This window comes from Carcharodon carcharias, chromosome 23 (genome assembly GCF_017639515.1).
Source record: "Carcharodon carcharias isolate sCarCar2 chromosome 23, sCarCar2.pri, whole genome shotgun sequence".
Lineage (NCBI taxonomy): Eukaryota > Metazoa > Chordata > Chondrichthyes > Lamniformes > Lamnidae > Carcharodon > Carcharodon carcharias.
The window spans coordinates 48,325,866-48,470,044 of record NC_054489.1 but is presented as its reverse complement, the minus strand read 5'-3'; the positions used below and the strand labels follow the sequence as shown (position 1 = coordinate 48,470,044).

Genomic DNA, 144,179 nt, shown 5'->3' with positions numbered 1-144,179 from the left:
AGCGCTAACACTCCCGATTATAGATACAGACACACGCTAACATTCCTGATTGCTGATAAATACACAGTATGAACACTCCCTATTACAGATAAAAATGCAGCACTAACGCTCCTGATTTCAGATAAACACACAGCACTCCAATTACACATAAATACAAAGCTGTTATGAGACAGCAGTTTGTTAAAGCTGAGTTATTTAAAAATCCCAGAGGGAAACTTTAAGCAACAGTCATAACCTATAATTTTCAGTGTTATGTTTGAGATGCAAGTCTAAATTCAGGAATCAGGCCACCAGTTCTTGAGAGGTTTTACATTAAATGAGATGAAACATTTTATTAAGTTACAACACACTAAACATACATACATGGCTACAAAGTACTACTATCATAACTTTTAACTAATCTCCATTAAGGCAACAGCAACCCATAGACTTAACCAAACACCAGGCAAAGCATTTTCACTTTACAAATTCAAAATGAGGTTCTTTTCACTTCAGTTCCTGTGGAGACAGTTGGAGGCTTACAGCTGCTGTTGATCTCACATTGCCTCTGCTCTACACACACAACACTGCTGAAGTTATACCTAGCACCGCTCACTGAATGTAAATCCTCATTGTATCACCAGCCTCTTTGAACTCCATCTTTTACAATAAAACCCCTTTCACAGTACCAATTTTATTAGTAATATAAACATACAGCTTGTTATCTGCTAGCTAGGTGATAGTTTTCATCCCACTCCTTGAATGCCTCATTCAAAAAATGCAAATGCACGCTACCTCTCTTATATATCAAAACTAGTACACATCAAAGCACTCAGACTAGCTGGCTTTAATCCAATTAAGATGCACCCACAGACTAAACCTCTATTTTAAAAGAAAAATATTTTTCAATAATATTATCTACATTAATAGCTTCATGACAAAGTGCTAACAGTCCCAAGTCCAGATAACTCAGATAATATATAGTGCTTTTGCTCCTGTATCTAGATAAAACACAGTGCTTGTATTCGTTAATCCAGATAACATACAGCACTAACATTCTGAATGCAGATAACACACTGCACTAACACTGTCAATCGAGATATTACACAACTCTGTTCCCCATACATCTCTGACTCACTGTCCTAATTGTCATCTTACTGCCTATATTCCAATTTACATTGTCTTTTCTCCTATGCTTCTCATTGCTCGAGGCAATGTTCACTCTGTGCTTTGGGTCCATCCCTCAATTTCTCAATTAAAGAAATGCAGAGAGCATTGCATAAAATAGACCACACTGATCACAATTTAAAAAACAGCTTGTTTCTTCACAGTTACATGAGGGTTTAGATTATAAAGAATAACACATTAGGCAGTTTAAAGCAGTGATTAAACATTTTGGACATTATCAGAAGTGCTCCATTGAATTACTGCCCTGTAACTGGCTATCAGCGCATATTCTATCTACTGAACTTTCAGTAATTGCCATGTAAACCATCTCAGACTTCAATGCGAATTAAGTCTTGTCTTGTTAAATGAGCTTGTCTCTTTTGTATTTGCTAGGTTCCCTTGCCCTGTCAGAATGGACTGTATCAGATTCCGAGCACAGACAGTAAATATTTAGCAGCTGTGAGCTGGCAGCTTGGATCAATTCCTGTCAGCAGAAGCTGCATTGCAAAGTGGAATCACTGCACTGAGGAATGGGGAGGTAATTTTGCTGCTTCTGCTGAGCTTGACCTCTCCACTATGGATTTATTTGCCGATGTATCCAAGCTGCAGTGCCAGGTTTCAAAGTAGTTTGATAAAGTTTTGGCAGAGCAGCTGAATGCCAAGGCAGACTTATTGCTCTGTGGCCCCTTGGAACCTGAACCAATTCTATCTGCCAGCAGAAAGTTGAAAAATGAGTTCTTGGTCCTTGCATTAATTACACCTGCAGTGACCCAGCAGCGTTTCTTACTGAGGAGACTCAAAAACTAATACAGAGATTAATTGCAAAAGATGAATGAACTGCTCAGTTCAATTAATAGTTCAGGTCAGATCTTCAGTGCTGCTTCATTGGGAAACAGGAAAATACTCAGCCTTTCAAAGAATGTTGTCCAAAACCTTGTCATTGCTTTTCTATTCACGTTGAACTTGTAAAATGCAAATATTTTTTTGACCTACATTGTGTTGGGAATGTAATGGGTGAGCTCCGGTGGGCACTGCCTTGTAACAAGAATGTTCCTTCAGTCCAAAGTAGGATGCATAGAAATATGGTCTAAACTGGGCTGAAAACAGGAGTTAACGGCTGTGGAACAGAAGACACAAAGAAGCAATAAGTCAACAGAGAAGCAAAAATCTTTCTGATTGGGAACACATTGATGGTGAGGCAGTGCAGTTGATTTACTAACATGTTGCTAACATGCAGTACCAACACACTGTGCCATATAATTTTTAATTCATTCATGGGATGTGGGCATTGCTGGCTAGGCCAGCATTTGTTGCCCATCCTTAATTGCCGTTGAGAAAGTGCTGATGAGCTGCAGTCCATGTGGTGTGGGTACACCCACAGTATTATTAGGGAGGGAGTTCCAGGATTTTGACCCAGCAACAGTGAAGGAATGGCAACATATTTTCAAGTCAGGATGATGAGTGGCTTGGAGGGGAAGTACCAGGTTGCGTGTTCCCATGTGTCGTGTCTGCTACCTTTGTCCTTCTAGATGATAGCTGTCATGGGTTTGGAATGTGCTACCTAAGGCGCCTGCATTCCATCTTGTAGATAGTACACATTGCTGCCACTGTGCGTCGGTGGTGGAGGGAGTGAATGTTTGTGGATGGGGTGCAAATCAAGGGGGCTGCTTTGTCCTGGATGGTGTCGAGCTTGAATGTTGTTGGAGCAGCACCCATCCAAGCAAGTGGGGAGTATTCCATCACACTCCTGACTTGTGCCTAATAGATGGTGGACAGGCTTTGGGGAGTCAGGAGGTGAGTTGCACATGGCAGGACTCCTAGCCTCTGAGCTGCTCTTGTAGCCACAGTATTCATGTGGCTAGCCTAGTTTAGTTCCTGGTCAACGGTAACCCCCAGGATATTGATAGTGGGGAATTCAGCGATGGTAATGCTGTTGAATGTCAAGGGTAAATGGTTACATTCTCTCTTGCTGGAGATGGTCATTGCCTGAGCCTTGTGTGGTGTGAATGTTACTTGCCACTTGTCAGCCCAAGCCTGGATATTGTCCAGATCTTGCTGCATTTGGATATGGACTGTACCATACAATGCGGACACCACTGTGACAAATAATACCGATACAATGTGCCATGTAATACTGACACACATACCAATTGGGTTTCTAGTCAACAGAGAAGCAAAAATCTCTCTGATTGGGAACACATTGATTGTAATGCTGTGGAAAGTATAAGGAGATTTACAAAATCTTGTTCAAAATGTGCTTTACTGTTCTATTCCAGAAAGCCAATAGGTGAAGGATAGAACTGGAATCAATCTTCATGCATAGTTACACGTTACAAGCATACACCTCCTAACCCAACAACCACCAATATAGTTGGTGCCTATTTATAGGACTAATGTGAATCCTTAAGAATTCCAAAGATTCACAACCCTTGAGTGAGTAATTTTTCCCCATCTCAGTCCTAAATGATCAGCCCCTTATCCTGAGACTGTGCCCCCATGTTTTAGAAACCCTGACCAGCGGAAACAATCTCTCAGCACCTAGCTATCAAGCCCCTTCAGGATTTTGTGGTTTTCAATGTGATCACCTCTCATTCTTCTAAACTCCAGAGAATATAAGCCCAATTTATTCAGCCTCTAATCATAGGACAAGCCCCTCATCCAGGGACCAATTTAGTGAACCTTCACTGTACTGCCTCCAGTGCAAATATATCCTTTCTGAAATGTGGAGACCAAAACTGCACACACTATCCCAGATGTGGTTTCACCAAAACCCTGTATAATTGGAGCAAGACTTCTTTACCCTTGCACTCCAATCCCCTTGCAATGAATGCATGCATCATGAACATCAACGTTCATCATGAAGATGCCTGAAAGTTTTTATACTAGTAAAACATTGCAGGATCCACTTTTAATTGGACACAACTTATTTTTAGCAAAATAAATTTCACGGAAAAATATCACATCCTGGAAGCATCAAGCAGGCCTTGGATGTTTAGTTTCATTATTTTTCCTTCTGCATCTGCTGTCTTTTTGGGCAGTTTCAGAAACAAACCTCTCTGAAAAGTATCACCTTGAAGAAGCACAATTTTTATGCTCATTGATCTACTCCACGAACATGTGCCCAAAAGAGCTATAAAGATTTTCAGAACTACTTTTCCAGCTGTGGGAGAGCCCACTCCAATATCTGTATCACCCAGTCTCTCTTCAAAACCCCTAGCAATGTACTTCACTTTAGCCTTATAAGTCCCACACAATGGTAACATGCCCCTCCACCAGCAAGATGTTGATAGTGGGGAATTCAGCGACGATAATGCTTTTGAGTGTCAAGGGATGACGGTTAGATTCTCTCTTGTTTGCGATGGTTACCATTGATTGGAAACTGAACTGGAATAGCCATATAAATACTGTGGCTCAAGAGCAGGTCAGAGGCTGGGAATTCTGCGAGGAGTAACCTACCCCCTGACTCCACAAAGCCTGTCCACCATCTTCAAGGCACAAATCAGGGGTGGATGAGTGCAGCTGCAACAACAAGAAGCTCGATGCCATCCAGCCAACTTGACTGGCACTTTATCCACCACCTTGAACACTCATACCCTCCACCACCAATGCACAGTGGCAGCAGTGTGTACCATCTACAAGATTCACTGCAACAACTCACCAAGGCTCCTTTGACAGCACCTTCTAAACCTGTGACCCCCACCATCCAGAAGGACAAGGACAGCAGATGCATGGGAATACCACCACCTGTCAGCAACACCCACATCCCATGAATGAATATGAAAAACATTATTGTCTCCCTTTAACAAGGGCGATGTTTCTGATCAGAGTGTTAGATTGTTGATGACTTCAGGTGATAAGAATCAGAGAGGAAAAAAAGAAAATTGCCTTAAAGCTAGATAGACAATTCGCTCACCTTACTGGTCAATGATCAAAAACTTTGCCAAAAGATGCAGACGTGGTTAATGACGAATGTACAAGGCTAATAGGGGAGATTAGTGAGAATGTGAGATATGTAAAATATATCACAGGACATTGCCATGCCCTATTATAAGCCTCACATTGGTACATGGCTTTAATGAGGCAGTTGCCAAAGATCTAAAAGTATTGGGTAAAGGCTGCAATATTTTCATTCTAAATTTTGTAGACCTGGCAACCAGATTTCGGCTCTGTACAATAATACTGTACATAATAAAGACAAAAGGATTATTATAGACAAAATCATGGTGAAATGGATGGGGACAGGGACTTGGGGTACCAGCAAAATTTCTGACTGATAATTGAGGGAAATTTTCCAATGACGAGTTCAGAGGTGTGAAAACATGAACATTATGACCATGAGCAGCACAACAGTTGAAAGTCTTTTCAGAAACAGACTCTGAGGAAGGAATCACGTGGTGATCGATGAAATGCTGCATAAAATTTTAGCTGACTAGCCAGACTGCAAGTTGACAACTATCCTGGCATCAGCGATTCATGGAAAGATTTCACTCCAGTTGTTTGGAGGGTAAAGAATCTATCAATTAATCCATGAGCAAAATTCCAAATTACTTCCTGTTCTGTGTGATAGTCTCTCCTGCTTAGAGGCACTACAATTAATTTGAAGTCCATTCCTCATGGTTAATTGAAATTAGTCATAGAATCTCATACTCTGAACAGCTGATAGAAGTAAACAGTGTGCTGTGTATCTCAGATGCCCATGTGTTTTATGATGAAGGTCCTGAGGAGCAGAATACAGTAGCTCAAGGGCTGGGTATTGGTAATGTGAGTGATCCTGACACACAGGACAGAGCATTCACACCCAAAGGGCAAATGCCCAGAGCATGTACTCGGGTGACATGTATTCCAGAAGAGTCTAGTGAAGGGAAGAATGCAACAATTGTGAGAAGTGCAGGAAAATCTACTGACAAGTTTAAATATTGGCAAGGGCCATGGACTGGCAGGGTAAGATGAAAGAGAAAGGAATTTTTTTTTTAATTCAATGGATGTGGCTGTTACTAGCCTGACCAGCATTTATTACCCATCCCTGGTTGCCCCTAGTTCAGGGGACATTTAAGAGTCAACCACATTGCTGTGGGCCTGGAGTCACAGACCAGGTAAGAACATCATATTTCCTTCTGTAGGACACTAGTGAACCAGATGGGTTCTTACATCAATTGACAATGGTTTTATGGTCATCTAGATTATTATTGAATTCAAAATCCACCATCTGCTGTGGCAGGATTTGAACCCAGGCCCAACAGAGCATTACCCTGGGTCTCTGGATTACTAGACCAGTAACAATACCACCACACCATCACCACCCCGTGGAAGTGCAGTGCAAGTAGCAATAATGGGTCTGCAAGTGACTCTTGCAATCAGAACATGTACAAAAAGGAGAAAGAGGCAAACCAAACTTCTTTATTCTCTCCCCATCTGTCCACAAGCAGAGTTGTTTTTGAATTATTTTTAATGTAGGCTGTGGTGTGTTTCCCCAATCCCTCAATTTGTGAGATCCAATTTAATAATCACTCTCAGTAACTCCTGTTATGATTAACTCAGAAGGTTAGTTTATTCACATTCAAACCCAGGGAGAGGTATTCGCAATGTCCCACTCCACGAGGTACACATACACAGTAAGGCGAGAGAGAAAAAAAAGAAAACTTTACAACTATGGATAGTAACAGTACAAGAACTACAAAAATGACTATTAGATCAGGTGATTATCAGAGTCTAGACTCAGAATCCAGTGAGGAGTTATTTCACATAGGAGCTCAGGTTTAGCTGGCTGAAGATCGGAGTTGTAGAGTTCTCTTTATAGTTGGTACTGATACTGCAAGGTGAAGTTGATACACAGAGACTGGGTCAGTTCTGCAGTCAATGGGAGGAAATCAGGCTTTGAGGAGCAGGCTCAGCCTGGAGTCTTGCTTCTTGGTGTTCACAGGTTGGATGTTAAACAGCATTACATCTTTGGCCTCACAAGGAGAATGTTAAAACTGTCCAAAAGGTCAGAGGTTTGGATCATGTGACATGGCCCTTTAATGGTTAATTGCAGCTTAACAAACAGTTTCTGTGCTTCTGGCCAGAATCTATTGTTCCCATTTAGGAGAGAAATGAGGTGACTATTAGCATATCTTCAGGTATAACAAGTTGCTATCTCTCTCTTTTGTTATTCAGGTTGGGGAGCCAGTTCACCTGCACTTCCTTTGCTTTCATTGATTACAAGGGATCTGTACAATGAGGTGTGAGATTCCATAGGCTGAGGGAGGAATTCTTCTATTCTTATAACTGCTGCTGGAGCTTTCCAGAAACTGTGGTCAATCTTGTCATCAGATGACCTGTAGCAGCCATCTTGTGGTCCAGCAAAAGTCCATGTTAAAAGTAGCAAAAAGGGAATAAAACTTGAAGTATACAGTTTTGGTTTCTTTTATATCTAATAGGTATGATACCATAGAAAGACCCTGTGATAGTTCAAGAGGGAGATCTTGCAGTAATAATTCTGACAAACATAAAATTGTAAGTAGAGACTGTAGATCAGACAATGAAATAAAGACCAGTCTCTGAACAGAACTAGAAGCAGAAGTCTTCAGGATCGTGTTGACGATAAACCTGAGGATAAACTATGAGAGGCAAAACAAAGGAAATTATGAGAGGCAAAACAAAGGAAATTAAATAGTTGGAGTTTAGAGTTTATTCTGAGGTACCAGCTAAGGGACAACCAGCCATGTCACGCATGTGGGTTTGTACTGAAAATATATTCTCATCAACTAATCTAAGGCAAGTAGTACTGTTGTATTGTTTATACTTGTGTTTATCCTCCCCACTTAGTGAATTAAGATAACATTTTAACCATTCTGTCCCACGTACTGTTGAAGTACAAGCACTATTTATTACTACCCAATTAAAGGAGTCCACAATTAATACATTCATCATAGAACTAAAACTCCTTGTGACCAGTAAAATCTATTTAGATGCATCATTATCTTCATCCTCTTCCTAGGATTCTCTGTATCACGTTAGTTCAAGGACCCTGCCTCTCTTCTTTGGGCATTTCATCACACAATGATGTTTTAAATTATGCCTGAAGCACCTATTAACTGTTCCTTGGGCATTCCGGAAATTTGTTTATCTATTATTGATGTTCTAATTCTGTATTGCTGCAATAGCCAGGTCTACCAAAGGTGCTTTTAGCCTCATTATGTCGGTCTTTAACTCCTCCAGTGTATTGATACCTGTTTCCAGTATCTGGACCATTTCTAAACTTGGCAATCATTGAGTTCCTATTCTCTATGTCACTGTGGAATCTCCCATTTGTTTCACAAAGGCAGAAGGCAATTCTTGGACTTTTTTTCAAATCAGCAACATTTGATCCAACTACAACCTCCCAATCTCCCTCTTCGAGAACTGGACATCAGTTAGAACCAGGAACCCATTCATGAAATGCCTGAGCACAATCCAGCAATTTAAACATTAGTGCTGATCCAGGGATGCTCAAATTCAATGTTGTAAATCTTTTATACAAGCTGTTAAATCCATGATATATTCCTCATGGAATAACCATCTGCTTTCTGAAATCTGTCAAATTCTGACCATACCTCCTGGGTTTTTATCAGATCATCCTTTGGTATATTTCATCAAAGAATTCTAAAAGAGAATTCAAATCTTCATCACTATCAACCAAATGGGCATCAAGCTCACAAACTACTTTTTATTTTACTTCTGGTAGGACCAATCAGGGACATAACTCGTGTCCACATATCCACTTTATTTTTCCACTGGTTATATGGTTCAGGCTCCGAGAACATCAGCGGGTAATTATAGACTGATAATTTAGGCTAACTTCCTGGCTACCAGGATTGTAGTTTTCTGCCTGAATATTATTTCCTTAGCTTTCAGCCTTCACCTTCAGGCAATATGATATCATATTCTATTCCAGAAAGCCAGTTAAGAAGGATAGTACTGGAGCCAATTTTTACACACTTTTCTATTTATTTACACAGTTACACATTACAACAAACATTTAACTCCTAAGCCAAAAATCACAGTTTTAGTCAGTCTAGAGGGGTCAAATGAACGACCAGTTAATGCCCACCACCTGCATACAATTAAACATAATTAATATACAATTAACAATTGGCATGAATCCTTCATGACTTTTGAACATCTCAAGCCTTGATGTTCTTCAAGTCTTGGTGCTGCTTCCTTATATGAGGAGTTATAAATGAAGCTGAACACTGCAATTATCAACAACCTCACTTGGACCTTATGCTGTTCATCCCACTAATACTCTGACATCTTTGCCCTTGACCTCCTACACTGTTACGAATGACAGGTTTTAAATGGTTGTCCTATGATGAAAAGTTGGACAGGTTGGGACTGTAGCCATTGACGTTTAGAAGGATGAGAGGCAATCTGTTGAAACCTATAAGATCTTGATGAGGGCTTGAGAGGGTCAATGCTGAAAGGGCGTTGGCCCTTATGGTTGAGTCTAGAACTAGGGGACACAATCTAAAAATAAGGGGTCTCCCATTTAAGATGGAGATGAGAAGAATTTTTTTCTCTCAGAGTCGTTGAGTCTTTGGAATTCTCTTCCCCAGAAAGCGGTGGAGGCAGGGTCATTGAGTATTTTTAAGGTAGAGTCAGGTAGATTCTTGACTAACAAGGGTGTCAAAGGATATTGGGGGTAAGCAGAATATGGAGTTGAGCTATTATCTTTTTGAATGGCAGAGCAGGTTTGATGGGCCGAATGGCTTATTCCTGATCCTAATTCGTATGTTCGGAAACTGCCTCTTTTAATTTATGGTAAAGTAAAATGCCCTGAAGAGGGGGGAATGATTATCATCAAACTCTGCCCAGAGACAGGCCCAAGTGACTCGGTTGTCATGGGGAAAGAGACCCAGGCCGAACATATTGAAAGTCAAGTGATAGGTTTCACATCTTGAGACAAAAACAGGGCAGCTGGTCTTTCTGGACACAGACTGTCAGACTCAGAGGCCTTGAGAAAGACCGAGAGCTGTTGCTAGGTGAAGAGGCAGAGAAGCTACTTTTGAGAGAGTACAGTGTTTGTAAGAGTCAGTTTTCTGTTCAGAACGAAGACAAGGGGACAGATAGGACTCTTGGAGCTTTAAGAAGCAAGGAGTCGCCAGAATGGTTTTTGTGGCTGGATATTCAGAGGGCTGAATGAACGGACTTTCAAAGAACAATGGAAGAGTCTCCCTGGTACGACAGGGTGACAGGAGCCTGCCGGAAAGTGTGCAGCATAATCTAGAAGGCTCCATAGCTGCTGACAGCATGGTCTAACAGTATAAACGGGTTGCAAAATATTTTTCATTGTGTCAGTTTGTTAATGGGGCATTACCTTAACATAGTATGGTGTATTAGTTGCTTGTTAAGTAATGTTTAGTCTTGGTTGATCTTTGTTTGTTTGTTACAGTGCAAATCTTAAAAATGCAATCTTGTGCAATTATTTCCATCAGTTCCTTCAGGGAAACTTTAAAAAAAAATCTTCTTAAAATTTATCAGTTTCTGCAAGGATGGTAACTCTGTTTAAGTGAGGCTTAACACGAGCTCAATGAACACTTCATCTTTTGGTTAAAACTTTACAGCTTTTGGACTCAGCATTAAGGTAAACAACTTTAGATCATAACCTCCACTTCTAATTGCTTAGACAACAGATGCCGATAATGATTCTGTTTTTCACATTTCTACCTCTGCTGGACCTATCTTTTATTTCATTCCCACCACATTTTGTCTTACACCATCGTCCCTTTTGTGAGGTACTTAATCCTGTCCTCCATCCCATCATAGAATTGCCCTTTTGCTCCTTCCTCCCTATTTTTCCCTGCCTTGACTTGCTTCAATTCCAATCCATGAGTGCACTTGTCCAACAAGCAGGCCCTTGGCTTCACTGTCTACTAATGTTTCATCCTGAGCTGTTTTCTAGGCAGTTTTTCAAGTCAGTGATGGCTTGCCTTCCACTCTTAGGGACAGGGTGAGAAAACAGGCCCCAGCCTACCTCAGCTGGAACTGGAATTGAACAAATGCTGTTGGTGTCATTCTGAACCACACTCTAGCCATCTGGCCAACTGAACTAACCAACCTTCTACTTGCTTCTAACTTTTTCCAGTTCTAATGAAAATTCAGAGCTGAAACGTTAATTTCCACAGGTGTTTCATCTGTTCAGTGTTTCCAGTATTTTTTTTTCAGATTTCCAGCATCAGCAGTATCTTGACTTTGTTTCATCATCCACCTTTGGAATGACCTCAGCCATTTGCGGGTTTTCCCAGTTTTACATAAGATCCTTGGAGCCATAATGATGTGGATCAAGCGTCAGTAGGGGAACATTCAGGGGACCACTGATCACTGTAACATAAGGTTTAGGATGATTATGGAAAGTACAAGGAGCAATCCAGACTAAGAATAATTAACTTTGGGGAAAAGCCCACTTCAATGGGGTGAGAATGGATCTCGCTCAAATCACATAGAATCAAAGGTTGGCAGGCAAAATGGTATATGAACATTGGGTTGCATTTGGAGAAGAGATAAGGTATATTCCCACAAAGTGGAAAGGTAGGGCAAACAAATCCAGAGCTCCCTGGATGACCAGAGATATAGAAGTCAAGATGAAGAAGAAAAAGTGTGCTTATGACAGATGTCAGGTGAACAATACAACTGACAACCAGACTAAATATAGAATGTTAAGAGGGAAATTGAAAAAGCAAATAAGAGAAGCAAAGAGGAGTATGAGAAGTGGCTGGCAACAGACATAAAAGGGAATCCAAAAGTCTTCTGAAGGCATAAAGATAGTAAAAGGGTGGTAAGAGGAGGAGTAGGCCAATTAGGGATCAAAAAGGGGACTTATGCATGGAGGCAAGGCATGGTTGAGGTATTAAATGAATACTTTGCATCTGTCTTTATAAAGGAAGATGCTGCGGCACAGGTCATGGCGACAGAGGAGGTAATTCAGGCACTTGATGAGTTTAAAATTGATAACGAGGAGATATTGAATAGGCTGTCTGTACTTAAAGTTGATAAGGCACCAGGACCAGATGAGATACATCCAAGGATGAGGAACTGAGAGTGGAAATTGCAGGGGCCATAATTTTCCTGTCTTCCTTAGACTCAGGGGTGGTGTCAGACAACTGGAAAATTGCAAATGTTCCACCTTGTTCAAAAAAGGGGGTAAAGATAAGTCCAGCACGATAGGCCAGTCAGTTTAACCTCTGTTGTTGGGAAGCTTCTAAAAATGATGAGTGAGAACAAAATTAATAGTGACTTGAACAAATGCGGGTTAAATAAGGAAAGCCAGCATGGATTTGTTAAGGGCAAATTGTGTTTAACTAACTTGGAGTTTTTTGAAGATGTAACAGAGAGGGTTGACGCAGACCATTTTGTTGATGCGATGTACATGGACTTCCAAAGGGCATTTGATAAAGTGCCACACAATAGACTTGTGAGCAAAGTTAGCGCTCATGGAATTAAGATGACAGTAGCAACATGGATACGGAATTGGCTGAGTGACAAGAAACAGAGTAATGATTAATGGGTGTTTTTGGACGACTGGAGGAAGGTTTGTAGTGGAGTTCCCCAAGGATTGGTGTTGGGATCCTTGCTGTTCCTCATATATATTAATCATCTAGGCCTTAGTGTACAGGGCACAATTTCAAAATCTGTGGATGATATGAAACTTGGAAGCATTTGGAACTGTGAGGAAGATAGTGTAGAATTTCAAAAACACAGACAGGTTGGTGGAATGGGCAGCTAAGCGGCAGATGAGATTTAATACAGAGAAATGTGAAGTGATTCATTTTGATAGGAAGGACACAGAGAGACAATATAAACTAAAGGTTACAATTCTAAAAGGGGGTGCAGAGGCAGAGGATCTGGGTGTATATGTACATAAATCATTAAAGGTGGCTGGTTGAGAGAGTGGTTAATAAAGCATATGGCATCCTATGCTTCATTAATAAGGGCATGGAGTATACAAGCAAGGAAGTTATGTTAAACTTGTATAGAACACTGGTTTGGCTTCAACTGGAGTATTGCATCCAGTTCTGACCCCACATTTTGGAGAAGATGTGAAAGCATTAGAGGGGCAGAAAAGATTCATGAGAATGGTCTCAGGGATGAGGAACTTCAGTTACATAGATAGATTGGAGAAGTTGGGACTATTTTTCTTGGAGAAGATTGAGAAGAGATTTGATAGAGATATTCAAAATCACGAGGGGTCTGGACAGAAACCGTTCCCATTGGTGGACGGATTGAGAACCAGAGAGCACAGATTTAAGTTAATTGGCAAAAGAAACAATGGCAACATGAGGAAAAACTTTTCACCCAGTGAGGGGTTAGGATCTGGAATGCACTGCATGAGAATGTGGTGGAGGCAGATTCAATTGAGGCATTCAAGAGGGGATTGAATTATCTGAAAAGGAAGAATGTGCAAGGTTACGGGGAGAAGGAAGGGCAGCGACATGAGATAAATTGTTCCTACAGAGAGCCAGTGCAGACATGACAAGCTGAATGGTCGCTTTTTGTGCTGTGATAATTCTGTGATTTGTCCAAGTGACTATTAATTTTGTCCCTAATTATCATTTCTAGAAGCTTCCCAACAACAGAGGTTAAACTGACTGGCCCAAAGTGCTGGACTTATCTTTACCCCCTTTTTTGAACAAGGTGTAACATTTGTAATTTTCCAGTCATCTAACACCACCCCTGAGTCCAAAGACTGGAAAATTCTGTGATGATCAGTCAGAAGTTTCTTTCACATCGAGGAAAGCTATTCCCTCCTCACCTCTGCCATTCAGCTGTTGCATCTGTGTTGGATCAAGGCTGCAATGAGATCTGGAGATGAGTGCAGGACCTGAACTCAGTGTCGGTGAGCAAGTTATTGGTGAATAGAAGGATTGACTGGTGATACTTTCCTTCACTTTGCTAGGAGGAGGCTGATGTAGTCCTAACCAACTGGGCTAGATTCATTCTTTGTGGATAACACATCATTGGCAATCACCCACATATTTGGGTAGATGCCAGCGTCAGGACTGCACTGCAGCAGCCTGGCTAGCAAGTCACACAGATCTTCAGCACCATAGCTAGGACACTGTCAAAGTCTGTTGCCGTTGCTCTGTCCAGTCTTTTCAGCCATAACCTAATGCCACATATGGTGAAACAAACTTGCACACAATATGGTGTCTCTAGAATGAAGGAAAGCCACAAGTCTGCTAGTTGATGACTATCTCTTTTTCTTTGAGTGCCACAATTTGGTCCTTATGGGCTCATTACCATCTTCATACTTTGGCAGACAACGGGTGCCTCAAGCCTACACTGTACAAAGAAATGTTGCTGAATCAAACTGGCTTCACTCACAAAACAACCTGATGGCCCTGGGTTCTTTCTTGTAAACATTTAAACCGTGGCCTGGATCCCACTCAGATTGAATCTGAATAATGTGAGATGAATGGTATTTCTCTAAGGTTTGTATACAAAGACTGCCCACACTCAGCTCATGGACCTGGAGGTGTCGCGCTACCAACTGCACTGCTCTCCTCCAGGGCAGAAATAGCAGAGACGTGTCAGGTCCTCACCTTTGTGTGGCTCAGTTAACTTTCTGCTTCAGAGTGTGGGTCGATGCTGGAAGGAACAGAAAGGGAGCTCATTTTACAAATTACCAACACAGTCCAGCCCTCCAGACTGCTTAACCATTTCATGCCATGCAAAGCTCACCAGGTTGTTTTAAAGCTTTGGATTTAATTGCTTGCTGCAGTACTCATTCCTAACTTTGCTGCTAAAATTGGGGACAGTCCCTAAGACAAGGGGGATTATTAAGACAAAGAAAGACTTGCATTTGTATAGTGCCATTCACATCCTCAGGACATCTCTACATGCTTTAATGAATTAAGCATTTTTAAAGTGTAGTCACTGTAGGAAAGATGTCAGCCAATTTTCACACAGTAAGCTCCCACTAGCAGCAAAGAGATAATGACCAGGTAATCTGTTTTATGTGTTGACTAAGGAATACATGGCAGGCGTCTCATCTTGGTTTAAAGTGTCGTGCAAAAGACAACACCTCTGGCAATGCAGCACTGCCTCAGCAGTGTAGGTTATGTGCTCATGTCTTGAGTGGGACTTGAAAGAATGACTTTCTGATCCAGAATTGAGTGTGTTGCCACTGAACCAATACAATGTGATGCACATTCAGTATATGCTAACTGTGCTCAGTGAATAGTGGAATGTCTTCCTATTTAGAAATGTTCTCTCCTCTTTGTGGACCAGTTGCTGTGGTTTCAGATGTTGGGTTGCTCCTCATCCAATTGTTGGCAGGTGGTCATCTTTAACCTTAACATCCCAGCCAAACTTAATCATGTCCTCGCCTGAGCACACCTGTAGCAGAATTGACGTGATGGTGCTGAAGAGTGGAATCACTGTTGGTGAACCCGCCTCAATTGTAGCATCTTCACTGCTAATCTAGCTAAGATCAGCCAGTCCACCACAGACCAGGGTTTGATACCCCTTCACCTAATGAGTCATGTCCAGACCTAAATGTAACTATATATTTGCTAAATGACCCTGAATAAAGGTACAATGAAGATAATCTGCTATCAGTGGAACCCTTCCACCACCATTAAATGGTGATTGCATGAAGCACTGGACAATTCACTCACATTGCCTGTGAATCGACACCATACATAGAGCAACAGAGTGGGTAGGTTTGGGTCCGGTGATGATCACACCTTATATTTGGAAAGCCTCTGAGCAATCACTGTCTAGGCTCACCCACAAGGAACAGTTAATGAAGATTGATGGACATCAGTACTAGCGCCATCCTGCCCTTGACAACAGTCCATTCACATATATATTTCTAGTTTATGGCCATCAATTAGAGGTCAGGAGCAGGAAATTTGGTTGATTCCCTCCCTCACAGAGATGCTATATCACCTTTACTACTGCTCTGGTAGAGATCAGGATTGAATCAGTGTGTATTGCAACTGAATGATCGCTATGACCATGTTGTACTTCACCATCCAGTGCCAGTAGCTTCCTTCTCCCTGTTAAAATATTCCCCTCATGTTCCTCGATATTTCTCACAAGCCCAAGATCTTTGTTATCCTTAGACTTGATTTCTTCAACACTCTTCTGAACATTACCCTCCATAAAGTCAAATGCATCCAAAACTGCATCGCCCACATTGTGTTCCACTCATTCATCAAAATGTCCTCCTAACCCTGTTCTGCAATACATCAAATAGGGTTGGGAGGTGATGGTCGGGTCAAGTGAGGAGGAGCAGGTTGGGCTGGTGAGAAGGAGGTGGTTGGGTAGGGTGAGGATGGGGAGGCTGGGTTCAAATTTAAAATCCTCAACATCATCAAAACTCACACCTGCTCTGCAACGCAGCTCCCCCTCCTCCCTGACTCAATCTGTCCTTCCTCACCCGAACCCGCCTCCCACCCCCCACCACCCCCACCCCCCCCCCCCCCCCCCCCCCCCCCCCCCCCCCACCCCACCACCTAACCCAACCACTTCCTTCTCACCGACCCAACGTTGTCCCCCTCAACCAAGCCAACCTAACTTCCTCCTCCTCAGTCGGCCCAACCATCACCTCCAACCCTATTTCCATATGCTCTGCTGACACTACCTCTGCAACCTCTACCACGCTTCAGTCTCCTACAGTTCCAATTTGGGTCTTGTATCTTTACACCTCACCAATAGGGGCAGCCTTCAGCTATTTCAATCTTAATCCATGAAGCTTCCCCAACTTCTTACACCTCCATCACCACCTATATGCCTTCTCAAAACCCATCATTTCAATCCTACTTTTGGTCATCTCTCCTCTTTCTTGATAGCTCAGCATCAGCTCCTTCAATAAGAACTTAAAAAATAGGGGCATAGTAGATTGTCTCACCCCCTGAACCTGTTCCACCATTCAATACCATCATACTTAATTTTCCTGCCTGCTTTCCATTACCCTTAATTCCCTGACAGGCCAAAAATCTGTCTATCTCACCCTTAGATATATTCAGCAATGGAGCATCCACAACCCTCTGAGACAGAGAAATCCGAAGATTCATAACAATTTGAGTGAACAAATTTTACCTGATCCCAGTCTGAAATAATTGACCCTTATCCTGAGACTGGGTCCCCATGTTCTAGATTCCCCAGCCAGGGGAAACAACCTCTAAGTGTCTACCTTGTCAAGCTCCTTCAGGATCATGTATGCATCAAAGGGATCACCTCTCATTCTTCTAAACTCCAGAGAATACAGGTCCAATTTACTCAGCCTCTCATCATAAGACAACCCTCTCAGCCCAGAAACCAATCTAGTGAATCTTCACCATATCGTCTCCAAAGTAAGGATTTCCTTTCTTAAGTTTGGAGACCAGAACCTCATTACAGCCTTGGTTGAAACATGGACAAAAGAACTGAATTCCCAAGGTGAGAGTGACTGCCCTCGACATCAAGGCAGCATTTGACCAAACATGGCAGCAAGGAGCCTGACCAAAACTGGAGTCAATTGGAATCAGGGGGAAACTCCACTGGTTAGAGTCATACCTAGCACAAAGGAAGATGGTTGTGGTTGTTGGAGGTCAGTCATCTCAGCTCCAGGACATCACTGTAGGTGTTCTTCAGGGTAATGTCCTCGGCCCAACCATCTTCAGCTGCTTCATCAATGACCTTCCTTCCATCGTATCATTATAAGTGGGGATGTTCACTGACGATTGCACAACGTTCAGCATCATTCACGACTCCTCAGAAACTGAAACAGTCCATGTCCAAATGCAGCAAGACCTGGACAATATCCAGGCTTGGGCTGACAAGTGGCAAGTAACATTCACGCTGCACAAGTGCCAGGTAATGACCATCTCCAACAAGAGAGAATCCAACCATCACTCCTTGATGTTCAATAGCATTACCATCACTGAATCCCCCACTACCAACATCCTGAGGTGTTACCATTGACCAGAAAATGAACTGGACTAGCCATATAAATACTGTGGCTACAAGAGCAGGTCAGAGGCTAGGAATCCTGCAACGAGTAACTCACCTCCTGACTCCCAAAGCCTGTCCGCCAACTACAAGGCATAAGTCAGGAGTTTGATGGAGTACTCTCCACTTGCCTGGATGAGTGCAGCTCCTACAATGCTCAAGAAGCTTGATGCCGTCCAGGACAAAGCAGCCCGCTTGACTGGCACCACAACAACAAACGTTCACTCCCTCCACCACCAACACACAGTAGTAGTAGTGCATACCATCTACAAGGTGCACAGCAGGGATTCACCAAGGCTCCTTCAACAGCACCTCCCAAATCCACGACGACTACAACCTAGAAGGACAAGGACAGCAGAGAGATGGGAACACCACCATCTGGAGTTTCCCCTCCAAGTCACTCACCATCCCGACTTGGAAATATATCACTGTTCCTTCACTGTCGCTGGGTCAAAATCCTGGAATTCCCTTCCTAGCAGCACTGTGGGTATACCTACACCACATGGACTGCAGCAGTTCAAAGCAGCAGCTCACCACCACCTTCTCAAGGGTGACTAGGGATGGGCAATACATTTTGGCCCAGGCAGTGAAGCCCACATCCTGTGAATGAATTAAAAAAAACAGTATTCCAAGTGTGGCCTCAGGAAAGCCCTGCACAATTGTAGCAAGACTTCTTTATTTTCGTATTCCAATTCACTTGCAATAAATGCCAACTTACCATTTGCTTTCCTGATTGCTTGCTGCACCTGCATGCTAACTTTCTGTGTTCCTTGTATAGACAAGTCCCTCTGGACATCAACATTTACTAGGTTCACGCATGTTAAAAAAATATTCAGCTTTTCTGTTCTTACTACCGTAATGGGCAATTAATCATTCAAATTGGCTACTCACCATTGGTGGGCAGGTTTCCCTTGTCTGTTTCACCTGCCTCTGGCAAGATTGCCTAGTGGTGCAAACATGTCTCACAATCTGTTTTTATATTTCTGGCTAGTTTATTCTATTTTTTCCCCTTTTTTCAACTTTTTGGTGGCCTTTTGTTGGGTTCTAAAATACTCCCAATCCTCAGATTTGCTAAATTTATTTTGCAACATTGTAAGTTTCTTCTAATCTAATAATATCCTTAATTTCCTGAGTAAGTCACGGATGGGTCTTTCTTGCTGAGGTTGTTTCTCCATAGAATTTATTTTTGTTGAAAATTTTGAATTGTGCCTTTAAATGTTCCCCACTATTCCACTTACCTCCATACCTTTTAATCTATTTACCACATCAACTGTAGCCAGTTCTCCCCTCATACCTATGTAATTGGTTTGTTTAAGTTTAAGATTCTTGCTTGTGACTGGAGTATGTCACTTACAAACTTAGCATGGAACTCAAATATTATGTTCAGTACTTCCCGGTAGATCTTTTACTATGACATTACAAATTAATCCTGCCTCATTACACAACAGCTGAAGTTCCCTGAGCCTCAGACACTTACTGAAGATATGGTGGTCCAGGACCGCAGTAAATTCCACAGATTCCCACATGTTGCAGTCACGGCACACCCTGCCACGCCTGTGCAATTTTATTTATTCAATTAGTTGTTAATTTACACAGATAATAGAAAGTTACAGTCTCCTGGCTTGGAGACAAAATAAGAAGCCTCACAAGCTGCTGGAAGCTGAAAAAAAGGAGCACCTCTGTCCCTCTCTGCACTAGAGATTCCCACATGTACCAAATTCCCAAATTAACATGCAGTCTACATTGCACTCCCATGTAGTGTCCATGCAGCTCCTTACTTCATGCAGTTTGCAAAATTATCTGCTTTTATAGTGTCCTAATGAGTCACACCCAAGATGAAATACTAGATCAGCTTATTCTACAGCAATTAATACTTATTCATGGCAATCATTTTCAACTGACTATCATAACTGCCACTTCTGTTTAACTAGACTACTTAACTAGCTTGCAGTTTGAAAGTTCTATGTCAGTGTCTAATTGATAATCTAAATTCAATCTGGAGAAAAACTTGCCAGGGGCTCCCACGTGTGCCAAATTCCTTACTTAGCACTCGGTCTATATCACATCAAGCATCGCCTTCACTTTGTGTGTCCCTACTCCCGTTCTCATCTCATGCAGCAAGTCCTAGGCAACATTTAGACCTAGGCTGAGAAGTAGTGAGTGCCACACAAATGCCAGGCAATGATCATCTCCAAACAAGATAAAAGCTAATCGGTTCCCGTTAACATTCAACAACATTACAATCACTGAATCCCCAAAATCAATATTCTGGGAGTCACTATTGACCAGAAACCTGACCAAACTATACTTTGATTACAAGGGCAATCAGAGACTGGGAATTCTGCAGCGAGTGACTCACCTCATTCCCAAATGCCATTTAATAATCTACAAGTCAGGAATGTGAAATTCCACTTGGCTGGATCAGTGAAGCACTAACAAAACTCAAGAAGTTTGACACCATCCAGAATAAAGCAGCCCGCTTGATTGGCACTCTACACACCACTGGCCCATCATGGCAGCAGTGTACTATCTATCTATCTATATGGTGTACTGTGGGTTGGATAACACCTTCCAAACCCATGACCTTTCCTGCCTAGAAAGAACATGGTACAAGGACAGCAGATACATGAGAGTGCTACCGCTTGCAAGTTCCCCTCCAAGCCACATACCATCCTGACTTGGAAAAATATCACCATTCCTTCATTGCTGCTGGTTCCAAATCCTGCCACTTCATTTCAAACATTGGGTTGTGGTTTTGCCACATGGCTGCAGCGGTTTAGGAAGATGCCTCACCACCGACTTCTTAAGGGTACTTTGGCATGGGCAATCATGCATCAAGACCTGGACAATATCCAGGCTTGGGCTGACAAGTAATATTCACACCACATAAGTACCAGGTAATGACTATGTCCAACAAGACAGAATCTAACTATCGCCCCTTAACATTCAATGGCATTACCATCACGAAAACCCCCACTATTAACAGTTGCGGGTTACCATTAACCACAAACTCAAATCCATCCCTTTCCCTTGCAACTGGGAGATTATGTAGACTGTTTGTAATCTTAGAGTTGTATTGAATGTAAAGGGGAACTTCCAATCACATAATCAGATCATTACTAGGACCGTCTATTTCCAAGGCAGTGACCATCACCCTATTATACCCCTGCCTCAGCTCAAATGCTGCTGCAACCCTCATCCATGGGTAGGATTTTCCAACCCCGCCTGCCACAGGGATTGTTTGGTCCTGCCAAAAGTTGGGCCGCCTAACCTCCCACAGCAGATCCCACCATTATGGGGCCAGAAAATTCTGGCCCTAGACTTGTCTGTTCCATTACACCCTTGTAAGGCCTGACAACTCCCACCCTCTATAAACTTAAGATAATCCAAAATTGCTGCCTGTAATCTAACTTCCATTGAACCATCACCCCTGTGCTTGCTGACATGGGCTCCTTGTTAAACAATGCCTCATTTTAAAATTCTCATTCTTGTTTTTAAATCCCTCCATGTGCTTCCCTGCCTTTGTAACCTCTTCCAGCCCTATGACCTTCATATATCTGCATTCCTTCAATTTTGGCCTCTTGTGCAGCCCCAATTTTAATCACCCCACCATTGGTGGCTGCACTTTGAGTGCCCAATGGTCTAAGTCCAGGAATTCCCTCCCAAATTCTCTCACTTCTCTTCACTGCTTTAAGATGTTCCTTAAAACCTAACTCTTTGGCCAAGATGAACATTGCCTTATGTGACTCAGTGTCAAAATTTGATGTTCCATAGTTTCAAACTAAGGTATCTCCCATTTAAGAAGATGATGAGGATGCATTTCTTCTCTCAGATAATTGTTATTCTTCGGAATTCTCTTTCACAGAGGGCAGTGGAGTTTTACTCCATTAAAGGTACTATATATATGCAAGTTGCTGCTGTTGTTATGCAATAGACATTTACCTTTCACCTCAGAGACGATCTTCAAAGCTGGTCCAGATCTCAGGTTGGATCACAATCAACTTGATCATAACCATTCCACCAATGCCAGTGTCAAACAGCTCAGACAAGATGACAGAGATAACCCAAGTTGGCTGTACTATTCTTGCAGGAGTAAGACTGGCCTTGCTGAAAGTGAAATTGCCAAATAGTGATAGTGGGAACTGGACTGACTCCCCAAACACATGCCAAAATTTGGAGTTGGTGAAAGGTTAGGAGCAGTCTGGTGTAACTTTAAGGCAGGTATGGGGATCCAGCACATTGTGATGGAGTTGCCTCAGCACCTGACGTTGGCCAACAGATACATGATGCTTGTGATCAGTGTGGATGAGGAAAAGGATTGCAAGGTGGATGAGTAGACTGACAGTGGCATCATAGTAATGGATGCCATTCAAGTGGGGGAACAAAGAGGACTGTGGTAGTGATAGGAAAAGATATAATCGGGGTACTGTTCTCTGCAGCCAGCTCCAAAGGTTGTGTTGCCTGCCTGGAGCCAGAGTTGAGGATGTCTCTTCACAACTGGAGAGGAACTTGGAGTGGGAGGGGAGGATCCTTTGTCATGGTCCATGTGTGAACCAATGGCATAGCAGAACATCATTCCTGGTTTTATCTAAAAGAATTTGAATCAGCGTCCAAATTAAAATGCAGAACATCAAAGGTAATCATCTCTGGATTGTTACATGAGCCACATGCCAATGGCACAGGATAAAACAGATTACAGAGAACTAAATGCATGGCTCAAAGAAGGGGCTTCAATACATGGGGCACTAGCTTCAGTGTTCAGGAAAAAATGAGTTATTCTGTTGAGAAGGGCTCCATTTGAAGCTGGGATAAGTGTCTGGGCTAATCATATAACTAGGTCTGTGGACAGGGTTTTAAACTAATGGGGTTGGGGGGGGGGGGTGGGTGGTGCAGGAAGAAGGTTCTTTTGAAGGGAGATTTAAAAATCCAAAGAGAAAGGTCGAGGCATCATAACAATGTGGGTAAAGACAAGTAGAGTGGGACAGGAAGCAAGGGAGTTTAACAAAAATTGTACATCAGCAAACAAGGTCATTGAAGGGAATAGAAGTAAAGCACTTGAAATGAAAGGTTCTTTATCTGAATGTGCAAAGCATCTACAGTAAGACAGATGAACTAGTGGCACAAATGATTTAGATATAAACACCATTACAGAGACATGGTTACAAGGTGATCAAGGCTTGGAAATAAATATTCCAGGATACCCAATATTTCGGAAAGACAGATGAAATAGCAAAAAAAGAGGGGTAACCCTGATAGTAAAATATGACATAAAAGACATTAGTGAGAAAGGATCTGGCCTCAGAAGATCATGAAGTAGAACCAGTATGGGTGAAAATTAGGAAAAGCAAAAGTCAGAAAACACTAGTGGGAGTAGTTTATAGGTTCCCTAACAGTAGTTATACCATTAGGCAGAGCATCAAACAAGAAATTGTTGGAGCTTGTAACAAAGGAAATTTAATAACTGTGGAGTGTTTTAATCTCCATGTAGACTGGGACAATCAAATTAGCAAGAGTGATCTAGAAATTCAGCTTGTAAAATGTTTTTTGTGATAGTGTCCTGGAGCAATACATTGTAGAACCAATGAAGGAAAATGCTATTTTAGATTTAGTATTGTGTAATGATGTAGGATTAATTAGTAACAACATAGTAAAAGACCCACTGAGAAATAGTGATCATAAAATCTGAGTTCGATATTAAGTTTGAAAGTGATATACTCCAATCACAAACAAGAGTCTTACCTAGGTAATTAGTTTGTTTCAGTGTATTAGCGGAGAACTGGATGCAGTTGATTGGGTAAATAGACTAAAGGTATGGAGTTAAAAGAACAATGGGAAACATTTAAAGAAAAAATTCAAATGTAACAAAAATACATTCCATGGAAGAACAAAAACTCAGCAAGAAAGACCCATCTGTGGCTCACTCAGAAAGTTAAGGATGGTATTAGACTAAAAGAAGAGGCTTACAGTGTTGCAAAGTCTGAGGGTTGGGAGTGTTTTAGAAACCAGCAAAGAGCCACCAAAAAGTTAAAAGGGGAAAGAATAGAATGAGAGCAAACTAGCCAGAAATACAAGAACAGATAAGAGCTTTTCTAAGAATGTAAAAAGGAAGAGAGTAGCTAAAGTAAAATGTTGGCTCCTTATCACAGGGAATGAGGAAATGGCAGAGGCACTGAACAAATATTTTGTGTCTGTCTTCACGGTAGAAGACACACATTTAATACCAGAAATAGACAGTAAACTAGGAGCTAAAATGAGTAAGTTAAGGAAATTAATATCAGCAGAGAAAAAGTATAGGAGAAAATTAAGGGACGAAAATCTGACAAATTCCCAGGGCCTGATGGCCTAGCCTCCAGATTGCAGCAGAGATAGTGTATGCACTAGCTACGATTTACCAAAATTTCTTAGATTCGGGAATGGTCCCATTAGTTTGGAAGTTGGCTGATGTTACACCTCTTTTCAAGAAAGAAGGGAGAGAGAAAAGAGCGAACTACAGGCAATTAGCCTAACATCAATTGTTGAATGTTGGAAACTATTAAGGAATTCTTAACAGCGCACTTAGAAAAGCATAGTATGATTAGAACAAGTCAACATGGTTTTACTAAAGGGAAATTCTGCTTGACAAATTTATTCGAGTTTTTTTTTTGAGGATGTAACTAGTAGGGTAGATAAATGGGGACCAGTAAATGTTGTATGCCTGGATTTCCATAAGGCATTTGATATGGTGCCACACAAAAGGTTCATAGACGAGATAAGGGCTCATGGATTTGGGGTAATATTTTAGCATGGATAGTGGGTTGATTAACGGATAGAGAGCAGGGAGTTGGCATAAATGGGGCTTTTTCAAGTTGGCAGACAGTGAATTATGGAGTATCACAAGGATCAGTGCTGGGTCCTCAGCTAATTACAATCTATATTAATGACTTAGATGAAGAGGCAGAGTAATGTACTCAAGTTTGCTGATGATACCAAGCTGGGTGGAATGGTAAGCTGTGGGGAGGACACAAAGGCTGCAAAGAGATATAGAAAGGTTAAGCGAGTGGGCAACAAGATAGCAGATGGAGTATAATATAAGGAAGTGTGAAGTTATTCACTTTAATTTTAAGAATAGGAATGCAGAATATTTTTAAAAAGGTATGAAATTTGTAAGTGTTCACGTTCAAAGACACTTGGGCGTGGTCATAGAACAAATGCAGAAAGTTAGAATGTAGGTGCAGCAAGCAATTGTGGATTGGGGTACAAGAATCAAGAAGTCTTGCTACAACTGTACAGGTTTAGGTGAGACCACATCTGAAATACTGGTGCAGTTTTGGTCTCCACAGTTAAGAAAGGTTATACTTGCATTGGTGGTGGTAGAGTTTACTAAATTGGTCCCTAGGATGAGGGGGTTATTCTATTTGAGAGGCTGAGTAAATTGGGCTTATATTCTCTGGAGTCCAGAAGAATTGAGAGGCGATCTCATTCAAACCTATAAAATTCTGAAGGGGCTTGATAAGGTAGATGCAAATTGTTTCCGATGATCGGGTAATCTAAAACATGGGGACAGTGTCTCAGGATAAAGGGCCAATCATTTAGGACTGATATGAGGAGAAATTATTTCACACAAAGGGTTGAGCATCTTTGAAATACAGTTTTGTGCCAATGTGTATTTTCTCTCCCTCCATTCTTTGTCAAAGTACAGTTCCTTGGACACTGATACCCAGTGTTACCTCATCAAGCTGACCATCCTTCACGTCTGAGCATAGTTTGAGAATAGGCAATTTAACCAAGGAGGGCATCATTGCAATCTTCATATTTCCCAACAAATGTCACTGATCAGGAGCAGGAGCTCTGGCGTATCTCTCCCTTCCAAAATCAAGGGAGCAGAGGCAAGCGGCATGTGATATCTTCCATGAGATTAGGTACACCAGCACAAAACTGGGAATGGACCAGAGACATTCTGGTTGGTGCAATTTGATTACTCACCGTGTTAACCAACTGAGGCATGAGGAAACTGCTCCATGTCAAGTTTTGCCTCACTGCACAGCAGCACTTAGCAAACATAAAGATAATTATCAAACTATTTTCACTAAGGCAATGCCCAATTAAAAAGTAAATAAATTGGGAACTCTTACATTGTGAATACCCTCATTAAAACAAACTATATCCCCACTGATTTATTACCAGCTACAAAGTAAATAGTAATTAGGAAGGGAAATTAACAAAACAATGAGGGACTTCTAAATTCATTTTTCTGCACATAGCAAAAAACTATCCTTTATTAATATTCTTTAATAATGGGATGAAGCAAAGAAGAATTAGGCTACTGATGTCTTCAAAAATTCAATGATACTACTGAAACTAGTGTTAGAATCTGGGGTTAAAACCACAGATTGTAAACTCATGTTTAGGGTGAAGTATCTCTATAAGAAAGCAGCCTGAAGGTCAGGAATGTACTACCTGAAAGAGCAGTAAAAGCAGAGTCAATGGTAACTTAGAAGAGGAATTGGGTTATACATTCAAAATGGATAATTTTTCAAGGCTATGTGGAAAAAGCAGGAGAGTGGGGTTAATTGGATAGCTCTTCAAAGAGCTGGGACAGGCATGATGGGCTGAACGGCCTCCTTCTGTACCATGTGCTTCTAAGTTACTATTGAAGTTTTCCAAGGAATCTGATATAAACCAGTATACTTTTCAGCTATTCTCAAATCATGCTGAGTCTAAGAAAAATACTTATGACCAAAGGCATGAAGCAGCACAGGGCTGAGAAGGAACATTAGCTTAATCATTGCTATGGTTTGGTGCAATTTATAACTTTCTCTGACAGGAGTGATGTGTGTCATGGGCAGCTATGGGTGAAAAGGGGAAGAGAAAGAAAGGACTTGCATTCCTATATTGTCACTAAAAATGTCATGCAGTTGCAGCAAGCAGCTATGAAGGCAAATTGTGTGTTGGCCTTTATCACAAGGGGATTTGAGTACAGGAGTAAGGAAGTCTTGCTGCAATTGTATAGAGCCTTGGCGAGACCTCACCTGGAGTATTGTGTACAGTTTTGATCCCCTTATCTAAGGGGGGACATACTTCCCATAAAGGGAGTGCAACAGAGGTTCATCAGATTAATCCCTGGGATGGCAAGATTTTCTTATGAGGAGAGATTGAGGAGACCTGGTCTGTATTTCCTAGAGTTTCGAATAATTAGGGGTGACCTCATTGAAATTTAGAAAATTTTTACAGGGTATGAGAGAGTGGATGTAGATAAGGTGTTTCCCCTGGCTGGTATCTCTAAAACCAGGGGACATAATCTCAGAATAAGGGGTAGGCCATTTAAGACTGAGATGAGGAGGAATTTCTTTACTCAGAGGGTGGTGAATCTTTGGAATCCTCTACCTCAGAGGGCTGGGGAAGCTCAATCATTGAGCATGTTCAAAACAGAAATCGATAGATTTCTGGAGTCTGATAACTCATGGGATATGGAGATAGTGTGGGGAAAGTGGTGTTGTGGTAGATGATCAGCCACGATTTAACTGAATGGTAGAGCAGGCTCGATGGGCTGAATGGCCTACTCCTTTCCTAAGGTGACTTTCACAACCTCAGGACATCCCAAAGCATTCTAAGCAATTAAGTACTTTCGAATTGGTCCCTGTTGTATTGTAGGAAACATGGTAGCCAACGTCTACATAGCAAGATCCCACAAACTGCAATGAGATAATACCCAGATCATCTGTTTTAGTGATGTCATTGATTGAGGGATAAATACTGGCAAGGAGAGTTCTTCTTCAAAATAGTGCCATGGGATTTTGTAACATACACCCAAGATGGCAGGCAGGGCCTCAGTTTAAAGTCTCGATCAAAAGATGGAACTTCACGAAGTGCAAAATCCCCACAGTACTCCACTGAAGTATCAGCCTAGATTTTGAGCTCATGTCTCTAGAGTGGGTCTTGGAGCGACAACCTTCTGAGTGCTAGCCATTGAGCCATAGTTGCTACTTCAAGGGACCAAGCTGCAGTTGTGTCTCAGGTTTCCACAAGCTCCAAACATGCCAAGTGCCCTGTTTCAGTGTGGCCCGATTCTTGACTGAGGTGTCTCTAAAGTACAAACATTGCTTCCACAACAAATCAGCCAATGCTCACAGCAGCATTTAGGCATCACTTAAGAATCCAGATGAGGGCCTGTCTGCTTGTTCACGTGTATATGAAAAATCCCACAGCACAATAAGCGAGCTCTCCCGTGTTTTGGCTAATATTTCAATTAACAGCTCCAGAAACACAAACAGATTATCTGATCATTTCCTCCTTGGTATTTGTGGAACCTTGCTGTGCATAAATTAGTTACCACATTGCCCTATTGTACAACAGTTGAAACCAGTTCGTTAGCTGTAAGGAGCTTTGGGACTTCCTCAGTGAAAAGGTGTTATATAATTGCCAGTGAAAACTGCGTTTAGTCCGAGCCATGATTTTCCGTGACAGATTTGAAGCTCACCGAGTTTGCTGCATTTAGTATCTGTCTCGGCCGGTCTGGAGAAGGAGGTCACTGAATGAAAGGTGGCCATTGGAGATTCAGCAAGCCTGGGCTTTGGACTTGGCAAAAAGGGCCAACCAAACTCCTTAGCAATAAACGAAAGCAAAATACTGTGGGTGCTAGAAATTTGAAATATGAACAGAAAATGTTGGAAAAACTCAGCAGGTCTAGTAGCATCTGTCAAGAGAGAAACAGAGTTAACATTTTGAATCGGTATGACCCTTTTGCAGAGCTGAAGAGAGGTAGAAACGTGATGGGTTTTATACTGTTGAATACTGGGGAGGAACAGGTGGAGCATAATCGGAGGTCAGGGATAGGTGGGAACTCAGGAGCAATTTGACAAAGATGTCATGGACACAAGACAAAGGGAGTGGTGATAGTTTTAAAGACTAAAGCAGATGTTAATAGTGGCATAAACGTCATAGAATGTGTTAAAAGCAGAACATGGGTCAGCGCTCTCTGAAAGCAAAACATCAGAACAAGTTATGGACTGGCCCTGTGGGGGGAGGGGAATATTTATAAAAATGGAGACAGAGTTCGCGGTCTGAAGTTATTGAACTCAATGTTAAGTCCATAAGGCTGCAAAGTGCTAACTGGAAGGTATGGTGCTATTCCTCCAGTTTGCATTGGGCTTCACTGGAACAGCAGACCAAGGACAGACATGCGGGCATGAGAGCAAGATGGTGAATTTTAATGGCAAGCAACAGGAAGATTGGGGTCATGCTTGCAGACTGAGCAAAGGTGTTCTACAAAGCGATCACCCAGTCTGCATTTAGTCTCCCCAGTGTGGCGGAGACTGCATTGTGAGCAGTGAGTGCAGTAGGCTAAATTGAAAGAAGTGCAAATGAATCGCTGCTTCACCTGAAAGGAGTTTTTGGGGCCTTGGACAGTGAGGATGGAGGTGGTAAAGGGGCAGTTGTTACACCTCCTGCAATTGCATGGGAAAGGGATGAGGTGTTGGGGGTGATAGAGGGGTGGATCAGGGTTTCATGGAGGGAGCAGTCCCTATGTAATGCTGACAGTGGAGGTGAGGTGAAGATGTGTTTGATGGTGGCATCATGCTGGCGTTAGTGAAAATGGCAGAGGGCAATCCTTTGAATGCGGAGGCTGGTAGGGTGAAAAGTGAGGGAGTGGAAGGGGTGCTGGAGATGGGTCAGACATGGTTGAGGGCCCCATCAACCATAGTAGCGGGGAGGAACCCCCGGCTCAGCAAAAAGGAAGATATGTCAGAAGCACTGTTTTAGCATCGTCGGAAAAGATGTGATGGAGGTGGAGGAACTGGGAGAATGGGATAGAGTCCTTACAGGAAGCAGGGTGTGAGGAGGTGTAGGCGAGGTAGCTGTGGGCATCAGTGGGCTTTTAATGAATATTGGTAGACAGTCTCACAAGAAATGGAGACAAAAAAGCCCAAGAATGAAAGGGAAGAATTGGAGATGGATGACGTGAAGGTGAGAGAGGGGTGGAAACTGGAAGCAAAATTGATAAATTTTTCCAGATCCAGGCAAGGGCATGAAGTGATACAGTCATCGATGTACTGGAGGGGGCCCAGAGTAGGACTGGAACTAGGAATGTTCCACATACCCCACAATAAGGCAGGCATAACTGGGATGCATGCATGTAACCATAGCCACACCTTTTATCTGGAGGAAGTGAGACAAGTTAAAAGGAGAAATGGTTCAGTGATGGAACAGGTTCAGCCAGGTGGAGAAAAATGGTGGTGGATGGGGATTCTTCGGTGCAAGGAAGAAGCGGAGAGCCCTCAGACCATCCTAATGGGGATGGAGGTGTAGAGAGATTGTATATTCATAGTGAAGAGGAAGCGGTTAGGGCCAGGATACTGGAAATTGATATGACATAGGGCATCAGAGGAATCACGAGTGTAGGTGGGAAGAGACTGGACAAGGGGGAGAGAATGGAGTCAAGATAGGAAGAATTGAGTTCAGTGGGGCAAGAACAGACTGAAACATTGGGTGTACCAGGATAATCCTATTTGTGGAATTTGGGAAAGAGGTAGAAGTGGGCTGTGTGGTGTTGGGAGACTATGAGGCTGGAAGCTGTGGAGGAATGACCTCCAGAGGAAATTAGGTCAGTGATAGTCCTGGCTTGATGTTCAGTGGTGGGGTCATGGTCCAGGGGGTGGTAGGGAGTATATGACAGTTGCTGCTCAGCCTCTGCAAGGCAGAGGGTTGCTATGCCAGACAACAACAGAATCACCCTTGTCAGCAGGTTTGATAAAATCAAGGTTGGATCTGAGAGAATGGAATGCAGCAAGTTCAGATGGAGACAGGTTTCAGTGGGTGAGAGGTGCAGAGAAACTAAGACAGTCGATGTCATGCCGGCAGTTCTCAGTGAAAAGATTAAAAGCAGGCAAGAGGCCAGAGGGACGGGTCCAGGTAGAGGACAAATACTGGAGGTGGTGAAAGAATCCAAATGAACGGGAAGCCGACTCCTGCCCAAAATAGTGAGCATGCAGGTGAATGCAGCGGAAGATGAGTTCAGTGCTGTGCCGAGCCCAAAATTCATGGAGATGTAAGGGGGTAAAACTGAGTCCTTTGCTGAGCACAAATCAATCAGCATCAGAGGGAAAGGTCAGAGGGTATAGTGAATACACGGCAAGAGCTGAATACAGGAGAAGGGATGGGAAGGGGTGGAAAGAGCCAGATGGGTGTTGGAGCTTGCATTCCTTAACACCTGAAAGGAAGAATAACATTTTTTTGTTAAGGCTTTGGATGAAATTAAGAATTAAATGGAACCGGGTCAAGGACAGCTTTGAGACAGGGTGAGTCAGTGCTGCTGGAGAGAGAGAGAGAGGTCAAGTATATACATATGGCAACGCTTGGCATTGAATGTGTATCTCAGGATGCAGCAAGAACAGCAGTCCGATGAATATTGTATGTCTTGGAGATACCTGTAATCCTGGGTGGAATTGAAACATGAGGGATGGAACGTCAGTTGGAATCTACACAGGGTAAGTTGGAGACTGAGACAGTCGCCGAGGAAGGAAACATGGCCGTGAAAACTTTGCTAAGGTGTTTACCAAAACATTATCAAACACCAGGAGGGAAATGGACATGGTGAAAGAGAGAAAAGAGAATCCCATTGGAGAGAAGAGCAGGACTTCAAGGTAGGTATTCCTGGAAGAGGAGTGGCAGTGAATTAAACAGTAAAACAAAAACAAAACACTGTGGATGCTGGAAATCTGAAATAAAAACAGAAACTGCTAGAAAAACAATGAAGCTGGTCCACACTTGCTGTTCCTGCAGCATGGCTTTGATAACGTGGCCAGACTGCAGCATGATCTGATTACACAGCAGACCTTACCCTGCTGAAACACTCAAGGGAGAGAAAATGCCAAATGTCATCAGCGCAGACTATCTGAAGATTATACACACACTGACACACACCGCAGGAGGCAGTTTCTTAAAGATTTGTTTAGGTAAAACCATGACATCAACAAAGCACAAAATAATTTCAACAGATCTTTCAGCCACAAATACTATTCCTTTTAAACTGATTCAAAGGCAGGACAATGAAGGTTTATTTATATATGTCGGACTTCATTTACAAAGGCAAATTCAGGGAAAGCAACTCAATCAAAGGCTTCCTATGCTGGCAATTACAGAGAATGCACATGGGGAAGACAGGTCTGCATCTCTATACACGGAGGACATTGTGAGGCTTAAACTAGATTGACAGAAATTGAAGCTTCAAGGCCCCACTGTTTGATTTTAATTTCTATCTGTCATTTGTCCTGAAACCAAGAATTCATCCTGAACTGAAACGGCAAGGACATCCATTTTCCCTGGAGGACGTATCCCACTTGTGTGTATTTTGACAATTTAAGATTTTCATTTTGACCTGTAAATGGGCCATCTTATGAATGGCAAAAGTCAATCAGTAAAGCTTGTAATTCTAGAGAAGAATAAAGTATTCCTTCTCAAAAAACTGACTCAGTGTATGGAGATAACCAATTTCAGTATGCAGTAAAAGGCTGTTACAATCAACATGAGCTTCCCTGGGTTTGGGAGGAGCATAATCATTATCCAGTAACCCAGGTGGAAAATACACACTAGCCTTAGGTGAGGACAACATGGCACTCGGATGTGAATTTGCCTATGGTTGACCTGCTAGCAATCACAATTTAGATTAAGAATTGGCCACTTGGGCATGAGACTGGAGAGTGATGGCATCCATTCCCAGGGCAGTTACAGCACTGGTTCAAGGGGGAAAAGTAAGTCCTGGAGATGGTGGCCGCACAAGGGAAGTATTTTGTACATTCCTCTTGTTTAAAAATCAAGTCTTTATTTGATTGGAGACTGGCTGGGTTTGCCCATTACCCAATCTGAAAAGACAAGAATCCCACAAATACCATGATGGATATTCAGTAAACAGGTATGAAGAAAAGCAATGCTTCAGGAGGCTTTGGGGGTGATACTGCTCTTTGATGATAGGGTAAAATGGACAGTGGCAGAGGGGCAGCCTGTTTGACATTGTCCGATTTGCATCAGCTTTAATGGAATTGGTAAATCAGGCCAGGGTGCCGATTGTTACAGCCGAAGGTCAATTGCATCCAATTATATTTCTGTGATGTCAATTTAGCAGAAAAATCCATGTGCCAGGGCTCTCCACATCATTTATTGAATTACAAATCAAAAGGTGAGAAATTCTTCCATATGATTTTACAAATGTTGTATGTTGTTGTTGCTGGTTCACGTGCTCCTGCCAGACCACTTACAGGATTCAGCACACTGTCAATCGAGTGTGGATACACTGCATAGTGACAGAATTTAGGTCACAGCTTCAATTCTCTGATCTTGCATTCAAAATTCCAAACTTGGCGTGGATATCATGGAAAGGAAACTGAACAGATAAAGTAAAGTGCACTACTAAAAATGTATTAACCATCATCAACCAACAACACTCGCCTCACCTGCCAGAAGAAAGTGGCTGCAAAGTATGTAAGACCGTAGTGAAACAAAGCACAGCGGACACAGCATTAGTCTAAACCACAGAACTGAGCAGCAGATGTGGTTAAGTGAAAATCTACACACTGTGCCACCATATGCATTACACCTTCCCCTTGAGCAAGCCACACTTTTCTCTGGAATAAACAGGCGATAGATCAGAAATCCCAGCGTCCACTTGGTGCGATAATGTTGCCGTGCTTTAGATTCACCCTGGTCGCTCTAGTTAAAGAGGCAGCAGTGAAGTCTGTTACCTATAGGCCACAGAGTGCAACTTACACAGGATCCACTTTCACAAACATCTCCCGAGTGCTCACTCAGATTAAACAAGGAAGTAAACAGCATCCAGTTGCCTATCTTTGATATCCAAATAAACACTCGGCGTAGTTAAAAGCTGCAGTGAGCATCTGTGCTGCAAACAGGATCTCTACACATTGGAAAATCCATTACTTGATTGGTATATCTTAGCCCCGAGAAACTGGCAAGCAGAAGCAGGACTCTGACTATCCATAATTTGGCAGAGGTCTCTTCAGAGTGTCTCTTTGCAATATCAGATATAGATAAAAGATAATGACAATTATCATGAAGAGAAAAGGAGAGAGATAGAACTGAAGATTGTTCAGCAAACAGCACTTCCACCTTATGTTTTATATTCCAATCTTGCATAGGATCTTCTTTTTAGAAAATGAAGCATCTGTCCTTACTTTATCTTGGTTTGGAGCAGACCTTCATTTTAAAAAATGCACCTTTTTATCAATACGCAGAGAAGCCCTCCGATTCCTGAGAGCGTGACCACGGCTAGTAACCGGACTGCTAAGAAGTCCAGGGAGTCTTCAAGCTGAGAGTGCAGTTTGCAAACCTGCCGATGTGTACCGGCGCTGTCCCCAGAGTTATCGATCACATGGCTCGCCAGCTTCCGCTTCTGCTCCAATGGCATTTGGGCACCAATGCGCCGCTCCGCCTCCGTCTGCGTCAAACTATTCCGTTTCATCAGCCGGGTCAGTTGGGCCTGAGGGTCACTATGGCACAACAAACACAGCAGTCAGCCGTATGCCACAGGCACACTGACACAAGACTTCATCAAAAGAACCAGGAAGGAGATGGAATTCTTTTTTAAGCAACAAAATGTTAAGATCTGGAATGCCTGAAAGGGCAGGGGAAGCAGGTTCAATGATAACTTGCAAACAAGATATGGATAAATAATTGAAAAAGGGAAAAAAAACCCTACAAAACTACGGGGAAAAAATGGGAGTGGCAGTATTGCTCTTTCAAAGAGCCAGCACAGGCATGATGGGCTGACCTTTCATGTTTTACCATTCCATAAATCATTGAGTTTTGATTTTACATGTTGTCCCAGTCAATCAATGGGTAAATCTGAGTGGTTTGGCATCAAGCTATACAAAGCAGAAAGAGCCAGGTCTTGTTCCTGCTCTGTGCTGAATTAGCTGATCTGAGCAGGTGTCAACTCTTGGGGCATTAAATTAGGAAAGGGGAAAACTAAGATTCCAACAGGCTTCCTGCTCCTGTTTGTTATGTAGCTCCTTAACTTACATCCTCCTGGCTATACAGGGCTTTTCTGTAATGTCTTCTATGCAAAAATGGCCAGGCAACACTCACTTCCTGGGCATGGAGAATTGTGTTCAGGGCACAGTGCCTCACAATATGCCCCCCTCTACCCCGACCCAAAAGTGACCACTCAGCGTACAGGAGATTTTTTTTTTAAACCAGCCAATGCCCCTGGGCACCTTACTTCTGCACCAATTTAAACTGGGGATGTGAGGAAGAGGATAAAGGATGCCCACAATTCGCTGGTACACAGACTATTGAGTAAGATCAAGTGACTAAGCCACTGGCTTTCTCCAGCTTTACACAAACTTACCAGTAAACAACTACAGTGTGCTTCATAAACTTGGCTAACTTGTTAGTCTCGAACAAGAGTGGAACATCGAGGATAACATACCGGTATCCTGCAGATAAGGAAACAAGAAGGTTATACTCCTGTACTGTGCTAGACCAAACAAATCAGTTTCTAGCCTGTGCGGCCTCAGATAGCATTGTTTTCTCCAAAGATTACAATTTGAGAGAGAAAATGCAGATGGGTTGGTAAATTAATCAGGGAGTGGGTTAGATGATGGTCTTTATGCTTCAGCAAACTAGTTTCAAAAATAGCCTCTCTGCTGGCTGCCCTTAATGACCATAATCCCACAGCACAAATCAGCAATAACTCTGCACCAATTGACCATTCGCCTGCAATTCAGCAGTAATTAACACAAACTAGTACTCAATACAGTATCAAGTATATAAGAAACAGCAGGAGCAGACCATGCGACCCCTCAATTCTGCTCTGCCATTCAATAAGATCGCGGTTGATCTTTGACTTCAATTCCACTTTTCTGCCCAATCCCCATATTCCTGGATTCCCAAAGGATCTATCTATCTATCTCAGTCTTGAATATATTCAACAACTCAGCAGCCACAACCTTCCAGGATAGAGAACTCCAAAGATTTACAACCTTCTGAGTACAGAAATTCTTCTTCACCTCAGTTCTAAATGATCATTCTCTTATCCTGAGACTGTGCCCCTAGCTCTAGACACTCCAGTCACAGACAAGAGCCTCTCACTGTCTACCCTGTCAAGCCCCTTCAGAAACTTCTATGTTTCAATGAGATCATTTCCCATTTTTCAAAATTCCACATAGCAAAGATCCAATCTCAACCCTCTCAGCCCTTCTCTGTATTCTCTCCAAGGCAAACATGTCCTTCCTTAGATAAGGAGACCAAAGCTGTGCACAGAACTCCAGGTGTGGTCTCAAAGTCCTGTACAATTATTTTATCCTTTCAAGGGATGTGGCAAGGCCAGCATTTGTTGTCCATCCCTAATTGCCCTTTAACTGAGTGGCCTGCTACTTTCAGAGGGCAGTTAAGAGTAAACCACATTGCTGCGCTTCTGAAGTCATATGTAGGTCAGACCAGTTAAGGGTGGCAAATTTCATTCCCTAAGGGACTAGATCAATGACATAATTGCTGACACTAGCTTTCAAATTTTTATTAATTAACTGAATTTAAATTCCGTCAGCTGCGATGGTGGATTTGAACCCATGTCCCCAAGTCATTACTGATTCTGATGAAGAGTCATACAGACTCGAAACGTTAACTCTGTCTTTCTCTCCACAGATACTGTCAGATCTGCTGAGTTTTTCCAGCAATTTTTGTTTTTGTTTCAGATATCCAGCATCCGCAGTATTTTACTTTTATCCCCAAGTCATTAGCATGGGCCTCTGGTTTACTTTTGTATTCCAACTCCCTTGCAAAGACCAACATGCCATTTGCCTTTCTAATTGTTTGCCGGACGTGCATGTTGCCTTATGTGATTCATGCACGAAGACACTCAAATCCCTCTGAATATCAACATTTAAAACACCTCACATTTCCCCACATTATACTCCATCTATCACCTTAGTGCCTACTCAATTAACCAGTCTATATCCCATTGCAGCCTCAGTGTTGTCCTCGTTTACTGTCCTACCTAGCTTTGCATAGACAGCAAATTTAGATACTTTACTCTCTGTATCCTCATCTAAGTTATTAATATAGCTGAGGCCCCAGCACTAAACCGTGTGGCATCCCACTACTTGCAGAATGGCAACTTGAAAATGCTCCATTTATTCAGTTTGGGTTCTGCCAGGGTCAGTTTCTGACCTCACTAGAGCCTTGGTTCAAACATGGACAAAAGAGCTGAACTCATGGTGAAGTGAGAGTGACTGCCATTGACATCAAGACAGCATTTGACAGAATATGGCATCAAGGAGCCCCAGCAAAACTGGAGTCAATGGGAATCAGGGAGAAAGCTCTCCGCTGGTTGGAATAATACCTAACACAAAGGAAGATGGCTGTGGTTGGAGGTCAGTCATCTCAGTTCCAGGAAATTACTGCAGGAGTTCCTCAGGGTAGTGTCCTAAACCTAACCATCTGCAGGTGCTTCATGAATGATGTTCCTTCCATCATAACGTCAGAAGTGATGATTGCACAATGTTCACCACCATTTGCAACTACTCAGATACTGAAGCAGTCCATGTTCAAATGCAGCAAGACCTGGACAATATCCAGGCTCGGGCTGACAAGTAACATTCAAGCCACACAAGGGCCAACAAGAGAGAATCTAACCATCATCCTTTGACATTCAATGGCATTACCATCACTGAATCCCCCACTGTCATCATCCTGTGGGTTACCATTGACCAGAAACTGATATTTATAGCCATAGCCATATAAATACTGTGCCTACAAGGGCAGATCAGAGACTAGGAATCCTGTGGCAAGTAACTTACCTCCTGACTAGGCCAAAGTCAGGGGTGTGATGGAATACTTTCCATTTGCCTGGATGAGCGCAGCTCCCACAACACAAGAAGCTGGACACTATCCAGGACAAAGCAGCCCACTTGATTGGCAGCCTATCCACAACCGACACACAGCAGCAACAGTGTGCACCATCTACAAGATGCACCACAGAAACTCACCAAGGCTCCTTAGACAGCACCTTCCAAACCCACAACTGTTACCATCTAGAAGGACAAGGGCAGCAGACACATGGAAACACCTGCAAGTTCCCCTTCAAGCCACATACCATCCTGACTTGGAACTACATCGCTGTCGCTGGGTCAAAATCCTGGAACTCCCTCCCTAACAGAACTGCGGGTGTACATACACTACATGCAGCGATTCAAGAAGGCAGCTCACCACCACCACCTTCTCAAAAGCAATCAGGGATGAGCTATAAATGTTGGCTTAAACCAGCATGGCCCACATCCTGTGAATGAATAAAAAAAATTCAATTTCTCTGCTACCTGTCTGTTAACCAATCCTTCATCCATGCTAATGATATATTACTCCCAACCATATGAGTCCCTATCCCTTGCAATAATCTTTTATGTGGTATCTTGTCAAATTATTCTTGCAAATCTATCCGCTGGTTCCCCTTTATCAAGCCTGGACCGAATCTTCCGAGTAAGGGCAACGATCCTCAGATTGCTGCTGTGCTCATAAATTTGCCCCGACCGGATGCTGCTCGGCATTTCTACCAGGGTCTTCCGAACCTGGCCTTCACAAAAAAGCACAGCGCAGTGTCCCTCAGGAGAATCCGTTGGAGTGGAGTAGGGTCAGGGAAAAGACAGATCATGCCCCCTTTTTATGGCACTAGCTACCATATGCTAAGTTTAAAGGCCCATTTTGAATGTCAGTGAGTGGATGAAGGGATGGGTGGCAGATGATGTTGGAACAGGGGGGCGGTAGTTAGGTCAGGAGGAGTAGTCAGGTCGGGAGGGGTAGTCGGCGGGCGAGAGAATAGTTATGTAATTATCCAGATATTAGACTCGGTTTTAATCTGTCTAGCATGTCCTGAGTAATTACTCAACTAAGAACAATCGGAACTGTCCAAAGTCCCCAACTTTCGGTTAGAGTTGGAGACATTTGCCATCCAAAATTGCAATTTCCCGGGCTATTTGCACAGGACTTAGGACTTCCATGGGGTCCTGCAATGCATATTTGGCCATATGTCTAGTCTCCAATGATCAGAAACCTGAAGATTTGGCCTGGTCAGTGGCATCCTCAAAAAGCTCTCATAAGTTAGCCATACAAGAATTTTCTTTCATAAAACCATACCATACGATTTTCTAAGTGCCTTGTTAACACCTCGGGAATATTAGATTGCAGTATGTTGCCAATGACTGATGTCTGGTCAAATGGCTTGTAGTTCCCTGTTTAATCTCTCCCTCCTTTCTTGAATAATTGTTACATTTCCAGGATCTAGGAAATTTTGGGACATCATAACTTGTGCATTTCTGCCTCCATTTGTTTTAGAACTCTGGGACGCAGGCCAACAGGTTTCGTCAGCTTTAAGTCCCATTAGTTTTTCTTGTACTTTTTCTGTACTGATACTACTCAAAGTTCTTCACTCTCATTTGTCCTTGCTTCATAATTTTTGAGATGTTTTTTGTGTCTACTTTCCAGACAGATACAAAATATTTGTTTAATGTCTCTGCCATTTCCAAAGTCCCCATGATATTTCTCTCGTCTCTGTCTCTAAGGGACAAACGTTTAGTTGTTGCTACACTCTTCCTTTTTATATATTTGTAGAGGCTTTGCAAGCTTTATATGTATTTCTAGCTAGTTAATGCTTATATTTTGTTTTTTCCCTTTTTGGTCACCCTTTTCAGAATTCTAAAACTCTCCCAATCCTCAGGCTTACTACATTCTTTGTAACATCATAAGCCCCCATTTAAAAAAAAAAAATTAATACTACCCTTAACTTCCTTCATCAGCCACAGTTGCTGGGTCAAAATCCTGGAACTCCTTCCCTAACAGCACTGTGGGTGTTCATACACCACATGGACTGCAGCGGTTCAAGAAGGCAACTCACCACCACCTTGACAAGGGCAATTAGGGGTGGAAAATAAATGCTGGCCCGGCCAGCGATGCCCAAATACTGTGAAAGAATTGCTTTTGCATGGAGTTTTTGTTTCTCAATCTTTTTTGAATTATTTCTTTACATGTTTGCCACTGTTTATCTACCTTTTCTAAAAACGTGTGTTCATGGGATGGGAGTGTTGCTCATTAGGCTGTATTTGTTGCACGTCCCTAATTACCCTCAAGAAGTAGGTGATGAGCTGTCCTCTTGAACCGCTGTAGTTCACGTGGTGTAGGTAATGCTGTTAGGAAGGGTTTCCCAGGACTTTGAAATAATGACAATGATATTGGAAGGGAACTTGTAGGTGGTGGTGTTCCCATGATTCTTCTGTCCTTGTTCTTCTTGGTGGTAGAAGTCATGACTTTGGAAAGTGCTGTCGAAAGAGGCTTGGCAAGTTACTGCTGTGCACCTTTTGGATGGTACATACGAGTGCCACTGTCCACTAGTGGAGGGAGGGAGTGAATGTTTAAGGTTATGGATGGGGTGGTGATCAAGCAAGCAGCTTTGCCCTGGATGGTGTTGAGCTTCTTATTGTTGGAGCTGCACTCATCCAGGCAGGTGGAGAGCATTCCACCAGAGTCCTGACTTGTGCTTTGTAGGTGGATAGGTTTGATAAAATCAGGAGGAGAGTTACTTGCCACGGAGTTCCCTGCCTCTGACCTGCTCTTGTATGCACAGTATTTATGGCTGGTCAAATTCAGTTTCTGGTCAATGGTAACCCCCAAGACATTGATAGACGGGATTCAGCCATTGAATATCAAAGGGAGATGTTTAGATTCTTTCTTGTTGGAGATGGTTTCTTGTGTGGCCTGAGTATTACTTGCCACTTATCAGCACAAGCCTGAGTGTTGTCCAGGTCCTGCTACATATGGGCACGAACTGCTTTAGTATAGGACTCTCAGATGGTACTGAACATTGTATAATCGTAAGTGAACATCCCCAGTTTCTGATTATTTGATGGTGGGAACTGATCAAGTAGCTGAAGATAGTTGGGCCTATCCTGGGGCTGAGACGATGGACCTCCAATGATCACAACCATCTTCCTTTGTGCTAGGCATAACTCTAAGCAGTTGAGAGCTTTCCCCAATTCCCACTGACTTCAATTTTGCTACGGCTCCTTGGAAAAACAAATACAGCCGAGAAAACTGAGTGGAGACTTGGAGTTTGGTGAAGAATTGGGGGGGGGATGTGTTTGTTTCCTTTTTTTAATCTTTCTCACCGTGTAGGAATTGGTCCTTGCTCTACTACAGGACCAGGAGTTAGCTGTTTGGTGAATGTCCAGTGAGTGGCTAAAATTTATTCTATTCCTAAGGTTTAAAATACTATACAAATTGGTGGTAAAGTTAATAAAATATATAAAAAGCAACATAAACAAGTGAATAATATAACCAAGTAATTATTTAAAACACATTAAGGATGGCAGGACAGGCTATGTGTCAAAGTTGTTGCATGCGGGAGCTCCTGGATAACAACGTGATCCAGGACAAACATGTCTGCAATTATTGTTTGCGGCTCGAAGAACTTCGGTTCAGCTGCAGACTCCGCGACACATCAGAGAAGGGAATGTTACCTGGATGCTTTGTACCAGGAGGCAGTCACATCACCAAGGATAACGTCTTCTAATTTGGTCAGTGGTCAGGGACATGAGGGTGTGACTGCGAGTGAGGCAAGTAAGGGGCCCCAGAGGGCACAAATGTGAGCCTCTGCAATTGACCAATAGGTTTGAGGTCCTCTCAGCTTGTTTGGATGAGAATTGGGGCTTCAAGTCGGGTGGGGGGGGTGGGGGGGGGGGGGGGGGGGGGGGGGGAAGCAAAAAGGAATGTAGTGGTAGTAGGGAGTAGTATAGTGAGGGGATTGACAAGTGTTCTCTGCAGCAAAGAGCGAGAGTCCAGCCAGCTGTGTTGCCTGCCCAGCGCCAGGGCTTGGGACATCTGCTCAGGGCTGGACAGGAACTTGCAGTGTGGGGGGGGAGGATCCAGTTGTTGTGGTCCATGTAGGTACCAACAATATAGGTAGAACTAGGAAAAAGGTTCTGCATAGAGTATGAGGAGCTAGGTACTAAATTGAAAAGAGGTTATAAATTCTGGATTATTACCTGAGCCATGTGCAAAGTAACATAGGGTACATAAAATTAGAGAAATGAATATGTGGTTCAAACGCTGGTGTGGGAGAAATGGGTTCTGGTTTCTGGGGCACTGGCACCAGTACTGGGGAAAGTGGGGTCTATACCGATCTACACCTGAACCATCCCGGGACAAGCGTTCTTGTGAACTGCATAACTAGGGAAAAAGAGAGGGTTTTAAACTAAATAGTGGGGGCAAGGGATCAAATGTGGAAAGATGTGGTTCATCAAAGAGTAGAGGCAAGGTAACAGAGGAAAATATTAATATGGGAAATGAGGATCAGAGAATGGCAAGAAGTGACTGAGGGGAAAAGCCTAAGAATGCAGTAAGAATGAAGACTAGATGTCACAAAGATAACAAAAAGACTAAATGCGCACAGCATTCATAACAAAGTAAATGAATTTATGGCACACACTGAAGTAAATAAATATGATCTGATAGCCATTACAGAGATGTGGCTGGAGGATGACAACGATTGGGTCCTGAATATTGCAGGGTATATGACCTTCAAGAAGAATAGGAAGCTAGGTGAAGGTGGAGTGGTAGTACTGTTAATCAAGGATGGAATTTGTACAATAATCAGAGATAGACTTGGTTCAGGGGATCAGGACGTAGAATCGGTTTGGGTGGAGATGAGGAATAGTAGAAGAAAGAAATCACGAGTGGGAGTGGTCCACAGGCCGCCTAACAGTAACCATGATGTAGGACAAAGTATACAGGAAGAAATATTGGGTGCCTGTGATAAAGGGACAGCAATACTCGTGGGTGATTTTAATCTACATATAAACTGGAAAAATCACATTGGCAGTAGTAGCCTGGATGAGTTCATAGAGATGAACTTTAGAGATAGTTTCTTAGAGCAGCGCGTTCTGTAACCAAACAGAGAACAGATTATAAAAGCAAAAAACTATGGATGCTGGAAATCCAAAACAAAAACAAAAATACCTGGAAAAACTCAGCAGGTCTGACAGCATCTGCGGAGAGGAATACAGTTAATGTTTCGAGTCCGAATGACTCTTCATCAGACTCTTCATGAAGAGTCATTCAGACTCGAAACATTAACTGTATTCCTCTCCACAGATGCTGTCAGACCTGTTGAGTTTTTCCAGAGAGCAGATTATATTAGACTTGGTATTGAGTAATGTGACAGGATTAATTAATGATCTCAGGGTAAAGGCACCCCAAGGTAGCAGTGACATCAGTATGATTGAATTTTACATTCAGAATGAGAGAAGAGTGGGTCTAAGACTAGTCTGTACACTTAAATAAGGGCAACTATGTGAGCATGAAAGCTGAGTTAGCTGAAGTTAACCAATGATGCACTGCAGGATTCATCAAGGCTCCTTAGATAGCACCTTTCAAACCCACGACCACTTCCATCTAGAAGGACAAGGGCAGCAGTTAGATGAGAACACCAGCACCTGGAAGTTCCCCTCCAAGTCACTCACCATCCCGACTTGGAAATATATCACTATCACTGGGTCAAGATCCTGGAACTCCCTTCCTAACAGCACTGTGGGTGTACCTACACCACATTGGCTGCAGCGGTTCAAGAAAGCAGCTCACCACCACCTTCTCAAGGGACCTAGGGATGAGCAATAAATGCTGACACTGCCAGCGAAGCCCCATCGCATGAATGAATAAAAAACTGGGATACTAAGCTAGTGGATAGGTTAAAAGAGAACCAGTGGCAGACATTTAAGGGGATATTTCAGAATAAGTATATTCCCACTATAAAGAGAAATTCAAAAGGGAGAACTCATCATCCGTAGCTTTTTAAAAATTATAATTCGTTCATAGGATGTGGGTATCGCTGGCTAGGCAAGTATTTATTACCCATCCCTAGCTGCCCTAGTTCAGAGGGCATTTAAGAGTTAACCAGATTGCTGTGGGTCTGGATTTTCCACATTTTTAATTTTTTTATTGAACTCAAATTCCACCATCCGCCATGCTGGGATTTGAACCAAGGTCCCCAGACCATTACCCTGGAGGTCTGAATTACTAGTCCAGCGACAATACCACTACGCCATCAACCCCCTAGTTAACTAAAGAAGTTAGGGAAAGAATCAAACATCAGAAAAAAACATTTAAAAGCATGAAGATGAGTGGCAGGTCAGATGATTGGTCAGAAGATAAAGAACAGCAGAGAATGACTAAAAGGTTAATAAGGAGAAAGAAATTAGAGTATGAGAGGAAGCTAGCTAGAAATGTAAAAACAGATAACAAGAGTTTCTACAGTTATTTAAACAGGAAAAGGGTAAGTAAAGTCAGTGTTGGTCCTCTAGAGAGTGACAATGAGGAGTTAATAGTAGATAATAAGGAAATGGCAGATGCACTGAACAAATGTTTTGCTTCTGTCTTTACTGTAAAGGATATAAAAAGCATTCCAATAATACCTATAAATCAGGAGGTGGAGTGGAAGAGAGGAACTTGGTAAAATTACAATCACTAGGGAAGCAGTACCGAGCAAACTGATGGAGCAGTGGGCTGACAGGTCTCCAGGTCGTGATGGACTTCATCCTAGGATCTTAAATGAGGTGGCTAATGAGGTAGTACATGTATGTGTGTTAATTTTCCAAAATTCCCTACATTCTGGAAAGTAGCAAATATAACGCCTTTATTCAAGAAGGGAGAGAGAACGCAAACAGGAAACTATAGGTCAGCTAGCTTCACGTCTGTCATGGGGAAGATATTAGGGTCATTCATTAAAGAGGTTATAGCTGGGCACTTAGAAAAATGCAAGATAATCGGGAAGAATCAGCATGGTTTTGTGAAAGGGAAATCATGTTTACCCAATTTATTAGAGTTCTTTGACTTTGGCAGGAAAAGTACTGAAGCAGAGTATTACTTAAACAGAGAACGAGTAGCAGCATCAGCATCTCTCACACACACACCACACACACACCTTAAACCAGCTTATATTTGACCCCTTTCCTATTTCTGTTTAGTTCTGTCGAAGGGTCATGAAGACTCGAAATGTCAACTCTTTTCTTCTCCGCCGATGCTGCCAGACCTGCTGAGTTTTTCCCGGTAATTCTGTTTTTGTTTTTAACTACACTACTATATTGCTTTGATTTTTCTCTTCGCATTTCTAAAATTTCCCATCACCTGACCCATAATGCCCTATATACAGCTTTAGTTATTGGGTTCTTACACATAAGCTGGTTTTACTGGAGGTTGTCCCAGTGGAACAATTCTTTCTTTTGCCAGTGCTGGTGCTAGTGTCCCATGAACTGAAACCACAATACTGTTTGAGGCACACTTTTGGCACTCTGATCTGCTTGACCTATGTCAATTTACACATAGGTATAGTTGTAATCTAGAAATTATTATCTTTGAGGTTCTGTTTAATAATTTAGAAACAAGCACCTCGAGCTCAAGCCCCAAAACCTCAGTCTTAGTTCCACTTCTGTCTTGGTTTCTACATGGGCCACACAAACACGATTCTCACCTTCCCAGTTCAGCATTAACTGACAGTCCAGCCCCTAATGTAGCATCAAATGACAGTCTAATTCACAGAAGTGACAGGATGCCTGGTATGAGAAGTGAGGAAATGTCAAGTTCAGTCAGGGGGATTGCTGTTCTACAGCTGGAAACAAGTAACATGGGGCAGTATAAAGGGAGTGTAGGTCTTTCCCTTGCCTGGACATTATGGATGCTGGCATGATAGCAAAATGGAAAGTGTTACAGTCTCCAGCAATGGCGTTAGCTTCCTTTGCCTTGATAAGCACAAAGATTGACTTAAAAGAACTGTGTACAGCAGTGAAATGGTTATATTACTAGCTAAACCACTAGCCATCTGTCTAATTGGGAATGCAACTAGTTACATTTCTGATCAGTAAATTAGAAAATGAGTAATAGATACCATCATTAAGCATATAGTTTTAATCATATTTGCATGGTGTGTGCATGTGCATTTGTTAGCAAAGTGGTAAGATGAAGAGCAGAGTGCCTGAATATTTTTTGATTGTTGAAGTGCTTTATTTCCTTGGTTTCTGAATACTGGCAGATAGCTCTTTAGTAAATGTGCACACATGGACTTTATTTACCTGCATTGTATGAATGTGCATAAGGCAATTTTTAACTAATGTTAGTCTATTTGATTCAGGCGCAATTTACTGATGTTGCTAAAATAATGACAGAGTAGATTGCCAATTAGGTGTTCTTGTGGCACAGTGGGTGGCATCCCTATCTCTGAGCCAGAAGCTCCGGGTTCGGGTCCCGCTCCAGGGCTTGAAAAGCAAGAAAGGTGTGTTCGTGGCATGGCCAAGCAGGTTGACTGCCAACTTATAAATCCTTCTGATACACCTAAGGCAGGTGTTTGGAGTAGGAGAACTCTGTGGTAGCTGCAGTGCAACAGTTCCCCCACATTCAATTACTCCACGCACAAGCTGTTGCCACAGGCTCTGTGGCAAGCACCTTCATCGCTTTGAGGGGCTGCCAGAGGGAGAGAGATTGTCAATTATTTCAACCGAATGGGTTAGGGAAGATCAAGCATCACAATTACAAGTAATGCAAGGGAAGAACTAGTTAATATAAAAGTATGGCAGTTCTTCTCTTCTCAGAGTATAGCGGACCTGCTCAAGTTCCTGACTTGTGATGATTACTAATTCACTGCATATATTCAATTGAGAGATGGACCCATTTCTGGCTAGGCCTAAGATCACCTCACACATCAGGACAGTAACTTGCACTAACATTCAGGGTCAATGTGATCTCCTTGGGCTAGTTTTGATCATCAAAAGGGAGGATTTTTCAGACATTTTTTGTTCTTAACTGATCAGGGTTTTGGTCTTTTTGCCTCTCCCAGGAGGCTACATGGCTGTGGGTAGGGACGGAATGACTGTTTTGTTATGGATAAGGAGTTATGACTAAAGGAGACAGACTGGATGACCAGTAGGTCTTTTCCTGTTTGACATTTTCTTTCATTCATAGGGTTTGCAGCATAAAAGCAACAGCAAGTAAAAGCAAAGTGTTTGCAGCTTGCACCTTACCTCGTATAAAGTATTTAAAGATCTGTTTGAGCATGGCTTTGTGGATTTCTGGATGAGTGATGGAATTCAGGAGCTGACGTTTCTCCACATCGCCAAAGATGACGTTACCCAGCTTCTCCCTGTTGATTTTTCTGTCCTCCAGCAGGATCTCCTCACCAAAGGATCGCACTATTGCCCAGTATGCTGGAGAGTCTGGCTCAACAACTTATGGGGAAAAAGTAAAAGCACTCAATGTACATTTCACAGTTACAAATTCTTCTATTCCCTTTCCCAGCTTTTTTAATGCATGTGTGCTATTCAACCTTACCTACTCCTTAGATGTAAATTCCACATTCTCACATGTTCTGGTTAAAATGTTTCTCATGAATTTCCTGTTCGATTTATTTGTGACTATTTTATATTTATGGTCCCTAGCTCTGGTCTCATCAGCAATCAGAGCCATCCCTGCTGCATCTACCCCATGAAATCCTTTCATGACCTATAAGACATCTATTAGGTCACCCCTCAGTCAGTGTCATTTACAGTGCAGGAGGCCATTCAGCCCTTTAAGTCCATGCCAGCTCTCTGTAGAGCAACCCATTCCCCTACTCTATCTCTGTAGCCACCTAAGTTTATTTCCCTCAAGTGCCCATCTAGTTTCCTTTTGAAATCCTTAATTGTCTCTGCTTCCACTACCCTCGTAGGCAGCAAGTTCCAGGTCATCACCACTCGCTGCATAAAAAAGTTCATCACATCCCTCTGTATGTCTTGTCCAAAACCTTAAACCCTGTGTCCTCCACGTCCTTGTACCACCTTTTCTAGAGTAAAAAAAAGTCCCAGCCTGTTAACTCTTTCCTGAAAGGTATAGCCTCCCAGTTCTGGTATTATCCTCAGATCTTTCTAGCACCTTCTCAAATTTTTATTCTTTTTATAATATAGAGATCAGAACTGTTCACAATTCTCAAAGTGTGGTCTAACCAAGGTTTGATTTAAGTTTAACATAACTTCTCCAAATTACAATCCCAGCCTGTTCAGAATGCTGTCACTCCAAGGCCTCCATCCCCAATTTGAAATTATTTCAGTTTCTACAAAATTCACAAATCATTTTCATCACTTGGCAATTTTAAAAGCAATGTAAATTCAACACTTTATTTTCCCTGACTACCTCAACACACAAAGTTACTGGGACAGGGTAGTCCCTTATGGTGGTTATCCCAATACCTTGATCAGGCAACCATCATTCACAATCAGAAACGATCATACAAATGAAGGCATTATAGCTCATAGCTAAGCAAACTTCTCCTGTCCACAGGCAAGTATCTGGCGGCAGAACTTCTTGGCCGAACTAGCACATAGCAAGGATCCTTCTCTAAAAAAAACTGTGTTTACCTTTTTAAAACTTCATTTCCGGGATGTTATTTATGTCCTCTATCGTGAGGACTGAAGCAAAATACCTGTTTAATTCATCCGCCATTTCCCAACTTTCCATCATCAATTCCCCAAACGCACTCTCTATAGGACCAACACTGACTTTGTTAACTCTTTTCTTAGTTAAATATCTATAGAAACTCCTACTCTCCATCTTTATATTACTAGCTACAATGCCATCAGGGAAGTGAGAAAAACAATTGGAACAAAACTGACCATCTTGTAAAGTAAATAATCAAAGCCAGCATATTATTCAAAACTGATTTCAATGCTGCCTTGTATTTAAGGCTATTTTTTTACAGGCATTTAGATTTCTCAATGTAAGCATCAGTATCCCATGAGACATCACTATCAAATGGGCAGTTGAGGTAACTATTTTGGATGCATTTAAGGGAAAGCTAGCTAAACACACGACAGATGTGATGAACTCTGCACTTAACAAAAAGTTTGTATTTGGGAGATATTCCCTTAACCCAAAGTGAAACTAACTAAGCTAGTTCTGGGAAAGGAATGTGTAATTGGAGTTTCTAGCTGCGAGGTCATTTTTGAGAAGTGACCGGGTAACTTAATGTTGCTATAGAGAGCTGGGTAACCAAAAAAGCAAATAGAGCTAATTGGAAGGGTGGGGGGGGGGGGGTGTCTCACTCAAATTTCTGCTGGCGGTCTCCAGCGCACAGATATGCAGAACTCTTGGTGCTCAGGAGAAGCAGCAAATTCCTCTAAGAAAGGGTCAGATTTCCGATTGGCAGTAAGAAAACAGAACTCCTGGAGCTCTTGGTGAAGCAATGTGTGAGCGAGCTAAAAGGGACTGAAACCTAAAAGCAGCATGGATGGCTCAGGCATGCAAAAGAGCTGAGTATTTGCTTCAAGAGGAGCAGGCTAAGTGAATGAGGAGTGATTTCACTGAAACTTAGAAAATTCTTAGAGTGTGACAGGGTGAATGTACAGATGTTTCCCCTGGCTGGTGAGTCTAGAACCAGGGGGCACAGTCTCAGGATAAGGGGAGGCCATTTAAAGCTGAGATGAGGAGAAATGTCTTCACTCATAGGGTAGTGAATCTTTGGAATTCTGTATCCCAGTGGGTTGTGGAAGCTCAATCACGGAGCATGTTCAAGGCAGAAATCGATGGATTTCTGGAAATTAATGGCATCGAAGGGCATGGAGATAGTGCGGGAAAGTGACATTGAGGTAGGCGATCAGCCATGATCTAATTGAATGGTTGAGTAGGCTTGATGGGCTAAATGGCCTACTCCTGTTCATATGTTCCTACCAGAGGTGACCAGGCCATGAACCAGGGTGGCGTTGGTTGGTTGAAAAGGAACTCTGGAAAACAATGCCACTAGGGCAGTCGTGACCCAAGAGAGGGAGCGTTTGTAGAAGTGCACCTTGTTGGTGTTAATGGCAGCCGGGGCCCTCAGGTGGAAAAAAGTTGCTCGAGGGCCAAATCAATGAGTGGGAAAAGTGAGAAGTCCTATGTACTGGAAGCAGAGTTTGACAGGCTTTAAGACAGCATGTGCTGCCACATTTGTGCTGGGAGTGATGCTGAGATGGTTGAGAGATCTATCCTTGATGCATTAACTATTTTGAGTGAAATCCATATTTCTAATGGAAAATCATTTGTCTGATAATTCATGCTTAATTTTGTGTTGATTTTGGGTTTATTACAATAAGTTTTTTAAAAAGTGAAATCTTTCCATCAGTTCCTTTCACTGGGGCCGTTTGCACATTCTTTTCTATGGGGATTGTAACAGGAAGAAAGGAATATATAGATAGGATGTGATGAAGTAATAGGAGAGGAGGCTCTTGTGCAGCATAAATGCCAGCAGAAAGCAGTTAGGTCAATTGCCTTTTTCTGCGCTATAAAATTCCATATAAATTGGAAGACAGGATCCTCATCCCTTTGATTTTCATATCAATCCAAAAGAAGTTATTTCTAACCACCAGTTACGCAGAGCACCCAGTGGACTGGATACATTCATAGGTCAGGAATATATCACACATAGACTATGGTATTTGTGCTACCTTGAAAAAAAATCAACAGAAATACAGAAGGTAATGTCACTAGGCACCTGCATCACCTGATAAAGGAGTCAGTGTCAGAATGAAAAAAGAGCCAAGAAAATCTCAAGAACAGCATTCAGGGGAAAAAAATATTTTGTCCCCTGGCTCAGATAGCTCAGCATTATCTTGTGTCATATTCTTTCCACTTAGAATTAGAAATGTTGTGGTAAATAATCGGATGAGGATTCTAATTTAAATAGTCCGTCTTCAGTTGTGAAATGACAAAGTCATGGAACAGGTCAATCGTTTTTCAAATGTGTGAATATGCATCATGTACAGAATATCAACGGGGTGTGAAAAATTGTACCGTGTTAAACACAGGAAATGCAAAACAATATTTAAAATAGAAATTTGAAATAAAAGTTGCAAATGCTGGAAACAATAACTAGTCTGCCAGCATTAGAAAGGAGAAAAGGTGGGTTCATGGATCAGGTGAGGATCTTTCTTCAGTTCTATCCACGGAAATAAGAAACAGAATAGCAACAATACCAAGAATACACCTGTGGCAAAGTAAATGTAAAGATTCAAGCTGAACAGATTACCAGCAACTGGCTGCTAGAATCATTGTGAATGGTGTACTCTGTGGGCTGTTGAGTGCCAAGAAACATTTGTCATTTAAGTACCAGACAATGGCCATCTCCGATAAGAGTCTGACCACCATCCCTTGACATTCAATGGTTTTACCAAAGCTGAATTCCATCACTATCAACATCCTGGCGATGACTGTTGACCAGAAACGAACTGACCAGCCATATAAATACTGTGGCTACAAGAGCAGGCCAGAGGCTGGGAATTCACCTCCTGACTCCCCAAAGCCTGTCCACCATCTGCAAGGCACAAGTCAGGAGCGTGATAGAATATTCTCCACTTGCTCGAATTAATGCAGCTCTAACAACACTCAAGAAGTTCAGCACTATTTCAAGACAAAGCACCCCAGAAGTGACACCTCAGCCAACATTAAATATTCACCCCCTCCATTACAGGCACACTGTGGCAGCAGTGTTTACCATCTACAAGATGCACTATACAATCTGCCAAGGCTTCTTCGACAACACCTTCCAAATACATAACTTTGATCATTTAGAAGGAAAAGGGCAGCAGGTGCATGGAAACACCACCACCTCCAATCTGCTCTCCAAGTCATATACCATGCTGACTTAGAAACTTATTGTTGTTCCTTCACCATCGCTAGGTCAAAATCCTAGAATTCCCTACCTAACAGTACTGTGGGGATTCCTACACCTTCAAAGACAATTAGGAATGGCTAATAAATGCTGTTAGCAATGCAACATCCTGTGTATGATTAAAAAGGAGTGATAAGGATATAAACTTAAAAGGACAACACCATTCTGCTTTTGATGCATCAGAAATCGAGATTATATCTTCAGACCAGCAGGAACCTATAAAACTGTACTCCATTCAGCCCAGGGTGATCAATGTGAATAGCTGCAGTTTGCTGATCTGATGCACTGAACGAAACAGATTATCAGCCTGAAGCACTGAGTTCCATAACAAAAACAGAATTACCTGGAAAAACTCAGCAGGTCTGGCAGCATCGGCGGAGAAGAAAAGAGTTGACGTTTCGAGTCCTCATGACCCTTCGACAGAACTTGAGTTCGAGTCCAAGAAAGAGTTGAAATATAAGCTGGTTTAAGGTGTGTGGGGGGGGCGGAGGGAGAGAGAGACAGAGAGAGAGAGAGAGAGAAGTGGAGGGGGTTGGTGTGGTTGTAGGGACAAACAAGCAGTGATAGAAGCAGATCATCAAAACATGTCACAAACAACAGAACAAAAGAACACATAGGTGTTAAAGTTGGTGATATTATCTAAACGAATGTGCTAATTAAGAATGGATGGTAGGGCACTCAAGGTATAGCTCTAGTGGGGGTGGGGAGAGCATAAAAGATTTAAAAATATTTAAAAATAATGGAAATAGGTGGGAAAAGAAAAATCTATATAATTTATTGGAAAAAAACAAAAGGAAGGGGGAAACAGAAAGGGGGTGGGGATGGAGGAGTTCCACTGAGTTCCATATTGTTTCCACTCACTAGATGCAGAAATTTCTTCTGAATTCTTGATTGGATTTATTAATGACTATCTTATATTTATGGTTGCTAGTTTTGTCTCCTCAACAAGTGCAAACATCTTCTCGACATCTACCCTACCAATACACTTATTTTTTTTTAAACTCTATTGGATCACCACTAAGCTTCTGTACAAGTTAAGCAGCTTTTAGGTTTTAAATTTTAACCCTCTAGAAATAAATCCAAGCTTTGTTTGCCATTTTTGGTGACCTTATTAACCTGCATTGCTACTTTTAGTGATTTGTGAATGAATGAACCTCTATATCTCTTTGCTCCTCCACCTCATTTAAGACTCGTTTTCCATGCATAATGTGGCCTCTTTATCCTTCCTCCAGAAAACAAAACCACACAATTCAGTAATTTGCCAATTACATGGTCATTCAGCAAGATTAAAGTCATCTTGTATTTTGTTGCAGTTTTTCCTCAGTATTAACCACATTCCCCAATTTTGAAATTGTACTTCCCATATGTTGAGTAAATTTCTCTTAGGACTCTCTCATTAAACTCTCTCTGGGCAGGTACAATTTGTATTTGATACAGAGAAAAGCACCCCCTACAATGTCCCAGCATAGCTACTGCATGAGGTAGTAAGGGACTAAAATTCCCTCTACCATGCTCCTTGACACTTACAATGCAGGTGCTGTATGGTTTAGATATAGATCAACAATCTTTCCATACTGTTCCACCAAGCACTTCCAGGGCAGGTACTGCACAGGGTTAGGTACAGAGTAAAGTTCTCTCTACACTGTTCCCATCAAACACTCCCGGGCCGGTGCAGAAAAATGGGATAAATTTACTTCTCTGACAGATATTCAGTTCCTACCCATGTACAGGTTCCAATCAGAGTGGAAAGGGATGATGATTTATTTTTTTTAATCCAGCTAATGACTTCCACATGGTTTGTATAAAATCAGCAAAGTTTCTTCTGTCGTCAGGTTTCTTTCCAGCAGGTAGTTTGTTGGTGACATTCAGGGCAGATTCTGTTAGAGAACATTACAAGAACTGTGCCTCGATTTTCATTGCAGTGATAGTTAATGTCAACTGCAAGTCTACACCTGAAGGCAAGATTAAAGTAATAACCCCTACAGACCATGTATTCCATTTTTTCAGCTTAATCATGGACCAATCATCTCATATTCACCCTTGTACTTTGACAGAGGATACTGCTTCTAGAAAGAGAAACGACAATCTTTACAATTCACTGTTGTATCACAGGCGTCACAAATAAAAAGCTTGGATCCACAACATTCAAAACTTACTCTGTCTTGCTATCTGATCAGCATCCACAACTGGACACCCAAGTTCACGGAACACAGCAGCAACTGTGCTTTTCCCCGAGGCAATCCCACCTGTCAGACCAACCAGGAACATTTTCTTTCTAAGATGAAAGCAGAAAGGTTGGGTTAGCGTTCTACATGAGTAGAAGGAAGTATTCTATCAGGCTGAAAACCTTGCCAATGGCATTGGGTCTCATTATACAAGGATTTTACACAAGGCATTGGTTCCATGCGCTCAGTGGAGATAGTAGTAGAGCCACCAAATGGCCTCTGCACTCCTGGTTTAGACAAGGTTCTTGGTGCAGATTATTACTGATGGCCTCCACTGAAACTGTGTATATATAAGTATCAGGTGAAGGCAGGATTTAACTATCCCATGAATTGAACCGTCTCAGTGTCACATGAATACAGATCACATGCCTGGGATACCAGAGAACCCTACCCTAGTAAGGAATTAACACTTTGTTTGGGGGAAGGGAGAACATAAACCAAAAACAAAGTTATCTTAATGGAAAATGTTGTCAAAAATTGTAATTTTTATCAAACAAATAATGTACTAAATTTCATAGTGTTGATGTGCTTTTAACACTGTCAGAGACTTATGGACAGGAATCCAAACCTGAGCAGCTGATAAATAAACCATGTGATTGGAGTGAAACAGATTGGAAAGAATATATTCACGGTGTAAGCATTAGCACCACTACTTTATTCCACCAGCTCACACCACCCTGCCACCCCCAACTCCAAATTCAGCTTTTTTCTCCCGTTCGCTGGTGAAGATTCAGCTTCCTGTGTGGAGGGGGAACAGAGGGGAGTGGTAAAGTTCCAGAGGCTCCAGTCATCCTCCAGGACCCTGTGGACTTTGCACACGTAAACCAGGATTCTCATTATAATTTCTAGTAACTGATATGCATGTACATTAAGGCAGGACAACACTCGGCAGGGATACCTCCCATGGTTAAATAACTCATCAAAACCTAACGAGCAGCTGAGGAACTAAAGGCTGCTTGCATCCAGAGAGCAAATCAGCATCTTTAGGGAGGAAGGAACAGATTTCTAGCTTGCACTCTAATCCAACTGTTATTTGATCCACTGTAGGTGCAGCATGTTACAGAGCAGAAGCTAGAGCTCCAATGAAATGCTAACAATCCATGTAGAGAGCAAAGGGCAGGTTCTATTTCAGCTGTAATTTTAAAAGCTTCAAATAATACAAAATGTGACTGAAATAGTTGGGCAGCAGGCAAAGTATTTAGGGGAACTACAGAAATTGAAAACCATTTAAAGAATAGCAAGTTCAATTGTCAGTTCGCCCAGAGTTTGATATCTTGAAGCGTTGGCATGTTACAAATGGCCTCAGACTGCCTGAATGACCAGAGGCTGGGGGGTGGTGGAATGGGGAAGGGTGGGGTGGGGGGGGAAGGGTGGGGTGGGGGAAAAGAGGAGAGAATGTTACCCAAGATCTCCCCCGTGGTAGATATTACCAGTGCAATACTGAGTGAGTGCTGCACTGCCAGAGATGCCATCTTTTGACTGAGGTGTTAAACAGCAGCCCCATCTACCAGCTCAAGTGGATGTTAAAAATAGGAGGGAAGATCTTCCTGGTGTCCTAGCCAATATTTACCTCTTAAATCAATATCGCAAAAAGATTGTGGTTATTGTCAACTTGCTGTTTGTGGGAACTTGTGCATAGATAGGTTGGTTGAATTTCCTACAACAGTTTGACTTCATGGTAAAGAATACTTCATTAGCTGTAAGGCTCTTTGTGATGTCCTGAGGTCATGAAAGGCACTGTAGAAACAAAATTCTTTTTACCAGAGTCAGCTGACATACATTCTCTGAGCGAAATAAAAATGGCAAATAGGGATTGAACAAGACTGGTAAAATAGCTGCTGACTGAGTTTATCCTACCCCTGAACACAAAAGTGCTTAATGATCTTCAGATGCACATTGCCCTCAGGCTGCCTGCACAAGCAGCCAAGATTGGAGCTTCCAGAATTTACACATAGCAAAAGGGCCATAGTCCACAAGGAGGGAGAAAAGGCCACAAACAAGATTATCAGGCCAGGCACAGCACAGTAAATCAATCGACTGGAAAAGTTCAGCTGCAGTATCAGTAAACAGAAAAGTTCAGTTGATTCTCTAGATTGGTCTGATGGAGAGAACACAAGACAAGGCTCCAGGCAGGGGGGAAGAGCATAAAGCGATACTGAAGCCATTTGTACCTGGCATCAACTCATCAAGTTTGAAGAATGGTACAGCTACATTGCCAAAGTTTAGGGTCCACAGGGGCGCTGCCAGCTCTGCATCCATTTACATTATAGCACTGTCTCCAGGGGTCACTGTGCAATATAAACAAGGTGGTCTAATTGCCTCTGCAGGTGAGGGACATCATCTATTACACAGATTTGCTTGGCATATCATAAAGACAAAGGCTGCCTATGCCCACACTAGCTAACAGTTCAGTTTCATCTGGGAAGATCTGCAGGGAGAATAGGAATACATCCAGTAAAACAGCTGAGCTTGCACAATGTTGCACAATAAGTGGGGCAGAGCAGCCTGCAATATAAACTCTTGAAGCAATCAAGTTCAAAATGACACTCCATAGGCACCAAGATGAGATTGCACTGCAGCTAATGTGCCTACCTGCTGCATCAGAAACAATTTGAAGTTTATTTCACATTTTACTTTATTTGTATGCATTGATGTAGGGGATATTAGTGCTAGAGAACAGAATACCTTCTACTTCAGGCATTCAAATCAAATAGTTAGACAGTAAAGTTCCCTCTATTCTGAAAAGCCAAAACGTCTCCACTGCAATTTAAAAAATACTCTATCCATACTAGTGAGACAATTTTAAATTTCTCGCATTCAGCCAAACAGATTTAGAAAAAAAGTTCAATACGAGCTAAAGAACAGTTTCAATCTAATTAAAGTTATGTAGAAAAATTGGCAATGCCAATACTGTATTCCATTAAAACAACTGATAATTGCATGAGGCAGCTTTCCTTTTGTTCTTATGTGCTTAAACTCATCTCTACAAAATAATCCCATAGAATAAATTAAGGAGAGTCAGATACAGTAAAACAAAGCAGGTTTTTAAACATGAGAATTAGGAGGAGTAGGCCATTTGGCCCCTCGAGCCTGCTCCGCCATTCAATAAGATCATGGCCTCAACTCCACTTTCCTCTCTGCCCCCCACCCATAAACCTCAACTGCTTCGTCGATCAAAAATCTTTCTAATTCAGCCATGAATATATTCAACGGCCCACCATGCCACAGACTAACAACCCTTTGAGAGAAAAGATTTCTCATCTCCGTCTTAAATACGAAACCCCTAATTTTGAAATTGTGTTCCCTAGTTCTAGATTTCCCCACAAGGGGAAACATTCTCTCCCATCAATTCCCCTCAGGATCTTATGTTTCATTAAGATCACCTCTCATTTTTCTAAACTCCAACAGGTACAGATCCACCCTGCCCAACCTTTCTTCATAAGATAACCCTTTCATTTCAGGAATCAGTCAAGTGAACCTTCTCTGAATTACTTCTAATGCAATTATATACTTTCTTAAGGAGAGCAAAACTGTACACAATACTACAGATATTAAAGCTCTGTATAGTTGCAACACTTCTGCTTTTATACTCAAATCCTCTTGCAATAAATGCCAATATTCCATTTACCTTCCTCATCACTTGCTGCACCTGCATACTAACTTTCCATGATCCATGTACCAGGACACCCAGATCACTCTGTACCTCAGCATTCTTCAACTCCCTCAAACAACATGCTGCTTTTCTATTCTTTCCGCCAAAGTGGACAAGTTCACATTTTCCCACATTCTGCCAAAAGGTTGCCATTCACTTAACTATCTATACCACTTGGTAGACTATATGTCCTCTTGACAACTTACTTTCCTATCTATCTTTGTGCCATCAGCAAACTTAGCTACCAAACATTCAGTCCCTTCGTCCAAGTCTTATGGAGTTAGGAAACTATCACTAGCACTTGTATGACTCAAAGATCATGCCAAACAATAGATTCTGTAGTAAAATCCACACTAAATCAACGGGCTTAACTAAATCAGAAAGGCATAGTAGAGGCTGGGTGGTGTGGAAGAGAGGGGGAAGATTATGGAAATGGTTAAGGCTACAAGATGTTATGCAGCGTGTGAAGTCACCATCATAGCTAATCATACATTGTCCCATTCCAAATGGAGGTTGATCCAATGTAGGATAAATTTTAAGATCTTCTAGTTCCCACAAAATCCCCATGTTACCCTCTACTAGAAATGTATATTCATCAAAAGGCATCAAATACCCAAGGATGTTAATGAAGACATCTGGTTTAGTAGTACCAGCTCTCTGCAGAGATCTAGCATAGACACTACCGGCCAAATGTACTTTAACGATTCTAACAGATTGAAATATTGTGTTTGTTGAGTTAAGGAGGGACCCTCTAACTGGGTTTAACATGCCGGGGTTAGAGGTGAATGACCAGCTAAGGATTTCTGTCGTCTGGGTAAATGTGTCCGGTAGACACGATTGAACTCAGCTGCGATGCCTTCCACAGTGGAATGGCCTCAGGAGCGGCAGCCCGAGGTGAAGTATTACCACTTGGATAAGGTGCCGGAGGTTAGTATCTGGGAAGTGGGTGAGGACATGGGGACAGAGGGAGCCGGGCCCCGGATTGTGGCCTCAAGCCGGGCTTGCGACCAATAACCGCTGCCGCGTGTCCTGATGTCGAGGGACGGCTTCAGCCACTTCTCCTGCCCAGCCTGCCCCTCCCTACTCACGTTAATCAGCCTCTTGGTGCCTCGACAACTTGCCAGCTTACTCACCGGACACCACAAGAAGATGCTCGCTCATTGGCCAGAGTGCCGAGAGCCCACCAATCAATGTGAATGTTACTCAGTCCCTAGCAGTCGGGTTGCTAAGGCCAAGCGCTGCCATCAAAGAGTGTACTCTATAAATATATTGTGCTTGATGGAGCTCACCAGCATGCTAATAGAAATATAGTGAATCATCCAGGAATTAAAAAAACATTTAAAATCAATTTCCGCTTCACAATAACCGCGTTGCATTCTGGTACTTGTAGTCCTGTGTGACCTTTCACCTGCCCCGTCACAGCGGTGCTGCGCAGGCGCTGAACCACAATTCCCAGCATTCCCTTTGCCTGCCCCGCCCGCATGGCCTCATACCGCGCTGACGTAACCAGTGCCGTTGACTAATCAGAGATGGCGTTGTGGAGGAAGGGGCGGGAGCTCGGACCAATCGGCAGCAGCGTTGCTGCGTGAAGTCGCCTCATCGTGGTTCCTCCTGAATCATGGCAGACGAAAATGAGACAGCAACAAAAGAAATTGAAGAGCATGACGGGTGCGGTAGCGACTGTGAGAATGAAGAGGAGCACGCACACAGTAAAGGGTACGTTAGGCTGCTGCCGCCCTGTGACACCGCTTTTCCCCTCAGGCTGGCTGCCGCGCCACCCCCCACCACCCCGGGGAAAGGGCGCTGCACTCACCTCACTGTGACAGCGCAAAGCCCGCCTCTACACCACACCCATTGGTTAATCTCTCTGACTGGCAGCTCCAGTGGGCGGGAGTTGCTGCTATGGCGGCTCCTGGTTGGCTGACCCTTGCGTCCCTCCATGCAGCCAGCTTCCGCTATCAGGTTAGGCTGTTGATGGGAGCACAAGGTCCCTGTCCCAGAGCCTGCCATTCAGGTGCTGCATCCCCGTGTTAGTATCTGTCTCCTTACTGAGAGCAACCAGTTAGGGCCATGCGTTTTTGAGGGCACTTTTACTGGAATTACAGAAAAGTTAAATATTCACATCGCTGCTTAGATCTCGCATTTGGATTTATACATTTGTCATTTACATTTATGTAGCTCCTTTCGCGTTCTCCGGACGTCCCAAAGCGCGATACAGCCAATTAACTACTTTTAAAGTACTTGCAATCATGTAGGGAAGCACAGCTGTCACGTTACACATAGCAAGGTCCCACAAACGGCAAATTAGATTATTCACTGTTTAGCCTGTTTTCATGATATTGTTTGAGGGGTAAAGATTGGTCAGGACACTAGGGATAACTCTCCTGTCTTTTGAATAATGCCATGGGACGACTTACTGTCACCTGTAGAGATTGTTAGAGCATCTGTTTAATGCCTCTGCAAAAAGACAGCACCCAGCACTAAAATGTCAGCCTGGGTTCTGTGCTCTTGCCTCTTGAAGTGGAGCTTGAGTCAAAACTTTCTGACCCTGAAGTAAGTGTCCTACCAGGATTGACCTGCGGCCTCTTAATAAAATTTGTTTGGCATATGGCTGTTGTGTCACTTACAAATGTAAGATTCTGTGTGTCTTAATGTTAAATGACCTTTGTTTTCACAAAAAGTAGCATACTGTTTTATGCCAGAGGGGTAGAAGAGTTTTTTGAATTTGTTCTATGTTGATGTGGTGCATTTCTGGATTGTGTAATGAATAGTCTGAACAATTTCTGAATGAAAATTGCTTTTTGGCAAGTTGTGTCCTGTGTATGTCACACTTACTGAACATTTGTCACCAGGGCTTCGTTGGGGTGTAGCTTGACTCTGAAATTGTGATTACTGAATCCTGAATGGTCCTCTATTTCTACCTTACTTACCATACAGGGTGATTCAATTCAAGTAGATGGATGACAGAAATTGTCTAACACAGTTGTCATCCATCTAGTTGAATTGAAAATTCCAGCATTTTGTCGTTCCAAATTTGGGTCTGTGGTGGAGAGAACATTGTGAGCTCTGTAACTACAAACTGAAAATTTGTTAGTGATGGAAGAAATAATTTATAATGATGAAGAATATTGATGTGATAAATATATTGTTAAATAAGACTAATGATTTACATCGTTTTATAAATATTTTCAGTCCCTTGGAAAATTCTCAAAGCTTTTAAGTTACAAGTCATATCAATCCTTGCAGTTCTATGTTACGCAGGTAAAGACACAGAGAGAAAGAAGGACTTGGATTTATGTAGCACCTTCCTCAACCACAGGACATCCCAAAGCACTTTACAGCCAATGAAGCACTTTGAAGTGTAGTCACTGTTGTAATGTAGAAAATGTAACAGCACACAGGAAGCTCCCACATCCAACAGTAAGATGATAAACCAGCTAATATTTTGATCAAAGGGGAAATAATTGCTAGGACATGGGTAAAAGTCTCTGCTTTGCTTCAAACAATTCTACCTGACCTTTAATACCTACTAGATCAGAATAGTTTAATCCCTCATCCAGCGGGTAGCACCTCCAATAATGCAACACTCCAGTCACTGCTATGCTGGAGTGAAGGCCTAGGTAATGTGCTCAAGTCCTTGGAAACACAACCTTCTACCTTAAATGAGCTAAGCTGAAACAGAGATAAAAGCAAAGAACTGTGGATGCTGGAAATCCAAAACAAAAACAGAAACAGAAATACCTGGAAAAACTCAGCAGGTCTGGCAGCATCGGTGGAGAAGAGTACAGTTGACGTTTCGAGTCCTTCTATTGAAGGGTCATGAGGACTCGAAACGTCAACTGTGCTCTTCTCCGCCGATGCTGCCAGACCTGCTGAGTTTTTCCAGGTATTTCTGTAAGCTGAAACAGGTTCCCCACGGAACTGACCACATTGACATATTCCATAGTTGACCATTTTTAATCAACTCCAACTATTGAGTAATTGAAAACTGCTACAATGCATATGAGGAAGAGAGTTTGAACTGTATTAAACTATTGGAGTGCAAGTACATTAAAATAAAGTGGCTTTTGCTCACTTGAAGGTACAGTTTCTTTAAGAATTATAGAAATTTGATTTGGAAATGAAATACAAGAGGAAAAACACAGTCTAATTAGGAAGTGGAAGACAGTTGGCACATGGAGCATTATTGATCTGTTGAGAGCTGCACCACACCCTCCCAAAATAATTTGGGAACTATATCTGGACTTGTACTCAGCTGTTCTGGTTATGCATCCCAGCATTCTGTTGTTAGTTGTTCACCTTCAATATCTAGCTAAGGTGGTAAAGAGTCAGTGGTTCCTCTTTCCAATTTTCCTGTGTTGATTCGGTTCCATTTATTGCCAGCAGCTTCTACTTCCTAGTTTATCTCTAAACTCCTCCAGTCCTATAATCTGTGAAGATCTTTGTTCCTCTCATTCTGGCCTCTTGCACACATCTGTTTGTCAATGCTCCACCATTGGTGGCCATGCCTTTAGCTGCCTGGATCCCAATTTATGAAATTTCCTCCTTAAACCTCTCTGCCTCTTTACCTAAAAATGGTTTCAAAACCTATCTCTTTGACCAAGATTTTCGTTAACTGACCAAATAACTCTGTCAAATTTTGTCTAATAATGCTCCTGTAAAGTGTCTTGAGGGGTGACCTGATCGAGGTGTACAAGATTATGAGGGGCATGGATAGGGAGCAACTGTTCCCCTTAGTTGAAGGGTCAGTCACAAGGGGACATAAGTTCAAGGTGAGGGGCAGGAGGTTTAGGGGGGATGTGAGGAAAAACTTCTGTACCCGTTTTTACTCATTTGAGGACTCTGGGTCTATAATCGGAGTTTAGAAGGGTGAGGGGGGATGTGATTGAAACTTACAGAATACTGAAAGGCCTGGGTAGAGTGGACGTGGGGAAGATGTTTCCATTAGTAGGAGAGACTAGGACCCGAGGGCACAGCCTCAGAGTAAAGGGAACACCTTTTAGAACAGAGATGAGGAGAAACCTCTTTAGCCAGAGAGAGGTGAATCTATGGAATTCATTGCCACAGAAGGCTGTGGAGACCAGGTCATTGAGTGTATTTAAGACTGAGATAGATAGGTTCTTGATTGGTAAGGGGATCAAAGATTACGGGGAGAAGGCAGGAGAATGGGGTTGAAAAACTTAACAGCCATGATTGAATGGCAGAGCAGACTATATGGGCTGAATGGCCTAATTTCTGCTCCTATGTCTTATGGTCTTATACCCAGAGGGTGGTGACGGTCTGGAATGCGCTGCCTGGGAGGGTGGTGGAGGCAGGTTGCTTCACATCCTTTAAAAAGTACCTGGATGAGCATTTGGCACGTCATAACATTCAAGACTATGGGCCAAATGCTGATAAATGGGATTTGGTAGGTAGGTCAGGTGTTTCTCACGTGTCGGTGCAGACTTGATGGGCCGAAGGGACTCTTCTGCACTGTGAGATTCTGTGAATATTTTACCACATTCAAGGCTCTATATAAATGCAAGTGTGTGTTTTTACAATCTACACTAATTGAATGTTCCATCTAGGATTGCATGATTTTTTAGCGTTTTGCCAAGAGCGTGAAGTATCTCTGCTGCAGAGAGATGACCAAAGTGCAGCTTCCACTGTGATTGGCAGTGTGATTTTGAATGGGCAATCTCTAATGTCCTAGATCTGACTGAGTACTGGTGGTCAGTTTGTGAGTTGCACAAATGGTATAGGGCTCGATGTGCAAAGTCCTTTCTGCTGATCTACAGTTTAAGGTCTTAGAGCATGAGTTTCATTCCAGATTAGATATTTTAACATGTGATTGGCAATGACACTCTACTGAGTTACTCCTTTTGATGTAGAATTTAGCTGATCTTGGGGAAAAAATCAAGAATAGAGGCTCAAAAATATTTTGTTAGATTCTGGAAACTTTGTGAACTGATTGTGCATTTTCCTGAAGAATTTAAACTCTTTCAAGTTTTGGCCATCAGAAACTCTGATCTGTTTCTCCCCCATCTCCCAGTGAATGCACTTATGTTTAATAAGAACACTCCATGCATTTCCTCTTCTGAGGGAACATTACTTTAATTTTTATTCCTCTCCAAAATACTGGGCTTCAACCATCTGTTGAAATGCTAGGCTTTCAGTGGCTTACAGGAAATGTCTCTTCTCCAATTCCTTGCCTTGTTAGATGAAGGCTGCTTGGTGTAACTCGAGCTGTGCAGGTTAGTAGGTTCCCAGCTTTGTTCCTTGTCTTTTGTGTTTCTCAAGATCAGTTAACAGCTCACTTGTTGGATGTCACTGGGCTAAACATTGGAAAAGTGACCAGGGTTGCGACTTAATCGGTTTGTTCGCTGAGTGGATATCAAGGAGGCAACACAGTATAGCAGCCTGTTACCACTCATGCCTGTTCTTGTATGTGCATGTGAGTAAGGTACCAGAAAGCTGCCAGCATCTGTGCTGTAGTATTCTGAGAAAAGAGAGCCTGACAGAAAGAAGAAACATCAGTTGACCTTGGGCCAACATTATTCACCTGTGCCAGCTGCGAAAGGGACTGCCACTTGTGAATGCCCCTCTACAGCCACAACACATGACAGGCACAATCCATCATCTCCCGAGATGGACGGATGCCAATAGAATGTAGGAAACTCTGAGGCCAATTTCAGGACAGTAAGCTCCCGCAAACAACAATGTGATAACGCCCAAAGAATCTGTTGTTGTGTTTACGGAAACATTACTTGGGTTCCATTAGTACCACGCCTAGTTTAAAGCAGCTCATGTCAAGTAGCAGAATCATTCTTGCTGTTGCTGTTCTTGGTCATAGCTGCAGGTGTTCATGCGTTTACACCCTTAGTGTAACGACCAAAAGTTATTGTGTGTTGTACTTACTGCTGGGCATCTGATGGTCATTTTAAGAGGTCACACAATACAGTGGCTCAGGACAAGTCTCATTTACTTGGAATAATCTCGGAATGTGCCAGAAATTCGGAACAGGCCCATACCTGCATTTCCAGGCTCCTTGGGTTTAAAGTAACTGAATTATAAAAGGGCTCTCTTTTCTACTTAAGAAAGAACATGGATTCATTTAGCATCTCAGCCTCACAGCTCATGAAAGCACATTTTAAATGAATAAGCTTTGAAGCTTTGTTGTTTTGCATTGAATACACTATTCCCTCACAACTAAACTGAAGCATCATCCTAGATCATGGGCTGAAACCTAAATCATTAATGAAGAGTCATACGGACTCGACATTAACTCTATTTCTCTCTCCACAGATGCTGCCAGACCTCCTGGTTTTTCCAGCATTTTTTGTTTTTTATTTCAGGTTTCCAGCATCCGAAGTATTTTGCTTTGCTCTGAAAAGCACCCAGTAATACAATTCCAGACCTTTGACTGTTTAAACTTTATTTGTGTCTGGAGCATTTCTAAATGTATAATTATGTGAAATACATGCCTGTCAGTGTATCTCACTGGGATATAGTGACAGCCCTGTACCCACTATTACTGTATAGCACTGGGATACAGCACTGGTGCATACAGGGCTGTCACTGTTAAGACCATAAGACATAGGAGCAGAAATTAGGCCATTCGGCCCATCGAGTCTGCTCCGCCATTCAATCATGGCTGATAAGTTTCTCAACCCCATTCTCCCGCCTTCTCCCTGTAACCTTTGATCCCCCTACCAATCAAAAACCTTTCTGTCTCGGTCTTAAATACACTCAGTGACCAGGCCTCCACAGCCTTCTGTGGCAATGAATTCCAGAAATTCGCCACTCTCTGGCTAAAGAAATTTCTCCTCATCTCTGTTATAAAAGATCTTCCCTTTACTCTGAGGCTGTGCCCTTGGGTCCTAGTCTCTCCTACTGATGGAAACATCTTCCCCACATCCACTCTATCCAGGCCTTTCAGTATTCTGTAAGTTTCAATCAGATCCCCCCTCACCCTTCTAAACTCCATCCAGTATAGACCCAGAGTCCTCAAACGTTTCTCATATGTTAAGCCTTTCATTCCTGGGATCATTCTCGTGAACCTCCTCTAGACCCTCTCCAGGGCCAGCACATCCTTTCTGAGATACGGGGCCCAAAATTGCTCACAATATTCTGAATGTGGTCTGACCAGAGCCTTATAAAGCATCAGCAGCACATCCCTGCTTTTATATTCTAGTCCTTTCGAAATAAATGCCAACATTGCATTTGCCTAACTACCGACTCAACCTGTAAGTTAACCTTAAGAGAATCCTGGACTAGGATTCCCAAGTCCCTTTGCACTCCAGATTTCTGAATTCTCTCCCCATTTAGAAAATAATCTATGCCTCTTCTACCTACCAAAGTGCATGACCTCACACTTCCCCACGTTGTATTCCATCTGCCACTTCTTTGCCCATTCTCCTAACCTGTCCAAATCCTTCTGCAGCCTCCCCGCCTCCTCAATACTACTTGTCCTTCCACCTATCTTTGTATTATCTGCAAACTTAGCCAGGATGCCCTCAGTTCTTTCATCCAGATCATTAATGTATAAAGAGAAAAGTTGTGTTCCCAACACTAACCCCTGCAGAACTCCACTAGTCACCGGCTGCCATCCTGAGAAGGACCCGCTTATCCCCACTCTCTGCCTCCTGCCAGACAGCCAATCTTCTATCCATGCTAAACACTGGTGTGCAGGTGCTATTGGGTCATTTTGGTCATCAGGGTGGGACAAGATCAGACACATTTATGGCTGACCTGTAAGTGAATTCCATTTCATGTCTGGGCTCTATAATCCTTGACATTCTAACCTAACAAAAATCTATCAATCTCAAGTTTTTAAAACTCCAATTGTCCCTTCATAGCCACAGCATCTTAGGGGGAGAGGCTTCTGGATTCATACCACCTTTTTGTATGAAAGAGTGCTTCTTGATTTCCCTTCTGAATGACCTAGCCCTCATTTTAAGATTATGTGCCCCCATTCTAGATATTTCCCCTCCCCATCAGAGGATAGACGTAGAGAAACCATTTCTTATCAAATCTTTTTAACATTTAAATATGTCAATCAAATCATTCCTCAATTTTCTTAAAGAGGTCCATTGAGCCAGGTTTGTGCAACTTGCCCTTGTAATTTAACCCTCTGAGCCCTGGTACTATTCTAGTGAACCTGCACTGCAGCTCCAGCAAGGCTAATTGTTCTTCCTAAAGTGCAGTGCCCAAAACAAAATGTCTTATTCCGGATAGCGATCTGATCAAGGCTGTATACAACTGAAGCATAACTTCCTCCCCTTTGTAATCTGGGCTCCTTGAAATATCAGGCAACATTCCATAACCCTTTTTGTTTATTGCTTGTTGTATTTGTCCACTTTAAATGATTCCCAAATATCTTTATTCCTCTACAAATCCTAGCTTTGCACCATTTAGAAAATGTTTTAAAATTTGTCTGTCTTGGGTCCAAGGTGGTTGACGCCACACTCTCCACACTGATTCAATCTGCTATAGTTTTGCCCATTCACCTAATCAGTCTCTGCCGCTGTGCAAATTTTGCTCCATCTGCACTACATAGTGTCTTAGTGTAACTTTGTCATCTGCGAACTTGGGTATACACTTTATTCTTTCATCCAAGTCATTAATAAATATGGTGAAACATTAAGGCCTCCGACCAGGTCCCACCACATGACACATCATATTTCATTATCTCTCAAACCTGAGTACATATCCTTTATGCCCATTCTGTGTCTTGTGTCTTAACCAATTTCCAACCCAAGTCAAAAGGCAAGCTCCAATTCTATGAGCTCTTGTTTTTGCCAATGATCTTTGTGTGGAATTTAATTGAATGCCTCATGACAGTGGCGTAGTGGTATTGTCACTGGACTGCTAACCTAGAGAGCAGGGTAATGCTTTGGGAACCGCGGTTTTAATTGCATCATGACAGATGGTGGAATTTGAATTCAATTTTAAAAATTTGGAATTAGAAGTTTAATAATCTCAGAATCACAGAAACACACAGTGCAGAAGAGGCACTTCGGCCCATCAAGTCTGCACTGACACATGAGAAACTGCTGACCTACCTACCTAATCCCATTTACCAGCACTTGGCCCATAGCCTTGAATGTTATGATGTGCCAAGTGCTCATCCAGGTACTTCTTAATGGATGTGAGGCAACCTGCCTCCACCACCCTCCCAGGCAGCGTATTCCAAACCGTCACCACCCTCTGGGTAAAAATGTTTTTCCTCACATCCCCCCCAAACCTCCTGCCCCTCACCTTGAACTTATGCCCCCTTGTGACTGACCCTTCAACTAAGGGGAACAGCTGCTCCCGATCCACCCTGTCCATGCCCCTCATAATCTTGTACACCTCGATCAGGTCGCCCCTCAGTCTTCTCTGCTCCAACAAAAACAACCCAAGTCTATCCAACCTCTCTTCATAACTTAAATGTTTCATCCCAGGCAACATCCTGGTGAATCTCCTCTGCAGCCCCTCCAGTGCAATCACATCCTTCCTATAATGTGGCAACCAGAACTGCACACAGTACTCCAGCTGTGGCCTCACCAAGATTCTATACAACTCCAACATGACCTCCCTACTTTTGTAATCTATGCCTCGATTGATAAAGGCAAGTGTCCCATATGCCTTTTTCACCACCCAACTAACATGCCCCTCCGCCTTCAGAGATCTATGGACACACACGCCAAGGTCCTTTTGTTCCTCAGAACTTCCTAGTGTCATGCCATTCATTGAATACTTCCTCGTCAAATTACTCCTTCCAAAGTGTATCACTTCACACTTTTCAGGGTTAAATTCTATCTGCCACTTATCTGCCCATTTGACCATCCCGTCTATATCTTCCTGTAGCCCAAGACACTCAACCTCACTGTTAAACACCCGGCCAATCTTTGTGTCATCCGCAAACTTACAAATCCTACCCCCCACATAGTCATCTATGTTGTTTATATAAATGACAAATCATTGGGGACCCAGCACAGCTCCCTGTGGTACGCCATTTGACACTCGCTTCCAGTCACTAAAGCATCCTTCTGTCATCACCATCTGCCTCCTACAATTAAGCCAATTTTGAATCCACCTTATCAAGTTACCCTGTATCCGATGTGCATTTGCCTTCTTTATAAGTCTCCCATATGGGACCTTGTCAAAGGCTTTGCTGAAATCCATATAAACTACATCAACTGCACTACCCTCATCTACACACCTGGTCACCTCCTCAAAAAAAATCAGCCAAATTTGTTAGGCCCTAATGACCATGAAACAATTGTCGATTGTCATTTTAAAAACCCATCTGGTTCACTAACGTCCTTTTGGCAAGGAAATCTGCTGTCCTCACCTAGCCTGGCCTACATGTGACTCGAGATCCACAGTAATGCGGTTGACTCTTAAATGCTCTCTGAAATGACCCATCTAGTCACTCAGTTGTACCCAACCACTAAAAAGTCAGTAAAAAGGAATGAAACTGGACGAACCACCTGGCATCAACTTAGGCACCGGCAATGGCAAACCCAGCCCTGTCAACCATACAAAGTCATCCTTACATCTGAGGGTTTGTAACAAAATTCGGAGAGCCTATCTCAAATGAGTCAAGCAATGTTGTGATACTTACGGAATCATACCTTATAGATCATGTCCCAGACACCACCATCACCATCCCTGAGTATGTCCTATCCCACCGGCAGGACAGACCCAGCGGAGGTGGAGTCACAGTGGTATACAGTCGGAGGGAGTTACCCTGGGAGCCCTCAACATCGACTCCGGATCCCATGAAGCCACATGGCATCAGGTCAGACATGGGCAAGGAAACCTCCTGATGATTACCACGTTCCACCCCACCTCAGCTGATGAATCAATACTCCTCCATGTTGAACATCACTTGGAAGCACTGAGCGAGTCAAGGATGCAGAATGTACTATGGGTGGGGGACTTCAGTGTCCGTCACCAAGAATGGCTTGGTAGCACCACTACTGACCGAGCTGGCCGAGTCCTAAACAATATAGCTGCTAGACTGGGTCTGTGGCAGGTGGTCAGGGAACTAACAAGGGGAAAAACGTACTTGACCTCATCCCCACCAACCTGCCTGCCACAGATGCATCTGACCATGACAGTATCGGTAGGACTGACCACCGCACAGTCGTTGTGGAGAGTCCCGTCTTCAGATTGAGGATATCTTCCAACATGTTGTGTGGCACTACCACCGTGCCAACTGGAGATTTCGAACAGATCTAGCAACTGAAGACTGTGAGGCGCTGTGGGCCATCAGCAGCAGAATTGTACTCGAACACAATCTGTGACTTCATGGCCTGGCATAGCCCCCACACTACCATTACCATCAAGCCTGGGGATCAACCCTGGTTCAATGAAGAGTGCAGGAGGACATGCCAACAGCAGCACCAGGCATACCTAAAAATGAGGTGTCAACCTAGTGAAGCTACAACACAGAATTACTTGCATGCCAAACAGCATAAGCAGCGAGCGATAGACAGAGCTAAGCGATCCCGCAACTATCGGATTGGATCCGAACTCTGCAGTCCTGCCACATCAGCCGTGAATGGTGGTGGACAATTAAACAACTCTCTGGAGGTGGATACTCCACAAATATCCCCATCCTCAATGATGGAGGAGCCCAGCGCATCAGTGTAAAAGATAAGGCTGAAGTGTTTGCAACAATCTTCAACCAGAAGTGCCGAGTGGATAATCCATCTTGGCCCTCCTTCGGAGGCCCCCAGCATCTCAGATGCCAGTCTTCAGCCAGTTTGATTCACTCCATGTGATATCGAGGAACAGTTGATGTCACTGGATACTGCAAAGGCTATGGACCCTGACAATATTCCGGCAATAGTACTGAAGACTTATGCTTCAGCACTTGCCGTAACCCTAGCCAAGCTGTTCCAGTACAGCTACAACACTGCTATCTACCCGGCAATGTGGAAAACTGCCCAGGTTAGCTCTGTACACAGAAGCAGGACAAATCCAACCTGGCTAATTACCGCCCCATCAGTCTACTCTCGATCATCAGTAAAGTGATGGAAGGGGTCATCGACAGTGCTATCAATCAGCACTTGCTTAGCAGTAGCCTGCTCACTGATGCTCAGTTTGAGTTCTGCCAGGGTCACTTAGTTTCTAACCTTATTACAGCCTTGGTTCACAAAAGAGCTGAACTCCAGAAGTGAGGGTGAATGCCCTTGACATCAAGGCTGTTTTTGACCAAGTTTGGCATCAAGGAGCTCTGGCAAAACTGGAATCAGGGGGGAAAACTCTCCGCTGGTTAGAATCATACGTAGCACAAAGGAAGGTGGTTGTGGTTGTTGGAGATCAATCATCTCTACTCCAGTACATCACTGCAGGATTTCCTCAAGGTAGTGTCCTCGGCCCAACCATCTTCAGCTGCTTCATCAATGACCTTCCTTCCATCATAAGGTCAGAAGTGGGGGCTGATTGCACAATGTTCACCATTTGCAACTCCTCAGATACTGAAGCAGTCCACGTCCGAATGCAACAAGACCTGGACAATATCCAGGATTAGGCTGACCAGTGGCAAGTAACATTTGTGCCAGACAAGTTCCAGGTAATGACCATATCCAACAAGAGAGGGTCTAACCATTCCCCCTTGACATTCAGTGGCATTACCATGTATCCCCCACTATCAACATCCCGGGGATTACATTGACCAGAATTTGAACTGGACTACCATATAAACACTGGCTACAAGAGCAGGTCAGAGGCTAAGAACCTGCAGTGAGTAACTCACCTCCTGACTTCCCAAAGCCTGTCCACCATCTACAAGGCACAAGTCAGGAGTGTGATGGAATACTCTCCACTTGGCTGCATGAGTGCAGCTCCCACAACGCTCAAGAAACTTGACACCATCCAAGACAAAGCAGCCCGCTTGATTGGCACCACATCCACAAACGTTCACTCCCTCCACCACTGACGCACAGTGGCAGCTGTGTGTACCATCTACAAGATGCACTGCAGCGACTCACCAAGGCTGCTTAGACAGCATCTTCCAAACCCACGACCATTAACAGCTAGAAGGACAAGTGCAGCAGATAGATGGGAACACCAGCACCTGGAAGGTCCCCTCCAAGTCACTCACCATCCTGACTTGGAAATATATCGTCGTTCCTTCACTGTTGCTGGGTCAAAATCCTGGAACTCTTCCCCCCTGCCCCCAAACAGCACTGTGGATGTACCTATACCATGTGGACTACAGCAGTTCAAGAAGGCAGCTTGCCACCATCACCTCAGTGACAATGGGGATGGATAATAAATGCTGGCCTAGTCAGCGACAACCACATCCCGTCAATGAATAAAAGAAAACTTCCTTGTCTGTCTTAATAGTGACCTCAAATAAATCAACTGGGTTAGTCCGACCCAATTGACCTTTAACAAATCTTGCTGATTCTATCTAATAATCTTATTTATCCAATTACTCAGTCACTTTGTCCTCATTGTTTACTTTTCTTTGTATATTATTTTGTTAAGTACATCAACTGATAATGGTTTTGGCATTGCATGCAGGAAATATTTTGACTTCTGAGGTGAAGTCATGGGAGGAATTTGGTGTTGGGGGCCTTACTTGCAGCTGGAGAGTGCGAAGGTCTGCCAAATTAAGTGCCTATTGACGGGCTAGTTGTGGGCCTTTTCCAGGATCAAGGACCCTAGGGGCAGAAATCCCACCTGTTGAGAGTTGACAGTCAGTCAGAGGCCGGCAGCTCTTCATTACTTGGCAGCCCCACTGGAGGTGGTGACTGCTGTCAGTAATGCACCCACCTGAGGTCCAGGATCACAGAGATCCATGCACGGGTGAGTGGCAGGTGGGGAATCACGACGTGGGTATTGCAGGGCAGGGGAGGGATGAGGTGGGTCTACAGCAAGGGCAGGGCTTCCTCTCAGCGGCCCCTCTGTCTTTTAACAAGGACCCCATCCCGGGAGCCCGCAAGAACCCCAAATGGGGTTTGCTTTTTGGGTTTTCCGGATGGCGACTGCCTCCTGAATGCCAGTGACAGTGGGATGAGACAATTAAGTGGCCATTGAATGCCCACCGAATGGCTTCAACTGACAGTGGGGTGGAAAGGTCATCTACTTGACTTCCTGCCACAGGTAGAGGCAGGAGGACGGCAGCGTCCCCATCTGCCACACTCCCGCCTGATTAAATAGCCCCCATCACCAACCTTCCACAGGAGGGCATTAATTTCAGCCTACTGTGTGGGTGGTTGTGTGGGGACCAATTTCAGTCCATGTCCAAATGCAGCACCTGCACAATATCCAATCTTGAGCTGACAAATGGCAAGTAATATTCACGTCACACAAGTGCCAGGCAATGACCATCCCCAGCAAGAGAGAATCTAACCATTGGCCCTTGATGTTCAATGGCATTACCAACACTGAACACTCACTATCAATATCCTGGGGATTACCATTGACCAGAAGCTGAACTGGACAAGCCATATAAATACTGTGGCTATGAGAGCAAGTCAGAGGCTAGGAAGCCTGTGGCGAGTAACTCACCTCCTGACTCCCCAAAGCCTGTCCACCACCAAGGTAAAGTCAGGAGTGTGATAGAATACTCCCCACTTGCCTGGATGAGTGCAGCTCCAACAACACTCAAGAAGCTTAACACCTTCCAGGACAAAGCAGCCCACTTGATTGTCACCCTTTCCACAAACATTCACTCCCTCCACCACCGAAACGCAGTGGCAGCAGTGTGTACCATCTACAAGATGCACTGCAGGAACTCACCAAGGCTCCTTGGGCAGCACTTTCCAAAGCCACAAGTGCTACCATCTAGAAGGACAAGGGCAGCAGACACATGGGAACCCCATTGACCTGGAAGTTCCCTTCCAAGCCACTCACCATCCTGACTTGGAAGCTGTCGCTGGGTCAGAATCCTGGAACTCCCTCCCTAACAGCACTGCGGGTGTACCTACACCACATGGACTGCAGCGGTTCAAGAAGGCAGCTCACCACCAACTTCTACAGGACAATTAGGGATGGGCAATAAATCATTCCGTAAATGATTTTTAAAAAAAAGTTAAAAGACATGATAGCTGAAGTGTGATGTTTTTTAAAAAAATTAATTGGTGTGCTAAATAAGCCAAGTGGCAGCATTTATATTAATGTTAAGGGAAATACATAGGCTAGATAGAAACTATTCCTGGTTAAATGCTCTACCCCTATACTTATGTTCCAATTTCGGATGGGTCAGGATATTCCCGGAAATAGAGCATCAGGAAGCTGTTTTTGCTTAGGTCAGCCAACCCCCACAGCCTCTTTCCTGGATAGAAATGGGGTAAAGTAGAACCTTTTCATCATGTGATCAAGAGGATGTTCTAAAACGCAATCCGTGTGTATAATTTTTCTTGACTTGGAAGGGAAATCTAAAGGATACTTTTACTATGAAAGCTCCTACAATTCTATCAGACTAAACTTTCACCACCCACCAGTTTTCTTTCCTGGCTGTCAGACACACATCAGGCCGCCTTCCCTAATAAGCCGTTGTGTCATGTCAGTGGCTGAACGTGTTGAGGTCTTTAACAAAAACAGAATTACCTGGAAAAACTCAGCAGGTCTGGCAGCATCGGCGGAGAAGAAAAGAGTTGACGTTTCGAGTCCTCATGACCCTTCGACAGAACTTGCGCAAGTTCTGTCGAAGGGTCATGAGGACTCGAAACGTCAACTCTTTTCTTCTCCGCCGATGCTGCCAGACCTGCTGAGTTTTTCCAGGTAATTCTGTTTTTGTTTTGGATTTCCAGCATCCGCAGTTTTTTTGTTTTTTTCTCTGTGTTGAGGTCTTTTATTGGAAAGACATCAGAGTAACACAGAGCCACATGATCCTGGAAAAGCCATGTTATTGGCTGGACCTGTAGTGTCATCAAGAAGTTTCCCAGTCCTGCATCAAAATATTTTCATAGAACCATAGAAAGGTTATCGCACAGAGGGAGCCCATTCAGCCCGTTGTCTGAGACAGTTCTCTGCAAGAGCAACTCAGCCAGTCCCACTCCCCTGCCTTTTCCCCATTGCCTTGCTGCTTTGTTTCTATTCATGTCCCTTTTATTCCATGGGCAATGACTTTGCTTACAAGCCTGTTGTGTGACACTTTATCACATGCTTTGCTAGTTCTATTCCATTCATTTTTTACTTGAGTTCCACTTTTTTTTTCCCAGTGTATAATACTTTTCATTTGTTAGGAATAAACCTTGTTTGTTGTCCAGCTGTATAACTGATCCTCCAAATCTTCAACTGCATTCTCTGCCTTCACTGCTCTCCCTGTGTAACACTGCCTGTAAACCTGACAATCTTACAACTAAGCTGAAAGCATCGGACCCAGCAGGACCGTTTGCCATATGTTTTTTTTAAACCTGACATCTTATTCCAATCTGTGTTTTACCTGGACGCCAAACAATACAGTTCAATTGAAAGTCTTTCATGGGAAACTGTCAGAAGTTGGTGAATGTCAACTGTGTTTTTGAGCATTCTACCTATTTATCAACATTGTGCCTTTCACTGTCACAGCATGTTACAAGTATAGTCATTATTGTAATGTTGAAATATGGCAACCAATTTGTACACAGCAAGGTTCTGTAAACAGCAATGAGATAATGTGTTCTAGTGATGTTTGTTAGGGGACAAATGTTGGGCAGGTCACCACAAAAATTCCCCTGCTCTTTAATGTCATTGGTTTTTTTTTATGCTCATTTGAGAGAGCTGATGGAGCCTTGGTTAACATTTCACCCAAAAGACATTGCCTCCAATATCGCAGCACCCTCTCACTTTCTGAAGCATCAGCCTAGATTATGTGCTGAAGTCTTTGGTTGGGCACTTGAACCCACAACCTTCTGAACTAGAAGGGAGCTATCCACTGAGCCATGGCTTGTCATGAAAATAAAATAATTTTCATAATATTATTGTAAAGGTAGGCTAATAGTGTTTGGGTTGGGGGGGGGGTGTGTGTGTTGAATTGCAGGCAGCTGGTCTTTGATGTATCAGAAGAGAAGCTAGGTTTGAAATGCTAAATATGTGAATGTGAGGTGTGAAGAACATTTGCATTTTTAGATAAACCAGAGTAGTGAATTTCAAAGAGATGGTAAGGTGTTACACCTAGCCATAAGAGGCTAACCGAAACAGTGTGTTTATTTTTCCCAAAGATTACTGATAATAGGAGTGCCATAAAAGATTTGTTTTATGGAAAAAGTAAAGTTGCAAAGACATATTGTGACAATGGAATTTTCATTAAAAAGGGAGAAACCTGTATAAAGGACATGAGGTTTTTTTTCCAATAATTTATATAGATTTTTCTTTTCCCACCTATTTAAATGTATTTCCATCCATTGTTTTAGCCTTTTAAAGGACATGAGGTTATGTATAAGAAGAAGGAATTCTAAGATCTAACAAGTGTGAAAAGCCTCCAGATTCTATGTACCAAGCTGCTGTCTCCAGGAACTGAAGCTAAGATAATTCACTTTAAATATCACTGTCCAGGGTAATGTGTGCTTTGCCTGGGTCTGTTGAAATCTATGTTGTTTTATTGTTGCCTTAACGGAGGTGTAACTGGGAGCTAGAGTAACTTATAGGCCTATGTATGTGCTTAAAATCATTTCTTTTATTAATAAATGTTTAATTTAGTTTTGTAAAAAAAAAAAACCTCTAAGACTTGGTGTTATTACTACTGAATTTAAGGCACGCAACTCAAAATAAAAATGCACATTGCAAAGCAGCTGTGGCAGCTGTTTCAAGTTTCCCTCAGGGATTTGAACAGCTCAGCATTTACCATCTGCTGTGCCATAACATGGCTGATACCATACTTTTTCTGTCATGTTCTCAAAGTAAGTCAAAGTGTGACTGGTGGGATCTTGCCTTTCTACATACATGGTAGCTTGTCCTTATTAATTATTGGCACACAGATGGTAATTTTAGAATCACTTACATTATTTTGCCTGTAATACCAGACCAATGAACTTGCTGCCGAGGTTATTTTTTTAAAAACATAGGTGCTAAGTTTGCTACTTAATCTCCAATACCTCAATGTTGTGTCAACAGCCATCAGATTTCCTCCCTTGTCTCTTCACTACATCAGTTGGTTTTCAGTCAGACATAATATTTGTATAGTGTCCACTTGGCTTGTGGAAACTGACAGCTGTGAAACGGTCATGCAGAATGCTGCAGTACAGAGGATGGGTGGCAGTGGTTGACAGGGCCCTCAACCATGTCCGACCCATCTCCCGCGCATCTGCCCTTACACCTTTCTCTCCCTCCCAGAAACATGATAGGGTCCCTCTTGTCCTCACTTATCACCCCACCAGCCTCTGAATTCAAAGGATCAACCTCCGCCACTTCCGCCATCTCCAGCATGATGCCATCACCAAACACATCTTCCCTTTACCCCCCCCCCGGCGGCATTCCGCAGGGTTCATTCCCTCCGGACACCCTGGTCCACACCTCCATCACCCCCTACACCTCAACCCCCTCCCACGGCACCTTCCCATGCAACTGCAGAAGGTGCAACACCTGCCCCTTTACTTCCCCTCTCCTCACCGTCCAAGGGCCCAAACACTCCCTTCAAGTGAAGCAGCATTTCACTTGCACTTCCCTCAATTTAGTCTACTGCATTCGTTGCTCCCAATGCGGTTTCCTCTACATTGGAGAGACTAAACACAGACTGGGTGACCGCTTTGCAGAACACCTTCGGTCTGTCCACAAGCATGACCCAGACCTCCCTGTTGCTTGCTGTTTCAACACTCCACCCTGCTCTCACGCCCACATGTCTGTCCTTGGCCTGCTGCATTGTTCCACTGAAGCCCAACGCAAACTGGAGGAACAGCACCTCATCTTCCGACTAGGCACTTTACAGCCTCCGGACTGAATATTGAGTTCAGCAATTTTAGATCATGAACTCTCTCCTCCATCCCCACCCCCTTTCTGATCCCCCCCCTTTTTTTTCCAATAATTTATATAGATTTTTCTTTTCCCACCTATTTAAATGTATTTCCATCCATTGTTTTAGCCTTTTTCGATTCCTTCACCCCACCCCAGCCCCACTAGGGCTATCTGTACCTTGCTTGTCCTGCTTTCTACCCTTAATTAGCACATTCCTTAGATAATATCACCACCTTCAACACCTCTTTGTCCTTTTGTCTAGGACGTCTTTTGGCTATCTCCACCTATCACTGGCCCTCTATCCAGCTCTATTTGTCCCACCACCCCCCCTTAAACCAGCTTATATTTCACCTCTCTTCTATTTTTACTTAAAAACAAAAATACCTGGAAAAACTCAGCAGGTCTGGCAGCATCTGCAGAGAGGAGCACAGTTAACATTTCGAGTCCAAATGACCCTTCAACAGAACTAAGTAAAACTAGAAGAGAGGTGAAATATCTATTTTTACTTAGTTTGTTGAAGAGTCATACGGGCTCGAAACATTAACTGTGTTCCTCTCCGCAGATGCTGTCAGACCTGCTGAGTTTTTCCAGGTATTTTTATTTTTGTTTTGGATTTCCAGCATTCCCAGTTTTTTGCTTTTATCCAGTTTTCAAAATCCTGCTCACTGTATATTCCATAGGAATTGGATTAGCATGTCTGCTAATTGTTGTAGAACAAGTAATCACATTTTGATTAAAACAAAAAACTGCGGATGCTGGAAATCCAAAACAAAAACAGAATTACCTGGAAAAACTCAGCTGGTCTGGCAGCATCAGCGGAGAAGAAAAGAGTTGACGTTTCGAGTCCTCATGACCCTTCGAAATGTCAACTCTTTTCTTCTCCGCCGATGCTGCCAGACCTGCTGAGTTTTTCCAGGTAATTCTGTTTTTGAATCACATTTTGCTGTTTCACCTCAGAAACTTTTGACCCTTTTCAAGATAGTAGAAACTTTCATCCTCCACAGGGGTTTGAGTGTCTGTTTGTTGTATATCCTGTTGGCTAGTGGTTCCCCATTGTCTTAATAAGATTACATTTGACTAAACTCCAGCACCTTCCATTTTTAATACCTTCCTGAGTGCTGGGTTTCAATGTCTCTCTCTCTTCACACTTCCTTGGGGAGGTCTTGTTTGTCTTTCTCACTTCACCTTGGAAGGCAGCCTCGCATTTTTTAGAGCTGTTCTGTCTCGTTTCAAATTAGAGTTTCAGTTGAAGGTTTTTTTAAAAATCATTTTTCAAAAAACAAAGAGCTGCGACTTCATGACAGAAGGCATTTGGAACGTTGGTTTTTATTGCTAGGAGAATGGAGTATAAAAGTAGGAAAGTCTTGCTACAACTGTGTAGATCATTGGTGAGACCACACCTGAGGCGCTGCATACAGTTTTCCTTACTGAAGGAGGGATACACTTGCATTGGAAGCAGTGCAGAGAAGGTTCACCAGCCTGATTCCTGGGATGAAGGGGTTGTCTTAAGAGGGTAGCTTGAACAGTTTGGGCCTATAATCATTGGACTTTGGAAGAATGCGATGTGATCTTTTGAAACATTGAACATTGAAACATATGGAAGCTAGAACCTGGCGGCAGAGTTTAAGATAAGGGGTCTCTCATTTAAGACGGAGATGAGGAAGGATTTTGTTTGATGGCCTTTAGTCTTTGGAATTCTCTTGTTCAGGGAGCAGTGGAGGAGGAGTGAATAAATATTTTCAGGTCAATACTAGACGAGGCTTTTTTTCATATTCATGGGGTGTGGGCTTTGCTGGCTGGGCCAGCGTTTATTGCCCATTCCTAGTTGCCCTTGAGAAGGTGGTGAGCTGACTTTATGAACTGCTGCAGTCCATGTGGTGTGGGTGCACCCACAGTGCTGTTAGGAAGGGATCTACAGGGGGAGTTAGGATCTACAAGGGCGTCAAGGGTTATGGGGGACAGGTAGGAAAGTGGAATTAGGGTCACTATCAAATCAACCATGATATTGAATGATGGAGCAGGCCCAATGGGCCAAATGGCCTCCTCTTCCTATTTCTGATGATCTTATGGTCATGGGCTGGAGGAACTGCTATCTAAATTTACACTTGCCACTAAAATAGGAAAAGGCTGCATTTTCATCATACTTTGCATGACCTCAGGACACCCCAAAGCACTTTTCAGCCAATGTAGTACTCTTGAAGTGTAATTACTGTTATAATGTCGAGGCCAATTTGTGCACAGCAAGCTCCCACAAAGCAGATGTGAAAGTGCTCAAATAATCAGATAACCAGATGTTGATTGAGGAAATAGCAACTCCCCTGATCTTGGTATGGAATCTTTTATGCCTACCCTAGAGGGCAAAAGGGGCCTGTTGAATCTTTCATCTGAAAACTGGTACTTCTGGTAGTTCAGAACTCCCTCAGTATTTCACTGATGTATCAGCCTGGAATATGCATTCAGATCTCTAGAGTGGAACTTAAATCAACAACCTTCTGACTCAGAGGCATCCAATGAGTCATGGACACAGATTAATTTATTCTGAGGATAAAAGGAAGCTCTAATGGGACATATGCAAGAATGACAGAACACAAGAATTAGGAGCAGGATTCAGCTCCTTGAGCCTGCTCCGCCATTGCATAAGATCATGGCTGACCTGTCTTGTGGCCTCAACTCCACTTTCCTGTCTGCCACCCATAACCCTTGACTCCCTGTCAATCAAAAATCTAACCTAGTCTTGAATATATTCAATGATCCGGCCTCCACTGCTGTCTGTGGAAGAGAACTCCACAGACTAACGACCCTCAGAGAGAAAAATCTCCTCGTTCCTTATGGAATTTGCACGTCTGTCTATATAACACTGGGATGCAGTATTTATGGGGACAGACCTGACACCATAACACGGGTACAGAACTGGTATGTACAGGTCTTAACTGTATAACACTGACTTGTACCTGCCAGTATATTGCTGTCATTGAACAATACTGTACAGTATTTGTGGGGGCTGGTCTGTCATTGTATAACAGTGGATGCGGTACTGGCGGGGACAGGTCTGTCATTATAACTGGGGCACAAAACTGGCATGTATAGGTCTTACTGTATAACAACTGGGTACAAGAAGTAGCTATACTTGGATTTAAGTGAGAAACACCGGGAGTAAAGGAAAGTAAGGGCCAGTATAATAAAGTAATGTAAATAAACCAAAGTAAAATAAAGCTAAGACATGGCAGGGCAGCTCGGTAAAGTGGAATGTGTGTTCTGTAATATGTGCAAAGTCAAAGATGCTACCAGTGCCCTAGATGACCACACGTGCAGGAAGTGCTGCCAGCTGCAGAACCTAGAGCCCTGGATTTCGGAGCTCGAGCACCGGCTGGAGTCACTGTGGCACGTCTGTGAGGCTGAGAACTACATGGGTAGCACATTCGGAGAGGTGGTCAGACCTCAGCTTAGAAGCCTGGAGGCAGAAAGAGAATGGGTGACCGCCAGGCAGTCCAAGAGAACTAGGCAAGTAGTGCAGTGGTCCCCTGGGGCTCCACTCACAAATCAGTTTTCTGTTTTGGAAGCTGGTGAGGGCGCTAGTTCCTCAGAGGAGTGTAGTCAGAGCTAAGTTTATGGCACTACGAGGGGCTCGGCTATACAGGAGAGGAGGAAGGAGAAAGGAAGAGCCATAGTGATAGGGGATTCATTAGTGAGGGGAACAGACATGTGTTTCTGCAGCCATAGAGGTGACTCCAGGATGGTATGTTCCCTCCCTGGTGTCAGGGTCAAGGATGTCACAGAGCGGCTGCAGGACATTCTTCTGGGGGAGGGTGATGAGCCAGAGACGATGGTCCACATTGGGACCAATGACTTGGATAGGAAGGGGAATGTGGTCCTGCAGTCAGGATTTAGGGAGTTAGGTTGAAAATTAGTAAGCCGGACCTCAAATGTAGTAACCTCCATATTACTCCCGGTGCCACGTCCAAGTGAGTACAGAAATAGGGGGATAAGGCAGATGAATGTGTAACTGGAAAGATAGTGCAGGAGGGAGCGCTTTAAATTCCCGGGACACTGGGACTGGCTCTGGGGAAGATGGCACTTGTACAAGTCGGACGGGTTGCACCTGAACAGAGCTGGGACTGAGTTCCTTGCGGGTCGTTTTGCTGGTGCTGTTGGGAGGGCTTTAAGCTAACTCGGCAGGGGTGTGGGAACCAGGAGAGAATATTAGAGAGGAATACCAGAGTGCACAAAATACTGGGAGAGACAGATAGCACTAGTAAAGACAGTAGCATGTTAATAGTTGGAATTGGAGTAAGGGAGAAAGTCATGAAGCCTAATTCAGGGTTGCTGTGCATGTATGTGAATGCATGGAGTATAGTAAATAAGATTGGGGAGTTACGGGGACAGATTCCCATGCTCAAGAAAGGGCAGGACTGGGTGTTAAATATTCCTGGGTACAAGGTGTTCAGGAAAGATAGGGCAGGAAAAAAAGGAGGGGTGGCTGTATTGGTTAAGGAGAGCATTGCGGTGCTGGAGAAAGAGGATGTCTCAGAGGGTTCAAGGACAGAGTCAATTTGGCTAGAGCTAAGGAACAAAAAGGGTGCAATTACATTGCTCGGTGTAGTCTATAGACTGCCAGCCAGTGGGAAGGATATAGAGGAACAAATCTGCAGGGAAATTAGAGAGTTGCAAACATTATAGAGTAGTTATAATGGGGGACTTTAATTAGCTGAATGTAGACGGGGACAGTGGTAGTGCAAAGGGTGGAGAGGGACAAGAATTTATCGATTGTGTTCAGGAGAATTTTTTACGGCAATATGTGTACAGTCCAACAAGAAAGGATGCACTGTTGGACCTGGTTCTTGGAAATGAGGTGGGCCAAGTAGATCAAGTGTCAGTGGGGGAACATTTAGAAGATAGTGATCATTGTATCGTAAGGTTCAGGATGAAGGTAGAAAAGGACAAGGTGCAATCCAGAGTAAGAATAATTAAGTGGGAGAGAGTCAACTTCAATGGGGCAAGAACAGATAAAATTAGTAATCATGTAGTAAAATATGGGTTGATTAGGAAGAGCCAGCATGGATTTCTAAAGGGAAAATTGTGTTTGGCTAACTTGCTGGAGTTTTTTGAAGAGGTAACAGGTTAGATGAAGGTAATGCTGTTGATGTGGTGTACATGGACTTTCAAAAGGCATTCAATAGAGAAAAGTTATAGCTCATGGAATTAAAGGGACAATAGCAATATGGATGCAAAATTGGCTGAGTAATAGGAAATGAAGGGTAATGGTCAATGGATATTTTTCGGGCTGAAGGAAGGTTTGTAGTGGAGTTCCCCAGGGGTCGGTATTGGGACCCTTGCTTTTCCTGATGTGTATTGATGATCTGGATCTTGGTGTGCAGGGGACAATTTCTAAGGTTGCGGATGATACGAAACTTGGAAGCATTGTAAACTGAGAGGAGGACAGTGTAGAACCTGAAAGAACGTAGGCAAGTTGGTGGAGTGGACAGATAGGTGGCAGATGAAGTTCAATGTGGAGAAATGTGAGGTAATGCATTTTGGTGGAAGAACTTGGAGAGGCAATATAAAATAAGGGTTCTTAAGGTTGTGCAGGAGCATAGGGACCTGTGTGTATATGTGCATAGATCATTGAAGGTGGCAGGATAGGTGGAGAGAGCAGTTAATAAAGCATACAGTATCCTGGACTTTATTAATAGGGGTATAGAGTACAAGAGCAGGGAGATTATGATGAGCTTATATAAGACACACACGTTAAACCTCAGCTGGAGTATTGTGTACAGTTCTGGGCACTACACTATAGGAAGGCTGTTAAAGCATTGGAGAGAGTACAGAAGAGGTTTACAAGAATGGTTCCAAGATGAGAAACTTGAGTCAGGAAGATAGATTGGAGAGGTTGGGACGGTTCTCCTTGGGGAGGTGAAGGTAAGGGGAGATTTGATAGAGGTGTTCAATATTATGAAGGGGCTGGATAGAGTTGATGGGGAGAAAATGTTCCCACTCGTAAAAGTGTTGGACCAAACTCAATGACTCAGGCCTCTGCTCCTGTTGGAGGTGGCTCTTCCATTACTTTCCCAGAGGAGACTGAAGACCCCAGGATGTCTGTGCACTATGACCAAAGTGCTTCTGAGGGAGGACTGTGGGGCTTCTTTAAGCGTGTGGCAGGAAACCCAGTTGTGAAATCAGTTTTGGATAAAACGAAACATTCTGTAGAGTTCATGATCACCAAACTGGATCCAGGCATGGCTCCCTACATCAAAGCAGGTGGTGATCTAGATGTTTTGGTAACTTCTAATAAAGAAGTCAAAATGGCAGCTATTCGGGATGCTTTCCAGGAAATGTTTGGATTGACCACTGTTGCTGGGGAAGCCGGCCAATCAAATATTACCCCACAGCCTGTTGGCTATACAGCAGGATAAAAGGGAGCCCAGGAAAGGATAGATAGCCTGCGAAGATCAGAAATGATTCATGAAAAACAGATGACGGTTTCCATTGAGAACTTCCCCTGCCTTATCCCTGTAACCTTGCACGTTATTTAGTGCTATACTAGCAAGTTCCACATTTTCACTATTCTTTGGGTAAAGAAGTTTCTTCCGAATTCTCTGTTGGATTGCTTGGAAACCAATTTGTGCACTACAAACAACCGCATAAAGCATTGTGATAGTGACCAGATCATCTGTTTGTGTGATATTGATTGAGGGATAAATATTGACCAGGACACCAGAGAGAATTCTCTTGCTCTTCTTCGAGATAGAGCCACAGGATCTTTTACATCCATCTGAGCATGCAGTTAGGCCCCTACACGGTTATACTGTAACATCCACACGGGTAATCCGTTGCACTGTCGACTGAGGGTGAGCTGTTGCACCAGAGCCATGTATGTGCACTAGCAACAGATATGGGTGTTCTACTATAATGTCACACTCGACAGTGCAGTATTCCCTTAGTTGCTGCACTGGAGTGTCAGCCTTGATTTTTGTGCTCAAACCCTGGGACTTGAACCCACAATCTTCTGACTCAAACAAGAGTGCTACCAATTGTGCCGTGGCTGACAGTATTTCTGAAGTGTAGTTTCTGTTTTACATTCAATTGAACAGTTCACCCTGTATTTCAATGGACTTTTCACTAAAGTTATAGCATTTCAGCAGTTTAAACTGTAGTGCCTGAATGAACATTACAGGATGTGTGTGTGTGTGTGTGTGTGTTCTGGAATTGTCTGTAAATTGAACACAATGCTGACATGTGGTGTTCTCTGTTGGAACTGCACAGATGCACCCTAACCAATGTGCAGAATGCATTCCAGCTTCCCTCTGCTATTATCACCTCCCTCCCATGTGATGACCATATTTTTGCTGTACAAATAGTGGTAAATTAGTGATCCCTCTCCCCATGGATCCTACCTGATAACATGTAAGTAGCATTAAGGCTAATTAGTATCTTGTCACTTGGTACCTAGATATTTGGCTGATCGGTGTTTTACAGTCAAGTAATTTCAAGGAAGAAACCAGGTTTTTAGTAGCTGCAGTGACTGCTAGCAATCCATTGCACAGGCGTTTACCTCAGTGACCGCTACAGGGTTATGATGTAATATCCACATGGATAATCGGCTGCACCATTGACTAAGGATGAGCTATTCCACCAGTCATGTATATGCACTAGCAACAGATATGGGTGTTCTACTATAATATCACTGCTTTATAAATCTTGTGTAACGATTTCTCTCCAAATTACTTAATCCTGATTATGAATTTAGTAAGTATCTGGAAATGGTTCCACAAACAGATGAACAAATGGTCAGATAATTTGTTGGTGTTTAGTCAAAGGTTGAGTGATGGCCAGGGTGGACACTAGTAGAACCCCCTATTCTTCGATTAATGTCAAGGGATTTGTTGTATTCACCTGAATAGGCATGTGGTGCCTTGCTTTGACTTTCCGTTCAAAAAATGGCACCTCCACCAGTGCAGCACTTCTTCCTGCTGTATTGGAATGTCAGCCTGGATTGTGTGCTCAAGTCTGAGACTGAACCCATGACTTTCTGATTCAAAGTTGCCAAAGTTACTGTGGAACAAAGCTGACACTGGGCTGGGACATTGCCAGTGGGGTTGCCAACTCATTCAGGATTGTTCAGAGTCTTCAGGAATGTTATATTAATCTCCTAAGCACTAGGAGCAGCCTAGGGTGAAAATGGGGAGGAGTAGTTTACATGATGTATCTGTGGAATTTTTAAAGTCATTGCCATGGTAATATCTCACCTTCTATGTGCATGGGCAGCATGTTTCCTGGAAGCTGTAGCTGTTGATCTGTTCCTGCTGTTCAGAGGTGGGAGGCTCTGAGGAGAGCAGAATGACAAATCCCAGAATTCCATGCTCACCAACAATGGCTTGGTGGAGGTTGAGTAGTGTCACTCAGACTGCTCGTCACTCAATGCTCATACAGAGCACCGAGATGGAGCGCAGCAAGTCAAATCTTTGTCATCCTACTAAGGACAAAAATGGACACCTGGTAGTTTAGCAGAGCTGTTGAAGAAATGCATTGCAAGTTACTGTAAAAATTTAATGGGGTTTAACTCATTGACCATTATTTTGGCAGTGAATTATGGTAAGGCTAATGGTGCTCGCTGTTATTTATATGTAGATGCCACAACAACCTCAAGCAAGGGGCAGATGTCTCGTTAATTGTGAAAATCCAAGTGTTGCTGTTCTAGTCGTGCTGCTGTGCTGTAAGCTTCACAAAAATGGCATTTTGCTGTCTGCCTCAGCGTTGACCTGTATTAAACGGAGTGAAGTTACAGCACCAACTAAAGTCACTACTTCAAGTTGAGTCTTGTCCACTTTTAATGACAATAACTAGTACTTATTGTTGGAGATTTTTAAAATGTACAATTTAAAGCTTTTAATAATTTTTAACACAAGTGCAAGGCCAGTTGATGCAATAATGCAGTATTCAAGGTGCTGCTTAGGCTCACAGTGCCAAGCACGTGTTGGTCTGCATGGACTACCAGTCAAAAATGGACTATTTCTGTCTGTGGCTTAGTTGGTGCAGCCTCTGAGTAGTTGAGTCAGGCTGACAAAGATAGCCTACAGTTAGAGACCTGTTCTGAGTCAGTTAACCTCAGTTGTGGTGGTGTTACAGTTATCCTCCAGGCTTCTACAGTAGAGAAGGGGAAAACGAGCCAGTGTTCCGGCTCCTGGTCACTTTCCAGTAACTACTGGAGCTGTGTATTAGTGATGAAGACAGTATGCTCTCCAAGGTGAAATAGCCCATGAAAGCTGATTGTATCTGCATGCTATTGTGTTCCTTGTAGGAGTAAACCCAAGTCTCTCTGAAGATTAACATTTACAAGTTCCACACTTTTTAAAAAAAAAATCAGCTTTACTATTCTTTATACCAAAGTGAATAACCTTGTGCTTCCCCACATTAACCTCGATCTGCTTCCTTATTTTCCACTCACTTAATGGGCAGAATTTAATTCGGGCAACAGGGCGCTCGCCCACCAGCTGGAGAGCTGGTGAAAACCCCGCATTGCCTCCTTTGGGGAGTGACTGCCGTATTAAGTGCCAGCCAAGCACTTAAGTGGCCAGCGGCTCTTCATTGCTTGGCATCACTACCGGGTCAGCGGTGGTAGTTGCCAGCAATGTCACCCACCAGAGGCACAGGATCAACGAGGGACCTGGGCTACTGATGTGAGGATGGGAAAGAGTCGCTTGCTAAGAGGGGTCAGAAGAAAGCCCAATGCCTGGTCCCTCAATCAGGCATTTTGTGCCCTTGAATGAGGAAGCCTCCCCTGACCCACCCGGAAGACTGCAAGTAAACACAACATGGTTTGCTTTTTGGGCTTCCTGCATGCCCACCGTTGGTACAATATCAGCAATAGCAGGATGAGGCCCTTAAGTGGACATTAATTGCCCATTTAAGGGCCTCAGTTAGCCTCAAGGAGGGTAGGTTGTCGACAAGCCTTCCTGGCCTGGACTTAGTTGGGTTTGAGGTGGAAGATGACGGGGTCCACACCTGGCATCACCCTGCCCTTTAAAATGCCCACCCTGCATCCAAATCTGCCTCAGGCATTAATCCTGCCCTATCGGTCTATATCTCTTTGCAGCCTCTTTGTGTCCTCACAGCTTGCATCATTAGCAAACTTGGGTATATCACTCTGTCTCTTCATCCAAGTCACTAATATAAATTAAGGAGCTGAGGCCTCAGCACTGATCCTTGTAGCACTCCACTAGTCACCACTTGCCAACTTGAAAATGCCCTGATAAACCTTACTGTTAGCCAGTCTACGCCTGGGGGTTACCATTGACCAGCAACTGAACTGGACAGGCCATATAAATACTGTGGCTACGAGAGCAGGTCAGGGGCTAGGAATCGTGCGACAAGTAACTCACCTCCTGACTCCCCAAAGCCTGTCCACCACCTACAAGGCACAAGTCAGGAATGTGGTGGAATACTCTTGAGTTGTGTGTAAGAGTGCAGCTCCTACAACACTCAAGAAGCTTGACACCATCCAGGACAAAGCAGCCTGCTTGATTGGCACCCCATCCACAAACATTCACTCTACAACTTCCTACCTAACAGCACTGTTGGTGTACCTACACCACATAGACTGCAGCGGTTCTAGAAGGCAGCTCACCACCATCCTCTCAAGGGCAATTAGAGATGGCCAATAAATGCTGGCCTAGCCACATCCCATGAATGAATTTTAAAAATTGGAGCCCATCTAAGTGGAACATCTGCATCGTTCCTGAGTACTGGTGCCAGTTTTCTATGAATTGAAATCCTATCTTCCCATATCACACTTTCTGCCATGTGTTTAATTCCCTAATCCGCTTGATCCTAATGCCAATTGGCACTTGGCTGAAATAACAATCCAGAGATGATTGCCTTTTGAGGTTCTGCATTTTAATTTGAACCCTAACTCAAACTCTCCCAGCAGAACATCATTCCTAGTTGTACCAATGTTATTTCCCACGTTGATCATATCAGTGGATCCTTTCATTCCAAGTTTGTCTCCTGTCAAGAGGAGATGCCCTAAACCCTGGTCCCAGGCAGGCAACACAAGCTTCAGAACTCCTGGTCATGGCTGCAGAGTACAGTACCTATCCCCCTGACTAGACTGCCTCCTGTCCCTCCTACATTCCTTTTCGCTGCTCCCCCACCCTTCCCACCCCAACCCCCTTTGATTGACCATATTGCACTATGGTGCAGGCTGCCAGTTTGCTCACCTGCTCTACAGTCCTTGTTCTCTTCCCCATTGGCAGAAAGTACCTGATGCCTCTGGGACAAAGTCGGGGCTGAGCACCCTCCATCACTATGGATCCTTGTGCCTGCCTGACTTGCAGTCACACCCTCCTGTCCCTGACCATTGACCAACTCTGAAGATTTACTTATCCTAAGTGGTGTGACTGCCTCCTGAAGCAAAGCATCCAGGTAACTCTCCTCCTTCCTGATGCCCCCAATCTCTGCAGCTTGGGCTCCAACTCAGCAACTCTGAGCTCAAGCTGCAGATACTTACCTCAGTTTTGGTTGTCTGGTTCTGCAATGAAATCTACAAACTGCTAAATGTTGCAGTCATGGCACACCACCAGCCCTGTTGCTAACACTAACACTATTTATCTATTTTTTAGTTAATTAGTTGCTAATTTAGTAAAGTAATTGCCGTGGCTTGGAGACAAAAAAAAGCACTCACCAGCTACTGGAGATAAAACAAAGAATAAAAAGCAGCACCTCATTCACCCTCTGCACCAAGTTCTCACTAGCACAGAGTTCCCAACTTAGCACTCACTTCCTGAAGCACTGGTCCCCAGGTCACTCTGCTTCCCCACTGTAAATTTGAGAAAACATCATCAAACTTAGAATTTTTCCGACCTGTTATCTCAGTGCAATTTAACGTCTGTAGCAAACCAACACTTTAAACTGAAAAAATAACCCAAAACTCTTGAAGGTGAAAGATGAGTTCTGGTGATATTGGATAAATGTTCACATTTACAGATTCTGATTTTGTTTATGCTCAGATAAGTTTCTTTTATGCCAATTAATCCCTCCTTTCCTGAAGGTGCTGATTCTTGGTTCCAAACAGGTACACTAAGTGGCCATTCATGCTTGAGCCGAAGTATTGTGTTTTGGCTATTCAACTGTGGGGATGTCATAACATCATTCCTGTCTTGTTTTATCTGATCCCCACAACAATGCATTTTCCAAGATGGGATTGCCAGACAGTGATCTGAAGTGGGGATCCAAGAGCACAAGAGAATGATTGTGTCTCTCTTGCCATCCTGTCTGAGGTCAGCTTATTTGGCACAGACTTGTCAAACTCAGGGCAGTGTGTCACTTTCACACTGCCTTTACCAACAGCTGCACTGGGAAGCACATGAATTTCTGGTCCAGTATAGCTCTAGGGTCCTAACTCCAGAGTGTATCCATCACACATGCTGCCACTCAGTGAAATGCACTGAAGTATGTGGTGCAGTTTATTTGGGGACTAACACACACTCATTGCACATTGCTTAGGCAATAGTAATCCCCATAGCTCCCAGATGATTCCTAATGAGTGCATTGTTGAAGTGAGATTGCAAATGCAGAAGACTCTTTGGGTTAATTTCTCCGTTCATTACCACAATGTCAGTAAAACCATTGGTAGGTTACCTGCTTGTCCATTATTCAAGCCAAGGATAGTTCCTATAATCTCATCATGTTTCAGTAAAATTTGATCACATTGCATAAATTTTCCTTTTGGTATACATCCTCTTGAGTTTGAAATTAAAAAATATTGCCAAGAATTCTAACAATCTACATTGTTAATTATTCTTTGGTCAGGATTTAGTAGCAGTGCAGTAATGTTGTCAGATGTCTTTGATTCAAAGTTTGAAAACACTTTTTCTGCTACCATCTGTGCCTTATGCTGTAACTAAAGTCTGACTGAGTTTTTCTTCCATTACAGTTGTCTCAGCTTTCCATTGTATAATTTTTCTCAGTTCTGTTTTCTTTCTAAATCAGTAAAAGTCCCGGGGATGAAACGGGAGCAAAGAAGAAGAAAAAGAAACCGAAGCGGAAGAAGGAGAAAGGTGGAGGGAAGCTAGACTCGGACGATCAATCAAAGGTATGGTTTAGGGTAAAAAGTGTTCTGTAATTAAAAAAAAGTGTTCTGTACTGTCCAGAAACCTCAGTGCTACAGGCAACCACTTTCTTCACAGAATAAAGAGCAAGCTTAGCAATTTTAAAAAGGCATCTGCACACTTCCTCTAATTTGGCTCTTCTATACAATTAAAAGTCTTGCATATGACAGGCTGAATATTAAACACACAGCTTGGCAGGATAAATCCATCTGAGCAGAAAAATCAAGCACGTTATTCGGTCAATTATCGTAGTTAATCGTTGTTGTGATGAAGGATCCGAGAGGTCGTAACCTGTCTTTTCTCTTTAGTATTCTTTGCTTTTTGTTTCAACTTTGCAGAAAACATCTTGTTTAGTTTAACCATTCAGATTGGCTGAATATCAGCAGTGACCCGAAAGCTTGCAATTTCAGCCAATCACATTGCTAAATTAGTTTTCTTTGTGGTTTCTGCTACTACTGTTCTATCTGACCCTGCTGAATATGGAGCTGTCTGTATAATATTTTATAATTTTGATAAACACATAATTAAAATGAGCTTTTTTTTCTCATTTTCCTTTTTTAAACAAATGGCCTGCATTCGTAAGGTGTGAGAAGAATGATGTTGAAATTTGTTGATACCAAATTAGAGGAACAGTGCAGGTAACGGCATCTGCCACCTATTTGCCTACTTAGCTTAATGCAGTCTCTTTGCATTAAGCTTCTAAATGTAGGTCATTAATATAAATGTGAAACAACAATAGTCAGATCCCAGGTGTGAATCCTTTAGCTGCTTTACTTCATGAACCCTGGGTCCCCACACGTAGTGCACCCCTATCCCTCATCTTTTAACATGCGCCTATTCCTTTCTACTCTTTAACCTAGTTCCTGTTTATTCCCAAGATTCATCCTGAACCACTATAGTTTTAAGTTTAGCTAATTGCCTTGCAAATTATTAGAATATGAAGTTACCATTACCACAAACGGTTATCAAGGCAGGGACCACGGCATCATTTAATAGGGAATTAGAGAAGTTAATTGAAAAGGGACAGATGAAGCAAGGGCAGGGAAATTAAATTAGGTAGAGTTGAAGATCTGGCACTGACACAGTGAGCTGAATGGTCTCACTCTGTGCTGTAATTTCTGTGATTCTATAAAATTAGTCATTCTGTTTCTTCTAGCAGAGACCTGTCCTTCACAAAGCCCAAGCTCAATTCAGTTGCATTCCCCATGTTCTATCCACTTTTCTTTTAACCTGCACCTTGGCATGTGGAAAAGAGATGGATCAATAATGACAGCCAACACACATTTGTTTAATGACAAATCATATTTGACTAACTTGATTTGAGCTGTTGGATGAAATAATGAAGAGGATTGTTGAGGCCGATGTGATTGTGCATGTGAACTTTCAAAAGGTGTTTAATAAAGTGCCACATAATATACTTATTAGTAAAATCTAAGCCCAAGAGATCCAAGGAGTGTCTTCATGGATACAAAATCGGCTAAGGGATAGAAAGCGTGTAGTGAACGGTTGTTTTTCAGACTGCAGGGAAGTTAACAATGGTGTTCCCTGGAGGTTGGTATTCGGACCACTTTTTTTAAAATATAAATTAATGATCTGGACTTGGGTATATGGGGCATAATTTCAAAGTTTGTAGATGATGTGAAACTCAGAAATGTAAAACAGTGAGGAGAATAGCAACAGACTTCTTTACAACATCACCTGATAAAATGGGCAGACGCATGGCATAGGGTTGCATAGGATATATGGCACAGAAGTAGCCATAATAAAATAGAAGGTGCTGTAAAAATTCATGGGCCCTGGCAGCATCTGTGGAGAGAGAGTGTTAAAGTTTCGAGTCCAATATGACTTTTCTCAGAACTGTCTGGAAGAAGAGTCATATTGGACTCTAAATGTTAACTGTCTTTCTCTCTTCACAGATGCTGCCAGTCCTGCTGAATTTTTCCAGCACTTTTGTTTTTATTTCAGATTTCCAGCATCCACAGTATTTTGCTTTTATTTTAGACAGAAATAAAGCATTTAGCCCATGCTGGTGTTTATGCTTCACCCAGGCCTCCTCCCATCCTCCTTCATCTCATTTTTATCAGCATAACCCTCTATTCCCTCCTCCCTCGTACGCTTGTCTAGCTTCCTCTTAAATGCATCTATAACATTCGCTTCAACTGTTCTCTGTGGTAGTGAGTCCCACATTCTCACCATTCTTTGAGTAAAGAAGTTTCTTCTGAATTCCCTATTTGACTTCTTGATGACTATCCTATATTGATGGCCTCTAGTTATGCTGTACTCCACAAGAGGAAACACACTCTCTGTATCCATTCTTATAACCTCTCATCATTTTCAAGATCTCCATTAGGTCATACCTCGATCTTATTTTTTTCAAGAGAATAAAGACCCAGCCTTTCAATCCTTTCCTGATGTGTATGCCCAAGCATTTCTGGTATCAGCCTTGTAAATCTTCTCCGTATCTTCTCCAATACCTCCATCGTTTTTATAATATGGTGACCAGAACTGCATGCAGTACTGTAAGTGTGGTCCAACTAAGGTTAGATAATAGGTTTAACATAACTTCTTTACATTTCAATTCTATCCCTCTAGGAATCAAGCCTAGTGCTTGATTTGCCTTTTTCATGCCTTGCTAACCTGTGGTGCAACTTTTAGTGATTGATGTATTTGTACTCTGAGATCCCTTTGTTCTTCTACCCGACTTAGACTTTCACTTTCCAAGTAATAACTGTCCTCCCTATTCTTCTTTATTGAACTTCGTTTTTCCATTATTTGCCCATTTTACAAGTTTATCAACGTCCTCCTGTAATTTGCTGCAATCCTCCTCAGTATTCACTATTTCCCCCAAACTAGTATAATCCGCAAACTAAAAATTGTGTATTTGATTCCAAAATCCAAATTGTTAATGTAAATTGTGAACAGCAGTGGTCCCAGCATTGATGCGTGGAACATCATTTCCCGTCTCCTGTCACTCTAAATAGCAACCCTTTACTCCCACTCTCTGCTTTCTGTCTTGAAGTCAACTAGCAATCCATTCTACCACGTGTCCCCTGACTTTACATTCTCTAACTTAATTCATTAGTCTATTATGAGACACCTTTTTGAAAGCCTTTTAAAAATCCAAATAAATGGAATCTCTTGCATTACCATTGTCTATTCTCTCTGTTGCCTTCTCAAAAAATTCATTAAGCTTGATCAAGCAAGATTTTTCCTTTTGAAATCCATGTTGACTATTCATCATTATACTTCGCATTTCTAGACATTCATCTATTCTCTCCTTTAGTAAGGATTCCATTATTTTTACCATTGATATTAAGTTAACTGGCCTATAATTCCCTGGACATGCTCTGCTCCCCTTCTTAAATATAGGGATTACATTATCTGTCTGTCAGTCCTCTGACACTGCAGCTTTTTCTAATGAATTATTAAATATGTCTAGTGATGCTTCTGCTATCTATTCCTTAGATTGTTTTAAAATAAGTGGATGAAATCCATTCAGTCCAGGGGTTTTTTCCTTTGAATTTGATTAGTTTATTCAATGTATCCTTTTATCTTATTTCAAATTCACATATCTCATTGCTCATCTTGTCACTCAATGTCATGTCTACTTGTTCTATGTTCCTAGTAAACAACAAAGCAAAATAATTATTTAATATTTCTGCCATCTCTCTTTCATTACCAGTAATATTATCCAACTATCCGTTAATTGTCTTATTTCTAACCACCTTTTTTTTTTATTGATGTGCCTGTAAAATATTTTACTTTTTTTTTCTTTGTTCCTTGGTGATTTAATTTCACTGTCTCTCTTTGCCTTCCTAATTGTTTACAATAAAGATTCTTGTTATCCAGCATGCCCAGGAATGGGTGGTGCCAGTCAATCAAAAATGCCAGTTAATGGGGAGTTACGTTACTCCAGACATAAGACAAGGTGTGTTGTTGCAACTGTACAAGGCATCGGTGAGACCGCACCTGGAGTACTATGCACAGTTTTGGTCCCCTTACTTGAGGAAGGATGTAGTTGCGCTGGAGGCGGTTCAGAGGAGGTTCACTAGATTGATTCCAGAGATGCGGGGCTTGTCTTCTAAGGAGAGATTGAGCAGTTTAGGCCTATACATGCTAGAGTTTAGAAGGATGAGAGGAGATCTAATTGAGAGATATAAGATGCTAAAGGGGATAGGCAAAGTGGAGCGTATGTTTCTCCTTGTGGAGTATTCTAGAACGAGAGACTGTAGTTTTAGTCTAAGGGGTGGTAGATTTAAATCGGAGATGAGGAATTACTTTTCTCAAAGGGTCGTGAATCTATGGAATTCACTACCTCAGAGTGCAGTGGATGCCGGGACGCTGAATAAATTTAAGGAGGAGCTAGACAAATTTTTAATCAGTGACAGGTTGAAAGGGCTGGAAATTGGAGTTGAGGCCGAAATGAGATCAGCCATGATTGAAATGAATGGCGGAGCAGGCTAGAAAGGCTGAATTGCCTATTCCTGCTCCTCATTCTTATGTTATGTCCTTATGTTATGTTAAGGTGCTGCTCTGTCTTTGAGAGGATGAGGGAAAGCAGCTGGGCAGTCAAAGGCCCCAGCACAGCAGGGCATCAGAATAAAGCCAGCATAGCTGAAGACCAAGACCATGACCTTCAAACCGTTTTTTTGAAAAAAAAATCGAGCTATCCGTTTCAGACAGTTGCTCCGAGTGGTAACTGCTGCCTCTGATCTCCAGCAGCTTTGTGGGTTTCCACGCAGCTTTTTAAAGAAAATCAGAACAAAACTAATTACCACTACAACTGAAGACCAACCCCGACATTTAGGTTTCAGAAATGTGCCATTTGCATCTTAATTTTCAACCTTCAGACCAGCTTTTAATTGAACTGTCGGAAATTCTGGTTAATGGAGCATTCTGTTTGGTACAGTGCTGGATAGTACAAGCTTTACTGTCCTTTGACTTCTCTCCTAAACTCTCTATTCTCTCTTTTCATGTACTCCTCTGCTGTCTTACGTACTTAATGTCTCTTTCCAACCCTTAGTTGTTCCCTTATTTCTTTATTCATTTATGGAGTTCTACTAGTGTCCAGGTTGTTCTTTCCTTTTAGCGGAATATATTTTTCTTGCATTCCTTTAGCAGTGTTTTAAATATTCCCCATTCTTGTTCTGTAGCATTGTTTGGTAATATTGTTGCCCATTTTCCTAAGTTTTATTTTGAGCTGTTCAAAATCAACTTCACGCCAGGCTATTACCCTGCTTTTCTTCTTGCTTGTGTCTTTCTCCATCATCATCTTAATAGTAAGAATTAACATGATATACTTTGCCTAGATGTTCCAAATCTAGTGCAGAGAAGTGTGAAGTGTTGCATTTTGGTAGGAAGAATGAGGAAAGGCAATATAAACTAATTGGTACAATTTTAATGGGATTGCAAGAACCTGGTGATGTCTTTAAATCTTTAGGTATTTGTATATGTACAAGTTAAAAAAGCTGTTAAAAGCAATGGGATTATTGGCTGTAATATTATCCTATCTATCCATTAATGGTCTTATTCCGAATGCCACCTTTTTTATTGATGTGCCTGTAAAATATTTTACTTTTTTTTTTGTTCCTTGATGATTCACACCACCACAAGTTACTCTCCAAGTCACACACCATCCTGACTTGGAACTATGTCACTATTCCTTCACTGTCGCTGGGTCGAAATCCTGGAACCCCCTTCCTAACAGCACTGTGGGTGTACTTACACCAGGTGGACTGCAGCGGTTCAAGAAGGCAGCTCACCACCACCTTCTAAAGGCAAGGCTGGGCAACAAATGTTGGCCTTGTTAGCAATGCCCATATTCCAAGAAAGAATTTAAAAAACTGTGTGGAATGCAAAAGCAAGGATGTTATGCTTAACCTCTATAAAACATTGCTTAAGCCCCAGCTGGAGTAGTGTGGTGAATTCTGGGTGTCACTCTTTAGGAAGCATGTCAAGGCCTTGGGAGAGGGTAGGTAAAAGATTTACTCGAATGGTCCCAAGGATGAGGGACTTCAGTTACATGGAGAGGCTGAAGAAGCTGGGTTTGTTGTTGTTAGGGCAGAGGAGGTTGAGAGGAGATTTGATAGAGATGTTCAAGATCACAAAGGGATTTGATAGAGTAAAAATAAGAGTGGCAGCAGGTCAGTAAGCAGAGAACACAGATTAAAGGTAGTTAGCAAAAGAACCAGAAGTGACATGATCTACAAAAAAAATTATACAATGAGTTATGATCTGGAAGGCACCATCTGACAGTGGTGGAAGTAGGATGACTAACTTTCAAAAGGGAATTCAATAAATACTTGAAGGGGAACAATTTCTGGTGCTAATGGGAAAGAGCAGGAAGGTAGAAAATCAGTCATGATCATATTGATGGGAATCAGGCTCAAGGGGCCATATGGCCTACTCCTACTCTTATTCTTATGTTCTTTTGTTATGAGCAGGCACACTGAGCCAATTGCCCTTCTTTGGTGCTGAACCTAGTTGTAGCGAAAAGCTAGTGTTGTGCGTTTCCAATTCTGCTCTGTTCCTTTATTCCTCCTGCCATTTGCCTTTTTTTCACAACAGAATCTGAACAAGAGCAACAACTTGCATTTAAATAGCACTTTTTAATGTAGAAGAATGTACCAAAAGTGCTTTATTGAGGCATAACTTTTTTTTTAAAATGAATAGGGAAACAAAGGAGACATTAGGATTGAAGATCAAAGGATTGGTCAAAGGTAGGTTTTAAGGATGGCCTTAAGAAGGGGAGCTGAATGTTTGTTTAGGAAGAGATTTCTAGAGCATGGAATTTGACAGTGGCTGGAGTACGTAGAATGGAAAGTGTGGGGGTGGTTGTAGAGCTGCAGCAGGTTTCACGGATAGGGAGAGACAAATCTTTGAAGGAATTTAAATGTGTGTTCTCAACAGCTGACATCATAGTTCACTTCCCTGTATTCTTTCAATTATGTGCCCACTTCTCAGGGTCCAGTGGTTTAAATTTTAAAAGTCATCTTCCCATCTCTCCTGATCACTGTATCCTGGCAATTCTTTGTGGATTGTAGCCTACATTGTGTGCTCAAATCCTGGAGCAGGGCTTGAATATACAGCCTGCGTCCTCAGAAGCAAAAATGCCACTAACTGAAGCAAGCCAAAATGCTATTGTGTGTTTTGACTTTTCCAATGAGGAGCGAACAGTATAGCATCCTGATTTATTCATTTGGAATATGAGATACTTAAATATGGCATCATTTGGACAGTACATAATTTGAACACTCCTTTTTCTGACTTGTTCACAGTTTCTTGATTTTTAAAAAAAAAATCTTGTGTCTCCACATACTCTCTGCTAGAAGAGCTACTATTTGTCGCCACACTTGTGTGTCGATTTTTCCATCCTAAATTCTTGTATCTACCTTTATAATTAATGCTGCCTCAGTAAACTTGACAGACAGACTACACCCTCCCACCAGTGGTGGCACTGCAGAGGCAAAAACAGAAAATGTTGGAAATACTCAGAAGTGCGGGAGTGGGAGTGGGTGCGAGCGGGCGGGCTTCCAGTCGGCACCTCCAGTTGGGGGCACGCTGCCATTTTATGTAGGCGGGCCAATTAAGGCCCACCCAGCGTGATGTCCACCTGGAAGCACTGTGCACTCCCTGTGTGGGTGGTGGGGGAGGGGGGGGGGGAGGATTCCCTCAGCCGGGAGTGTGCTCTTTCACGCATGCGTGCAAATGAGTGCACAAATCTCCCTGAGGCAAAGTGCTGCCTCAGGGTGATCGGCTCCGATTTAAAACTTTGAATAAAGATTAGAAAAAAATTTCCCTGCCATGTCCTCTTACATGACAGTCACATAAGTTGGGACATGTCCATAACTTTTATTGTAAAATATTCTGCATTTTTTTTAAATCACTCATGATACCTCATCCCACTTGTGGATGAGGTTTCATGTTTTATTGCAAGCCCGCCTGGGCTCCTGAGCTGCCCGGCCGGCTTGTGGTTGGATGGGCAGGTCCATTAATGAGTTCCATTGGTTTTTTAATGGCCTTAATAGGCCGTTGATGGGTCGGCGGGCACGCATCCGCATTGGCTGTGCCCCTGCTGAACTGACAATCTAAATAACGCATGGGACACATGCCTGACGTCACCCTGCGTCATTTAAAGCATAGGCGAGCGGGCCCCACCCCCGCTTGCCGACTGGAAGATGCTGGCCAGTAAGTCTGGCAGGATCTGTGCCGAGAGAAATGGGGTTAACGCTCCAGGTCGATGACCTTTCATCAGAACTAAACAAAACTGAAATGTTAACTCGGTTTCTTTCTGCCAGACCTGCTGAGTACAGCATTTTCTGTCCTTACTCCAGATGCTGGAAGTCTGAAATATTTTGCTTTTATATTAATGTGGCACTGCAGCACGTCCTACACTCCAACCAACTCTACTTTCCATTTCCCAGACTGCTCTCGCCTGTTCTATTTAGATATAAATGATGTCAAATTATAATATATATAAACAAGGACAGAATGTATTGGTTTAATGCAGGTACTGAATAACACCTGTGTGCCCTTTTCTGATTACTATCCTCAACTTCACCTGAATACTAGAACTGGTTTTGACTCTCCCATGTGCAAAGTAACAGGAGATTGACTAAATGTTAATTATAGATTCATTTTTAATTATAAATATTTAAGCAAGCAGCTGAGGGTGACATGTTGCATAGAGCCTCCCTGTATACAGTATATCATGAGTTTCCGCTTTCATTTCCTTCATGGTGCTCTTTCCCTGATTTTCTTTTCTCTCACTGCACCCAAGTCAGCTCCATTGAAACAAAACCTGAAGTTTCATTCACCCCAATGTGAAACCAAGTGAAACCACACATCTACCCACAGGCACGTTGTCCCCAGAAAGTGGGATGGGGTGTTGGGGAGAAGAATTATGGCCCCACACTGAAGTATTGCAGTTGAAGATTATATAAAGAAATATTTTCTTGTGTGCATTCTAATCTCAAATAAATCTTTGCACGGAAGCTCACGGGCAACAGTCTAAGAGCTATTTTTTTTTTACTGTATGGTTTAACTGTAACCTTGTATTACATTTCTAAAAAGGAGCGGTTTTAGTTATTTTATACTGAACCCTCTTATCAAGAGGTTTTCATTGTTATCATTATATTCATACTAGAGAGTTTGAAATGTAAGTCTTTGAATCACTTGATAGAAATGTTAACAATTGTTTCTTTGACCTTTTGGAAGTTGTCGTTTTTCTATATTTTTATCAGTTTTTAAACTTGCACCTGTCATCTGGGCTGGAGCTGCTGGTAGCAGAATGCCAGACTCGCATTTTGAAAAGGTTATTTATTGTCTTGTCTGGCTGTTAATGTTGAGTGCACTTCCTTTCCCTGGAAAACTCCTCCAGCAATACTTGATGGTGGATCAGGGAAGAGCATGTTTAAGAGTTGCTCATTCTATCTCCTAGTTGAAACCTTCTATAAACTGCTTTTATATTAGGGGCTGAAAGCTTCCAATAAATCAGTGGCACCAAGGAGACCTGTCTGCCGACAAACCATTTTGACTTGTGTGTAGGTGCAGTGATGATGCCCCCATAGTGCACAGCAAGTATGTCTAGGGTATATGCACAATAGCTGGATCTCTGGAGTCATTTGCACATTCCACCAGTTCTCCCAGCAGTACCACTCTGAGCAAAAAATAATGGCTAAAATGTTTAGAGGATTGTCCTTTAAGTTTGTGATTTTGTTACACATATTAAGGACCCTTCACCCCACATTTGGATTTCAGGTACCTGAGATATTTATATATCTAAAATCAAATACAGTTCCATTGTATTGTACAGATGTGTTTTAACCCACCCCATTAGCAAAGTTCTGACTGATACCACTGACTTGACTAGTTCCAGCTTGTTGCAGGATGTTATACAAGTAATAAGTACCTGGTCAGGTAATCATCTAACCAGCCCTAAAACTCAAATCTCCAGTTCTTTTTTTTCATGAAAGTCATCCAACTTATTCTTTAAATATCCCCCATAGTTCATGCCATATGTTCACCATGCTGCATCAAGTAGCTAAGTTCAAATTGTGCCCTCCCCATCCCCATTTTTGAAACTTGAGCTCATGTCCTCTGCAGTTTGTTACAGCCTTGAATATAATGCGTTTATCATTATTTACAACTATGTGGGAGAGCATAGTCTGCATATCATGAGAATGAGGGGAGTATCATTACCAGTAGACTTGGTCTTTACCCTGTCACTTTTAAATATGGATAATATTTTTAGCTGCTGTTTAAACACCCAGTTACAGATCTGAAAGTTTGACACACAGTGATAGCTGTATGAGTACTGGACAAAGTCTTCTATTGTCAAATACAGTTCCATTAAATTTTAACCTACCCCATTAACAAAGTTCTGACTGATGACTTGTGATACCACTGACTTGACCAGTCCCAGCTTTGTTGCAGGATGCCGTGGGGTGCATCAAGCAAATTGTTAGCATTTTGAAAATGGCTATTTGGAGGAGCACGCTGCAGATTATACAGCATTCTGGCAACCAATCATACAATCAGTAATCATTTCCACTGTGGTTTAGGTTTGAGTTCTGGTGTTGACCTGCCATCAAATTTATGGAAAGGCTGGATCTGGAGTGCCACAGTTTGAGAGCACTCTCCCCAATGTCATTGGATGCTTTGCAGAATGGTTACAAGATTGAGATGTTCAGATTTCTTTTGTGCTAAATGCCTTTCAGGTTAACTCATTACCTGCAGAGAAGCTGCAGGAGATCCAGAAGGCCATCGAGCTATTCTCTGTTGCCCAGGGTCCAGCAAAGAGCATGGAGGAGGCCACCAAACGTAGTTACCAGTTCTGGGACACCCAGCCAGTGCCAAAGCTTGGTACGTATCTGCAGCATAGAAAGCTTTTTGAGGGTGTATTGAGTATGTTCAGGTTGGATGTAACATGGCCAGCATATTTGCAGTATCCCTTGAAGGAATGGAGCAATGTTGTTGGATATGCTGAAACATGTTAGTGTTGGTGAAACCCTTCCTTTGATAGAAATGTATTCTGCTTGCCCCTTTACCCCATTCTCCAAATATATGTTAATACATATGCTCACCCTGCAATAGCTTCAGCTCTTGGAAAATTGTGCTGTCCACATCCCAACTCTCAGAAAATCCCATTCACCCATCAGCCTTGTGCTCACTGACTTACATTCTCCCAGTTCAGCAGTGCCTTAATTTTTAAAAAAATATTCATCCTTTTGAATGCCTCCATGGCCTTACCCCTCCTTAACTCAATGATCTCCTCCAGCCCTATAACCTCTTGAGATTTCTGCTCCTCCAATCCTGGCACCGTGCACATGCCAAATTATAATCATTCCACCTTGGTGCCTTCAGTTGCCAAGACCCTAAGTTCTGGAAATGCTTTTCTAAACTTGCCTGCCTTTCTACATCTCTTGCTCCTGCTTTAAGAAGTGTGTACCATGCACAAGATGTACTGCAGGAATTCACCAAGGCTCCTTAGACAGTGCCTTCCAAACTCATGGCCACTACTATCTAGAAGGACAAGGACAGCAGATAGATGGGAATATCACCACCTGGAAGTTCCCCTCCAAGCCACTCACCACCCTCACTTGGAAATATATCCTCACTTGTGCCTTAAAAGCTACCTCTTTGCTCTAGCTTTTGGTCACCTGACCTAATATGTGGCCTGGTGTGACATTTTGTCTGGCAACACTCCTGTGAAGCACCTTGAGATATTCCATTACTTTAAAGGCTTTCTGCACATGCAAATTGTTAGCTAAAATCAAATTGTAAAGTGGCCAGCACAAAGGACTCCTTATAAATGAGCATACTGTGCATGTCACTACCAATGAACCCTTACTGTCTCTCTTAGTTTTTTTATTCATTCACGGCATGTGGGCTTCGCTGGCTGGGCCAGCATTTATTGCCCATCCCTAGCTGCCCTTGAGAAGGTGGTGGTAAGCTGCTGCCTTAAACTGCAACAGTCTATGTGGTGTAGGTACACCCACAGTGCTGTTAGCAAGGGAGTTGCAGGATTTTGACCCAGTGACAGTGAAGGAACGGCGATATATTTCCAAGTGAGGGTGGTGCGTGCCTTGGCGGGGAACTTCCAGGTGGTAATATTCCCATCTATCTGCTGTCCTTGTCCTTCTAGATAGTAGTGGCCATGGGTTTGGAAGGCACTGTCTAAGGAGCCTTGGTGAATTCCTGCAGTACATCTTGTACATGGTACACACTGCTGTTACTGTGCGTCGGTGGTGGAGGGAGTGCGTGTTTGTGGATGTGACACCAATCAAGCGGTCTGTTTTGTCCTAGATGGTGTCAAGCTTCTTGTGTTGTGGGAGCTGCACTCATCCAGGCAAGTGGGTGTATTCCCTCACATTCCTGACTTGTGCCTTGTAGATGGTGGACAGGCTTTGGGGAGTCAGGCGGTGAGTTATTCGCTGCTGGATTCCCAGCCTCTGACTTGTTCTTGTAACCACAGTATTTATATGGCAAGTCCAGTTCAGTTTCTGGTCAATGGTAACTCCCAGGATGTTGATAGTGGGGATTCAGTGATGGTAATGCCATTGAACATCAAGGGGCGATTGCTAGAATCTCTCTTGTTGGAGATGGTCATTGCCTGACGCTTGTGTGGCTTGAATGTTACTTGATGACCATGCTGTCCAGGATCCCTTTTGGAAACTCCAGTGTTGAAGATCCTGCATTTATAAGTGATCTTCTCTTCTTTTCTGTATTCTTGTTAAACTTGGTAGAGGTTTATTGTTCCCTCCAGAACTGGCACAGTAGGACTCAGTGAGGAATGAAATCAGGTAGCACAGGTAATAGGGAAATCTGCAACTTTTTCTCTGGAAAGATGGTGGATGCTGCATTAATAGAAGTTTTCAAAACTGTGGCTGTTTTTTTATTCTTTCACAGATGTGGGTGTCACTGGCTAGGCCAGTATGTGTTGCCCATCTGGAATTGCCCTTGAGAAGGTGCTGGTGAGCTGCCACCTTGAACTGCTGCAGAGTTGCTTGCAGAGCAACTTCCCTTCAGCTTCAATATTACCAGTAGAAGAGGAATATCAAGTTCTTGGAGGGTTATGGCGCATGAGAGAGAGTTTGGCTAAAAGGAGAATTCTAGGTTGAAGAGCTGGTGGAAGGTTTGAGCAGCTGTGCTCTGATACTGATGTGATAGGGCATTAAGTGCCTTTGCTTCATTTTTGAGTGGACATCCAAAATATCTTGTCCATGATTTCTGAATCCTAACAAGTTCTGCTGACTTCTAATATCTTGGTCCTGTATCCTGTCGGATAGTTGGCATTTGCTCGTGGCTGTCAGTATCTGTGGGCAGATCATTGCATCTGTATGGTCAGACAATACCTCTTTCGCCATTACCTGCAGCCTTTCTCCAGGAGTGTCCCGTCCTGACATCAAAGTGCCTTGTTTAGAGAGAGATTCGAGAAATGGAGTTCACCTTTTTTTCCAAGTCCATCATATAGTGACTGTGGCAGTGTGGCTATATTCCTTATCTTGCTATAACATTCCTTGTGACGGTGCTCCTACCTGACCACTTTACCCTTTGCTTTGGTCTTCAGGTCTAGACCCATCAACCTCTCCCTGATCTCATTAATATACCCTCAACCAGTGGAGCTGCTATGCCCTCTGAGACCGGCGAAGAGTAACATGCTGATTTTTCTGTAGCCTGTGCCGATGGCTCTGTACCTCAGCTGTTGTCTGGAACAGTAATGTGGGATGTATGCTTTAAAAAAAACAGTGTGCTTACACTTGCTTGGAGTGAGATATAGTTTAGATGATTCACCGGAAAATGAACTGAACCTTCTTACTGTTTTACAGGTGAAGTAGTGACAGTCCATGGCCCTATTGAGCCAGACAAGGATAATATTCGACAAGAGCCCTATAGTTTACCACAGGGATTTCTTTGGGATGCCCTGGACCTTGGGAATGCTGAAGTGGTGAGTCATTGCTGGATGACTGTTGTGGTGTTTCATGTCAAATTTGCTCCAAAAAGTTTATATTTTAGTGCCCTTGATGGCCAAAATATACAAACTGAATGGATTATGTGTTTTATTAAAAGTACTAGAAGTTCATTGCACTGTGTCAGACCCAGTCTTTTTGCCCCTGGGACTGGCATGAAATCCATCTCTGCTAGATGGGATGAAGTCTTCTCCACTGCCAGTTCTAAGAATTACACAGAGTTTGTGTAGTCTAGACCAGGTTCCTAAGGGCCATAGTCCCACAATATAATGCACTTAATTCAGCACCAACTGGCACTAGATTTCCAATCCCACTCAGACCACAGAGTGTTGGTGTAAGAAATGGTAAACATGCTGCTGTTGGAGAGAGGATATTGCTCTAGGATTGAGACTGAAGCATTTGCATTAGCAGAGGAGAGAGAGAGATTATACTCTACATCTAATGTGTGTTGTAGCTGATCTGGGAGTATTTGATGCTACTGCTAGTGGATAACATGGAAAGGATTCCATTCGTCAGTTTTAACATCAAATCTTCCCCATGCTAAGATAAGTGATGGTGGAAGGGGAGGTACAAGGGCAGGGCAGCCCAATAAAATGGTAGGCGGTATGCTTTCATGCTACATGACAGAGTAATGGGACATTGCTGTGATTACCCTGTGCAGTGTGTTCTGATGACTACCTTGATTATCCTGGACAGGAGTTCTGATTTTTGATAAAGCCCAAGGGAACAATGAGGCTTCTAGTTACTGGGAACACAGGAAGCCACAGAGGAGTTGAGCACAATGAACAAGGCCAGTGATTTGTGGCTACCACAGAAAATGGCCAGAATTATGAACACTTCTCCCATCAAAGCAGAAGTGTGAAGCACAGACACTCACTGACCTGCTGAGTGTTGTCAGTGTTTTCTGTTTTTCAGATTTCCAGCATTTGCAGCATTTTGCTTTTTATCAAAGTTGGCCCATGCAGCCGCTGTAAACAAGTGGATCTGCAGCATCGATTAATACCCCACCAGCTGTTGCCTTGTGGAGGATATAGAAGTTACTGGGAATATGTTTCATGGCTCCAGTTTAAATGGAAGGCGTGTTGGTTTGCAATGGAGTGTGCTAAATGAAGTTCAAACAAAAGCTTTGTCACATCAACCGCATGTGAGCCAAAGTTGCAAATAGTGTCTCACGAGAACATTCTATGTATGTACAATACGTTGATTTATTCCTAGAATGCTTTTTCATTCTGAGCAGCTGAAGACGCAGTTAACAAAGAAATTAAAAATTTGAGTGTTGGGATCAGCTGTAACACACTGACGTACTGTGTCATGCTAGAATGTTACACCAAGGCTGATAATCCAGTTGATCTTAAGACTTTGACGTGAAGCTGGGTTGTATTATGCAGGAGGTGGTGTTTAGGACCATCTGCAGTGTACCAAGATCTGTTCAGATAGGACTCCTGCTCTATTGAGCTGACACACAGTTTGACCTAACCAACTTATATGCATACACTCAGCTCTACTTGTCCAAATTAAACAACGTAAGTGGCCATTGTAAGCAGTGGACTTACTCTTCAATGGTGTGAATATGGTTTGGGTTCAAGTGTTTGAGTTAAGGTCATTCACTGACCATGTCTGATACAAATACACACACACAGCAGACTTTATTATAATTCCTGTTTCTCTGCCTACATGAAGGCTAATGTTCTATTGCAGTACTTCCCAAACTATTTCCTGTTGTGACTCCATTTTAATGCTTGAAAATTGGTGTGACCCCCACAGTGAAAGTGAGTTGGTAGTGGTGGGGAGAGTGTTGTTGGTGGGTCCAGAACGTGGACAGTTCTGTCCCTTAGGTGAGATTTGCTAAAACAATTGTACATTGGGCAGAAAAGGCCACAGCCCACAATTTGAAGTTTCTACATACATCAGTTTGACTGGCCTGGCCTTGGGATCTCCTGCCCTAAGGAAAGCTGTGATGAAAGGTTCATGCACCAGTACTCGAAGTTGAGATTTCAGTCCCTTGTGGGCGTATAATTTCCCCAAAGTTCTCTGACAGGAGACCAACAGTCCCCCTGGAAAATAACAAGAATGGGTAATTAGTGTCATTTGTGTATTGTGTTTGATACAGGGAGGAATTCTGACAATTGTACTAAAATTCTCCTTCAATGTCCTACATCATTTTAGGTGAGACAGGGAAGATGTTTCAAACAGGAATGTAGGAAAGTGTGAAAGATTTGAAGAACTATGGTCCATAAATTTAGTCTATGCTCTATTACTCCTGTGGTTGCATCAATGGAGAGGCAGTGGCATAATGGTATTGTCACTTGATTAGTGATCCAGAGACTTGCTCTGGGGACCTAGGTTTGAATCCCACCCTGGCAGATGGTGGAATTTGAATACAATAAATATCTGGAATTAAAAGCCTAATTAAAAGTTCCTTTAGGGAACGAAATCATACCAGGTCTGGCCCACATATAACTCCAGATCCACAGTAATGTGGTTGACTCCTAGCCACTCAGATGTGTCCAATAAGAAAGGAAACCAAACAGACCGCCTGGCACGATCACCTAAATAACGGCAAAATCAGTGCTGTCACCACATCAGAGTCCTGCTTACATCTGGGAGCTTGCGCCAAAATTGAGAAAGCAGGCCCACAGACTAGTCATGATATAGTCATACTCACGGAATCATACCTTATAGATAATGTCCCAGACACCATCATCACCATCCCAGCAGGACAGACCCAGCAGAGGTGGTGGACGAAGTTTCACGGCATCAGATCAAACATGGGCAAAGAAACCTCCTGCTGATTACCATATACTGTCCCTGCCGCCCCGCCTCAGCTGATGAATCAGTGGCTCCATGTTGAGCACCACTGAGGATGGCAAGAGCACAGAATATACTCTGGGTGGTGGACTTCAAAGTCTATCACCAAGAGTGGCTCGGTAGCACCACTACAGACTAGCTAGCCGATTACTAAAGGACATAGCTGCTAGACTGGGTCTGCAGTAGGTGGTGAGGGAAGCAACAAGAGGTAAATACATACTTGACATCTTCATCACCAATTTGCCTGCCACAGATGCATCTGTCCATGTTAGTATCGGTAAGAGTGACCATCACACAGTTCTTGTGCCAACACCAAGTCCCGTCTTCACATTGAGGATACCCTGCATTGTGTTGTGTGGCACTATCGCCATGCTAACTGGGATGGATTTTGAACAGATCTAGCAACTCAACACTGGGGAACCATGAGGTGCTGTGGGCCATCATCAGCAGGAGCAAAATTGTACTCAACCATAATCTGTAACCTCAAGGATCGGCATATCCCCCACTCTACCATTACCACCAAGCTAGGGGATAACCCTGGTTCAATGAAGAGTGCAGGAGGGCATGCCAGGAGCAGCACCAGGCATACCTAAAAATGAGGTGTTATCCTGGTGAAGCTAAAACACAGGATGACTTGCGTACCAAACAACGAGCGATTGACAGCTAAGCAATTCCACAACCAACGGATCATATCTAAGCTCTGAAGTCCTGCCACACCCAGCGTGAAGGGTGTTGGATAATTAAACAACTCACTGGAGGAGGAGGCTCTACAAATATCCCCATTGTCAATGATGGGGGAGCCCAGCACATCAGTGCAAAAGATAAGGCTGAAGCATTTGGAACAATCTTCAGCCAGAAATGTCAAGTGGATGATCCATCTTAGCCGCCTCCTGACAGCACAGATGCCAGTCTTCAGCCAATAGATTCATTCCACGCGATGTCAAGAAATGGCTGAAGGCCCTGAATACCGCAAAGACGATGGGCCCTGATTATATTCTAGGAATAGTACTGAAGACCTGTGCTCCAGAACTTGCTATGCCCTTAGCCAATCTGGTCCAGTACAGCTACAACACTGGCATCTACCAGCAATGTGGAAAATTGCCCAGATATGTCCTGTACACAGAGCAGGACAAGTCCAACCTGGCCAATTACCATCCCATCAGTCTACTTTCGATTATCAGTAAAGTGATGTAAGGGGTCATCAACAGTGCTATCAAGCAGCACTTGCTTAACAACAGCCTACTCATTGACATTCGGTTCGGGTTCTGCCAGGGTACTGAGCTCCTGACCTCATTACAGCCTTGGTTCCAATATGGACAAAAGAGCTGAACACCCGAGGTGAGGTGAGAGTGACTGCGCTTGACATCAAGGCCACGTTTGACCGTGTGGCATCAAGGAGTCCTAGCAAAACTGGAGTAATGGGAATCGGGGAAAACTCTCCACTGGTTTGAGTCATACCTAGCCCAAATGAAGATAGTTGTGGTTGTTGGAGGTCAGTTATCTCAGCTCCAGGACATCACTGCAGGAGTTCCTCGGGGTAGTGTCCTAGGCCCAACCATCTTCAGCTGCTTCATGAATGACCTTCCATCATAAGGTCAGAAGTGGGGATGTGCACTGATGATTGCACAATGTTCAGCACCATTCGCAGCTCCTCAGATATTGAAGCACTCCATGTCCAACTGCAGCAAGACCTAGACAGTATCCAGGCTTGGGCTGGCAAGTGGCAAGTAACATTCATGCCACACAAGTGCCAGACAATAACCATCTCCAACAGCAAAGAATCTAACCATTGCCCCTTGACATTTAATGGCATTACCATCGCTGAATCCCCCACTATCAACATCCTGGGTGTTACCATTGACCAGAAACTGAACTGGACTAGCCATATAAGTACTGTGGCTACAACAGCAGGTCAGAGGCTAGGAATCCTGCAGCGAGTAACTCACCAGCTGACTCCCCAAATCCTGTCCACCATCTACTAGGTGCAAGTCAGGAATGTGATGGAGTACTCTCCACTTGATGAGTGCAGCTCCGATGACACTCAAGAAGCTTGACACCATCCAGGACAAAGCAGCCCACTTCATTGGCACTCCATCCACATTCATTCACTCCCTCCACCACCGATGCACAGTGGCAGCAGTGTGTACTGTCTACAAGATGCACTGCAGGAGCTCACCAAGGCTCCTTAGACAGCACTTTCCAAACCCATGACTACTACCATCTAGAAATACAAGGGCAGCAGACACATGGGAACGCTATCTGGAAGCTCCCCTCCAAGTCACTCACCATCCTGACTTGGAAATATAGCGCCGGTCCTTCACTGTCACTGGATCAAAATCCTGGAACACCCTTCGTAACAGCACTATGGGTGTACCTACACCACATGGACTGCAGTGGTTCAAGAAGGCAGCTCACCTTCTCAAGGGCAATTAAGGATGCAAGTAATGCTGGCCCAGCCAGTATGCCGACATCCCACGAATGAATAAATAAAAAGAGACAGCTGCAAACCCACCATAAATCACCTGCAGTGTACATTCTGTCCATTTATGCTGTTTCTCTGAATCAATTTTAAATATTATTATTAGTAATAACCGGAAACTACAAATAATCATTCAATCAATGGTCTGTGATTCTACTATCAAAATATCATCTGATTTCCCATGTTTCATTCATACTGTGCAGAGTAGTTGTTGTCTTTCTGTGGCCAAAGTTAATAGTTTGAGAGAAGGGCATGTTTGCCTGTTGCAGAATCTGTTGACTTGCACATGTCTCAAAGGCAGGGACATGGGCACAAATTTATGATTCATGACATTTAAAAAAGCAAAAGTTTACAGAAAATTAATCTCTGATACCTGCCATTTTGCAGGGTCTGTTGGAGGCAGTGATTGTCTCAGAGCTCATTTCATTAGGCAACACCCTCCTAACGCCCAAGGCAGGAAAAAAAATAGTATGCGCGCATGTCAAGAGGGCTCTAAGCTGAAACCAGGACTGTCCACTCTGAGTCTCGACTCCTTAGCAGCCACTGATGCCTCTGAGCTCCTGACCCCAATTGTTCATCCCATGATCCAACTGAGGGCCGCAACCCACAGTTTGCTGAACACAGTAAGACAAGGATTCCCAGTATTTATATGTAACATGCACTGCATGTGAGTCGATACCGCTAATAAAACTGTTGAACTTGGTTTAAGTTCTGATATTTGGGGCTCCACCTTGATGTATGTTGAAGTGCTCTGCAACTACCCTGAGGTGAGTCTAACCTGTTTGTGCTTGAACACCCAGTTGAAGGAACTGTACACCCTGCTGAATGAGAACTATGTGGAGGATGATGACAACATGTTTAGATTTGATTACTCACCTGAGTTTTTACTATGGTAAGTAGAGTTACTAGTTGCATGGTTGGATTTATAAACTTTCTTTCAACTATGAGAAAAGGTGCCTCAGTTCCAGCTCTAATCCCATGCTGTACCTGACCTAGACATGTTAGCATTCTTGGATCAAGTAACTTCCCAGTTAGCATTCTCAAGTCAGGTAACATCATGATTAGGTGCAAGGTACGGCTGTCTGCACGTCCACAATATGCTTTAACACAACCTGAGAAAAGAATTGTTGAACTATAATGTGAGGGAGAATGGGAAGTCGTGCAATGTGAGGGATTTCTGAGCTGTAGTGTGAGGAGATGGGATCTCATATAGCCGATAATCCTCACATTGTAGCATGAGGAAGATAGGGCACTATGTGATGTGACGATTACTGAGCAATAATGCGAGGGTGATGGGTTAGTACACCAAGTTTAATCTCATATCTACGAATATTTTGCTCCCTTGCTGTTATTGATTCAAAGTTAAGGACCTCTGCACCCCTGATTTCCACCCTTTAAACAAAAAATATTTAGAAATTGAACAGTTTAACAAAAGAGATTTAAGAAGTAATCGTGATTCAGTATTGTAGATGCCACCTGATTGAGCTTTCTGTTGAAATGATGTTTCCCGAAACCTGAACGAGTTAGGAAATTTGGATTCAATAATAGTACAGGATAGCTGACATATCATTAACAGCACTTGAGAATAAAAATGTCTTTTGAGCTATGTGATACCCCATTTCCAGGGCACTACAACTCAGTAATCCTTACACAGCATGCTACCCCATTTCCTGGACACTTTTGATTCAGTAATCTTTATACCATATGGTACCCCATTTACATGAGTTGTTACTGTTGTTGTAGCTAGTTAGTTCAACACACCTTCCATGGTATTATTAAAATAAACTTGTTAATAAATGTATATCATGTACGTCTGAGTTATGGAAAGCAGAAACTCAGTACCAAGGAGAACTCCACACATCCAGTTGTGTCTGGGGCCTGACTTTTGTTGCATCCAAAAAACAGCTGTTGAAGGAATAGGAAATGCTGGATTGCTTCCTGTGACTCAACAGTGGGTCCACTACTGGCCAGCGCAGTGATGAAGTAAAGCTGGGGTGTGTGGGTTACTGTTTTAGCACACTTCTGATACCTATCAATTAATGCATAAGTGCTTTCAGGTTACATCAATTTCCTTCATAAATTTCAATAAATGTGTTATTATTCTGTTCCTTATCTAGGGCTCTGCGCCCCCCTGGCTGGCTGCTTCAGTGGCACTGTGGTGTACGGGTCGTCTCCAACAAGAAATTAGTGGGTTTCATCAGTGCCATTCCAGCTAATATTCAGATTTATGACCAGTACGTAAGCTCGTATTTAATAATTGGGACTAATTGCAAATAAAGTTTTTTTTTTTTTTAGTTATCACTATCTGTCTCTTCCTTCAGTGTTACACCTTTTAGTTTTCCAAATGGTAGAGCTTTGCAGACAGTCTGTTGCGGCCTGGGATGGTGGTGAGAAAATGGATTTTATGGTAGAGGGTTAGGCCGAAGACCATGACCTTGGTCTTCCTCCTGTTTAATTGGAGGAAATTGCAGCTCATCCAAGCTGATAACCCCTCCACTGCCTTGGTGCTAAGAGAGCTGGTGGTGAGGTGGAACTGAATGTTGTAAGCATACACATGGAAACTGACGCTATGTTTTCTGATGCTGCTGAGGGCCAGGTGAGAAATAGGTGGGGGGCCAAGGATAAATCAGTTGGAAACTCCAAATGTAACTGTGTGGGAGCAGAAAGAGAAGCCATTGCAAGAGATTCTCTGGCTATGATTGGATAAATAACTTTGGAACCAGGCGAGGGTCATTCCACCCATCTGGACAATGGAGGAAGATAGTGTGGTCAACTGTTTCAAAGCCTGTCAGCAGGTTGAGAACAAGAAGGCAAACTTCACCACGGTCACGGAAGATGCCATTGGTGACAGTAACAATGCTGAGGCAAGAACCTGATTGGAGGAATGCAAACCTGGCAACAATAGTGTGAATATGGGAGGTGACAGTCTGTTCAGGAACTTGGGAGAGGAAAGGGGGATTGGAGATGGGGTACTAGATTGCAGAAACAGAGGGCTCAAAAGTGGTTTTATTGACTGGAGAGGACTGTATTTGAGAAAAGGGAACCAGTTTTCATACAGCTAATGTGAGGGCCAGGAAGGAAAGTTGGAATGTAATGGGGCTAGGATCGAGAGACCAGTATAAGGCATCCTAGACAAGATGAGATGAGAGAGGACATGAGTCAAGAGAATCTAGAGGGAAGCTCCACTTTAGTAATGGCTTACAGCCATTCAGGGTCTGTCCAGTGCTCCCCTTTTTCACTTGTCTAAAGCTTGTTCTTTTGCAACACCAATGGTAAGCTTGGGGTCAGGTGGTGCCCAGATTTACCTTGGTCACCACAATGGCCTGTGACATCTTAACCAACATCAAATCTTGGGTGAGTAAGAATTGCCTTCAATAGTGAGAAACCATTGAGTTTGACTTCCATCAAAAGCTCCACTCTTTTAGCAACTGACACACTCACCAGCCCCATGTGGTATCATTCCGAGCTGAGCTTTAAACCCACATTCTTACTCCCACCAAGTCTGTATGCCTCCATCTTATTCACACTGCTACTGCTTAGCTGTTAGCTTCAGATTTAGCCATGTCAAAGTTCCCCATGTTGTCTTCACAAATTGCAACTCATCAAGTCTGCTGCCCATGCCCTATTCCATACTCTGTCCTGTGTTTTCACACCTTTACTAGCTCCCTTTGTACCTTTCCAGCAGTTTCACACATTTGCCCTCATCCTCGGTAACTTGGTGCTCTCTAACTCTGCGCTGTCCTTGCCCACACTCCAGTACAGTGCCTGTGTGCACCTGTAGTGCTTCAACATTGGCCTCCTTTCCATCCTCCTTCCCTTTGGTCCACTTTAACTCTAAAGCCTTGAACCATTTCAGTCTCATTCTCTGGAAATCTCTCCTCCATGTTTCTCTTACTAACTTTCTCCTCATATGAAAAAACTTCCTTTAAAGGGCAGTAAGGCTGTGGGGAGAGGATTTGTGTGTCAGATAGTGACACTATGGGAATGGATTTGTGTGCCAGGTAGTGATTGTGGGCAAAAACAGAATTACCTGGAAAAAACTCAGCAGGTCTGGCAGCATCGGCGGAGAAGAAAATAGTTGACGTTTCAAGTCCTCATGACCCTTCAACAGAACTGAGTGAATATTAGGAGAGGGGTGAAATATAAGCTGGTTTAAGATGGGGGGGTGGTGTTGGAGGAGAGAAGTTGGGTGAGGGGGTGGTGTGGTTGTAGGGACAAGCAAGCAGTGATAGGAGCAGATAATCAAAAGATGTCACAGACAAAAGAAAAAAGAGGTGTTGAAGGTGGTCACTGACCTTATCTCCTCTGGAGATCTTCCTCCCTTGGGTGAGTAAGCTTCTACCTCCTACTCAAGATCCACAAACAGAACTGTCCCGGTAAACCGAGCGTGTCAGTCTGTTCCTGCCCCACGGAACTAATTTCTCGTTATCTTGACTCCCTTCTCTCTCCCCTTGTCCAGTCCCTTCCCACCTACATCCGTGATTCCTCTGACACCTTACGTCACATCAACAATTTCCAGTTCCCTGGCCCCAACCTCTTCCTCTTCACCACGGACGTCCAATCCCTCTACACCTCCATCCCCCACCAGGATGGTCTGAGGGCCCTTAGCTTCTTCCTCGAACAGAGGCCCGAACAATCCCCGTCCATCACTACTCTCCTCCATCTGGCTGAACTTGTTCTCACACTGAACAATTTCTCCTTTAACTCCTCTCACTTCCTCCAAATAAAAGGTGTGGCTATGGGTACCCGCATGGGCCCCAGCTATGCCTGTCTCTTTATGGGGTATGTGGAACATTCCTTGTTCCAGTTCTACTCCAGCCCCCTCCCACAACTCTTTCTCCGGTACATCGATGATTACTTCGGTGCTGCTTCATGCTTTCGTCGGGACTTGGAAAAATTTATTAATTTTGCTTCCAATCTCCACCCCTCCATCATCTTCACATGATCCATCTCTGACACATCCCTTCCCTTCCTTGACCTCTCTGTCTCAATCTCTGGTGATAGACTGTCCACCAATATCCATTACAAGCCTACCGACTCCCACAGCTACCTCGACTACAGCTCCTCACACCCCACTTCCTGTAAGGACTCCATCCCATTCTCTCAGTTCCTTCGCCTCCGTCGCATCTGTTCTGATGATGCTACCTTCAAAAGCAGTTCCTCTGACATGTCCTCCTTCTTCCTTAACCGAGGTTTTCCACCCACGATCGTTGACAGGGCCCTCAACCGTGTCCGGCCCATCTCCCGCGCATCCGCCCTCACGCCTTCTCCTCCCTCCCAGAAATATGATAGGATCCCTCTTGTCCTCACGTATCACCCCACCAGCCTCCGCATTCAAAGGATCATCCTCCGCCATTTCCGCCAACTCCAGCATGATGCCACCACCAAACACATCTTCCCTTCACCTCCTCGGTGGCATTCCATAGGGATCGTTCCCTCCGGGACACCCTGGTCCACTCCTCCATCACCCCCTACTCCTCAAACCCCACCTATGGCACCTCCCCATGCCCACGCAAAAGATGCAACACCTACCCCTTCACTTCCTCTCTCACCGTCCTAGGGCCCAAACACTCCTTTCAAGTGAAGCAGCATTTCACTTGCATTTCCCCCAACTTAGTCTACTGCATTCGTTGCTCCCAATGTGGTCTCCTCTACATTGGAGAGACCAAACATAAACTGGGCGACCGCTTTGCAGAACACCTGCGGTCTGTCCGCAAGAAAGATCCAAACCTCCCTGTCGCTTGCCATTTTAACACTCCACCCTGCTCTCTTGCCCACATGTCTGCCCTTGGCTTGCTGCATTGTTCCAGTGAAGCCCAACGCAAACTGGAGGAACAGCACCTCATCTTCCGACTAGGCACTTTACAGCCTTCCGGACTGAATATTGAATTCAGCAACTTTAGATCTTGAACTCTCTTCTCCATCCCCACCCCCTTTCTGTTTCTTCCCCCTTCCTTTTGTTTTTTCCAATAATTTATATAGATTTTTCTTTTCCCACCTATTTCCATTATTTTAAAATCTTTTATGCCTTGCTAGTCTTTCCACCCCACCCCCACTAGAGCTGTACCTTGTGTGTCCTGCCATCCATTCTTAACATTCGTTTAGATAATATCACCACCTTCAACACTTCTTTATTCTTTTGTCTGTGACATCTTTTGATGACCTGCTCCTATCACTGCTTGCTTGTTCCTACAACCACACCACCCCCCACCCCGGCACTTCTCTCTACCCCCCCCCCCCCCCCAACCTTAAACCAGCTTATATTTCACCCCTCTCCTAATATTCACTCAGTTCTGTTGAAGGGTCATGAGGACTCGAAACGTCAACTCTTTTCTTCGCCGATGCTGCCAGACCTGCTGAGTTTTTCCAGGTAATTCTGTTTTTGTTTCGGATTTCCAGCATCCGCAGTTTTTTGTTTTTATCTCAGTGATTGTGGGCAGGTAGTTTTGGGGTGGGTGGGGCATCAGTCAGCTAGTGGGAGGGGATGTTGGCCAATGGGGGTGGGGGGTATCTCTAATACTGTTTATTCTCTACAGATGTTGCATAACCTGTTATATTTGTTTGATTTCCAGTGTTTGTACTTTTTTGTTTGTATTGGTAAAAATTCTGTTCTAATTTTTATTTTTTGGCAGTCTGAAGAAGATGGTGGAGATTAACTTTTTATGTGTGCATAAGAAGCTGCGCTCTAAACGGGTGGCTCCAGTCCTGATCCGGGAGATCACCAGGAGAGTCAACCTTGAAGGCAGCTATCAGGCTGTATACACTGCAGGTGTGGTGTTGCCTAAACCTGTAGGTACTTGCAGGTAAGGTCCAGGTTTAGCCCCTCCTACTGAACAATATGTGTAAGCCTTAGATTCATAGGAACATAGGAAATAGGAGCAGGAGTTGTCCATCCGGCCCCTCGAACTTGCTGCACCTTTCAATTAGATCATGACTGATCTTCAACCTCAATGCCATTTTCCCGCACTATCCCCATATCCCTTGATATCATTCACCTGATGCACCCATCAGAATAATCGTCATAGTCTCCCAGGACAGGTACAGCACAGATTAGATACAGAGTAAAGGTCCCTCTACACTGCCCCATCAAACACTCACATGGCTGGTAGATTAATGAGATACAGACCCCTCCAAATTCTGCTCTCACATCTGTGTTTGGCAGGAGGTTGAGGTTGGATGGGGGGTGGTGTGGGTGTTGCAGGAGGTGGGAAGGTAGGATTTCTGTGTGCAGTGGGCCGGTGTCCCTGGGTACAGTGGCGGGGTTATCTCTGGATGGAGTTGTAGTCAGGGGAGTGGGTGTTGCTGGTTGCAGGGGTAGTGGATGCATAAGTGGCGCCCCTGGGTGCAGCAGGATGTGTTCCTGTGTGTCAAACTGTGGTGCGCTGCGTACTTGGATTCTAGTCAAAATAATCTGGGTGATGCATTGTACCACTTGCTACTGTGATACAGTGATATGCTCCCTGTACAGACAGGAGTATACCTGCAACCCACCCTCTGTGGTCTTCAGTGGACCTGTTGTTTCATGAGCCTCTGTCCTCCATGTGTGGCTTCTTGACTAAACGGGTGTTGACTGACCTGGAAATCTATTCTGTTGTCCCTGCGCTGGTGTCCACTAACAAAGTATGGTGATGCTGTTATCTGACAATGTGACCCCACCATCTCAGACTGGACAAACACATTCTGTTCAGTGAGGTGTATAGTGGTAAAGGAATGATCAGTTCTCTCCTGTTGGCAGTAGGATGACAAAATCCATTGTGCTGTCACTCTGCGGCACGGTGTGTTGCACCGTTCATGTTTATACCCTCAAAGAAGCTATGCCTTAAGAGCTGTAATCACTGTTAAAGTGACACCACTTAGTGGATAAGTTGTCCATGTTAAAGGGAGTGTGCACCTCTGGCAGCACTCAAACCTCTCTCTGTCCTTGTAGCTGCTATGTAGTTATCAGTACACTGTGGTATAATCTGTGATTTGTGGCATTGCTCGTGTGCAGTCTGAGGTGTGGTGCAATGCCACGTTTGGGCTTAGGACAAGCCACTAACCGCAGTGGGCCAAGCTCTCAGTTCTGTCAGTGACTGACTGGAGTATTCTGTGATCTGTTGGGCAGGTACTGGCACAGGTCACTAAACCCACGCAAACTAGTAGAGGTGAAGTTCTCCCATCTGAGCAGAAACATGACTATGCAGCGAACAATGAAACTATATAGACTGCCAGAGGTGAGCCTTAACACTGTATGTCTCAGTAAAGCCTGTTTGTGAGCATTACTTGTGTCTTGTGTGTGTCGAACCTGCTGCCTTCATTTTAACAGGTGGATTGATGGTCCTTTTTCCTTTCTTCATTGCTTATGTTTCTATATTTTTCTCATTTTTAATTGGTAAATAGCTAAGCAGCAAATAACCAATCACATTGCTTGCCTCCATTATTTCCTACTTCAGGTTTGAACCTAGTCATATTCCACTGGCAGAAACCCGCAGCCACAGAGGCCATTACTGCTTCTTGCACATGCAAAAAACATTTAATCTCAAAATAAAACATTCCCAAAAGAATTGCAGATTTACCCTAAGCTTTCAACTTTCCCTCCATTCCACAATGCCGCATTCTCAGGGCTGGGGCTCCAACTCGTATATCCTTCCCATTGCTGAGAAGGACCCTTGTAGAGGAAAATGAGATGCCAAATGGAATGAGAAAGATTCACCCTGAACATCATTTCAGGTCAAGCATCAAACATCAAGTGCAAGACCAGGCTTGGGAAGCACAGAACACTGAGGCGTCAATACCTGCAGTGAAGAATGGCAACAAAAACATTGGTGTCAACAAGGAGTTTAATAACCTGATGTGGCAGTCTTCATATCTGCCTAGGATGGGCTCAATGGCTTCACTGATCTGCACTTGGTTAAATATGTTGTTCTACTGATGAACAGATGAACCTCCTCCAGCCCTACAACCCTCCAGTAACTCTGCATTCCTCCAATTCTGGCCCTTACATGCTTGCCACCATCTTCTCACCACCATTGGCAGTCATACCTTTAAACGTCTAGGTCATAAGCTCTGGAACTCTTGAGTCTCTCCACCTCCCTCTTTTGAGGTGGTCCGTAAAACCTATCTTTTTAACTAAACTTTTAGTCCCCTCTGCTAATATTTCTTCTGTATTGGTGTCAGATTTTGTCTGATAGTGCTTGTGAGATGCACCTTGGGATGTTGCTATGGTAAATGTGCATATAAGTGTAATGTGCAGTTCTGGTCCACATACAGTCTTTTGTGTTTACATGGCTTAATACCTGATGAACAGTCAAAGTAAAGATTTAGCACCATAAACAGTACGATATAACACCTCTCTGTTAAACATTTCCTTAAAAGCTTTTTCTGCATCAGTGCTGTAAGCACAGAAATCTAATGGGTTTTTGACTGGAGTAACTCCATGGAGATGTTGTGCTCTACCTTCTCACCACGAATCAGGGTAACCCAAAGTTCAAAGTATCAAACAGGTTAAAATCTTACCTTTGAGAATTTTCTGAAGGTGATGCTGACTGGCATGAGAAGGGTTATTTACCTGATGTAAGCTAGTTCTCGTCTATTGATTCCAGGGAGAAGAACTGCACTGTGGATCTTATGTTTCATTGTAGCCTTTGAGTGAGAAGGTCATTGACTCAAGTCCTGCTACAGAGACTTGACCACATAATTGAGCCCAGTTCAGTATTATGGGAGTGTACTGTCTTTCAAGTGAAGCAGTCAGTTGAGACTCTGGCTGTCCTCCTGTGTGGATATAAAAGATCCAGTGGCACTAATTCAAAAAGAGCACAAAGTGCTCTGTGTCCTGACCAATGTTTAACCCTGAACTAACAACACTAAAACAGGTTATTTGCTCACTATTTCATTGCTGTTTTGGGATCTTGCTGTGTGCAGTGTGGCTGCCACTTTTCCTGACATTACAACAAGCCAAGTAATTAAACAAAAACAATAATTGCTGGAACACAGCAGGTCTGACAGCATTTGTGGAGAGAAATGTTTCGAGTCCAGGTGACTCTTCTTTAGAACACAGATGCTGTCAGACCTGCTGTGTTCCAGCAATTATTGTTTTTGTTTCAGAATTCCAGTAGTTTGCTTTTATTTAAGCCAAGTAATTACTTTGCTTTAAAACTCTTTAGAATAGTTTGAGGTTCAGAAAGTTGCCCCATAAATGCAAGTCTTATCTTTAGGCAGGTGCAAAGAGATTTTGTGAGAATGAAGGCTGCAGTTCAACCAACTGCTCATTGATGGTGCTGTTGACAAGAATAATTTATTTTTTTGCAATGAACGGCACCACCAAGGAGACATTAGTGGGACTGCACTTTGTAAAGTGCACAGGCAGGCAGGAAGTTTAAAATGGATTGCTGGAATTTCCTATCTGATGGCAATGTTCAAGGCGGATCAACTTATCTGTTTGTCAGCACTGTTCCCCCAACCCAGTTTCCTGGGTCAAGGATGATCAAGGTGCATAGAAGGGGCTTCTTGCAGGCTCCAGTGCCTGCTTACTAAATCCTAACAGTGCTGCAGTGTGACTGAGACACTAGTAAGCTACTGAGGTCATGCAATGCACTGTCGCTTGACAGTTATTGCTGTTTCTCACCACCTACCCACCCGCTTTGACATGGCAGAACCAGGAATGATGACACTGGCAGCTGAAAGGGAGAGCTTTGTGGGACTGCACACTAACAAGAGTTAGCATCTTAAGCGGGAAAGTGATTCTTTGTTGACAAATGGTTTGTTGATTTAGGTTTTCAAAGGTGAGGAGGATGTTATGACATTTAAGCCTGGGGCAGAAAATCCACTAAAGCTACAAGGTTATCAAATGAAGTGCCACAGCATGGTGGTTTCTCTATATCTATATCTAGGGCTGTGTAATACTGAGTGTTGGAGCCATAGTTAAAGTTAATTTTATCCCCGTAGTTACACTCAGAAACCCAGAGCATGTTCAACATTTCTTGGTTTATCGTTCAGTACTTGTGTGCAGCTCTAGGCACCCAATAACAGGAAAGATTATTGCCCTGTAAGGAGCAAGAAATATGGTTCATAATATCAGGGGTCTAAGTTCAAGGTTAAGACAGTGTTTTGCTTTGGAAAATAATTTTCAAATATTTGGAAAGAATTGAGCAACAGGGCAACTTCTGCCCTTTGGCGAAGGCTTCAAATCCCAGGGGGCATGGGATAATGGGAAATGAGGGATTTAGGAGTCAGGAGGGAACTTGGGAGTGGGGGATGGAGGGGGGGGTGGTGGGCAGGGAGAATAGAATGTTTTCACCCAATAAGCCACAGAATCTCAATTGTTGTGGTGCAGAAGGCCATTTGGCCCCTCACGTCTACACCCGGTCTCTGAATGACCAACTGACTTAGTGCCATTCCACTGCCTTCTCCCCATAACCCTGCACATTCTTCCTTTTCAGTCCACAGTCTAATTTATTTTTGAATGTCAGTTGAACCTGCCTCCAGCACACACACAGGCACTGCGTTCCAGACCTTAACCACTTACTGCGTGAAAAAGTTTTTCTCATTTTGTTTTTGCAAATTACTTTAAATCTGTGCCCCCTCGTTCTCGATCCTATTCCCCTGTCCAGACCCCTCGTGATTTTGAATACCTCTATCAAATCTCACCTCAGTCTTTCCTCCAAGGAAAGCAGACCCAAATTCGTGAATGTGTCTTCATAACTGAAGATTCCTCATCCCTGGAACCGTTCTCGTGAATCATTTTTGCACTCTCTCCAATGCCTTCACATCCTTCCTAAAGTGCTGCGCCCAGAATGTGAGTTAATACTCCAGCTGAAGCCGAACTAGCATCTTATGCGGATACAACATAACCTCCTTGCTCTTGAACTCTCTGGCCCAATTAATAATAAAGCATACAGAATCCTAGGCTTTGTAACTGCTGTCTCAACCTGTCCTGCCACTGCTGCCACCTTCAGTGACTTATGTGCATACACACCTAGGTCCCTCTGCTCCTTTAGAGTTGTAGTCTTTATTTTATATTGTCTATCCATGTTCTTCATACTAAAATTAATCACTTCACACATCTCCGCACTGAACTTTTTCTGCCACTTGTCTGCCCATTCCACCAACTTGTCTATGTCTCTTTAAAGTTCTACATGATCCTCCTCACAGTTCATACTGCTTCCAAGTTTTGCATCATTCACAAATTTTGAAATTGTGCCCAGTACACCAAGTTCAAGTTCATGAACACATATCAGGAAAGCATGGATCTCAACACTGACTCCTGAGGAACTCCTCCACAAACCTTCCTCCAGCCAGAAAACATCCATTGACCACCGCACTGTTTCCTGTCACTCAGCCAATTCCATATCTGTGTTGCTACTGTCCCTTTTATTCACAAGTCTGTTGTGAGGCACTATATCAAATGCCTTTTGGAAATCCATATGCACCACATCAACAACGTTGTCCTCATCAACGCTCTGTTACTTCATCAAAAAACTCTATCAAGTTGGTTAAACACGGTTTTCCCTTAACAAATCCTACTGGCTTTCCTTCATTAACCCACACTTATCCATGTGAATATTAATTTTGTTCCTAATTATTATTTCTAGAAGTTTCCTCACAACTGAAGTTAAACTGACTGGCCTATAGTTGCTAGACTTATCTTAACACCCTTTTTTGAACAAGAATTTAACATTTGCAATTTTCTAGTCCTCTGGCACCTCCCCTGAGCCTAAGGAAGACTGAAAAATTATGGCCAGTGCCTCTGCAATTTCCACTCACTTCCTGTCACTCCCAGGTCGTTAGTTATGGAATTAGTTACTGAAATGGGTGTTATAAATGAGGTCACAATTGCATAACCTTTCCAGAAACATAAAGGATTTGAGGCCATGATGAAATGGTAGTGACAATCGGTGCTTAAGAAACAAGCTTTTGGTCTTCAACCTTTTTCTGTAAATTCTGGTGTTTTTCAAATGTTTCAGACAACAAAAACGTCTGGTCTAAGACCAATGGAGCGCAAGGATGTGGAGAATGTATGCAGGCTGCTGAGGGAATACCTGAAGCAGTTCTATCTTACCCCAGCCATGAACGAAGAGGAGGTCGCTCATTGGTTCTTACCTCGGGAAAATATTATAGAGACTTACGTGGTTGAGGTAAGTCTGACTCACTGATTTTTAGAGGGTATCTAAGTGGTGATTGATACAACACCGTTATCTCTGGGTTGTGGCTGATAAATCAGGCTGGGTTCCTGCACCTGGTTATCATCTAGGAGCCTCTGCAGGAATGTTCATGTCAGTAGGTAGTGGGTGATGCCCCGCATGTTTGAATGGCATGCTGCGACTCACTGCCAAGGCTCACACACAAAAAATTGTACAGTCCCCATAGCAAGCAATTAACCATAATCAATTTCTATTGTTGTAGAAATCAATTCCAAAGGTGCCACATATAACCTACCAAGGGATCACAGGCAGACTCAACTGTTCAATAAAAGCAAAATCTGCATATACTGAAAATCTGAAATAAAAACAGAAAATGCCAGAAAAAGTCTCCCTGACAGCATCCATGGAGAAAGAAACAGTGTTAATGTTCGAGTTCGCGATGACTCTTTGTGTGAAGAAGAGTCATACTATGACTGGAAACATTAACTCTGTTTCTCTCTCCGCAGATGGTGCCAGACCTGCTGAGTTTTTCTAGCATTTTCTGTCTTTACGTCAACTGTTAAACGAGGCGTCAAGAGCATATTTAAGAGTGATTACCGTAATCTTTCATTACCATAATTTACCATTTTAAAAGCTCTGCAAAGCAATTTTTTTAATTCTAAGAACAGATTTCCAGCATCAGATGTATTTTGCTTTCAACTTTTTTGTTCTTTTGGATCTGAGCACATTACTGCTGGAGTCTTCTATTTCCCACAATGAGCTTAAGTGTCATAATACCTGTTACATCACCCACTGCTTGTAGAAGGCAAATTCTGTTAACACCAATTGGTCAGCTATACATGCTGGAGATTGTAGTGCAGTGTTCCCCTCTCCTAAGGAACCCAGACCATAGCAGGAATCAATGGTTTCGGGTGAAAATGAGAGAAAATTTGAGAATGGATGCTTAGAGATTGACTCTCAAATTGTGGGGAGAGCCAAGTAAATCCCACCCCCCCCACCCCCCACCAGTCCCTGGGGTAGTTTGAATTCATTCAGAGGGCAGTTAAAAGTTAAGCACATTGCTGTGGATCTGGTGTCACATGTAGCCCAGACTAGGTAAGGACAGCAGGTCCCTTCCCTGGGGGGACATTAGTGAACCTGATGGGTTTTTACAACAATCGATTAGTTCCATGGTCATCATTAGACTTTCAATTCCAGATTTTTATTGAATTGAGATTTCACCATCTGCCGTGGTGGGATTGGAACCCGAGCATTACCCTGGGTCTCTAGAATACTAGTCCAGTGACAAAACCACTACCTCCTCTTCAATATTCCAGTGCCAAGCATACATTGTGTAAGTTGAAGGAATCTGAGCACGTCTGTTGCCCATGTAAGTGTTTCCAATCTCATTGGGGAACTCTTGACAGCCCCCCCTCTTTTTCCCCACCCCCTAACCCCAGCCTCAGGGTGTCTCTCTCTGTCCCGCATGTGCACCCCATGATCTCCGTCCCTTGGGCGCACACGTGAGCTCCCTCCTCCGCGCACTCTGTCCTTCGGACTGGTGCACATGTCTCCCCCCCCTCCCCGCCCCCAGCGCTCTCTGTCCCTCAGGTGTGCCCACTCCCTCGCTCTCTCTGTCTCTCAGGCGAAGTAAGTTGCAGGTTATTTGATTAGATTTTCTACTTGTGTAAAGGTGCTGGATAAGCATACGAAATGTTAAGTATAGCTGTTTGCCAGTGACTGCCTGATCCAGGTAGAATCTCTACATTGAACATGTCAGGCTGCAAATTCTCCAGGCTGCTTGGCTCTTCTTTTGTTTAATCTACAAATAACTCATTGATCTTTTCATCTTGTTTCTGCAGAGCCCTGATGGCGAACTAACGGACTTCTTCAGTTTTTACACACTTCCTTCCACCATCATGCACCATCCTGTTCACAAGAGCCTGAAGGCCGCTTACTCTTTTTATAATGTCCACACCAAGACACCTCTCGTTGACCTCATGAATGATGGCCTCATCCTTGCGAAGTCGGTATGTGACATCTTTTCTGTTCGCCTATCAAACAAAATCAGGGGCTCCTCAGAATGCCCCTGGGTTTACAACACATGATTAGCATGAGGTGATTGAAGCTTGAATCAGGACTCCATGCCAGCTCTGGTAGCCTAATATTTCGGTAGCCTGGAGCCAATTTCAAACCATTTCCCTATGTCTGATTGCAGTCACAACTTGTCTAACACTTAACAGCTCTTAAAACAACTACCAGAAGTATATCAAGAGTGATATTTTCAGAGGATGGAGTGATGAGAAAAGGACACCTTCATCCTGTTGTGTCTGATGCTGGGTTAGGGTAGGTCAAAGGTTGTGAGGAAGGCTGGAAACCTTCTGTTTCAGTTCTCACAAACATAGTTCATTAAGTTGAAATCAGGGTTGTGGTTATTGGGCCCCTTAACTCTCTATATGGGGAGACAGTGGTAATAGTGGTAATATGACTGGACTAGTAATCCAGAGGTTCTTGAGTCATGGGTTCAAATTCCACCAAGGCAGCGGGTGGAATTTGAATTCAGTTAAAATCTGGAATTCAGAAGTTGATCTCGGTGATGGTAATCATGAAACTATCATCGATTGTTGTAAAAACCCACCTGGTTCACTAATGCCCTTTAGGGAGGGAAATCTGCCATCCTTACCTGGTCTGGCCTACATGTGACTCCAGACCCACAGTGTTTGACTTTTAACTGCCCTCTGAAATGTCTACCAAGCCACTCAATTCGAGGGAACATAAGAGCAGGAGTAGGCCATTCAGCCTATCAAACCTGCTCCGCCATTCGATGTGATCATGGCTGATCAGTCACTTCAATGCCTTTTTCCCCCACAATATCTTCATTTTCCTTTACGATATTGGTGTTTAGAAATCTATCAATCTCTACTTTAAACATACTCAATGACTGACCTTCCACAGCCCTCTGGGATAGAGAATTCCAAAGATTCACAACCCTCTGAGTAAAAAAAATTACTCCCCATCTCAGTTCTTGGTGGCTTCCCTCCTTATTTTGAAACTGTGTCCCCTGGCTCTAGACTCCACAATCAAGGGAAAAATCTTACCTGCATCTACCCTGACTATCCCTTTAAATATTTTGTAAGTTTTAATGAGATCATTCTTCAAAACTCTAGAGAATACTGGCCCAGTTTCCCCAATCTCTCTGCGTGGGACAATCTGCCATCCCAGGAACAAGTCTGGTGAACCTTCGTTGCACTCTCTCTGTAGCAATTATATCCTTCCTAAGTAAGGGGACCACAACTGCACACAGTACTCCAGGTGTGGTCCAGCCAAGGTTCTATACAATTGAAGCAAGGCTTCGCTACTCCTGTACTCAAACCCTCTTGCGATAGAGGCCAACGTACCATTAGCCTTCTTAATTGCCTGTTGCACCTGCATGTTAGCTTTCAGTGACTTATTGACAAGGACACCCAGGTCCTTTTGTACATCAACACTTTCTAATCCCTTACCATTTAAGAGATGCTCTATGCATCTGTTCCTCCTACCAAAGTGGATAACCTCATATTTTTCCACATTTATAATCCATTTGCCATGTTCTTACCCACTCAAAGGCCAGGATTTTCCATGCCCACCAGGATCGGGTGTGTTCAGTGGTACGAGCGAACAATATGGCACGATCGGTTTCACAACAGCGTGAAACCCATTCGCGATGGCCTTTTGACGGCTGACCGCATTTCCTGCCAATGGACGTCGGGAACCTCACTGTAATAATCTGCATTTCATTATTAAGCCAACCCACCAGGATCGTTCTCCCCTGACCCCACACTGGATCGTCCGTCCACGTTGGCGGGAAAGCACGGTGATGTGTTTCACAACAGCACATAAAAGACGTGCACTTGGCGGGCTGCGCTTTGACGGGAGCTCGGAGGTGAGTACACAGCACTCGCCAGGGTTGCCTGTTGGACTTCAAGCTTGAGGCACGTTGGGCGGGAAGGGGGGCAAGGGCTGCCTTGTGACTGAGGCGACTTGAGGGGGGCAGGCAAGGACAGCCTTGCTGTTGAATATAGCGCACAAGCATTCTGGGTGGGGGGCAGGGTGGGCAAGAGAAGAGGCCACGTATTAAGGAAACCTGTAGAAAGTGACCATTCCTCTGCAGCGGAGACAGCTCAGGCGCAGCCGCATTGATATGATTAGAGTCGGGTCTCTAGCTTATCTGCCCACTCAAGCAGGACAGAGGCATCAAAGTGTCACCAAGTGCTCCAAAGCTTTTCACCCCTGCTCCCAGCACAGACTGCAAAGTCGTGAGCATTTTAGTGGAATGTAGAACAGTTGGATGACTTCCCATGTTGTACAATCTTGCTCATGCTGGCCACGGAGCAGTCACTGCTGGAGGCACTCACAGCGCCTTGCAATGTCAGTATCCCAGTTTGGACCAGTCCCCCCGATGGTTCAAGCCAACAGTGCAGCCTTGCAGTGTGGGTTAGGAGAATGCCCGCACCTGAGCTGAGGTCACAGCATGCAGTCCAATGGGCAAGGCTGCTGCCAATCAGTCAGGTGGAGTGGGGCGGAGATGGGTGGGGTTTCGGGCAGCCATGCAGCTTACTAAACTCTGTCATCCAAGTGGTGGCCAACACTCTCCGGGAACTGTCACACTCAAGGGGCCGTCACACTTAAGGACAGGTTCTTAGTGCATCCATGCTAACCACGTGTCTGTCTCTTTCATCCTGCAGGAGGAGTACATCAGGACCATGGTGCCTGGTGAACTAGCTGTATGCCTGATGGCCTACGGAGAGTGAAGATGACGGAGGAGAGAGTGACTGAGGCTCCTGGCTGCACGGAGACAGGAGCAGCAACCTCAGGAAGAAGGGGCGGCTGGGGCTCCCACACACATTGCTGGTCGGCACCTAGTAACACCTAGAGTCTTTCATTCCTGCGGGTGACTGAGAACCAGTCACCAATGATTACGCATGTCTAAAGAACCAGTCAGTTACATCTGCCAACTGATGCAGGATTTGGCGCCACAGGGAATGGAGGGCATCCACTGCCAGTGGCCTTGAAAGTGACAGCAGTCCCCAATTTCTATGCTCCAGGGCTCCACAGGTGACTTCTGTAGGAATCTCACAAGCCTCCATCCACAAATGCATTTTGCCCGGGACTGGATTCGCCTAGATCTCGGGTTTCCCACAGGTGCAGGGTGTGATCGACTTCGCTCACATGGTTCTCAGATCTCTGTCGCAACACGCAATCAACCAGATCAACCACAAAGGGTTCCACTCGTTGAATGTGCAGCTGCTGTGTGACCACCAGAAACGCATCCTGCAGATGTGCGCAGTTTCTAGGGAGTGTCCACGACTCCTACATCCTCAGTCAGTCACAGATCCCTAAAGTCTTCCAGGACCCACAGAAGCTGCAGGGTTAGCTCCTCGGGGACAAGGGCTACCTGCAGAGGCCGTGGCTGATGACACCCATGCAGCCGCCTCAGACTGCAGCAGAGCGACAGTATAGCAAGGCTCATGCTGCAGCTCGCAACTTGGGGCAGACCATTGGGATGCTGAAGATGAGGTTCCAGTGCTTGGACTGGTTTGGTGGAGCACTGCAATACAGTCGGCAGGGGTTCACACATCATTGTTGTCTGCTGAGCCCTTTACAACCTGGCGCTACAACAGGGAGACGAGCTGGCTGAGGAGAAGATGGAGGAGCTGGAGGTCTGCTCCGATGAGGATGCTGATGAGGGTGAGGATGTCCTCTAAGGTGACAGGGATGAGGCCTTTGCACTGGTTAAACGAGGCAGGTACACTCAGGAGGTCCTCATAGCTACTAGATTTGTGGAGGATGATGACGACATGCAGTGAGGTGACACCATAGATCCTCACAGCAGAGATCTTCACATGGCCTCTGAGAATGGTTGATTTCTGTCTGGCTGTGATCAGGGTCATATCATAGAGGTGCAGCCAAGAAACTTTAGAAGCATCTGATCTTTTGTCCACCTGATCCCTTCAGGAGAACAATGTCACTAGACACGGGTGCTTAAAAGATGGGGGCCAGCCCCACCTTAAAGGTGCTGAGAGCACACGGAGAATGACGAAACACTGTGGCACCTGCCCACTACGTTTTGGCAGCAATGATGAGCGCCATTGAGGTGCAGGCATTAGTAATGTGCCCAGGGAGTGAGAGGCCGGACCATCACTTCAGCCTGAAGGCTGCAGAGAGCACAGGGAAATGGCCCTGGACTGAGACACTTGCATTTATCTTGTCACTAAATGTGAAACCTATCTGCCCAAGAACACTGATAATCAGAACAAGGAGCCATAAGCAGGGAGACATTCTTTGGTAAAGGCAAAATACTGCGGATGCTGGAAATCTGAAACTTAAACAAAAAATACTGGAAAACTCTGTTCTGACAGCATCTGCGGAGAGAAAGACAGTTAACGTTTTGAGTCCGTATGACTCTTCAGAGCTCTGAAAAGTCATGTGGACTCAATGTTGACTCTGTCTTTTTCTCCACAGATGCTGTCAGACCAGCTGAGCTTTTCCAGCATGTTTTGTTTTTGTTTCAGACATCCTTGGGAGTTTATTGACAGTAGTGAACAGTATGTCCAATTGATTAACACCCATGCCCAGGCTATGCAACTAATTCTTCTTAACCTTCCTAAACCTGCCGCTACATCTTGGTGCTCCCCTGACAACCACAGTGGAGGTGAGACAGCCAGCTGACTGCAATGACCTGGTCTGTGATGACCTTGATGGACGCCCTCTGGAGAGCCAAGACTTGGAGGGCCCTGGCCTGCTTTCGGGGTCCTGCTGTGTGGCAGTGGCACCCACCTCGGCCTCTGGAACTGGAGCTGCTGTGATTATGAGAGAATTCGGCTGGACAGGCGCTCCCGGAGTCACCTGAATGGATGGCCCCAGGGTGTGCACCTGCTGATCCTTATCCCTATGGGTGCCTGAGGGCCCCAGGCTGACTCCTTGAGGAGAAGGCGTAGCTGGAGTGAGATTGAGTTGCCCAGCCCCCCTCTCGCATGCACACAATTGGAGGCCAACTATGGCATCAGCGATGGAGTTTGATCCTGCACTGCTGCGTGTCCTGGACCAAGGTCTCCATTGCGGCTGCCATCCTATCAGCATTGACTTCAGTGCATTGGCATGCCGGCGCTATCACCTCAGAGTGAAGGCAGACAGGACTCCTCCATTGTAACCTACAATCTGAGGAGTGCAGCGGACATCCCTTACTGATGTTCCCGAGCTTGCTTTACAGCTCCAGGAACTGACATGACTAAGCCCAGAGGCTCGTCAGCTGACTCAGACTCAGCAAATTTCTGGCCTCCAGCAGTCCTCCCAAGTGCCGGACATAGGAAAGTCCCTGTTGCTGCCCACTGTAGATCAGATAGTGCGATGTGCTCATGAGGCTATTTTAAAGCTAGTTCCCACCTAGTGTGTCTCTGCGATGTTGGAGGGTGTGGGTGAGCACTGTGATGGGACTTGAGGGTGGGTACCTCCAGATTCCTCTTCAGAGGTTTCTTCGAGGTTTGATTGGAGGCCCTGGGTCATGGACTCCATCGGCTGTTTGCCAGATGTGCCTGTGGAAGCAAGGGGGGATAATTAGTGCATGGCAGTGGCCTGTGAAAGAGGACACATCACTCACAGCATGGCTGTTTGATGGATGTCACACTGCTGGATCCTCACTTGGTAGAGCAGCACTGACCTCACTGTCAGCACAGGACCGGTCCCAGTCATCGCCGGCCAGCTGGATGGCTCTGTTTTCAAAGTCCATGAGAACCTTGATTCCGCCGCCGGTCTGTGACCTCTCCCTCTTGTTGTGTGCCAGCTTGTCCTGCATATAGAGATGGAGAAATTGTAAGTAGAATGCCTGCCAGGCCAGATGATAAGCATGCCTGGCAAGTGTGGGTGACGAATGGCGCCATGGATGGGATGAGAACAGTGACGATGAGTGAGAGAGAATGAATGGTGATGTCCCTTGAACCAGCAGTGAGTGAGGGCCCTGTGGTGTGAGAGAGTTGAGTGATGAAAAGAGTGACTTACCCTGGCGGGACGGAGGACATCATTCATCATCTTGTGGACTGGATGGCTGTCCTCTTTTGAAGGGCGGCGCTGACCATCACTGCCACCGCCTCCCAAGCCTGGTTGGTCACACTGCTGCCCATCCTGAGGTCAGAGTTGGGGTAGAGGACATCCCGGCGGGGCTCCACAGCATTCAAAAGACGTCTCAGTTACACGTCGCTGAACCTGAGTGTTGCAGTCTTTTTGCCTTTTGTGGACATCTTCCCTGCAGCAGTCATGGGCTGAAAGCATTCAGATGTGCACACGGGGGATATGGCACCTGACATGATGCAGCAACGAGGTAATGGCGGTGGGGTGGGCGAATGAGAGCCCACCTGCTGTGGAGATGGCATGTTTCCCAGGAATGCATAAATAATGCGGTGGGTTTGGGACGATTCCGCCCAAAGTCTGTCCAAATCCTCTTGAAGCTGCTTTGCATCTTCCTCATAACACACGTTCCCATCTAGCTTTGTGTCATCCACGAACTTGGAAATCTTACATTTGGTCCCCGCATCCACATCATTGATATGTATTGAGAACAGCTGAGGCCCAAGTACTGATCCTTGCGGTACCTCACTAGTCACAGCCTGCCAACGTGAGAATGATCCATTCATTGCTACTCTGTTCTCTGCCTGAACCAATCCTTAATCCATGCCAGTATATTACCTATCTCATGTGCTTTAATTTTGCTCACCAGCTACCTGAGGGGGGCTTCTGAAAATTCTAGTATACTATGTCCATTCACCCTCCTTTATCAATTCTGTTGAATCCTCAAAAAACTCCAGCTTCATCAAAACATAATTTCCTATTCATAAGTCCTTGTTGATTATGCCAATCAAATCATTAATATCGAGGTGTCCATTTGTCCGATCCTTCATAATAGATTCCAGCATTTTCCCTACTACTGATGTAAGGCTAACAAGTCTGTAGTTCCCTATTTTCTCTCTCCCTCCCTTCTTAAATAACAGTGACTTTTGCTACCTTCCAATCTGAAGGAACCATTCGAGAATCTATAGAATTTTGGAAGATGATCACCATTGCATCCACCATGTCCATAGCTGCTACTTGCAACACTCTGATGTGTAGATCGTCAGGTCCTGGGGACTTATCAACCTTCAGTCCCATTAATTTCTCTTATACAACCTTCTTACTAATACTAATTTCCTTCAATTCCTCATTCTCCCTAGTCCCTTGGGTCTCTAATTCTGGGAGATTTCTTGTGTCTTCCTCAGTGAAGACAGACACAAAGGAACTATTTAGCTTCTGTACCATTTTTCTATTGCCCATTGTAAATTCTCCTGATTCTGCCTGTAATGGACCCACATTTGTCTTTTTATGTACCTATAGAAGTTTTTACAGTCTTTTTATGTTTTTTGCTAGCTTCCATTCATATTCTATTCTCTTTATCAACTTCTTGGTCCTTCTTTGCTATATTCTAAAATCCTCCCAATCCTCAGGTTTGCTACTTTTTCTGGCAATTTTATAGGCCTTTTCTTTAAATCTTATACAATCCTTAACTTCCTTTGTTAGCCAGGGTTGACTGACTATTTTCTTATTGGGTTTTTATCCCTTAAAGGAATGTATAATTGCTGTAAGCTATGTCATAATGCTTTAAAGACTGTCCATTGCATATGTACTGTCATACCTTATAATGCATTTTCCAAATCCACCTCAGCTAATTTGTCCCTCATACCTTCATAATTTATTTTGTTCAAATTTAATGCCCTGGCTTCAGATTGAACTACCTCGCCTCCAAACATGGTGTAAAATTCTATCATATTAGGGTCACTCATCCCTAGAACTTCTTTTACAACAAGTTTATTAATTAGCCCTTTCTCAGTACATAATACTAGATCTAAAAGAGCCTGTTCCCTAGTCGGTTCCTCAACAAACTGCTCTAGAAAACCATCCCTAACACACTCCAGAAACTCATTCTCCACAGCATTAGTGTCCATCGGGTTTACCCAGTCTATATGCAGATTGAAGACACTCATGATTACTATATTACCCACGCTACATGCTTCTGTAATCTCCTGATGAATACCACACACTACCACCAGTGTAATGTCTGGCGTCTAAGCAACTCCTTTGCTTAGTTTGCTGCCGCTTGCTGTTTCTTAGCTCCACCCAAACAGGTTCCACATTTTGTTCTTCCAACCTAGATCCTCCCTTACTAATGTACTGATCCCATCCCTTATTATCAGAGCAACACCTTTTTGCCTGTCCTTCCTAAATGACGAATATCCTTGACTATTCAGTTCCCAGTCTTGGTCACCCTGCAGTCCATGTTTCCGTAGTGGCAATTAGATCATAACCATTTACCTCTATTTGTGCCTTTTAATCACCAACCTTGTTGTGAATGCTGCATGCTTACATAGAGTGCCTTTAATTTAGTCTTTTTGACATTATTCTGTATTCTAGGTTTAGTTTATGCTCACCTTCATTTTGCCTGCCTTCTAATTTCACTTGCTACTTTGCTACTTCCTGTTACCAGATTTACTTCCCTCCAATTTGAGCTATCCCTCAGATTCCCCCCCACACCCCCAACCCGGACAAGCTAGTTTAAACCCTCCCCAACAGCACTAGCAAATCTCCCTGCGAGGATATTAGCCCCGGTGCTGTTAAGATATAACCCATCCAGCTTGTACAGATCCCACCTGCCGCAGAACTGGTCCCAGTGCCTCAGAAATCTGATGCTCTCCCTTCTACACCAATTCTCCAGTCACGTGTTCAACTGCTTAATCCTCCTATTCCTATGATCACCCGCATGTGGCACTGGGAGTAATTCTGAGTTCGCTGCTCTTAAGGTCCTTTTTAATTTCCTTCCTAATTCCTTAAAATCTATTTTCAGGACCACGTCCCTCTTCCTACCTATGTTGTTGGTACCAGTGTGAACCATGACCTTTGGCTGATCACACTCCCCAGAAGGATGTCCTGCAGCCGCTCTGTGATATCCTTGACCCTGGCACCAGGGAAACAACACACCACCCTAGAGTCACGTTTACTGCAGCAGCAACACCTGTCTGATCCCCCAACTATGGAATCTCTTATCACTATTGCTATCCCACTCTTCTTCCTCTCCTCCCTTGCAACTTAGCCACCCATGGTGCCACAGACTTGGCTTTGGCTACACTCCCTTGAGGAACTATCACCTTCACCTGTAGCCAAAATGGAAAACTGATTAGCAAGCAAGATGGACTCGGGGGACTCCTGCAGTACCTGCCTGGTTCTCTTAGACTGCCTGCCACACTCACACTCCCCGTCAGCCTGTACATTTTTAACCTACAGTGTGGCCACCTCCCTAAACGTGCTATCCACAGAGGGAAATTAGGGATGGGCAAAAAATGCTGGCCAGGAAAGAATAAAAAAAGAAGAAAGTTGCTAAATGTTCTGGTTTCTATTCCAGACTGGCTCACCGTTCCATGTGTATCACACCCCTCCCCCATAGTCATGGCCTGGGCCAATCCCAGAGCATCAGATCCCATCAACGACCAGTGGGCTATGAATGGACTAAAGGCTTTCAGCTATGACTCAACTCCATTATATCAACTACCGAGAAAAAGGACAGGAGCAGTATGCTATTGCACATTCAACCATTACCTAATATATAAATTGTTGCCCTCCTTCCCCTGTAACAACCCCTGCCCCCACTCCCCACCATCTCTCCTCATACTAGGTTTGTCATGTTTTGTTTCGGTTCCTCCACCACCTCCACCCCCAACTCCACCATCAACTGTGGAAAGGGTCATAGTTCTTTGCTGCACTCCATTCTTCCCTGCACTGCAGAGCCACGAACCATCACTGACTGAGGTAGACCAGAGTAACCAGTTAAGAGAGCTTTTTGCAGCAGGAATCTTTGACCTATCAGAAACAGTGCCCCACCTCCACCCCCTGGGCAAATAAGCAGCCTTGGGACCAGTTTGCAAAAACAGCATTGCAAGATCTGAATTTCCTACGAGCTGTGAAGTAGGACAAACCCAATAACAGTTTAGGTGATGTTGGAGTAAAAGCAAGGGGTCCTCGGCCTCAACACTTGGTGTTGAACAGGTGGTCTAAATTAAAAATGGAAATGGTGGAATTAATCAGGTTTGGCAGCATCTATATATAGAGAAAAAGAGTTAATGTTTCAGCTCAACAACCTTTCATCAGAACGGTAGGACTGTTTGATCATACTGTTGCATGAGGCTGTGGAACTTGGTGAGGTGAGGGTGTCTTTCCAAAAGTACTGTCTCTCAGAACAGCCAACAAGAACTAGGACTAATAAGCTTATCTGTGCATTTTGGCACTCTACTCTTAGTTTATATATAACACTACTGTGTATGCCCAGGGCTGGTACTTACAAGCACTGGATACATTAGTGTGTAAGCACTGGCTCCCCTGTCTCTCGATGGTGCAAATACTCTGGCCACCGTGAAGCCGTCTCCAATTGTAACAACTTAGCAACTGTGCACAGATTGCTTCTCTACGTTCATGTAATCAATATGGCCACAACTGACAAATGGTCCAGCCTGATGTGGAAATGGGCTATGTCAACTTGAGCCCACAGCACAAGGTGGCCCCTAATTCAGCAGGCATGGACAGTTGTAAACAGGGCATGTCTTGGCTAGTGTGAGAAGTGGAATAACATTAAACTGATAAAATAGGAGATACTCTACTGAGAGCTCAGCTGGGGTACGAAGCAGAGAGAGCTTTACTCTGTATCTAACCCATGATGTACCCGCTTTGGAAGTGATTGTTTCTGATGTTGGGTATCTAAATTGAAAAGTATTTTTTCCCAACTCTAACATCTTTCTTTGAACACAGAAAAGATTTTAAAAGCCCTGTGTTAGCATGATGTCAGTATTAATCATTAAAAGTATTCCTGTTTAAGTGTTTGTCCATGTGTAAATACCGCAGGGCAGCTTTGCCCTGAGTCTGATGTTCCTGATTCATTGTTTGTTTCTCTATTTTTAACAGAAAGGATTTGATGTTTTCAATGCACTGGATCTCATGGAGAACAAAACCTTTCTAGAAAAGCTGAAGTTTGGAATTGGCGATGGCAACTTGCAGTATTATCTATACAATTGGAAGTGCCCTAGCATGGCTGCTGAGAAGGTAACCCAGAGCAAGCTGTCTGAATGACTGTTGCCTCACACTGTCTGTTTGTGTAATGACTGCCAGTTTAACCCCAGCTGTATACAGAGAAAGCTTTGTTTGGGCTCGGTCTGTATCAGCTGCTGCCTAAGTTAGGCCATTAAGTTTCTCTGTGCGATGTGGGGGAACCTAAAACTAGGGAGCATAGTTTAAAAATTAGTCTTCCATTTCAGACTAAGATAAGGAAGAATTTCTTCCTTGAGGGTCGCTAATCTTTGGAATTCTCTTCCACAGAGGGCAGTGGAGGCTGGATTATTGAATATATTCAAAGCTAAGTTAGATTTTTGATTGACAAGGGAGTCGGGGGTTATGGGTTCAGGCAGAAAAGTGGAGTTAAGGCCATAATCAGACCAGCTATGATCTTACTGAATGGTAGAGCAAGCTCGAAGGGCCGAATAGCCTACACCTATTCCTTATGATCTTATGAGATGTGACTACATAACTCAACTGGGCAAATAATAGAACTAACGTACTGAGTGAGTTATCTGGGGCAACTTAACAGTATTTAGTCATGTATTTAGAGAGGGTAATATTTATAATAACGAATGCTCTATTTGAGTCTGGTCCATGGTCTCACCCTTTCCATTACTTATGCCAAAGCTAAATTTATTGCTAGGCATTGAGTCACGGGGGATTGAAGTCACTTGTACTGCCAGTATGTGGTGTGGTTGCATGATCCTTTCCCTCATACAAATTTCCTGGTAATTTTTCCTGATGCCAGCTTGCAACTGACCAGCCTTTTCTAATTCATGTTTACAGCTTGCCGTAATGCAATTTGAACCTGCCACTACTATTGGGTTCTAATCCCGTAGCATAACTACTATCACATTGCCTTCTTGACTGCCTCGCAGCTTGGCCTGGTCCTGCCTTGCTTCATGCACAAACTTTCCAATAGGGCAGCACACACCACCTCTCCCCTCCCCTCTCCCATTAGGCCCAGAAGTCTCTTCCTTCTTTCCAAACATCAAGCTCACCTACCCATATCCCTTAATAGTTTCCACTCCCAGAAACAGACAGGATTGTCTCTGACTTATTTAAACTGTCCACTTGTGTCCTTACCCAATAATTTCACACCTTGGCTTTTCTTCTGGGTGAAACGAATCTCCCAAGTTCCTTCCTTACTCCCAACTTCCTTGTTTTTAACTCCTGATGCCTGGAATTTGAACCTTTCATCACAGTAAGCCATTTATTCAGAGCAACATCCATCATTTAATGTTATTCTGTAATCGAATTGTAAAAGTAAACAATTCTTCTTATGCAGATGCCCATGAAAGAGCTGCCAGTCTTTAGAATGTACTAGTAATGAATGTCATGTGGAACTACTCATAAAGTCCACAGTAGTCTCAGCCTTCTGTCTGGCATGGAAGTCTCTGCCCTCTGCCACAGAGGAAGACGGTGGGTTGAGAAGGTGCACAATTCACTTGGCCTCTGTTTTTTCTGGGCCCTCTTCTCAGCCAGCTGAGCTTTTTGTTTTTGCTCCCCGCTTCCAATGCCCTTCCAAACAGTCAACCTACAGAGGACATAACTGTCAGCAACTCTCTCCCAGTTGTCAGTGTGAATGTCTACCTCTTCTTATCTCACTTGCAGGTGTCGGTCCTTGTAGTGGAGGTACAGACACCCAGGAGCTCATGGCCCAGTGGCCAATTCACCGTACAAAAGACCTTCAGATGGATAACAGCCAGGTGCCCAATGAATGTGGCGAGCCAGCACAGACGCTATTGGCTTAGCAGTGAATGCATGCTGATGAAATTAGCACAATTCAGGACTTCAGAGTTGGAGACCTTGTCCTGCCAAGAGATGTTGAGACAGCAAAAGTGGAAACTGCTCAGCCTTTTCTCCTGGCTAGCATATGTTGTCCATGACAAAAAATAAAAAATACCTGGAAAAACTCAGCAGGTCTGGCAGCATCGGCGGAGAAGAGTACAGTTTACGTTTCGAGTCCTCATGATCCTTCAACAGAACTAAGTAAAAATAGGAAGGGGTGAAATATGAGCTGGTTTAAGGTGGGGGGATGGTTGTTGGGACAAGCAAGCAGTGATAGAAAGCAATGAAGGTGAACAAGGCAAGAGAGAGATTCGAAAATCCTGACGGAGAATAGAACAAAACTTCTTCAAGGTAGGCATTTCTTGAAGAGAACTGGCAGTCAATTTAACACAGATAAAAACAGTTTTTTGTTTTTATATTATATATGTTGTCCATGGCTCACTGCTGCGGAGTAGTGTGCTGAGGGCCCAAGCTTGACTCGTAGTTTGATTTTCTCAGTCAGGTTGCTATTATTCTGCATTCTCTTACTCAGCTTGGACATAACAGTTGCAGCTTTTGCAATGCGTGTGGGGATTTCAACATCGTGACAGATTGTTAGTGATTGTAGAGCCTAGATACGAGACAATGCTGTTAGGAAGGGAGTTCCAGGATTTTGACCCAGTGACAATGAAGGAACAGCGATATATTTCCAAGTCAGGATGGTGTGTTACTTGGAGGGGAACTTGCAGGTGGTGTTATTCCCATCTTTCTGCTGCCCTTATCTTCTAGACAGTAGCAGGTTTGGAAAATGCTGTCAAAGGAGCCATGATGAGTTGCTGCGGTGCATCTTGTAGATGGTACACACTGCTGCTACTATGCGTCCGTGATGAAAGGAATGAATGTTTGTGGTTGGAGTGCCAATCAAACAGGCAGCTTTGTCCTGGATGGTGTCAAGCTTCTTGAGTGTTGAAGCTGCACTCATCCAGGTAAGTGGAGAGTATTCTATTACACTCCTGACTTGTGCTTTGTAGATAGTGGACAGGCTTTGGGGAGTCAGAAGATGAGTTACTCACTGCAGGATTCCTAACCTCTGACCTGCTCTTGTAGCACAGTATTTATATGGCTAGTCCAGTTCATTTTCTGGTCAATGGTAACCCCCAAGATGTTGATAGTGGGGGATTCAGCGATGGTAATGCCATTGAACATCAAGGGGCAATGGTTAGACTCTCTCCTGTTGGAGATGGTCATTGCCTGACACTTGCGTGACACGAATTTTACTTGCCACTTGTCAGCCCTAGCCTGTATATTGTCCAGGTCTTGCTGCATTTGGACATGGACTGCTTCAGTATCTGAGGAGTCATGAATGGTGCTGAACATTGTGCAAATATCCCCACTTCTGACCTTATGGGAGGAAGTGCATTGATGAAGCAGCTGAAGATGATTGGGCCGAGGACACTAACCTGAAGAACTCCTGCAGTGATGTCCTGGAGCTGAGATGACTGACCGCCAACAACCACAACCATCTTCCTTTGTGCTAGGTATAACTCCAACCAGCGGAGAGCTTTCCCCCTGATCCCTATTGACCCCTGTTTTTTAGGGCTCTTTGATGCCACACTTGGTCAAATGCTGCCTTGATGTGAAGGGCAGTCACTCTCACTTCGCCTCTAGTTTGAACCAAAGCTGTAATGAGGATCAGGAGCTGAATGACCCTGGCGGAACCAAAACTGAATGTCAGTGAGCAGATTATTGCTAAGCTTGTGCCACTTGATAGCACTGTTGCTGACCCCTTCCATCACTTTACTGATAACTGAGAGTTGACTAATGGGGTGGTAATTGGCCAGGTTGGATTTGTCCTGCTTTTCATGTATATGACGTACATGGCAGAATGGCAAAATCCTGGACTACATGTTGATGCTGATGGTCAAACCAAATTATTTACAGACATAAGAGATTCTGTCCATTTGCTGCTGCCAGTGTTCTTCAGTATGGACTGTTAGTGCGGCATCGTCACTGTCAGAGTAGAGCAACTCTCTGATGAGGACTTGGCACACCTTTGTCTTGGATCTCCAGTGAGCGATGTTGAACAGCTTTCCATCAGTTCTAGTATGTAAGTAGCCACCCTCTGTAGATGACCTAAAGGCATATGACAACAGCAAAGAGAAGGATATGGCAAAGCATGTTGGTGGCAGAAGACAAACCTGTTTGACTGGTTCTGATGTTGCTCCATCGTGATGCCATGGAAAAAGGAGATCGCATTGAGCAGCTTCAATGGGCAGCCAGTTTTCTCCAACAGTTTAAATATTCCATCTCTGCTCACATGGTCAAATTCCTTGGTGAGATCAATGAAAGCAATATATGGTGGATCCCTTTTTTCACAGCATTTCGCTTGCAGCTGCTGGACAGAGATGATCATGTAGATCTGCCAGATCAAGTCGTTAGATGCCCTGTTATATGCACAGGGGAATAGTCTTACTTAATGCAGAGTGCTGGTGTATATTCATCTAAGGCTAGTAGATGTGATTACTGTGCTCCGGCTGCAGTCAATTAACAAGGTAGAACAGTGTAGGACAGCATAATCAGATGAGGGAGAGAGAGTTAAAACAAACTGCAGCTTAAGATTGGTTTTCACCTGTAAGATAGAGCCAAGTAAAAGAGGTAGGAAGTGTAAACTTTGTGGCTTGTCAAAAAAAAGTCCAGATTTTCCTACAATTACCTCTGGCTTGGAGTTGTTGGTTTTGCATCAGACCTATGGAGAAGTGAGTTACCTGTTGAAGGTGCAAGTCAAGGCTGAAAGGCCACTTGTGTGACTGACAACTGTGACTGATAAGAGTGAATATTACAGGAAGCAAATGTCACAAGGGGAGGTAATATTCACATGGGATTTCTCCCTAACCCCTGCTGTAATCTCAGCGGAAGATTGGTAAACACTCTGGAGACATCCTTGGGAAATGGTGTAAACAACTGTTTGGGTTTGAGCTCCTAAGTTACAGCAGGAGATCAGAAGAACCCCAATAAATAGATCAAATAGAGAAATTTGTGGGTCTGAGCTAGTCTTTGCTTTTCACAGTAATAAATGACACTAAGCACTACAGGTGCCACTAGAGATTTACTGAGTCTTTTCCCACTGTTCCCCTCAGTCTAATGGTGACACCCACTGTTCTTTCTCCATAGGTCGGACTTGTGCTGCAGTAAAGTTGCCATCATTGGAGCTGGAAAAAGCTACCAATCAGCCATATCAGAAATGTCCTCTGACCTCTGGCCTGACACCGCTGAACTTGGACACTCACAAGAAGTGTGAGGGAATGGAGCCCATGGAATTCAGAGAGAGTTTATGGATTGTACCATCCCACAGACATTTATTACCCTGCCCAACTCTGTCAAAATCAAGATTATATGCATTATACATGATTTTAATAAATGGATTAGAACCAGTCAAATTGGAGAAGGCAATGTCAAGAGCGTGCAAAGATTGAAGCCGTGTTTTTATCTCTCGAGCTTTGACCACGAATTCTCTCGTCCAAAAAATTGCATCGTCTAAAACATGTCTCATTTATTAAAACTCTAAGAATTGAATTGCTTTACATTTTAACCAGAGTAGATTTATTTTCAGTGGATAGATGTCCTATTGTGGGCCTTTGGGCAATCTCATCCACGAGCACACATTAAACAGTCTCAAGCAGTATTTCCAATTCAGAGGGCTGTATTTGCTGGGTGTTTTTGGGTTTAGAATTGCAGGGCTTGCTCTGTGCTTTAGGGAGTTTCTAAAGTGGATGTAGTACACTGAAATTGCTGATCGCCAAAACCCCCTGCCTTCACTCAATATTTTTATATTCTCTGTTTAAAATTTGGGAAAAGGAGTTTTTAAGAGATAAACATGTGAAGAGTAATGTGAAGCTATGAGGGAGGTCAAACCTTGCGTTAAAAACCAGGTTTTCCACCTGAAGCTACAAACACACGTGTTAAAGTAAGCCATTGCTGAGTACAGGAAACGAGACATCTTGCAATATCCAGAAGGCAGCAATACAATGGGTATAGTGTTTTCAATAGGGGGTGTGTCTCGCTCTCCCTGCGGCCCCCTGTCGCTCGCTCTCCCTGCGGCCCCCTGTCGCTCGCTCTCCCTGCGGCCCCCTGTCGCTCGCTCTCCCTGCGGCCCCCTGTCTTCACCTTCCCTTTGTGTGTAACCCTTACCTTTCACACTCTGGCTTGCATGTGATGGCACTTAGTTGCTCATTCTCTGGTTGTCATTCTTTCACTGGTAGACTTGCTTTCTTTCCTGTCTCTCTCTCTTCACTTGTTCTTTTTCTCCTGTGAAAACCGCAATCTATTTCACGGATTGATGAAAAATTAAATGACATTGCATTGAGGTAACAGCTCTAAAGAAACTAATTTAAAGCTGTAGTCATAGAACAAATGTATGTGTAAAATACTCTTTATTCAAACCAAAGATTATACTTAACACTCGTGTGTTGTAGGGGCAGGTACCTTTCTATGAATGGGAGTGGTTGGAAATCCTTAGAACCTGGTCAATGAGCCATATTCCTAAATTTACCCTGGTGTGATTTGTCAGTTGGATTCGTTTCAGGTTTTTATCGGATCTGAACTACTTGGATTCTACACACCACTTGAAATAACTTCAGTTTTCTATCTATTTTGAATGTAAACAATCGTCCCTTTTGTTTGCTGTAATTTATTGCCATGGGTATGAAGTTCTATAGAGCTCAGGGGCCATGTTTTACATAGTTACAGAGGTTACCCTTACATTGAGCATGTACCATAGATTGACTGCTGTAATTGTGGAGACTCTGCAGTTTACATAACTCACTGAACCCATCAGTGTGCCCCCCTTCTGCATCTAGCTGTAACACTGCACACCACATCTACAAAACTATATCTCATATTCTTCAATGTGACTTTTAGGTGTGAGACAGCCACAGTGAGTTTACAGTGGGGACCTATCCAGCAACACTTTGATATTTGCTTAGCATTACAGCTAAAACATAAGCACACTGGATGATGTAGTGGTCATGTTACTGGCCCAGTAACCCAGAATCTTGGACCAAAGGACATGAATTCCCATCAACAGAAGAGCATAACACTGTGGATGCTGGAAATCTGAAATAAATTACCAAAAATGCTGGAAATCCTCAGCAGCTCTGACAGTATCTGTGGAGAGAGAAACAGAGTTAACATTTCGCGTTCAGCATTTTCTGTTTTTATTTCATGAATTCCCACCAGTTTGAAAAAGCTGAGTTTAAAAATCTAAAAACTTGGCATCAGTCAAAGTCACCATGACTGTTCTTAAAAACCTAACTAGTTCACTAATATCCTTTTGGGAAGGAAACCGGTCTTCACCTGGTCTGGCCTTAAATGTGCCTTCAGCCTTATACCGATGAGTTTGACTTTTACCTTCCTTGTGAAGTGGCTTAGAAGTTATTTAAAAACATGGTGAGCACCTTTAAGAGCTCTGGTGCTGCGTATAAATGTCAGCCTTGCCCATGCTCCCCACGTTCCATGAATAAATTAAGAAAATAAAGATTAGAAACTGGGAATAGCCCCTTTTTCATTCATTGACTACACCTCCTCATGCCTCTCAATCCTTTCTTCATTTGATTGGTTCCTGAACCCCTTTACCCTGCTAGTAATTGTACTGCTTTTGAAGTTTTGCCTAACTTCCCACGTCAACTGAACCTTTTACCACATTGCTCCAACCCTTTTTAAATTTCAGTTGGATCACAGGCTTCCAGAGAAAATGAGTCCAATCATTTAAGCCTCCTTGATCAGTTTTCACGCATCCTCAACAAATAATTTAAGGTCAAGATTATGTCTTTAGGCTGAATCAATGTTTTATACAGTTTCATCCTAACTTCCTTGCTTTTGTACTCTTATGCCCCGATATATAAAGCCCAGGAACCCGTATGCTTTATCAACCATATACTCAGTGTCCTGTCATTTTCAATGATTTGTGCATTTGTTCTGTTCCTGAACCTCCTTTGGAATTATATCTTTTAGTTTGTATTGCACTTGTTCTTCCTGCCAAAATGGATCACTTACACTTCTCTGCATTAAGTTTCATCAGCCACATCTGACCATTCCACCAGCCTTTGTCCTCCTGAGACCTGTCACTGCTCTCACAGTTCACAATACTTCTGTTTTGTGCCATCTGCAAATTTTGAAATCATGGCCTCCATACCCAAGTCTGGGTCATTAATATATATCAGGAAAAGCAGTGATCCAAGCACAGAACCCCACTGTATACCTTCCTCCTGT

General features: G+C 43.5%; 2 protein-coding genes across 6 annotated transcripts; one reads left to right on the top strand and one right to left on the bottom strand.

Moving 5' to 3' along the window:
* Nucleotides 1-32,108: 32,108 nt before the first annotated feature.
* dcakd (dephospho-CoA kinase domain containing) lies at nucleotides 32,109-58,969 on the bottom strand. 5 transcript variants are annotated; one of them, XM_041173376.1, is made up of 6 exons: nucleotides 58,756-58,968; nucleotides 55,586-55,752; nucleotides 53,947-54,065; nucleotides 47,139-47,342; nucleotides 35,438-35,525; nucleotides 32,109-34,577 (listed from the first exon to the last, which is right to left on the bottom strand). In XM_041173376.1, exons 3-6 carry the CDS (start codon nucleotides 54,056-54,058, stop codon nucleotides 34,292-34,294), a joined length of 690 nt encoding a protein of 229 aa, XP_041029310.1. In that variant the 5' UTR covers nucleotides 54,059-54,065; nucleotides 55,586-55,752; nucleotides 58,756-58,968; the 3' UTR covers nucleotides 32,109-34,291. The 5 variants fall into 5 exon arrangements, with proteins under 5 accessions (XP_041029310.1, XP_041029312.1, XP_041029311.1 ...); XM_041173378.1 differs by lacking the exon at nucleotides 58,756-58,968 and adding an exon at nucleotides 56,187-56,581; XM_041173377.1 differs by lacking the exon at nucleotides 58,756-58,968 and adding an exon at nucleotides 55,873-56,046.
* A 221-nt stretch (nucleotides 58,970-59,190) lies between these two features.
* nmt1a (N-myristoyltransferase 1a) lies at nucleotides 59,191-141,493 on the top strand. Its single transcript, XM_041173373.1, has 12 exons — nucleotides 59,191-59,383; nucleotides 90,512-90,614; nucleotides 101,349-101,493; nucleotides 104,460-104,578; nucleotides 110,688-110,779; nucleotides 112,005-112,121; nucleotides 116,520-116,690; nucleotides 117,992-118,100; nucleotides 122,829-122,999; nucleotides 124,847-125,014; nucleotides 135,993-136,130; nucleotides 141,084-141,493. The coding sequence occupies exons 1-12, from the start codon at nucleotides 59,286-59,288 to the stop codon at nucleotides 141,102-141,104; spliced, it is 1,452 nt and encodes a 483-aa protein (XP_041029307.1). The 5' UTR covers nucleotides 59,191-59,285; the 3' UTR covers nucleotides 141,105-141,493.
* The last annotated feature ends 2,686 nt before the right edge of the window (nucleotides 141,494-144,179 follow it).

What these genes read in the sequence shown, in the direction of transcription:
- nmt1a (XM_041173373.1), top strand. Translation starts at nt 59,286, where the DNA reads ATGGCAGACGAAAATGAGACAGCAACAAAAGAAATTGAAGAGCATGAC. An exon ending in ACCTTGGGAATGCTGAAGTG is followed by an intron (nt 104,579 to 110,687) that starts GTGAGTCATTGC and finishes TTGAACACCCAG; the next exon opens with TTGAAGGAACTGTACACCCT. An exon ending in GCCTCATCCTTGCGAAGTCG is followed by an intron (nt 125,015 to 135,992) that starts GTATGTGACATC and finishes TATTTTTAACAG; the next exon opens with AAAGGATTTGATGTTTTCAA.
- dcakd (XM_041173375.1), bottom strand. Translation starts at nt 54,058, where the DNA reads ATGTTCCTGGTTGGTCTGACAGGTGGGATTGCCTCGGGGAAAAGCACA. An exon ending in TGATCAGATAGCAAGACAGA is followed by an intron (nt 47,343 to 53,946) that starts GTAAGTTTTGAA and finishes TTTCCCCATAAG; the next exon opens with TTGTTGAGCCAGACTCTCCA. An exon ending in CTTTAAATACTTTATACGAG is followed by an intron (nt 35,526 to 47,138) that starts GTAAGGTGCAAG and finishes CCTTATCTGCAG; the next exon opens with GATACCGGTATGTTATCCTC.